The sequence below is a fragment of the Pseudorca crassidens genome, chromosome 21, assembly GCF_039906515.1.
Source record: "Pseudorca crassidens isolate mPseCra1 chromosome 21, mPseCra1.hap1, whole genome shotgun sequence".
NCBI lineage: Eukaryota > Metazoa > Chordata > Mammalia > Artiodactyla > Delphinidae > Pseudorca > Pseudorca crassidens.
Window position 1 is genome coordinate 17,009,075 of NC_090316.1, and position 106,650 is coordinate 17,115,724.

The window sequence follows — 106,650 nt, forward strand, 5'->3', positions numbered from 1 at the left end:
GGATGCAGCAAAAGCAGTTCTAAGAGGGAAGTTTGTAGCAATACAATCCTACCTTATGAAACAAGAAACATCTCAAATAAACAACCTAACCTTACACCTAAAGTAATTAGAGAAAGAGGAACAAAAATCCCCAAAGTTAGCAGAAGGAAAGAAAACATAACGATCAGATTAGAAATAAATGAAAAAGAATTGAAGGAAATGATAGCAAAGATCAATAAAACTAAAAGCTGGTTCTTTGAGAAGATAAACAAAATTGATAAACCATTAGCCACACTCATCAAGAAAAAAAGGGAGAAGACTCAAATCAATAGAATTAGAAATGAAAAAGGAGAAGTAACAAGTGACACTGCAGAAATACAAAGGATCATGAGAGATTACTACAAGCAACTCTATGCCAATAAAATGGACAACCTGGAAGAAATGGACAAATTCTTAGAAATGCACAACCTTCCGAGTCTGAACCAGGAAGAAATAGAAAATATGAACAGACCAATCACAAGCACTGAAATTGAAACGGTGATTAAAAATCTTCCAACAAACAAAAGCCCAGGACCAGATGACTTCACAGGTGAATTTATCAAACATTTAGGGAAGAAAGAGCTAACAACTAACCTTCTCAAACTCTTCCAAAATATAGCAGAGGGAGGAACACTCTGAAACTCATTCTACGAGGCCACCATCACCCTGATACCAAAACCAGACAAAGATGTCACAAAGAAAGAAAACTACAGGCCAATATCACTGATGAACATACATGCAAAAATCCTCACCAAAATACTAGCAAACAGAATCCAACAGCACATTAAAAGGATCATGCACCATGATCAAGATCAATAATGATCACCATGATCATTATTCCAGGAATGCAAGGATTCTTCAATATATGCAAATCAATCAATGTGATACACCATATTAACAAATTGAAGGAGAAAAACCGTATGATCATCTCAATAGATGCAGAGAAAGCTTTTGACAAAATTCAACACCCATTTATGATAAAAACCCTCCAGAAAGTAGGCATAGACTACTTTCCTCAGCATAATAAAGGCCATATATGACAAACCCACAGCCAACATCGTCCTCAATGGTGAAAAACTGAAACCATTTCCACTAAGATCAGGAACAAGACAAGGTTGCCCACTCTCACAACTATTATTCAACATAGTTTTGGAAGTTTTAGCCACAGCAATCAGAGAAGAAAAAGAAATAAAAGGAATCCAAATCGGAAAAGAAGAAGTAAAGTTGTCACTGTTTGCAGATGACATGATACTATACATAGAGAATCCTAAAGATGCCACCAGAAAACTACTAAAGCTAATCGATGAATTTGGTAAAGTAGCAGGATACAAAACTAATGCACAGAAATCTCTAGCATTCCTATACACTAATGATGAAAAACCTGAAAGAGAAATTAAGGAAACACTCCCATTTACCACTGAAACAAAAAGAATAAAATATCTAGGAATAAACCTACCTCAGGAGACAAAAGACCTGTATGCATAAAATTATAAGACACTGATGAAAGAAATTAAAGATGATACAAATAGATGGAGAGATATACCATGTTCTTGGATTGGAAGAATCCACATTGTGAAAATGACTCTCCTACCCAAAGCAATCTACACATTCAGTGCAATCCCTATCAAACTACCACTGGCATTTTTCACAGAACTAGAACAAAAAATTTCACAATTTGTATGGAAACGCAAAAGACCCTGAATAGCCAAAGCAATCTTGAGAATGAAAAACGGAGCTGGAGGAATCAGGCTCCCTGACTTCAGATGATACTACAAAGCTACAGTAATCAAGACAGTATGGTACTGGCACAAAAACAGAAATATAGATCAATGGAACAGGAGAGAAAGCCCAGAGATAAACCCACACACATATGGTCACCTTATCTTTGATAAAGGAGGAAGGAACGTACAGTGGAGAAAAGACAGCCTCTTCAATATGTGGTGCCAGGAAAACTGGACAGCTACATGTAAAAGAATGAGATTAGATCACTCCCTAACACCATACACAAAAATAAGCTCAAAATGGATTAATGACCTAAATGTAAGGCCAGAAACTATCAAACTTAGAGGAAAACATAGGCAGAACAGTCTATGACATAAATCACAGCAAGATCCTTTTTGACCCATCTCCTAGAGAAATGGAAATAAAAATAAACAAATGGGACCTAATGAAACTTCAAAGCTTTTGTACAGCAAAGGAAACCATAAACAAGACCAAAAGACAACCCTCAGAATGGGAGAAAATATTTGCAAATGAAGTAACTGACAAAGGATTAATCCCCAAAATTTACAAGCAGCTCATGCAGCTCAATATCAAAAAAACCAACAACCCAATCCAAAAATGGGCAGAAGACCTAAATAGACATTTCTCCAAAGAAGATATAGAGACTGCCAACAAACACATGAAGGAATGCTCAACATCATTAATCATTAGAGAAATGCAAATCAAAAGTAGAATGAGATATCATCTCCCACCAGTCAGAATGGCCATCATCAAAAAATCTGCAAACAATAAATGCTGGAGAGGGTGTAGAGAAAACGGAACCCTCTTGCACTGTTAGTGGGAATGTAAATTGATACAGCCACTATGGAGAACAGTATGGAGGTTCCTTAAAAAACTAAAAATAGAACTACCATACGACCCAGCAATCCCACTACTGGGCATATACCCTGAGAAAACCATAATTCAAAAAGAGTCATGTGCCACAATGTTCATTGCAGCTCTATTTAAAATAGCCAGGACATGGAAGCAACCTAAGTGTCCATGAACAGATGAATGGATAAAGAAGTTGTGGCACATATATGCAATGGAGTATTACTCAGCCATAAAAAGAAAGGAAATTGAGTTATTTGTAATGAGGTGGATGGACCTAGAGTCTGTCATACAGAGTGAAGTAAGTCAGAAAGTGAAAAACAAATACAATATGCTAACACATATATATGGAATCTAAGAAAAAAGAAAAAGTTCATGAAGAACCTAGGGGTAAGATGGGAATAAAGACACAGATCTACTAGAGAATGGACCTGAGGATATGGGGAGGGGGAAGGGTAAGCTGTGACAAAGTGAGAGAGTGGCATGGACATATATAAACTACCAAATATAAAATGGATGGCTAGTGGGAAGCAGCCGCATAGCACAGGGAGATCAGCTCGGTGCTTTGTGACCACCTAGAGGGGTGGGATAGGGAGGTTGGGAGGGAGGGAGATGCAAGAGGGAAGAGATATGGGGACATATGTATATGTATAACTGATTCACTTTGTTATAAAGCAGAAACTAACACACCATTGTAAAGCAATTATACTCCAATAAAGATGTTAAAAAAAAAAAGAATACTGTCGTTAAAGTTAGAACGAAATCATTTCAAATCGCAGCCCCATCATTTATTGGCTTTGAGCAAGTTATTTAACTTCCTTTAAGCTCAGTTTCCCCATTTGTTAAAAAAAAGGATAATAATTATGCTGCCTTGGGCTCTCCTGAGGACTATGTGAGTTAATGCATTGTTGTACTTTGTCCAACACCTGGCACATGATAAATATCTTTAAAATTAATTTTTATGATTATGTTAAAATCAGTGTTTTGGGAGATTACTTAATAACATGATATGTTGCACAAAGATACAATTTAAAATAAAAATGAATATAATATCCCAATTTTGATTTTAAAAGTATTAAACAGATGGACTCACACAGGCAGACAGGAAGGAAATGCACCAAAATGTGAACAGTAGTGTCTTTCAGTGGTTGTTATGGGTTTTTTTCCATTTTCATGCAATTCTGAATTCTCAGATGTTTTTAGAGTAAACATTTATTTCTTTCATACACACTCTATTATCTCAAAAATTCCTTCCATCTCTTAAACTTTATATGCACACATAACTGTTTTATTAACATGATGTGATTCTTTTATGTTATTTTCTCATGAAATCAAGAAAACTTCTTGGAGGAAATTCCTTGCTTTACTCCTGTGTTAGAATAATCGGCCAGTAACGTTAAAATTTAACCTGCTGAGAAGCAAATGGTTTCTGCTCCTAGATTTTTTCTCTTTCAGTCAATAGTAAAGAGCTAAAATAGCTTTTCAAATCCTTGTTTTTCCCCTTCTTTCTCTAACATGCACCTGGGTCCGGAATGTTGGATTAATTCCAAATAATTTCTAAGATAAAAATTTCCCTAACAGTTGAACATGACAATCAGAGACATAGAACTCCAAGCAATTTCAGACTTTCTTTAAAGCTGGAGCTAAAATATACTGAGTTTTTACATATGCTGTAGTTTATAAATTTAGGTGTAAATTGAATTTTTGAAAAAAAAACTTCATTTTTTTTTTTCCATGTGAGATGGCTTTCTCTCTTGCACGAACATTTCTTCAGTCAAGTTAGCCCGTGGGTAAAGAAAATTCTTTTAACCTGGACTCAGTTTGGATATAGGAAAACTGTGCTTGGCATTTCTCTTAAATTGTTCTCTTCAGGTTAGACTGATTTGAGTTCCGATCAGATAAAACAGAGCTCACAAGGGATGGCTACGTATATTACATTACCCTTGCCTGTATGTGGCCAGAATAGTAAGTGCAGAAAAGCCTTGGCCTTCAGGAATGTAAGAGCCACTGTCCAAAATGATGGACGAGTTTGCTTCTGCAATAACAGAAAATGTTCGGGCCAAGGGCCTTCCCACCTGTCTGCCCCTTGGCAATGACTTCAACCTCTGGGCCAGTTCACTTGCAATCTTTCCCTTACGAAGGCATTTTCTTTATTTTGTTATTCTTGTTAGGTGATGACTGTTCATTTTGCTATTAGACAACAAACAAAACAAAAACAAAATAATCTGCAAAAACCAAAATACCTTTTTCTGGCCTTTTTGTTCAATTGGATTTTTTAATCACCTCCCTACTCATTAACTTTATTTTATTTCCTTTTCTTCTTTCACATTAAATAGGAAAAAGGAAGTACAAATTCCAGGTCAGCAGGTATGAGCACAGTCTTACGTCTCAAGCCAAGGATGCTGTTTTCCCTGATTATCTGTACACAGAATCCTCATGGTCGTTGAGGCATATTCCCTGCTCTGGTCTCGGCCAAATGCCTTGAATAATGGAAGGAAACCGATCTTTGCAACTCTTCCCCATGTTAGTTTATATCTTTGCTTGACTACTATTTCCAAACTTAACCAGTTTCTTGATGAAACTAACTAGAGAAGGAAGGAGAAACCGGAGTGGCAAAGGCTATGTGGTGGAAATATCCGCCTCATTCTTTGTCCAAATGCCTGAAGAGACTTTGTGTTCTGCTGTTTCTCAACACCCATTGTCGACACCGCATCAAAGAATCCCAGCTCTGGAAGGGACTTTGAGATGTCTCGGAAGCATGAGCTCCCCTCTGATGTATGGATTCCTTCTGCAAGGATCAGCAATAAGTAAGCTGGCCTCTTCGTCTGCCTGTCCAGAGACAAAGATTTGTACCTGTTGAAGGAGCCAGCCCGGCTTCCAGGCAGCTCAAACTTTAAAACCTCTTGTTCTTATTAAGTCTAAATGTGCTTCCCCGTAATTCGCCTTCGCTGGTCCGAGTCTGCCCTCTGGAGCCTCTCAGAATAAGTCTCCTTCCTCTTCCATCTTGCAAGTTCTTCCTAAATTCTCCACTAGCTTCCATAGAAGCTAGTACCAGTTATTAACTCCACATCCAATCCTTTGAAATCCAGCTTGGAAAACAGGAAGCTCCTACTCAACCTTTAGATAATAAATGGGTAAGATAAACAAGGCACCAAATCCCCCTCTATATTTTACAACTTTCTAGATCCAGGCAAAAATGCTTACAGTTTGTTTTAAGAACTGTAAGGGACCTCAGTGATCTGAGGTCTAACTCAATTCTCTGAATTTTCAGGCGAGTAATCTAAGATCCAGAGATCTTGGTTGAGATTGGGGTCAAAGAACTCTGGTTATCGTAATTCTGGTGGTAGGACTGTAGGAGCGCAGTACTGTCTTGCTTGTTCTCAGAATATAAACACTGTACACTGACAATTACAAATAGTTTTCCAACAGAATTTTCTTATGGCGCAGTTTTCTGAAGCTATTTTACAGTAAGTTAACTTCTAGTAACATATATTAGTACCTAATTTTAATTACTATTCTAGTCTAAATAAAAAAAAAAATTTTACCTCGCCCGAAGTTCCAAAAATATTGTCAGAGAAAAATAAAACCACTTCAAAATTCACCTTCCATTTTCCCCAGAATATCAAATCTCTAGGAACTACATATACACACATAAGTGCGCACATAAGCACGTGCACACACACACAATGAATCTACTTCTCCATTCTTCTTAGAGCTGACTTTCATATAAACTCAAGATCACCATTAACAATAGGTAGATGTAATCAAGATGCTTACCCAGGGAGCTGATGATATTTGACGGTACCTAACAAAACGTGATGTAAATACAACAAGTAATTTAAGCACAATACAAGATGGGGCACATATGGCTGTGTCTTTGACAAAGCCATGAACAGCTTTCAGGTTTGGAAATGCTATGGTAATTGTGACTTCTATATTTAAAACAACTGGACTTACACTGCTGCACTTGAGTACTTAAAATAATATTAAAGGAAAGGAACAAGAGGGCCTTCCACATGTTGATATGGCTTCTCACACACTTGATCGGTAACAGCAGGGATGCCAGATCAATAAAATCCATGAGGACAGAGTTGTGGCTACAAATAGGGATATGCCATGCTCTGAAACTACACACAGTCCCTTTCTCCTTAAAAATATACAGAAGAACGTAAAAGTGAAAATTCCATTACCCAGAGGGAACCACTGTTAACATTTTGGTATACTTGTCCAGTATTTTTCCTGCACATATATGTGAATATATAATTTACCTAACCTAAAATCTTTTCTATGCTGTTTCACTTAACATTCTATTGTATTTCCAGGTCACTAAATTATCTTCAAAATCATGCCTCTGTATTTTTCTACATTCTAGATGTTCTACTTTTTATACGACACATTTTCTGTTGCTGGAATTTCTTTTTTACAGTCTTCCTTTTCCTACCATGAAAATAAGGTCACTTTCTCACTCGCTATCCATTTGAAGCTGAAAACAAACAACACATACAGAAAAAAAAAAAAATCAGACCTGAGTTTCTGTGTCTGAGAGTGCTTCTTGAAAAAGCATTATATAATAGCACTGCAAAAAAGTAGAGATAAAATAAACCAGGAGATATGTGTCACTTATTGCTCCAGCAAGAAGCTGACTCCAAAAAAATGACAGGATCACAAACAGAAGATGATGAAAGAGCAACATGGCAGAAATGAAGAGAAAAGGGACGCAGAAACAATACTCACACAGCTACAGAGATGAAGAGGAAGTAGGAAAAGGACACAGAGGATGTCTGGAGGACGACACAGCTTCCGGTGGGGCAGAAAAAACAAGGCTGTCTTACATCTTCAGCAAACGTTATGAACTATATGGAAGAGGGCTAAAGGGCTGGTACTGCTGAGAAGAGCAAATTATTAGCGTGTATAAGAGCTTCTGCCATAAAGAGTGTTCTTGATAATGCTACTGGGATAACACGAATTCACATGTTGCCATGCTGGCAAAGAAAACAGGATGCTTTTCGAAACAGATGATCCATGGATTTGTGGTAATGGAGCAAAAGCCAACAGCTTAAGTGGCAGTGGGTTATCCTCAGCATTTGTCATGTATTTTATTCAATACTATGTAATATAGAAAAGTATCATGTCACTTACTTGTCGGAAGTAGATGCCTGTGTTCCTTCAACAAAAACTTTTTGAACACCTCCCTATGTACATACAGCTCTGGGCTAGACTTTGAGGATGAATCCTACTGCTGGTTCCCGGGAGGAGACAGATGGGACACGTGAACTCTCATGACATTCTGCACCTTTCCTCCCAGATACTTGCTTCAGTTTGAAATTACACATTTTATTTGTGATATCTGTGATTATTTGATTAATGTCTGTCATCTCACTAGACCATAAGTTCCATGAGGGTAGGAATTTTATCTGTTTTGCTCACCACTGTTTTCCTAGCACAGTGCCCGGCATATGACAGATGTTCAATGAATACTTGTTGAAAAAAATGAATAAATACTTCAAAAAGTTAGTATTAGGTTTTATAAGAGGCACATAGATAAAGACTGCTAAAGTCTCTGGACAGAGTGATTTGGTTTTAGATAAAAGCTAAAAGGTTTTAAAGAAGACATGGTTTTGAAAGTCAGGAGACCAAATTAAACAATTATTATAATCATCTAGGTGAGAAGTAACAGGACATAAACGACTTAAGTAGAAACAATTAGAAGGGAGAGAAGTAGGTAAATAAAAGCATTACAAAGATCAAATTGGCAGATGGTGGCTGCCAGTGGGATACGAAGGGCCAGGAGAAGCAAAGAGTTTGAGGATGCAGCAGGTGACTGGGAGGATGGGATTCATAGAGAAATGCAAAGAGCAGCTCGATTAGGTCCATGGAGAGCACAGGACCTCAGATCCAAATGTACTGAGGTCACTCTGAAGGGGACGTCAAGCAAGCTGCCAGCAACATGGGTCGGAGGTTTACGAGAAGACCAACTCAGAAACACAGAGTTTTGAAACATCTTCACAGAGATTCTGCTTGCAGTCATAAAGGTGGATGAGGCTGTCTGGGGAAAGATCATGGAGAGAGAAAAGCAGAGAACCAAGGAGAGGTGCTTGAGAAATGTTGAGATCTTTGGTGGGGTTATTTTTTTACGTAGTTCAGGAAGACAGAGAGGCCCATAAAACTCTATCAGATAAGAAACCATCTTATCTTCCATGTTGGGAAATTCACTATTTACCCCCAAAGGAGTCCTTCTGGGCTTCATAGGTCTGGAGAATACCAGTTCCATGGATAAAAGAAACAGCACCAGACTCTCTGGAAACAAAGTGGTTGAAGAAGTGAAGGATTTAGGACTTAAGTGGACAGCATATTGGACCCCAGCCCTTGCACACCCCCAGATGCTAAGCAAAGCTTCTGGTCAGCACTCCTGTTTCCAAGATGTGCTGATTTATATTATCAACAGCTGTGAGCTCTTTGACCCCCCCAGCCCAGTCTGACTGGTTTGTTGTGGGAAACCCTTTGAAACCAAAGAGGTCACAAAGCTTGAGCCTTGTCTATCCCTGTTCTCAGACTGCTTTGTCTCCAGTCTCCTCCGGTGATCTTTCTGACAGTGCCTCACAATTTCTTCCTGTAATCTGTGGCTAATCTCGCCTCAGTTTACCATTCCACCGGTGGAGAGATCCCACTTTCTTATGCACCAAGATAGTATCATGCTAAACGAGTTAAAATCACTCAAAAATATGGAATGACTTTGAAAGGAGGAAAAATGTGGGTAAATACATGGCAATATTTTTAAAGTCTGCATTGCAGTAGTAATAGGTAAGCACCCAACATGGTTAATAGCCAGTACTTAGATCGAGGCCTTGTATGAAGTAGATGGTCGAGGTTGAACTGAATGGAATAGTTATATAAGCATCGTAGCAATACATGTGAATTCATTAATTAAGATACGTGCATTAGCCTCAAAGTGCCAAGAATTGTGATAGAAAATGAGGACAAAATAAATAAGATAATGGTCAGAAGCTCTAGAAAAATAGCTTACATGAATTTCTTGCCTTAATTTAAGAAACCAGAGCTGTGGAGCTTAGGGCTGCAGAAGCTAGAAAAATCTCATGATTCTCCTTGGGCCTGGAGAGGTAGGTTGGGGTCGGGGGCTCTGTATCCTATTCTATGGCATTCGTGGTATTTAATAAGCAACGGAGAACTGGTCATGGATGTCAAGCAGAAGGGACATGAAGTAATTTGGTTTTAGTAGTTATTCATTACATGTTTTTTTCATATTTCCATTAAACAAATGGTTAAAAATCATAGGTGCTAAATTTTGCATATAATTTTCATAATGGTTCAGGGGAAAAATGTGTTTTTTTAAAATTTATTTTACTTAAAAAAAGTCAATTGGAAAATGTGATTTGACTTGTAGAAATTTATTTGCAGATAACATGTCTGTTTTTATCGGGAGGAGAGAAGCCCACTAAAAGGGCAGAGCCACGGGCAGGACAGCTGTAGCTCCACTTCCTGTCATGGCAGTGTTACGGGCACTGTATGTTATCACACAGTGGTGTTCTTTCAGGTTATAAAGACAGAAGCAGGTTATCTACATTGCTTTATTATGAAGCTCACGAAGTAACGAAGAACAAGCAATAGTCTCTGCAGTCATAAGCAACTCAGAAGGTTCTGGAAGGTCAGAAAGGAAACAGTAGCCCCAGGTAGTACAGTAGGGTGAGCTCTTCAGCGTCAAGGCATCCATTGCTCCTACAGTGTGACTCAGTCATGCAAGTGGCTCTGTTTAACTCTGTCTTCGCTTCTTCTGAGGCTGTGAACAGAGTGGTTACCAACCCAGGCCCTGGAACACTCACTGCCTGGGTTTAAATCCAGGCCTTGCCTCTAAGGCTCTTGGGAAAAGATCTGATTGGGTCTGTCTCGTCATCTACAATACAGCACATACCTATACGGCATCGTTCTCCAGCCGCAGCCTTGTGGGTCACAGGACAAACTAGAGAGCTCCCTCAGGTGGGCATGAATCCTTGTCTGAGTTAGTCACATGATGGAAAGTATGGCAACCTCTGTGTAAGGAACCACTGTGGCTGCCTTTCTCAAAATGGGCAGAGCAGGTACTCAGAGGACCATGGCCTGCCATCTGCTCCTCAAGAAGTGCACGCTAGACGCAGAGTTAACTAATACAGGAACTGAGTTAATGAAGCAGTTGAATAATATTAATAAAATAATATAATATATAGTATTATATAATGTAATTATTATATCAATATAACACAATATTATATACAACATATATAATATGTTGCTATTACAATATATAATAATATAACATTGTTTAATAATATATTATTAGTTAATAATATATATCATAATATATTGTAATATATATTAATAATAAAGGCACTTAGTTAACTAAGCAATGTAAAATGAAGTTAAGTGTGAGTTTAGGAAGAAACAGGAGAACACTTGTTCCACAGTGGTCTAATTTCTGTTGAGACTATGGCCACCACAATTCATAATTCACTGTAAGAGAAAAACTATTACTTCTGTAGAGACTCCACTAATTAATAACAATCTTATAGATGGTAACACTGGCATACTTGTATTGTTTCCTTTTTTTTCCATACAAACTTTCCATTCTAACAAGCTGGGTTAAGAAACGTCATAGGATTGGTTATATCCACCTGAGACATAATAATATTTTTCATGAAAAATGTCAAGCATCACAAATAAGGAGATAATAACACGATACCCCGCAGCATCAGTGACTGCCAATGTTTGGCAGTCATATTTTATCTATGTCTTTCCCCCCGAAACCTTTTGCTGAGAGCTGAAAGTGAAATTCTCATGTACAAAATAATAATAATAATAGTAAGTGTTAAAAAGGTCCTGCTTCAAAGAGGGAGTGCTTTGCTTCTGGTAGCGTGCACATTTTCTCTGTAGCACACTTTTCTTTCTCGTCCCTCAGCCATTACTCAAATTCTGTCAGTGGCCATGGAAATGCCTCTTATAATGGCCTCAAATAGAATAATCTATTTTTCTCCCTGCCTCCCAACACGGAAATGGTAACTCATGTTCACAGACCTCTAGGGATTCCACAGATCTGCTTTAGCTAGTCTGTGAAACCCCAGAAAATGTATGCAAATATTTTTACATTCTTTTTTTTTTTAATATAGGAAAGTTCCAAAGCTTCTATCAGGTTCTCACATGGGCCTATTACCTACAAAAGGTTAAGAACCTCTGCCTCTGCCATATCTTGAAAGCATAGCAAACATACTTTCTCATTTCCATTCCTTAGCCAGTTCTGTGTATCAAAATCCTGCACCTGTTGCCTCCTTCAGGATGCCTCCCCTGACTTCGTCACCTATAACTGATTTCCCACATGTTTTCCTGCAGGATTCAAGCCAGGGCTCTTTCACATTTATCACATTCTGTTGAGGTCCTATTCACTGGACAAGTATTTTCTTAGGCACCTGCTATGTGGCAGCCACTGTATTACACTTATTTAGGTGTGCTTTGCCTCCTACCGCACTGTTAGAAGAGCACAAGCAACATCCCAGTATCCAGTATGGAGTCTGCGTCCAAGGAAATAGTGTAGCTCTAATTCCACTGAATGGAAGCAAAAATGAGCAGTGGCACTTCTGTGTGCTGGCATTCAGCTCAAGAAGAACATGTATCACCAGGCTCATGATTTTTTTCCCTTTCAAATGCAAAACGAAACGTTTATATAAAAAGGAAATGTCAATTTGATTATCCTTGGGCATTAAGATAGAGATGCCGAAGCAAAGGTTCCCTCCCCTACCCGGATATAGTGTGGCACTAGAAAACTATTCCAGAATCGCGAACTATATATGCTGATCCCCACCGCCCTCTTGGTAGCGCCTTAAATAGCATCACCGGTATCTATATGAGACATGTAGTTGGGTCCCCACAAAAAACTATGCCTGGAAGTACATCTCCACCCATCCACCCCGACCCCGGAGTCGGGAGGGTCAAGCTCAAACACAAAGAGGGTCAGAACAGTTACTAAACATGTTAACTTTCCCGTATTGGGTACGCGCCTTTTTTTTTTTTTTTTAAGTCATACGCCTCTTAAAATTACTGAGCTGTTTGATAACAGAGGTTGAAGACGACCAGTCTAAGGACCTGGCAGAAAATAGTTAACCCTATTGCTACAGACGCGGAGGGTGGGGGAGGGGAAATCTGTCTCCAGCTTTCGGCAGATACTTCCAACCTAAGTTCCATCCCTTCTTCTGACGGGTCTAGTTTAGAAAAATTCTTAACAAATTACGCAGGCCGTTTGAGCGAAAACATCGGAAAGTCTGACCAGTGGCACCTGGGACTTAACCCCTTTGATCGTCGGTTTTCCCATGTACCCACTGGGGGCCTTTCCGTGGCAGAAGGTGTTTGCCAGGATCAAATGAGAGAAGACGCGCTGAAACGTCACGCTGTTGTCACCCAGGTACGGCGTTGCTGCGCTCCAGGTGTGCTCGCCTCGGCGTCCTCTCCCACGTAGGACGGGCCACGCCGGGAGGCACAGACGAGAGGAGCGCGGGGAGCGGGCAGGAAGGTCACCCCGATCCCCAGGCCGGGCGGCGCGGCAGAGCCTCACTTCCCGGGCACGTTCGGGCGGGGCACTCCCAGGGGACCGGGCAGGCAGGCGGCACTCCCCGGGCTCCGCTCGGCGCCCGCCGCGCCTGCGAGGCTGGCCGCCCTCCCGGCCCGGAGGCGCCGCTGGCCTGGGTCCCCGGGCCGCCGGAGCCCGAGCGCAGCCCCCAGAGGTGAGGGCGGGTCAGGAAGGCGGGCACGGCGATGGGGGCGGGGAGCTGCGCCGCCGGGGCCGCGGGCGGTCGCCCGGAGGCCCCCGAGCCCGGGGAAGCCCGCACCCGGGCCGCGGCGGGAGGAGGCACTGGCGGAGGAGCGGCCCCCAGGCTCTGCCCGAGGCCTCCGGGGGCCGCGCAGCAACTTCTCTTTGGAAGCCCTGGGGGCGCGCGCGCGCGCTCCCACTCGGGCACGCGCGTCCCCGGCGCCCCGCTCCCCCGCGCGCGCTCCGTCTATTTTTTCCCATCGCTTTCATTCTCACACTCTGAAGTAGGTCACCGGGTGGAAGTTACAGCCGGTACAGACCCCGGCTTTGATGCGAAGGCAGATTTTCTCCCCCGGCCTCGGGCGGGGGGGATGCACTGCAACTATTCGGTTCCGTAGAGCTGCCCGCCCCCATACCTTGCAGCCAGCGCCGGCGACCGTGGCGTTGACAATGGTCCGCAGAGCGGAGCGGCGGGAAGCCTCTTTTCCACCCTAGTTCGGCCGGCCCTGCGCCTGCCCCTGCCCCGCGGACCGGGAGGAGGGGGCGCGACAGGTCGCCTCCCGCGCTCTCCGGCGTCCGCGTCCCGGGTCTGACCGCCTGGGTGAGTGCCTGCTCTTCCGCTGTCATTCCAGTGGCCGAGGGTAATATGTTTACCTTGAAAACTTAGACGTGATCCGAACAGCCAGCCGAGCCTGGCGTGCAGTAAGGGACTGCGGGGATGTGCTTCAGATGTTACACCGGATAAATCAGAACCCAGAGCTGTAGGGGACATGTAGTGTCTAAAGGTGAAAATGAATTTGTGTTTTCCTGGAGTACACGTGTATCTTTCCCTTTAGAAGCTATCACTTGGGAATTGATTTTTAACTAGCAGGAGGCGATGAACTAAGATAACTTGAAGCCAGAAAGTCTGTCAGAATATTTTTTAGTTGATTTGGAAGAACTTAACTGAAATAGCCCAAGCTAATGTCAAAAATACAGTCTAAGAAGGAATATCAAAATGCGATGGTAGGATTTGTATAATATTTGCTGTGTCCTTATGTATCATCTGGCTTCTCTGTGATAAATGTTATAAGCATGGGATGCTTTAGGTAGAAAGAGGGTAAGGTTGTGAACACCTCCATGCAAAGCTTTTTATGGGTTGGTCTGCATGCATTTAAGTGTACACTGAACATTTCCTGTGGGCAAAGAGCTAGAATGTGACTATATCATTTTGAGGTTAAGGTTATTAGCAATAATACAGGTAACAGTTGGCTTTTAACCCCTTGTTTCAGGAGCTGAAGTACTATTGTTCACGTGACTCATCAGCATAGCGAATCCTTGACTAATGAATGGTTAATCTGTTTTGAAGTTGAGGAAGAGAGAACTGTAGGTTCTTCTGTCCTTGTTGGCCGGCTGAAAATGCAGATAAAGGACTCTCCAGGGATGGTGAGGGATGCTCTAGAGTAGCTCAGAGGGGAAGAGCATTTGGAGAGAATGAAAGTGACTCCCTGATGGCCACTGACTGCCCGTAACTTCTTTTAAAGTGGACCCTGACAGGTTGAAAAGGATCTACCTCCTCACTAAGGAAAACTGCTCCAGAGAACTGCTTTCTTAATGCATTTGGTAGGATTTGAGAGGGGAGCTGTCTACAGACGTTTCTCTTAATTCAAAAGAAATCCTTTTTCTAGAAAGATTCAATTACTGTAATGATGTTCTTTGGAAATAATTTGTCCTTTTGTGTGTTTGTCATCATATAGCAAGAGCACCAAGGTAGTTCAAAGGTTTTAGTAAAATTTTACTTACCAGAGGGATGGGAAATGGAAAATGCTATGTCTTCATGGTTAACTCTGCATTAAAATGGAGGGGCGGGGTGGGGGGCTTCCCAATACATCTTATATCTCTGTGTATGTATCGCGATATCTTCTAAAGCCAAATCCTACTGGGGATTAAGAGGGCTGTAAAGAAGGTATTAATACTTTCAGTATTCCTGATAGGTGGATATGTGAATACTTATATGCGTTCCACTTGTAATGAATTAATGTAATTGTAATGAATGACATATCTTAAATGGGAACTGAGCTCTCACTGTGATTTAGCCCTTGGTATGATGAATTGTTGCGATCAGGCTGTCAGCACTTCTCTGTGCAATCTTATGTTTTTACTCGTAGATAAATTAGGAAGGGTTTTGAGGAGAGTGGCAGGAAAGGATGAAGGTACTGGTGATTTATTTAAGGGCAGACGGAAGGAACTAAATATGGAGGCTGATTCTGGCATACCTTGGTCACTGGTTGCTGGTCAGGCTCACAGTATGGTGGTGCTAAATGACCAGTTGAATGTCCCTCAGTCTGTGTGATTCTCTTCTCTTGATGTCATCAGACAGTACATAGCCTGGACCTCTAGCTAAGATGTATGCAAAAGGAGTGACACCATTCACTTTGGGTACTCACTTCCCATCCAGAGAAACTTCTAACCACTTGGAGTTTGAGCTCCATTACCTGGACTGAATCCCAGCTCTGAGCCATTTCCTCATCTGTGAAATGGGAATAATGATACTTCCTAACTAAGGTGGCTGTCAGGAGCAAATGGAGCATTTTACTTGGGGTAAAATGCACATTGTGAGTGGTCTTACAACAAAGAGAAATACTATGACTTAAATATCATCTCCTAGGGGCTGCGGAGGGGTTGCTGTGTAATTGATGGTAGAATTGAATATCTGGGTGAGTGGCTCATTCCACTGTCCTGGTATACTTAGTATACTCTCATAGAATATAGTATAGAGCACACTAGACTCTTAGTAATCAGTGTTTTTTGGGAGTTAGAGGCTCATACTGTGAAACTTGCATCTTCTCCCCCATGCACAGGCCTTTGGCTTACCTAGGTGAAAGAAGTTACCTGTGGTGGCTTTTGGAGATAATGATGAGATCGAAGGAGATGACCCATTGAAATTCTCAAATCAAATTTAAACCTTTAATTAATTAGTTTCTCTTAATGCCATTAGAAGTGTGGCCCTCATAAAATGATAACAGTCTGTAGTTTCCCCCTGGACAGTTATATATTTAGAAATGGAGTATTTGGACTTTGGGGCTGAAGCAGCAATATGATTCATGCAGGTTTTAATCATTCAGCACCCCAAGGCGCCATGCTAAGCCTTCAGAATGCAAGAAAAGCAGACCTGACCCCTCCTGGAAGCATGTCTGCTGGTAATACACAGGTAAACCTGTCATTATAACTGTGCTAAGTGCTATGCAGGAAACATGTCAAAGGCAGAGATGGGGAATTTGACCTGTGGAGGGAGGGGGTCGTGAAGGAAGGTCTTTGGGGAAGGAAGAGCATTTAATGCCCAGTGAACAGCACCTGCAGAGACTCTGCACACGGTGCAGGTTCCCTGACTGGGGAGGACGGTAGAGAGAACAGGTATCTTTGAACTGGCCCCCTAGGGCCATCATTGCCGAAGTCTGGAGGTTGGGATTCAGAGCCACCACCTGAGCTGCTGACATCAAGAGCACACTCTTTGAGCTGTGTTCCAGTGATCAGAGAAGCTGCTACAATGCGCCACTAGTAACGGAACATGGTTACCAACGTCAAAAACAAGATAGCAAACATCTTCCTTAGACACCTGGCTTCTCATTCAGCTCCTCTCACTGGCAGAACCTAAGCTGTGCCCAGGACCCTAGCTGCAAGGGACTCTGGGAAATGTGGTTTATGGCTTTCCAGCCTCAGAGATAGAGGAAGGCACACTTGAAGGAGACCAGAATGAATGCTGAGTGACACTCCATGTCTAACGCTTATTGAAAACGTATTTCATCAGAGCTAGAATATTTCATTCAAAGCAGGTACATGACATATTGTAAGAATCAAAAAAGGATCCAGTTGCTAACCAATTTGCATTTCAATCAGATGGATGTTATAGTCATTACTGGAAAATTGCTGGAAAAAGCATCAAGCAAGTAAATCACTAAAAATTACCAAGCGCCCACCTCTGCCTATGGTGGTTCTATCTGAATGTGAAATAATGTTCCTTTGTTTTGGTTTAATAATCAAAGTAAAATATTGGGAAAATGATTTTTAAAAGGTCCTCCCCGCCAAAGTCCCAGATAGCCTATACGTTTAATGAATAGCAATACAAAGGAAGAACCAAGGTCTGATCATGGAAATAATAGCTCCTGGCAGGCTGGTTCTTTCATTAGATGAACTATGTGTGTATCTGTGTTTGTACTGAATCCTTCTTTGCTCTGGAACTTTAATGGTGCTTTTTTTAAGGATTAAAAAGATAGAAATGTCCTGTTAATTGGAGATTAAAAAAGAGTATGCTTGAATTCACTTTAATCACTTATTTCATGCTCTAGAGCTTGTCAGATGTTTTTTCAAACTACTAAAGTAAATATGATCTTTACAATTTCTAAGTAACACATTATCATTTATTTTTACTCAAGAATTACATGAGCACATCTAGGAATTAGTCTTGATTACTGAATGAAATCATTTTATATTTGCCTCTGATATTTGGAGATAGAAAATGAGAGAAAAGTACCTGAGGCAAATGGAGTTATTTAGTGAATTTGTCAGTCTAATACATATATAATTTTTAAGTGATTTTCATGTTTCAGAAAATGAGAGTTCATTCAGGTATCTTCTCTGATAGGTGATGAAAGCATTTAAATGCAAAACTACAAATGTTGCCTGGGGTAAACCACACTATAATATGAAGAGTATGTTCTTTGGGGTCCAGTGGTGACACCAAGAGTTTAGCCACTCTGCCCAAGCCACCAAAAATAAACATATCAAAATAAAAACAGTACTCTTCCTCTGTAAATGCAGCTTCAGGACAAATCCACTCTCTTCCATACTGAGCCCCCAACTGAACCCCACCTAAATTGTATTCTCAGGAAGGAACTGCTTGAATCGAACCTTAATCTGATTAACTGCAGGGAAAAGTAAGTAGTATTCATCTTTCTATGTTACAGTAACACACAAATGACCTAATTCCAGCTTCTTTCCCCTCCCACAGTTTTTCTCTTTCATTCATATTTGAGTAAACATTCAAGAGAAAAACCTGGATTTTTCCTCCCTGTGGGTTACAAGCATGATGAGTTCTTGTCTTCAGCTATATGGAGCTTAAAGCTTATCCAGCTTTGTAGGATACAACTCCTTTTATGGATTGAAAATCAAAATGATCTTTTGATTTGCCAAGTGTATTATAAAGTAGAACATCCAAATCTGAAATCACTCTCTGGTTAGATTAATGATGTGCCACACTGAACTGGGGATGTGGATAGAGAGAGCATGGGCTTTCTGTACATTTTTTAAAGCAAAATTTGAGGACTAGTATTTGAACATCATTGAATGATTTGTTTATTCACTGACTCTGAAGTGGATATTAAGCACCTTTGTGTACCAGGATTGGTACTAGGTGCTAAAGATATATGGTTCTACCTTTGGGAGACTGATGCTCTGGGGGAGATAGCAATCAAGGGGTATAGTAATATGGTACTCTTATAAGAGTATGGAGAACGGTGGCTTTCTTAAAGAGAAAGAGGTGTATTTTCTCATGGTGTGGTGAAAGGTGGAGTTAACTGAACCATAAACATATTTCTGACTTCAAAGAATATCTACTGATATTTTTAAAAGAAAACAACAAGAAGTCAGCCAAGAGAGAGACAAAAAAAATGGCAGCTATCTAGGACCATGTCTTTTATCTGTTCCCTTTAACCCACAGAAATCAAAGTAAGTGAGCTTGTCAAGAGTTAGAAGGTTTCACCAAAGCATACAACAATACATTAAACGTATCATACCATGATCAAGTGGGATTTATTTCATGGATGCAAGGATGGTTCAATATTGGCAAATCATTCAACATGATACACCACATTAACAACGTGAAAGACAAAAACCATATAATAGTCTCAATAGATGCATAAAAATCATTTGACAAGATTCAAAACCCATTTATGATAAATACTCTCAATAAAATGGGTATAGAAAGCATATGTCTCAACATAAAAAGGCATTATATAACAAACTCACAGCTAACATCATACTCAGTAGTGAAAAACTAAAAGCTTTCCCCTCTAAGATCAGGAACAATACAAGGATGCCCACACTCACCACTCCTGCTCAACATAGTACTGGAGAGCAATTAGGCAAGAAAAAGAAATAAAATGTATACAAACTGGAATGGAAGAACTGTCACTATTTGCAGATGACATGATTTTATGTATAGAAAACCCCAATGACCCCACCAAAAAACTATTAGAAATAATTATTAGAAGTTAAGTTGCAGGATACAAAGTCAATATACAAAAATATGTTGCATTTCTATACACTAACAACAAACTAGCAGAAAGAGAAATTAAGAAAACAATCCCATTTACAATCACAACAAAAAGAATAATATACCTAGGAATAAATTTAACCAAGGAAGTGAAAGACCTGTACACTGAAAACTGTAAGACATTTTTGAAAGAAATCAAAGAAGACACAAAGAAATTGAAATATATTCCATGCTCATGTACTGGAAGAATTAACATTGTTAAAACATCCATATTACCTAAAGCAATCTACAGATTAAGTGCAATCCCTATCAAAATTCCAACAATATTCTTCACAGAAATAGAGCCAAAAAATCCTAAAATTTATATGGAGCCACAAAAGAGCCCAAATAGCCAATCCTGAGAAAAAAGAACAAAGCTGGAGGCGTCATACTCCCTGATTTAAAATTATACTATAGGGCTTCCCTGGTGACACAGTGGTTAAGAATCTGCCTGCCAATGCAGGGGACACGGGTTTGAGCCCCGGTCTGGGAAGATCCCACATGCCGCGGAGCAACTAAGCCCATGCGCCACAACTACTGAGCCTGTGCTCTAGAGCCCGTGACCCACAACTCCTGAAGCCCGTGCAACACAACGAAGAGTAGCCCCCGCTTGCCGCAACTAGAGAAAGCCTGCGCACAGCAACAAAGACCCAACGCAGCCAAAAATAAATAAATTAATTAAAAAAATAAATAAATAAAATAAAATTCTACTATAAAACCATACTAATCAAAACAGCATGTTATTGGCAGAAAAATAGACACACAGATCAATGGGACAGAATTGAGAGCCCAAAAATAAACCCACGCATGTATGGACAATTAATTTATGGCAAAGGAGCAAAGAACATACAAGGAGAAAGGATAGTCTCTTCAATAAATGTTCTTGGAAAAACTGGACAGCCACATGAAAAAGAATGAAACTAGATTATTGTCTTATACCATACACAAAAATATCAACTCAAAATGGATTAAACACTTGAATTTAAGACCTGAAACCAGTACACTCTTTGACATTGGTCTTAGCAATGTCTTTCTGGATATGTCTCCTCAGGCAAGGGAAACAAAATCAAAAATTAAACAAATGGGACTACATCAAACTAAAAACCCTCTTCACAGCAAAAGGAAACCATTAACAAAATGAAAAGACAACCTACCAAACGGGAGAAGATATTTGCAAATCATATACCCAATAAGGGGTTAATATCGAAACTATATGAAAAACATACAACTCAACAACAGAAACCCAAATAACCCAATTAAAACATGGGCAGAGGAGCTGAATAGACATTTTCCCAGAGAAGACATACAGATGGCCAACAGGCACATGAAAAGATGTCCAACATCACTAATTATTAGAGACATGCAAATCAAAGCCACAGTGAGATATCACTCCACACCCATTAGAATGGCTATTATCAAAAAGGCAAGAAATAACAAGTATTGGAAAGGATGTGGAGAAAAGGGAGCCCTCATATTCTATTGGTGGGACTGTAAATTGGTGCAACCAATCTGAAGATTCCTCAAAAACTTAAGAATAGAACTACCATATGATCCAGCAATTCCACTCCTGGATATTTATCTGAAGACAAGAAAACACTAATTCAAAAAGATACATACAGCCCCATGTTCACTGCAGTATTATTTACAATAGCCAAGATATGGAAACAAAGTGCCCATTGATGGATGGATAAAGAAGATGTGGTTTATGTACACAACGGAATATCACTCAGCCCTAAAAAGATGAAATCTTGCCATTTACTACAACATGGATGGATCTTAAAGGTATTATGGTAAGTGAAATAAGTTAGATGGAGAAAGACAAATACCGTATAATTTCACTCTTATGTGGAATATAGAACAAAACAAAATAAGCGAACAAACCAAAAGAACACAAACAAAGGGATACAGAGAACACAGCAGTGGTTATGGGATGGGAGGAGGGCAAAATGGGTAGAAGGATCAACTGTACAGTGACAGAAGCTAAACTTTTGGGGGTGAGCACACCGTAGTGTACACAGAAGTCAAAATATAATGTGGTACACATGAAACTTATGTAATGTTATAAACCAACATTACCTCAATTTTTAGAAAAAGCCAAAGAAAGAGGGGTTTGGTGTTTAAAGAAGTAAGGAGTTTGTAAGAAAAGAGGACTGCTTTTGGTATTTGGTCAGTGTTCAACAAGTCATCAATAATTTTTTTTTAAATGTTAAGGGTGGAAGTAAGGAAAGGGGGGCCTCAGTCTGATCAAGGATTTCAATCCTATGACCACAAGAAATTTAATTCAATTCCAAGAACTGGCCTGGAGGCAGATTTTATGCCAGAGCCTCTAGATGACAGCTCAGCCTGGCTGATGTCTTGATTTCAGTCTCGTCAGAGTCTGAGCAGAAGACTCATCCATGTCATGCCAAACGTCTAAGCAACAGAATTGTGAGCAAACGAGTGTTGTTTTAAGTTTAAAAATAAAAATAAAAAAGATCGGATATGTTTTCCGGGACATCGAGCTTGTAATTAGAGTAATTCTAGAAAATGCGGGCACATTCTAAATGTTAAGACATTTGCCAATGAAGATGACAGTGCAATGATTCATGCAATTATGAAACAGATCCAGCGTGATCATGTGACTTATTGTTCAACCTGGGACACTTTTGAGAGGGAAAAGGGTGCTACAGGCCGACCTTGTTTTATTGCACTTCATTTTATTGCACTTTGCAGGTTTTGTGTTCTTTACAGTTTGAAGGTCTGTGGCAGCCCTGCACTGAGCAAGTCTATCAGTGCCATTTCTCCAACAGCATTTGTTCACTTTATGCCTTTGTGTCACATTTTGATAATTCTCACAATATTTCAAACTTTTTCATTATTATTATATTTGCTGTGGTGATGTGTGATCAGTGATCTTTGATGTTACTCTTGCAAAAAGATAAGACTCGCTGAAGGCTCAGATGATGGTTGGCATTTTTTAGCAATAAAGTATTTTCTAATTAAGGTATGTACATTTTTGAAATATATACTGCTATTGCACACTTAATAGACTGCAGTATATTGCAAACATAACTTTTATTGTACTAGGAAACCAAAAAATTCATGTGATTCACTTTATTGCAATATTTGCTTTATTGCGGTGGTCTGGAACCGAACCCACAATATCTTCAAGGTCTGCCTGTATTAATGATTGCCCTGGGGAAAAGAAGCACAAGTGGGCACTGCCCCAGCAAACCAGGACTTACGGTCACCCAAGATTAAGGTGCTAGTTGTGTTGTATTACTGCCTTAATTGTAATATTGATTTTTTTAAAACTATGGTAAAATATACATAACATAAAACTTACCATTTTAACCATTTTTAAGTGTATAGTTCAGTGGCATTAAGTACATTCATACCGTTGTGCAACCATCACCATCATTCATCTCCAGAACATTTATCATTTTTCAAAGCTGAAATTATACCTATTAAACAGTAACTCCCCACTCACCTCTCCTCCCAGCTCCTGGCAACCACCATTCCTACTTCCTGTCTCTATGAATTTGACTCCTCTAGGGACATTATATTACTGGAATCACACAGTATTTGTCCTTTTGTGACTGGCTTATTTCACTTAGCAAAATGTCCTCAAAGTTCACCCATGTTGTAGCATGTATCCGAGTTTTACTTCTTTTTAAGGCTGAATAGTATTCTTCTGTATGTATATACACATTATGTTTATCCGTTCATTACTAAATGGATACTTGAGTTGCTTCTGCCTTTGGCAATTGTGAATAATGCTGCTGTGAACATGGCTGCACAAATTTCTCTACGAGCCCTTGCTTTCAATTCTTTGGGGTATATACCCACCATATTGATTTTTAAATGAAGTTAAATGGAGGGAAAAAAGAACATTATTTCCTCTCAGGATCCTTTCTGGTTATACTCCTTCAGCATAATACTCTGTCAGGCTGAAGTCCAGCTATGCCTCTGCAGAATTCATCAGAAAAAGGAATTTGAGATAATCTAAACAAGCTGCCTGCTGGAAAAAACACCCAGGGTCTCAAATTCCACCGTCACACAAGAAAGGAAGCTAGCTTTTCTGTCACAACTACCATAATGCATTGACCACAGATGTCTCTAAGTGAAAAGGCCTGGCATCTAGAATGTCAGAGTTGGAGTCACATGAATAGCCTCCAGCAGCACAAAGAACTAGGGGATCAACAGCATGAGATCGAACAGAATTGGTCCACGTGACCAAAAACATAACACAGGGGACAGTGAACTTCCTGGAAACAGGCAACAGAACCAACAACCATCTGTTGGCTTGGAAGCTGAGATAAAAGGAGATGGGCTACAGTCATCGGCTGTGGACCTTCCACATACAGAGAAAAATATTCTTCCTTTGGCTGTGGAAGTAGATATCAATGTCAAGAACACCGGTGCACCCAAAACTTAGATAATCCCTTTATGGAAATAGATGCATTAAAATATGACCCTTCATTTGAAATTTTAGGTAATTTTATTCCCATTACAGATTTATAGCCCTGGAAAGTTACACCGACATATCTGCAACAAATAAGGAACTGCTGCATTTGCTGGATGGGAACTGCTCCCTCTCTTTAAATCTCAGTGGCAGATACCAGCCTTCTGTGGAGTCAACAAAGGAATCTCGTTCATCTCTAACAGCAGCCTTGAAGAAACTTAATAAACTTTTGGTAATGAGTGGTAACTGAGCTTCAGAAAATACATCTGTATGTAGAAGTTATCTGCCAGCCAGAGATGATAGCTGAGAGCCCAACAGGTGTTAAGGATGTTGAGAAAAGCAGACCCAAAGTGAGTATCTCATGGGTGCTGAAAATGAACAGCGTTCACAAGTCTGCTCTCATTAGACCACACCTGTATCGGCGAGCACTGAAAAATTAACAGGCAGGGGCTTCCCTGGTGGCGCAGTGGTTGAGAATCTGCCTGCTAATGCAGGGGACACGGGTTCAAGCCCTGGTCTGGGAGGATCCCACATGCCGCGGAGCAACTAGGCCCGTGAGCCACAACTACTGAGCCTGCGCGTCTGGAGCCTGTGCTCCACAACAGGAGAGGCCGCAATAGTGAGAGGCCCGCACGCCACGATGAAGAGTGGCCCCCACTTGCCACAACTAGAGAAAGCCCTCGCACAGAAACGAAGACCCAACACAGCAAAAATAAATAAATAAATAAACTCCTACCCCCAACATCTTAAAAAAAAAAAAAATTAACAGGCAAATCCACACAAAAACCTGCATGTGCATGTTTATAACACAAACATCCCAAATTTGCAAATAACCAAGATGTCCTTCAGTAGGTGAATGGATAAACTGTCTGTCCATACAATGGAATATTATTCCATGATGAAAATATCTATGGAGCCACAAGAAGACATGGAGGAACCTTAAGTGCATAATTGCTAAGTCAATAAACCAGTCTGAAAAGGCTAAATACTGTATAATTCCAGTTATATGACATCTGGATAGGCAAAACTACAGAGACAGTAAAAAGATCAGTGGTTGCCAGGGGTTTTGGGGGTGGGGGAGAGGAGATCAATAAGTGGACACAGGAGATTTTTAGGGCAGTGAAGCTATTCTGCATGGTATGTGGGTGATTGTGGATACGTGACATTTTGCATTTGGCAAAACCCATAAAACTGTATAGTACAAATTATGAACTCTACTATATACTATGAACATTTATTAATAATAATGTACCAATTTTAGTTCATCAGTTGTAACCAATGTTCCACATCAATGCAAGATGTTAATTTTAAGATTACCTACATATTTTTAAAAAATTAATAGGCACTTCATGTGCTAGAGTAGAAAATGTTAACTTCAGGGGTCCAGGTGATGGCATGTCAGGTGGGAGGGAACATGGCTCCAACTCAGGGAAATTACTAAACAACAGCAGTTCTGTCATTCTAATCCCAGCTGAAACATTTCACAAGCTGCACTTACCTTAGGCAGAGAAACTTCACCCAGGCTCTTAGGAGGTGAGGAACATGTGCTCAATCAGACTTCCGAGCAAACTACTTCTTGCCATCCAGTTGCATGTGGGTTCAAGACTTGGATCAGAGGCCAGAGAATCCAATGAATGACAGGCCTGAAACCAGAGAAAATGTCGGTCTTGAAGCTGTAAGGCTTAAGCCTCGGATGAAGTGAAGTCAGTTTGCAAACAAACCAACCTGGGACCAGGATGTAGAGAGGAGGCTGCTGCCAGAGCCCAGAGCTGGAGGGGACCTGCCCTGGTTTCAACTCTGCTCCAGCCTAACAAGGAAAAGCCAGCTGCTTTCGGGTCTCTGCCTCTGCCTTTAAGTCCTGATGTCCTTTTCTTCCCCAAGGTTGCTAATTAAAGAATAAAATTTTAAGTGGTTTCTTGAAGAAAGAAAGAAAGAAAGAAAGAAAGAAAAAACCTTCATTATCGAGGCTCTCCAACCTTCTACCATTAATTTTTCCTACTGCAGACACTGCCCGGATTCTCCAGGCTGGTTTTCTCTGCAGAAAGCTCTTGAGGCTTTGCCTCAAGTTGCCAGAAATGCAGACCTACCTTTTCTTGTTTTGCTAGCGAAGAATGTTGTTCCTATGTGACCATGAAAAACTGGGCCAGACCATCCGCCATTCCCTTAAAAAAAGCTATATAGACACAGGTGCACACCTGTATTTATGCAGTAGATGTAGAAACCTGCAAGGGGAATGCTGAGCCAGACATTTTTAAAGTAATTTATGATCTTTTAACTGATAATTTGTCTATTCTGCTTGTTAAAATTTAGGCCTCTTGAGATGCATTGGCAATACGTGCATGCAGAAGCTTTTTATTTTCATTAGGATGATATATTTTGGTATACATGGATGGCTTTATGTATAACATACCACTTTAGGATGATAGTGAATGTTTGAAAAGCAGAAGCTACTAGAAATCCCACCACTTGTGCTGTTAAAAGCAGATGACTGTTGCTGTAGGCAAGACATGCCCTGTTAACTGTCAAGTGGCAGACTTTTAACCACATGTTTGGTGTTTTGAGTGACTCCCAGTGCTCTGTGTATTATGATTCGTCCTTTAAAACAGGAAATTGAAGAATAATTGAATATTTTTTAAAAATGGAGGAAAACGATACGATATATTTTGACATGGAAATTTTTATTACAGGTAATAGTAACCATTAAAACATTTATTCAACTTTTTGAATACTTTGTGTACCAACTCATCTGGTTAAAGTTGTGACGACTTTAGGTAGATCATGGATCTGTTTATCTGAACTAGACTGCAGTGTGGCATGGTGGACCTCTGGGCTTGTAGAATCAGCACAGGTGGATTCTAGTCCTTCAGAAACGAACTATATAGTTTTATTTACTCATTGGCTCTCAAGTATTTATAAGTGACACCAATGGCATGATTTTCACTTACTGTGACATAGAGCTTGAACCTCAGTCCACACACAGCTGGTATTTTCCTCGGCCTGACCACGCCAGCATCACATTCTTCCCTCTCCGCCCTTACATCCTGCAACCATTTCCCTTCAAGCCTTCCTCAGCATCCTGAATTCTTCGCTTGAGCAGCACATTAGCTGTTTGAGGCCTCTTGGCTGCTGGATGACCAGTGGCTTCAGAAAGACTACATTCTGGTCCACGTGCTAATGGTCAGTCCCAGAGGTGCCGGCAAAATGACCATCCTGTGGAATTCAACTGTAGTGTTTCTCCAGGGTGGTGTGGGCAGGAGAACCCAAGAGACCTTTGTGATAGAGTGTGTCACACGGCAACCAGGCTGCAGTGGGTTGAGAGGAGAATGAAGGACGAGGAAGCCGGCGGGGCTCACGGACCCCTCTTGAAAAGGAAAGAGAAGTGTAAAGCTTGAGGGCAGAAGGAGGGTCTGGGAATGGCATGCTTTGTGTGTGGTTTTCTGTTTCTGTTTAAGCTCTGTGTCTCCGCCCGCTGAGGAGAGGAGGCCACGGGGCCAGAGCCTAACGCTGGGATGGAAAGAAGAGGCTATTGTCCCCGGAAAGATGGGGTCAACGGAGGAGAGGGGCTAGCCTTGACAGGAGTCTGATGATTCAGAAACAAAAGGGATGTACAAGACTGTGGGGTAGTAAGAGGGAAACTGAAGAAATCTACCTTTTCTTAATGAAGTAGGAGCAGAGTCAGCCTGATAAGGCACCCTTTTGTCAATATCTCAGGCTTTCTGGGGAAATTGAGTTAGGTTCCCAATGTAAACAATAAAAGTGAAAGCTTTTTATATCTATTTGCCCATATTTGACTTTAGTTTTCTCATGCATGAGCTGTGCAACTTCTCATTTTCCATCAATTTAGGAGGCCATCAAACAAAGATCTGGTGATCGAAGTAGACTATTGACTGGCCTTTCTAAGGGGAAAGCCACTTCTAAAAACTCAAGTCAGTATTGTCCTATTTTTGTTGTTATTTAAAAACTATTTATCAAAAACATTGTATTTCATCCTTATTTTTTAATATTTCACATTTCCACATCATTGGAATTGGGGTACATCTTACAGTTGATGACATAGCATCACCCTTCTTGGTAAAATAAGTGTGCCTATCACAAAATAGATGGTGTCTTCGTCCGCATGGTTGCCATGACCAAGTACCGTAGACTGGGTGGCTTAAACAACAGAAATTTGTTTTCTCACAAGTTCCGGAGGCTGGAAGTTCCAGCACAAGGTTGTAGCCTGTCTGGTTTCTGCTGAGAGCCCTCTGCTTCCTGGCTTACAGATGGCCACCTTCTTACTGTGTCCTCACATGACCTTTCCTCTGTGTGCACATGGAGAGAGAGAGCCCTCTGGTGTCTCTTATAAGGACATTAATCCTGTCAGATCAGGACCCTACCCTTATGACTTCATTTAATCTTAATTACCTCCTTATAGGCCCATTTCCAAATATAGCCACACTGAGGGTTAGAGCTTCAACATATGAATTCTGGGGGAGATGCAAACACTCAGTCCATGAAGATGGCTTCCTGGATTCCATTAAGTGTTGTATGATCATCACCAAGAAATACTTCCATCTTGCCATAGGTGCTTTATGTTAAATCTTTTGTCTTATTTAAGTTTTTTTTGGATTTTATACAGCAGGTTCTTATTAGTTACCTATTTTATGCGTATTAGTGTATGTATGTCAATCCTAATTGCCTTATTTAATTTTTAATTTAGAATCAAACTGTATTTAACTTGTTTTTTTAAGTAGACTATGACGAAACTCTGTGAAGGTTAAAAAATGGTATTTATAGTTTTAAATTAGACATGATAGACTGTATCCTTACAGGCTTACTGCTGAAGAAACAAACACTGTCATAAAATAGAGTATGAAAACTGAAAAAATTAAACTTTCCAAAACAGTCTGGTTTATTCTGGGCACAGACTTAATCACTCTTGCTGCTAGGAGAACTACAATTTGCTGCCACAGGAAAGCTTAAAATGTCAAACATATTCTTATAAAACACAATGCAAGCTGCCTGCAAATCAGACCACTTTTTTTTTCCACCTGGCATAATTCCTCCTTCTACGCAGCTTTCATAACTGTGGCACTTACTTTGAATTGAAAGCCTCAGGTGTGTGAGGTAAACGCTCAAACCCCGCTACTTGCACTGGTTGGTTTTCAGAGGTGTGGACTGCTACAGACAATGGAGAGAATTACGAGATCTGAGCTATCAGGAAGGAGCTCAGTAGAAATGAAACAGAATCAGCACTGATGCGAGCACACAGCAGGGAGCTGAGGTCAGTGGAGCTCTGCCTGAAAAACCAAAGGCTGACAATCAGAGGGCCAGCACCCGAGGATGTAGCAGGAGGCCACAGGTCCAGCAAGCCTTTTCCAGCCTCCAGATCATGACCCAGAACCAACACAGCCTGAGAGCCATCAGTACAGATAGCACCAAACTGGTTCATCCAAAGCTGACCCCTCTACTGACCCGAATGTCTTTTTCTCCATTTTTTAGGTAGGCTTCCAACAGATTTACTTGTCTGATCTCTTTTAAGCCCCAAGCCAACGAAGAGCAGCAAATTACAAGGGAGAAGAGAGAGACAGAGTGAAAAGTGACTGCCCACGGCAGGGTAGGGCAGAGAAACAGTCAAGATGCATTCAAAACCTAGTGCCACTTAGCGTAAATGCAGACACTCTGTTAGGCTCTGGAGAGCATCACTGCTCTATAATACTTTGTCATAATTAACTCCTATGTTATCAATTTTAAAAAATGTGTTACATAGGCTCTTTAGAAAGACATAAGGGAATTCCCTGGCGGTGCAGTGGTTAGGGCTCTTTGCTTTCACTGCTGAGGGCGCAGGTTCAATCCCTGGTTGGGAAACTAAAATCCTGCAAGTCGTGAGGCGTGGCCAAAAAAAAAAAGCCACATATACATAAAAAGATTGTGGTATATGTTAGAAGGATTTCCCTAAAAGTGATTAAAATAAACAGTACCTTGGTAATGAAAAGGGTCAACCTCAGCTATTTCTAATGTTCAATTATGTGACCTAGGTTTTTATTAAAATCGGTCTAAATTTTGAGTTCAGTGTCTGTCTATTTAGCACAGGGCTTCCCAGACTAGTACAGGAGCTGGATGGTACATGCTAATACCACCCACCCTCCCAAAGTAGGAGCAAGATGCGGCGGGAGATGGGAAAGCACTCTGGCTTCTAGAACAAGCCATCAGTTGGAAATGAGTGGAGCCCGTCTGCCCGGGAGTTGTCCCCTGGGGAGGTGCATGGGGCAGGGGGAGGGTGGGGGAATAACGGCCTCATTCCTCCAGATCAGAGGAGCAAAAAAATAGAGGTTACAACATCATCTCGTTTACATTTTTCATTGTCCCTTTCAAGTTTTAATTATGAAATTATAATCCAAAGGCATTTTAGGATTAGGTAGCATCATCGTCAGTACAAGCACCAATAGTTAATACTCCTGAGGTATGGGAAGTATAAGTAACAAAATCCAGGTAGCATGAAAATAAACTTTTTCACAGTACACAAAAAACCGGATTGAGAAGCAGAAATCTTCTGCAGATTTCGTGTGCAAACACTGCTTAACTGTAGGGCACAAGGTAAATCAGTTCCTGTATTTGTTTTCTCTCTGAAATGATCATCTAAAGATACGTACAGGGCCCCGAAATCTTCCACCAGTTAAATTAATCACTAGTGTGTTGAGCAAAAGCACAAGTAAAAAACCATCCAGGACTTTAGGAACAAGCGTGTTCCATGAGGGGATGAGACAGTGCAGGAGTTTAGGGCTTCAAAGCCACGTTCTTTACTCCTGTCCCACCCTATCGCTTCCACACAAAGACTGAGCCCCAGCAGAACACAGGGAAGTCAGAGAGACGATGACAAGTGTTTGGTCACCTCGGAGGTTTTTCTTGTAGTAGAGCTGACATTAAAATGACTTTCTCTGTTGGCATTTGACCAACTCAAGCCCACATCATTTCGATTATTTCTTAAGTTTTTGCCCCTAATGCACTATACCTAAGTGTATGTATCCTTTCTAATTAAAGCAGCTATTTAAAATTGGTAATTTCTAGGGAAGGCAAATTCTGAATTTAAAATTTTTCTTGTTAAGAATGGAAGCTGTCATTCCCACGGTAGAATAACAGTCACTAATCAACTTAGAAAGCCAGACCAGTACTAAATACATTTTTAGAACATTGTCTTTATACTGTATTGTGATTATCCATATGAAAGCAATAACTGGGACTAAGCTATTAACAAATTATGAATTTCTTTTGAAGCACTGTTACAAGTTTAGTTTACCACCGTCAATGTACAGGCTGAAGGACTTTGTGATACGGTTTCTAAAAAGGGACACAACACCATAGATGAATTTCTATTTTATTTATTTATTTTTTTGCGGTACGCGGGCCTCTCACTATTGTGGCCTCTCCCATTGCGGAGCACAGGCTCCAGACGCACAGGCTCAGTGGCCATGGCTCACGGGCCCAGCCGCTCCGCGGCATGTGGGATCTTCCCGGACCGGGGCACGAACCCGTGTCCCCTGCATCGGCAGGCGGACTCTCAACCACTGCGCCACCAGGGAAGCCCTGAATTTCTCTTTTAAATGAGATGCTACCCAGATCACAAACGACATACATGCTAAGGGACTATAAAGGTCTGCAGAATTATGTGCCCTTCCTGGGACGTGGCCTGTTCGATAAGGATGAGGTCAGAAGGGGAACAAAGCGGGCAGAGCTTCCTGATTTTTGTTCCTTTAATCTAGAAAGCCATGTGTTTGCTCTTTGGAATTGCTGGAAAAGAAGAATTTTCCTTTCATAAACAAATATTGATCCTTTAGCAATTTCTGATTTATCTGTCATAAGGAGCTACCATAGCTCTTTTAATTAATTACCAGAGTCTCTTCATGTTCTCTAATCTGAGGTCTGAATGTTTACAGAATGCAGTCAGGGTAAGAGGAATCCTAGTGATGTTGCGAGGTTCGAGCTGGAGTCCACGTGGACTGGGTGTTCAGCTGCCCATCCCCCCAGGCGGGACCGGTCCTTGGGATGAGGCGCACAGGCAGCCCAGGGGGTTCGACTCTGAGTCGCTCACAGGAGGCACCAGCAGGGCACCTCCACCTCTCCCAGTAGGTTTTATGCAATTTAACAACGTCGGTTAATTACGAGAAGAGCTCAGGCGTGATGAACAGAAAAGACGCCCTGTATTAACTACCCTGGCCTGGCCTGAGCAGCGTCACAGAGAGAAGCAACCGATCTGCAGCCCTTCAGAAGTCGTCACAGAGGCATCTCCTCCTCACACACTTAGGAAAACCAGAGTCCCTCCCTCTCGTGGTTACACCCCGGCTTCCATCCTGGGCTCTGAGACAGAGCTGCCTACTTCTGTGCCCACACAGGCTTGTAAGTCTACTTTCCTGTTTTGTGTCATTTATATATAAACACACACACACACACAGAGAGAGAGAGAGAGAGAGAGAGAGAGAGAGAGAATTCCTTGAGATCCTAGGCTCCCTCGCTGATAGTAAGCATTCCTTTTTAGCCCCTTCCTGGGGCCCCTCCAATACTACTTAGTTTTTTCCAGGTAAGAAAACCGTATTTTCTTATATATATTTTGTACACACACATTGTATTTTACTTATGTGAACAAAATTGTATGTAAACAACAAATTTACTCTGTTCACTTTTGTAGACATGTGCTATCGTTAAACAGACCAGTCTGTTCTTTCACTGTCCTTGAACGTTTGACTCTGTGACGTCTTTTACGTAAGCCTGTTTTTCCTCTGTTCGCGCTATTTCTACAGTAGCGCCGGGCCGACCTCTATACTGTACTGTATTCTCCGTCACACACAACAGTACAGACAGAGTGGTTCTAGCAGTTGTACTCCACTTTATATTGTACCGTTATTCCAGTTCCCTCTTTTTTTGTTGTTTTCGTTTTGTTTTTATTTTTTTTTAATTGGAGTATAATTGCTTTATGATGTTGTGTTAGTTTCTGCTGTACAATGAAGTGAATCAGCTATATGTATACATATATCCCCTCCCTCTTGGATCTCCCTCCCCCCTCCCCATCCCACCCATCTAGGCCATCACAGAGCACTGAGCTGAGCTCCCTGTGCTATACAGCAGGTTCCCACTAGCTATCTATTTTAAACATGGTAGTGTATTTATGTCAAACTTAATCTCCCAGTTCATCCCACCTTCCCTTCCCACCTTGTGTCCACACACGTCCGTTCTCTACATCTGAGTTTCTATTCCTGCCCTGCAAACAGGTTCATCTGTACCATCTCTCTAGATTCCACACATATGTGTTAATATACAATATTTGTTTTTCTCTGACTTACTTCGCTCTGTATGACAATCTCTTGGTCCATCCACGTCTCTACAAATGACCCAATTTCATTCCATTTTATGGCTGAGTAACATTCCATTGTATATATGTACCACATCTTCTTTATCCATTCATCTGTCGATGGACATTTAGGTTGTTTCCATCTCCTGGCTATTGTAAATAGTGCTGCAATGAACATTGGGGTACATGTGACTTTTTGAATTATGGTTTTCTCAGGGTGTATGTCCAGTAGTGGGATTGCTGGGTCATATGGTATTTCTATTTTTAGTTTTTTAAGGAACCTCCATACTGTTCTCCCCAGTGGCTGTATCAATTTACATTCCCACCAACAGTGCAAGAGGGTTCCCTTTCCCCCACACCCTCTCCAGCATTTGTTTTTTGTAGATTTTCTGATGATGCCCATTCTAACTGGTGTGAGGTGATACCTCATTGTAGTTTTGATTTGCATTTTTCTAATAATATAGTGATGTTGAGCAGCTTTTCATGTGTCTGTTGGCAGTCTGTAAGTCTTCTTTGGTGAAATGTCTATTTAGGTCTTCTGCCCATTTTTTGATTGGGTTGTTTTTTTTGATACTGAGCTGCATGAGCTGTTTGTATATTTTGGAGATTAATTCCTCGTCTGTTGCTTCGTTTTCAAATATTTTCTCCCATTCTGAGGGTTGTCTTTTTGTTTTGTTTATGGTTTCCTTTGCTGTGCAAAAGCTTTGAAGTTTCATTAGGTTCCATTTGCTTATTTTTGTTTTTATTTTCATTACTCTAGGAGGTGGGTCATAAAGATCTTGCTGTCATTTATGTTAAAGAGTGTTTTTCCTATGCTTTCCTCTAAGAGTTTTATAGTGTCCACTCTTACATTTAGGTCTTTAATCCACTTTGAGTTTATTTTTGTGTACGGTGTTAGAGAGTGTTTTAATTTCATTCTTTTACATGTAGCTGTCCAGTTTTCCCAGCACCACTTATTGAAGAGGCTGTCTTTTCTCCATTGTATGTTCTTGCCTCCTTTGTCATAGATTAGGTGATCATAGGTGCGTGGGTTTACCTCTGGGCTTTCTATCCTGTACCATTGATCTATATTTCTGTCTTTGTGACAGTACCATACTGTCTTGATTACTGTAGCTTTTTAGTATAGTCTGGAGTTGGGGAGCCTGATTCCTCCAGTCCAGTTCCCTCCATGGACCATTATTCCAGTTCATTCTGTGGACCATTTTTCCAGTTCCTTCCATGGACTATTATTCCAGTTCATTCTGTGGACTATTATTCCAGTTCTTTCTGAGGACTATTATTCCAGTTCATTCTCATGGCTGCGTGGGTGCAGGGCTTTTTGCTGTGAGCCTGTGCTGCATTGGTCAGATCTTGGGCTGATGTCTTCTGGTCTGTCTGACATGTTTAGATGTCAGGGAAAGAGAAGAGTTCACTGCCCTGACCTGGTCTTCTTTGAGCTTTGCAATGTATTCCAATGTGTTAGATGTTTCATGCAGCTGTCAGTATTAACATTGCTCCACAGATTAGGGTCTTAAAAATATCCAGCCAAGTTTAAAAAGTATTAGCTACAGAAAATTATAATTTCATTTGGACCTGGAAATAGGAATTGGCACCAAAGCTTTTTATTTGACTGTCAGTCACTCCACACTTTCCCAGGCTCAGTCTGGGTGGAGTGATAGGTTTGGGGACTGTGATAAAAAGACATTCGAGTCTGGGATAGACTGTCGATACTTGAAAGTTATCTTGTGCTCTTGGGATGTTAAAGCACATTTCTATTTGAAGAATCAGAGTCTTAAAAGAGGAAGGGCACTTTAGAAATGATCTCTACTTCTTTATATCTAAGTTGAAGTCACATATACCAAGAAAAGCTAAGAGACTTGCCCAAGGTCACATGGCCAGTGACGACCTGGGCCTATGTCATCTCCCAATACAGTATTTTTTCATCACATCAAAATGCCCCGAGTTCTCCTTTTGAAGTTTTATTTGTGAAGTTTAACGTATTGGTGTTTTGATTTTTAAACTGTGTATTTTATTGATTGAATAAATGTAAAGGAAGAACACACTTGTATTTGTCTTCCCTACTCTCACACTGCTTCACTTCTGCTCCCCAGATGTGGAGGTTTCCCATACGTCTGAGAGTTCTGCCACACCAGCCAAGTGTCCTACAATTTAACTCAATCCTGACATCATCCACCTGCAAATAGACTTGGACACCACAAGTCAAGGGCTCAGTCCCACAAGATTGCTACCCTCCTGCCACACACACACCCCCACACCCCAGATGCCAATGGTAAGTCCAGGTTGTCACCTGTGCTCTGACGGACTGGTTAATAAATCGGGGGTTCCCATGACCCCCTACTCAGATTAGATTAATTTGTTAGAGAAGCTCACAGAACTCAGGAAAATATTTTACTTACTAGGTTACTGGCTTGTTTTTAAAAGGTAAAACTCAGGAACAGCCAGATGGAAGAGATGCGTAGGGCAAGGTCTGGACCTTTCAAGGCCCCAAGCTTCTGTCCCCTTGGAGTCTGAGGTGTGACACCCTCCTGACATGTGGAGATGTTCTTGTCCACCAACATGGAAGCTCTCCAAATCCTATCCTTTTGGGTTTTTAATGAAGGAATGATTGATTAAATCCTTGGCCCTTGGTGTTTGAACTCTCTGGAGATCTGGGGGATAGGCCTGTAGGTCCAACCCTCCAATCACGCACGTGGTTGGTTCCCCTGGCAACCAGCCCCTTCCTTAGGGGCTTTCCAAAGGTCACCTCAGTAACAGAAACTCAGGTGTGGTTGAAAGGGGCTGGTTATTTATTAATAACAGAAGACACTCATTTCGCCTTTATGCTCTTGGAGCTGTTTCAGGAACTGAGAAAAAACTAAATATTATAACAAAAGATGCCCCTGTGGCTCTCATATAGGAAATGATAAGGGTTTTAGGAGCTCTGTGCCAGGAACAGTGGAGGAAGACCAAATATATATTTCTTAATATAAATTGCAATATCACACTGACTGGCTACTTACGGATAACATGCCCTAATGAACAAGAAAAATATGGAGAAACCCCCACTGACTAAAATTATTAAACAAGAAAATGGGGGGTAAAGCACAAAATGGATATTGCTAAGAATTTCAGAAAGAGAGCTTTGCAAACTTCAGCTACATATTTTCCCCTTGGATATATTTGCACGTGGTTTTAACTTTTATATATTGTAAGCACATTTTCATGACTAGAATTATTTTGGTTTTTTATGTTCAAATTAAATACTTCCTATTCATTTACCCAATTAAGATGATACGGGTGCCTGCTGTACGCCAGGCTGTGTTCACAGTGCTGGGTGTATAGGTCAGTGAACCAAAAACACCTGGTTCCATGGTGTCTACAAACCAGTTAAAGTAGACAGGCAATAAACAACTAGAGCTGGTTGTTGAAATGACACAGCTTCTTGTTTTCATTTCTTGCACGGAAGTGCAGGAATACAGTAGTATTAGTCAACATCCCATCAGGAAAACAGAAACCCCACTAGTTATGTTAACAGAGGGAATTTAATATAAGGAGCTGGTTAAACAGGCATTAGAGGACTGAAAGTCATAGAGGGAACAAGTAACGTAGGAATTGTCATCCTGTGCTGGGGGATCCAAGAGAAGAGAATGGGCTTTTCAGAACCTAGAAGCTTAGAGGAGGGGCCCCTGGAGCTGGGAACCAGCCCTCAGAAACTCAGAGAGGACCCATGGAGTTAGGACCCAGACTCTGGGAAGGAGGTGCTGGCTAGCTAGTGCTGTTACCTTGAGAGCTCAGACGGGGGGCCCTGAGGGGCTGGGAACAGATCTCTTGGCAGGAGTGCTGCCTGGCTTGGAGGTATCTCTCAGGGGTGGGCGAAGGGCTGGTGCTGGGAGGGTGGAAAAGAGCTGGGAACTGATTGCTCCCGGAAGCAAATGGTGCTGTGGGGTGCAGGACTGTTGCCAGGTTACACTGGCAGGAACAGGAAGCAACCAGAAAGGGGCTGGTCCCTCCTCCTTCCTCTCACCTACCGGACTCGCTTTGGTGTGGTGTGCTCTGTGTGCAGAGCCACTTGGCAAGGAAGAAATATTGTCTGCAGAGCCCCATGCCCACAACACAAGTTGTGGAAAAAGGGGGTGCAGGGACCACACTTCACAACAGGCAGGATCCCAAAGACGTTAGGGGGCAGTTACTGTCATGGGCTGAAACTACTTGCTACGATACCCAAGCAGGACTTGCAGGAGAAAGGGCAAAAATCTGTTAAAAATTACCATTTTAACCATTTTTAAGTGCACAGAGCAGTGGCATTAAGTACGTTCACATTGTTGGGCAAACAACTTCAAGAATTATTTTCCTCTTCCTAAGCTGAAACTTCCTAAACAGTAACTCCCCTGCTCCTCCCTCAAATTCCCCAGCACCCCCCAACCTTGACCACCACTCCACTCTCTGTTTCTATGAATCTGACTACTCTAGAAAGCTCACAGAAGCGGACCATCCAATATTTGTCCTTTTGTGTCTTACATCACTTGACATAATGTCTTCAAGGTTCATCCATGTTGTAGTGTGCGTCAGACTTTCATTCCTTTTAAGGCTGGATAATATGAAATCTGGTTTTGTGACCCTTTAGGCCAACATCCATGTTGAAGGACTTGAACACTGGGGAGATGACTGATTTACAGAGATTGTTTCTGGTGTGCTGTGGATAACCCCTTTCCCTGCTAACACACACACACACACACACACACACACACACACACGGCTCTTGGGGGAAGAGAGGGAAATGTTTGTTCCATCCTTGAGTCAAGTGGCAGCGCCCCTAGGAAACGTGACAAGGGATGGTGAAGCACGCTGGGGTAGCAGCTGGGAGCAATATTCACCCCAGGCCTGAAGGGGAAAGGGAAAAAGACTAGTTACTTGGCAAGAACTTTGATCTCTGGAAAGAGCAGCCCAGCAGAAGTTGTGGCCATCAGGAGAGAAACAAAGCCACTGTTAAACCCAGGCCCTTGTGGGAGGGAGTTGGCATAATAAATAAGTTCACCTCTGTCTCCTCCCAAATCCTGCTTCTGCCCTTCATTGGCCCAAACCAGATGGAAGCCTGAGGGCAAAGCAGAGCCTCCTGGAGATGGTGCTAGGAGAGGGTGTTGCTAACAGAAGCGTGGTAGGCAAAGCAAGAAAATACAAATCCAGATTGAATGTTTACCCCATCTAATTCCCCTCTAGCTGCTCCCCCTCCATGATGAAAAGGGGCCCCAGACAATCAACCTTTGTATCCCATCGTGGGCTCAGGGTTTACTACCTCTGCTGGTCGACTGAGCACTCGGTCATGGGGGCAGAAAGATCAGCCTGGAAAAAGGATCATATTATTGAGCGCATATATAGCCTCCATCCTTGTCAACGTGGCAGCCCAAGGAGTTCATGCACCCAAAGAGTCAAAGCTCTCGAGTGGTGGAGAAGGAGGCTGTGCTGGCCATCTTATATCCTCTTTTTTTTTTTTTTTAAGATGTTGGAGGTAGGAGTTTATTTATTTATTTTTGCTGTGTTGGGTCTTCGTTTCTGTGCGAGGGCTTTCTCTAGTTGTGGCGAGCGGGGGCCACTCTTCATCGCGGTGCGCGGGCCTCTCACTATCGCGGCCTCTCTTGTTGCGGAGCACAGGCTCCAGACACGCAGGCTCAGTAGCTGTGGCTCACGGGCCCAGCTGCTCCGCGGCATGTGGGATTCTCCCAGACCAGGGCTCGAACCCGTGTCCCCTGCATTAGCAGGCGGATTCTCAACCACTGCGCCACCAGGGAAGCCCAGCCATCTTATATTCTTGAGTTAAAGATTCTCACACGGTAGAGCCATTCTGAGAGGTCCATCCATTCGATTCTTCCCCAAACTGTGTTTCTCTGTTACTAACAGGCCAATCCGGCAGCCACTACATGGCGTGAAGCGCGTCATCTTGCCAGACCTTAGCTGATCTGTGGCCAAGCAACGTATGGCATCTCAATTCTGGCTGGGCCACCACTGAGTCCAGACTCTGAGGTACCTGATGGGCAAGCTCCTCGGAGCCCCTCACTTTGGGCAGGTTGGCACAGTGAATCCAGAACCTCTGGTAAGGGCGCCCATATGGGTAAATCTGGTACAATCTAAAATTATATTTCCCTCCTTTTGGCAGCCTCCCTCAGAATCCACACGTGTGGACATTTACCCCAGCTCTTTGTTTTCTACCTTCAATGTCTGTAATTCTCCTGGTGTGTAAGCCTTCGGGGTTTGACTTCGTCTCCCTGGGCCGTGCAGGAAAGTGACTGGGTACAGACCTGGGGACAGTGAGAGGTGGAGGGAATGTACGTGAGGAGGGGGCCAACCTATGTCCCTCTTACTAGAAACCCTCTCTGGTGGGGGAACTGTAGGGCCTACAAGGAAATAAGGAGGTGCTGGATCCATTATTTCTCAGTCCTGTTTTCAGGGCCCAGTCTATCCCCCCAAGAAACGTCCTAACTTTCTCATAAAATACTTGGTGACTCTGTGAATGCAAGTAATTCGGCAACCCACAAGCTCTAACTTGGAGATTAATTTTCAGCTGCTTTAGCTTCAAGAGATAAGAGAATCAGGCTTAAGAATGAAGTAATTTGAGTTTGTTTTACTCTTTCTTAAGCTCCCTGAATGTCTTATCTCCCTTCTGGAATTCCTTATCTTCTCTGTACTGTTCTCAGGGATGCAGAGTTGGTCCCCACAGCCTTGCCTCTTTAGGCACCTCATTCCTATGACCACAGGTGATTAACTGATTTAGCCTTTTGCTACTGTAAGCCATTAGATGCCCGATTCCCCTTCTGAAACATTAATGGTGGTTTTCAGAATCTTTGTATCTCTCTGAACGGACTGGACTGTAACAGCTACTGATATTTAAAAAAAATTAGTCGAGGGCTTCCCTGGTGGCACAGTGGTTAAGAATCCACCTGCCAATGCAGGGGACACAGGTTCGAGCCCTGGTCTGGGAAGATCCCACACGTCACACAGCAACTAAGCCCATGTGCCACAAGTACTGAGCCTGCGCTCCAGAGCCCATGAGTTACAAATACTGAAGCCCGCGTGCCACAACTACTGAAGTCCAAGCCCACGTGTCTAGAGCCCGTGCTCCGCAACAAAGACAAGCCACCGCAATGAGAAGCCCGTGCACCGCGACGAAGAGTTGCCCCTGCTCGATGCAACTAGAGAGGGCCCTGCACAGCAACAAAGACCCAACACAGCCAAAAATAAATAAATTTTAAAAAATTAGTTGAAGTTTTTAATTGCAAGCAGCAGTAATTAATCCTAGGCATCTTAAGTAGAGAAGAAGAATTTCTGGAATACACTGGGGACTGCACGAAATCCAGAGAGTCTAGGCTGGAAAATGGGTACAAACCAAGACCATCTGTAAAAGACGTTGCCAAGTTCCCACTGGAGCCTCCAGGGGAGGGTCTGTCCTTGCCTCCTCCAGCCTCTGGAGGATCCAGGAGTTCCCTGGCTTGTAAGCATAGCTCCGACTTCTAGCCTCCAGAATTGTGAGAAAGTAGGTTTCTGTTGTTTAAGCCACCCAGTCTGTGGTACTTTGTTATGACAGCCCTACCAAACTAATACACCATCCCACCAGGTGAGGGAAGCGGGAAAACCTCCCTGCTTCAGTGGCCAGGGAGAAAGGCAAGGCCCTGCACCTCACCAGTGCTGCACACTAGAGGCTGTCCCTAATCACAAATACAGCTGGATGTGAGGCAGTCGAAAGACACAAGGCAATGGCCACCAAAATGCTAGTACTGATGTGTTTCTGTATACCACAGAGTAGACACAAGGGAGCACAAGGCAGTGAATCCTAGCTGGGGTCAGGAAATATGACCAAAGCTGAACCTTCAAAGAGAACTGTGTCTGGCAGGTGGGCTAGAGAAGAAAGGTAATTCCAGGCAGAGGGAAGAGATGAGCAAAAAGCACGAAGACCTCAAATGTCTAAACCGTTCAGAGAATCGCAAGTCACAAAGGTGACACCAGGTAAGGAGCTTGTGCCTGAGTGTGAATCAGCTAAGTTGATGGCCTTTTTGGGGACTGGCACTGTAGGGCACAGGGCATGGAGCTGGGGGGTGGGACATCACAAGGGACATTGCTGGGGGTGGGCTGGGGTCAGACTGTGGAGGGCTTTATGACCTGTTGAGATATTTGGACTTTCTCTTTAAGTCTGAAGAGAGGGAGCAAGACATGACTGTGACAGTGCTGTAGAGGATGAGCTTCAGGACACAGAGCTGTGAAGGCAGGGAGATTGGTGGGTTGGGAAACCACTGTATTAATCTGCTCTCCTAAACCCAGTTCTTTTTTTTTTTTTTTTTTTTTTGGCTGCGCCTCACGACTTACAGGATCTTAGTTCCCCAACCAGGGATTGAACCCGTGCCCTGGCAGTGAAAGTGCCGAGTTCTAACCACTGAACTGCCAGGGGATTCCCTAAACCCAGTTGTCTATTCCAGTGTTGGTTTGTGACAGTGTTTTCATCAATCTGTAGTAAAATGATAACTTTTTTTTAAAAGGTAAATTTTTCATAAAGCTGAATTTTATTTAATTTTAAAGGACTTCTTCAGTTCAAAATTATGACCTCCCAACATCTGTGGGGATAAACGGTTTATTCATCAATGCAATCATGGTGTCAGTGAATAACAGGTTTTTTAAAAAAATATAGGTGTGTGCTAGCCTTCAAGTGAAGAAGCAGCTGGTCTCTCTGGTTCTCCAAATGTCCCTTTGAGATTTTCCGGGTCCGTGAAATCCACAAGAGTGTGACCTCCTGGATTACTAGGGGAGGGCTTAAGCTCAGGCTGAGGCAGCGGGGAAGGAGACGGGGAGACGCATAAGGGGAATAAGACGGAGGTGGAATCTACAGGACAACATACTTGACAGTCCAGATTTTACTGTACTTTGCACATGGACTCTCTTCCTGAACGTCAAATATACAATCAGATTTTTTTCAGTAATATCCCATGAGTGCCTCTTTTGGGTCAATTGTATTATAAACGTATTTTATAAAATACACCAATATATAATTCACTCTCACATTTCTCTCCTTAATTCCATTCTTAGAATAACCATCACATGATTTATAGTTTTACGGTTGACTACATGGGCTTCCCGCAAAAGCTCCTTCTTGAACAATCATTTGACAAGAAGATTCTAAAATGACCATGAGATTCCTTGTCATGCAACTTGCCGAAAGCTTCTTCCCTCAGAGGAAAGGGGATGGGTATTGTGCTGCTTCTCTTCTGGCTTTGCCTTTCGTGATATCAGAACCATCTTCTTCCCAGCTCCTGTTCTGGGAGCCTATTGCCTCGACTTTAACACAGACTGAGAGCTGGTTTCATCAAATTGTCACGAGCGGCAAATGCCGGAGGGCGGGAAGCTGGGGGTTATATTCTCATTTGTTTTAAATCTCATAGTTGACTTTGTTCTTCTCTGGCATTCTCTAACCTACACAATCAAGATGAACTGTGACAGAGTCACAATGAATATGGCCCAGCCAGTGCCCACGGAGAAGCAGCCCTGGATAATAGATCTCATGATCAATATTGTGCTTCCTCATTTCCTACTTTTTTGTATTCTCCACCCGGAACAACCGCCCGCCCCTCACACAGACACACATTCCTCGCCTAGATGTTACCACCTTCATTTCCTTTATTTAGATTTTGGCGATACTATTCTACTCTGACACGAAGCCAATTTAGACACACAGTCTTCGAACATTTTCAAGAAAACCAAGTATTCTTTCGGACTATTTGATCTTTCCCCTAAAAGAACCCCCCTCATTTTGTCCACATTCTTTCCACATATATTTACTCCAGGGTAACCTTTCAGTCCCTGTTGGGATGACAGAGAGGGTCCTATTCTCCCAGTGCTACATATGTTGTTATTTGAAAGCCCTGAGTTTGTTCTGCTCATAGGATTTCAATTGGAAATGCCAGCTGCCCTGCTCCTACCATTTCTACTATAATCTCTGGTGCATCATTAAGTGGTTCTGTGTAGCATAGGCAATACTAATTAGAACAGCACCCTGGTTTACATGCCTCGTTATTTAGAGGGAGTAATACTCAGAGTTAAAGGATCACTCCAAATTATATTTATTTTATTTTTATGGCTACGGCTGGTCTTAGCGGCAGCACGCAGGATCTTCATTGAGGCATGCGGGATCTTTTGTTGCGGCGTGTGGGCTTCTCTCTAGTTGTGGCGTGTGGGTTTTTCTCTCTCTAGTTGAGGCGCACAAGCTCAGTAGTTGTGGCGTGCGAGCTCAGTAGTTGTGGCGTGCAGGCTTAGTTGCCCTGCGGCATGTGGGATCTTAGTTCCCCGACCAGCGATGGAACCCATGTCCCCTGCATCAGAAGGTGGATTCTTTACCACTGGACCACCAGGGAAGTCCCCGCCCCAAATTATAAACGCTGACACTGCTTGCTACCTTTGCTGCTCTATCAATAAATCATATGCTTGCTCCCTATGGTGTCATTCAACCGTTAGTCGGTGTCACTCTCGTATTCACCTGTAGCTTCTGGAGAGTGAGCACCACCCATCTCTGTTCTCAGAGCTACCAAAAGCAACAGCCGCCTAGTAGTTTCTCAGTCGGTATTTCTTGGATTCAGTCTAATTACTCTAGAACCCTAATAGCACATGGCTAACCTCTCCTCTAACATGTATTGGGGCTGACTATTGGTGACTCATGGTCTCCTAACCTCATTTTTTTTCTTGCTCTGCACAATCTCTTGATTTAATTCACTCCCTTTCTGTGGTGGGCTGGGTTTTAAATTATAAATGCTAACTGCCTCCGGGTGAAAAAGAGTTTTTAATAAACACCTTATTACCTCTTCACTGGACCAGCCCAACAACTTTAATTTTTTAATTGTGCAGAGATTTTTCCATGTAAATAGAAATGATCGTTAACTGGTTCCTTGCCTTTGCCTCTTGGGTCCATCCCCTGGACCAGGCTGGTGCTCAGGAGATTCTGTTTTTTAAGCTATTTGAGTCAGACCAAACTGTATTTGGTTGTGTCTGAACACTATATGCCTTCTCTCTTTGGGAATAAATGGTAAAAGTTAAAAAAAAATGTCACTGCCAAGTCCTAGGATAATGATGATTTTTAAATGATTTCTAATCCAGTCTGCTCCCCTGAGCTTCATATCCTTCTTACTTGGTTGTCCTTCAGATACCACAAAAACAATACGTCCAAACCTGAACCCTCCCTTGGATGTATTCCCTCTGACAGTGAACTGTAGCACCATCTAAAGGGCCTTCTTTTTTACTCTTCTCTGCCTTTCTTCACATATTTTTACCACAGACACCGATTGAGTGCTGTGTAAATTGCAATACTCAACAAGGATGCAGTGATCATGAGATCCACTGTCCCTATCTGGAAAATGTTGCCGTCAATTACAGAACATAAGGAATATATACAAACAGCCCAGGCCATACTATAAAATATAATGTGTTACTGATCACTGTGGCAATTCCGTTACAACACCTAGTCCTTCTTATAGCCTCTTTCCTGTAGATGCATACCTCTTAAGGAAACTTCTCTGGCTGTATTCACATGCATTCCAAAGGAAGCGTTTGTCACAGTTTATATATGGTCATTACCAAAGTTTCCTTCTGTTTGCCTTTCCTTCTCACTCTCTCTCTCCCTTTATTTTAGGATGCAGGTGGTAGATCTTACAGGACCAGCCTCATCAGTATCACTGCTTCCTCTTCAGTGTGTTCTTTGCCTTAACTCTTCATCAGTCACCAAGTCCTATTAATGTGATGCTCTCTCCTTAATATCTCTTGTATTTTCCCCCTCCTAAGCATCCTTGATATCATTCTTTGTCTAAAGTATTTAACTAGGTTCTTTCTCTGTGAACCTGTCCAGGAAATACTAGTCTACACTCTTGCCATAGATTTCTGGAAACCAGATCAGATTTTGTCATTTCTCTCATTGACATAATTCTATGGCTCGCCATTATGTCCAGGATAAAATCTAACTCCTTAGAAAGCTAAACTAGGTCCTATGTGGTCTGACTCCTACATACTCTTACAGCATCACCTGTCCTTCCTCCCTCCCTCCCTTCCTCCCTCCCTCCCTGTCGACTGTCTAGGTAAGAGTGTGAACTCTGGAATCTAACCTTCTGGTTTCAAATCCTGGCTCTGCTATGTGACCTTGGAAAGTCACTTATGTTCTCAGTTTTCTTGTCTATAAAATGGGGACAAGATAGTTCCTATTTCATGTAGTTATTGGGTAGATTGAATGAGTTAATATATGTTAACTGCTTATAACAGGCCCTGGATGGTAGTAAATAATATATGTTGTGTGTACATGTATGTGTGTCTTGCTATTACTGTTAAGTTACTTGAAGTTCATCAAAGATTATAATTAGTCTCATTTCTTTTTTTTTTGTATATGCTGCTTCCTATGGCTAGAATCATCCACTCCCACTTTACCTGACTTACCCCTACTGTCTTCGGAGCTCCAACTTGGTTGTCAGTCTCTCAAGGGAGCATTCACATGCGCCCCCCCGCCCACCGCCCACCCCCCCATCCCCCCCGCCAGGCTGGATGAGTTGCCTCTCCTACGTGCTCCTATAGCACCTGTGCACACCTGGATCATAATATTCATCATACCAGATGTGGGCTCTTGGCATTTGTGGTCTTAAATACTTGTGATGGCCCAAAGGTCCATGAGGTAGTAATTTGTAATAGGTTTATTTTATCTGTTAATCTTTCTGTCTATCAATCAATCAGTCTATCTATAGATCGATAGACAAAATAAGGCAAGGCATAAGTAGCTTGGGGATTCAGAAGCTCAGAAGCTCTCGGGATGTATCCATACCGATAGTGAAGGTTCTACCATATTTTAATTTTCTATTTCTTTGTATGTTTCCCGTATTAAATTTTGGATTCCTAAACTGGGGGACTTAAAAAAACCTTTATCCCTAGTGCCTTATATTTATATAACAGAGGTTTAAATAATATTTACTGAGTGAATGAATGTGTATTTTTAATTTAATAGATTTTTACCCCCAAACTGACTTTGCCCCTGAGCCACAGTTTGAGGTGCTGACCCTCTTCCCAGGAAAATATACACACATGGTTAACCTCAAAATTTCAGAAGGTTTGAGTCACCTTTGCCCTCAAGGACAGTTTCCCATTTATTCAAGGAGAAAGGGAGGAGGAATGCATTTTTTAATACTAAATACTCCAGAGATGTATGGCTGATAAAGTAAAAGGACTCATTTGAATTCAATTTTTTAAAAGATAGATACTACCCTATTTTGTCTTTGCCCAGCAACTTCTTGGAAAAGTTAACGTGATTCGTTTTCAAGAGAGGCAAATTTGGATCATAATTTAGAAAACTTGTAGAAAGTCAATTATCTTTATAGGTGTTTGGGGGCTATGGTTTGGGGATATAGAAGAAAAGTTCCCCACCCCTGCTTTCACCCGAGTAGCTCACACATGCCTGCTGCACTATCTGAAATTCTTTTCATTCGCTACACTTTGTGACTAAGGCTTGGAACACTCTGTCCTCAGTGGCATATCTGAGAGGGTGAATGCATTTGGGCACTAATGCCTGAAGGAAAGGTGCTTAGACAGCCAGGATGGCTGGTGACAAAGCAGCCCCTAGGTCAGGGCAGGAAGGGTGAATCCCAGGGGACAGCCTTTAGCTTTGCCACTAGCATGGAGGCTCAGACGACAACATCATCTTCTTTATGATTAAGGCAGGTTCTAAAATTGCAAAAGGAAAGATGAGATCTTTTGGCTAGTAGCTCTTTCAAGACTCTTCCTAAATGTTCTTCCTAAAAAGCCAAGCTTTGTGGCTCTCAGTGGTACAGATTGTATACCTGCATATGACTGAGAGATGTCTCACAGGTGTGAGAGATAACATGTTAAAATGTATATGCATATTCTGAAGACCAGACAGAAGCTTTCCAAAGCACACCCAAATCAGTGCTTCTTAAAGAGGGACCAAGAGTGGGGTGGATGGGGAGCTCGGGGGAGTTCGGGGACCATCCTGAGAATCACTGTAATAAAGGGGTACAGTTCGTGGCACTGAGGTACACACACGAAGGATGTGAAGACTGAGGAAAATGGTTGAGAACCACGATCAAGATTAAAGTCCACGGGCCTCATTTACAGGTAAGGAATCAGGGCCCCAGGTGTTACAGGATGGGCTTTTCCTACCGCACCAGACATCTCTTCAGACCTCATTTTACATCCTAAGACCTCTCCATTACAAAGTGCTTTCTGTCATACAAGGTCCTTTTTTTTTTTTTTAAAAGTAACTCAGAGTCTTTTGATGAGCTTCATGACAGACCTGCTCTATTATGAAAAAAGAAAAAAGTAAATGCGAACAACGAAGAGTAACTAGGAATACTTGTCAAAGGGACATGGAAATAGCTGATGATATGAGCAAATATTGAACAGTTAAATTGTACTGGAATGACTTAATAACATTTAGTCGTATCTCTTAAATAGTTACATTTAACTAAACCACTGCATTCAAAGTTGACTCTCAGTGCTTGTAACTTTTTGAGGAACAAGATGAAATCATCCAATTTAATTTTGGGAGCAAGTACTGTATGTTCTACAGAAAGCTGAGGAATTGATTCAGAAACTACTCTTATAGTTCTGGTATGTTTCATATATTAACAGTTCTTTCTAATCCCTTCTTCTCTGGGTAATTTATGCATCTGTCAAGAGGTCAACCTGGGCTGTAGCTGGTTCAATATTTTTATTATGTAAAATGAACTTTCGTATTTGTTTTTTTCTCTAATAGGTCCTGTATTCCCTTCAAAGGCTCATACAGAGTGGTCTGTCGTGTGAAGGGCCTCGCTATTTGATTCCACTCCTACTACTTTGCATTTACATTACACACTGAGAAAATTATCAACAACAACTATCACTCTCTGAGGGTGGAAACTGCCATGAATCACAAAGACAAGAAGTAATTTTCTGTAATCACAAGATGACTCAGGTTAGTAGCTTTCAGCTATCCCAGCAATTCACATAATATGAGCGCATTCGGGAAACCTAATTAGTCCCAATTCCTTTCATTTAAAATTTATGACAATGTGATATAAGGTAAGCTGGAGTTTATTGTGTTTTATTAGAGAACAAAATGTTTTTCTAGGACTTAAGCATATTGTGAAATGATAGTTTCTGTCATTCAAAAGGTTGCGGTATAATTTGTACTTGAAAATAATATGTAGGTGTTACATTTGAAGTATCATATATTAAAAGGTTTAAAAATAAACCTATGTGTTTTATAATGAAGTCTTTTTATAATGTAAGCAAAGTCTTTGAACTGTCCAGACCAATTTGTATTTTCACTTTAGAATTATAGTTTGAATCTATCTTTGAGATTTAAAGCAGTTCTATTCTCTTTTTTAAACTATTGTGTCTTCTATGGCATTTATAACAAGAGAACAATTTACAGTTATTTATATTTGTTTTTAGTTATAAAAATGTGACTATTGTGTGTCTAGGGTATATCTCTGAAACAGGCCTCTGCAAGGGAAGGAAATTATGCAACACAAAACACAACCGGGAAAGCTCCGTCTTAGCCCTGCTTCCTGAGTGCCTCTTGACTCCTACCAGGGGATTAATGATTTATGACCGAATATCTGAGGACCAGTTTATCTGGAAGAAAGCACTGTGGTCTTGCATAGGGAGCTAAGGAAACAGCTCACTGATTCATTAGTTCTACAGTTAATTATTGAGTGAAGGCACTATGATATATATAAAAGAAAGATCAAATTTCAGTTCTGCCCTCCAGGAGCTTCTAATCTAGTTGGGAACATATACAAAGTTGAGAGTTCAAGACAGTATCAGGAGAAATGCTCTAAGAGTGATAGTGACAATAAATATGCAGTATATAGAAATACGGAGAGAAATTATTACTTTTATGGATAGCTATCCTTAAAGTCTTTATGGAGGAGAAAGAGGCTGAGCTAGACTTTGAAGGTAAGATTTTGGAAGGGAAGCATTTCAGATGAGAAGGAACAGCCTGCTGGCTTCAGCAAAGACCTGAACGATGAGCTATAAACAAGCCCCACTCAGGGAAAGGTGAGGAGAGGTCTTTGGGTAGAGCTGAGAATTCGAGCTGTGGCAGTTATAGGACATGGCTGGAAAGCTGGACTGGGACCAGGTCATGGAGGTTTTTGAATGCCAGATGGAGGAGTGAAAGCTTCATCTCATAGAGGTCTCCTGAAGGGTTTTCAACAGAGAGGGGAGATTATCAAATGCACATTATAGGAAAATTATCCAGCATCGGCATGAACTAGAGGTTCTAAACTGCTTTTCCTGGGTTCATGGAGGGAAATTACAAGTTACAGCCATCAGGCTGAGAATAGCACACATGCAACGTGGTCTTTGCAGTTGCCTTTTACTATAGGAGTGTATGGTGTCTCCGCCAAGTGAATAGTGATTGAAAAGGAGTATTGCAACCTCCCAGCATTACGGATATATTAGAGGTGACGGGTGTGAGAAGTGGGAGGAAGGCAAGGGGGACAGAGAGACCAACTAGAAAGCCGTAAGAACAGCTCAGATACTAGGTTGTGGCAGCACAGAAAAGAAAGACGGACAGGTGGCAAAGATGGCAGCACTATGACAACAGCTCTGATCTTCTCTTAGTCTAGCATGGGTTCCAATAGGACATTGCATCCCACCATGTTGTTGCCAGAGGGCTCCAACAGGAGTCCTTTCATCTATGTGTGGCAAGTCCTCTTGGGACTCTGGTGGCCACAGCACATCTCTTCCACTGTGACACCCCCTGACGTCCACGTGGTGATCGTGAAGATGAATTCAAGTCTGAAATAAAGTGCTTTGCCTGCAAACATCAAAACAAACGAGGAGGGATTTGTTGGGAGTATACTAAGTAGCTGATAGAACAGAAGAGCTGCAAACCAAACCTCAGCAAAGGTAAGACTTAGGAGAAACTGGAGGACATTTCTTTAGTGATCTGACTTCAACTACCTCTTGTCAGTTTCCCAGGGGAGAGAGAATGATTGTCCTAGATTAGGTCATGTGTCCACCCCTGTCCTACGTGACTGGCAGGCTCCAGCATCACTCGAAGTCCAAAGAGAGGTGCAGTTCCTCAAAGGAAGAGTGGGTAAGCAGAAATTTTAAAAAGTATTTAATCTCTGAAATGTCTGGGATTGTAAATAATGGTCATAAGTGCTTGGGCTCAGGCTTGGGGAGAGATTAAGTATTCCCTCGAATCTTAGATCTCCAAAATTATTTTTCACTACTACCTTTGACAGATTCTCTTCTTTTTCAAACTAATGTCTTACTGTTAAATACACACACACACAAGTTGACAGAAACCGCTTCCAGCAATACCTTGATGCCTTCACGCTTTCAGGTCCACAGATATTACTGTCCTTTCTCCCTGCCTCTCTCCTTTCCTTCCCTGGCTCACAATATTAAATTAAGTTTAAAAAAGTGGGATATAGAACTGTATTCTGTTTTCTCCCAATTTTGTTCTATCTACAGTAAAAAGTATTAGTATTTATAAAGAAAAGACAGGACAAACTCACATGGTAACAAGTTATCTTCTAACAGAATATGATTAATAGTTTTTACTTTTTCATTATCTATATAGATAATCAAGATCCTTTATGATGAGCTGTTTGTTCCCTTGTTTTTGGCTTAAAACATGTACACTGTCCATCCATAAAGGGGAGTCACTCAGGGACCTGGGCTGATGTTTCCACGATCACAGAGACACACACTGGCTCATAGAGCTTCTGCCCAGAAGTGATTCACATCTTCTCTGATCACATGTAATGGTCAAAGCAAGCCCCATGGCTTTGCCTGAATCAAGCTGGGTAGACAAGTGTTATCCTAGTTACATGCCCAGAACAGGAAAAACAAACATCTGTGACCTGTTACTGACCACCCTGTGGCTAGAAGCAAGAATGCTGACGTTTCTCTCTTTGCTCCTCTCTCCATGGAAAACACACCAAGCCACTGACCTCTCCTATTAACTTCCTGTCACGTTCTCTCCTCTTTCCTGTTTTCCAAGGAACCACTTTCCATTGCACTTAAAGTCCAAAATAGTTCTTCAAGTTTTTGGTGCATTACGTTCTGACTTCTCTGTCCCTTTCAAATTACTTTCTCTTCTTTCATGACTCACCAACAAGGCATCAGCTCCAAGGCCTGGAATTTGTCAGCACACAGATTAAGACGCCTGGCTAAACCAAACCCTACCTGCCTAACTCCAGCTTGAACCCTATGTTACTACTTTAGCACTAGTCTTACTAGCTTAGTCATATTACCGGATTCACAAGGAATTTGCATATGTGTATACTGCAGGAAATTTAAACCCACAGACTGTTGAAAATGTCATATTAGATGGCCCCAACTCTACAAATCAATTTCATGGTCAGCTATATATTCTGCAGAATATAATCTTAAGTGTAAAATAAACAAAATGGATTTATATTGTTCACACACTTTATAATAGCTCTTTGAGGTTACCTGTTTATAGTAGAAGGAGGGCAACTTGGGGGGAAGACTTAGAGAAAGGTCTCCACGGGGTGTTGTTCAGATACTACAGATTCTGAGCTTGTAGTTGGAGCCAGATGGAGGGGAATCGAGTTTATGCTGATTGCCACTTAACATTGGCAAGTGCAATAAAGTATTAAAATTTATTTGTTTTACGGTTCTCAAGACTGTATTGCCTGATTGATTCCTTGAGGGGGGAAAGTTTTAAACAGACTTAAGTCTACTGAGATTTTGATTAAAGAGAAAAGCGCTCAGTGTTTGGGTTTTTCTCATGTGTAGGCAGTTATAGCCAGCCATATGTTTACTTTGTAAATTCTAGTTGAGGGTGCAATATAAGCTGTTTCAGTTTGGGTGGAAGTTTTGTCAGACATCACAAATGAGATTTGTACTCTGTCAGGAGTTTGCCAGATTTTTTGCAGGGACTGTGGGCAGGTCCGTGGTAATTAGGGATAACCTACTGCTAGTTTGTTTTAAGAGTAAATCCTGAAAAGCTCTATCCTCACAGTTGAGGGAATGATGGAATTAGAATATTATCATTTGGTCATAGTATTACTCAGCCATAAAAAACGAATGAAATTCTGCCATTTGCAGCAACGTGGATGGACCTAGAGAATATTATGCTTAGTGACATAAGTCAGAAAGAGAAAGACAAACACCATATGATTTCACTTACATGTGGAATCTAAAAAATAAAACAAATGAATGTATGTAACAAAACAGAAACAGACTCACAGACATAGAGAGCAAACTAGTGGTTACCAGTGGGGGAAAGGGGAGGGGCAAAAGAGGGTTATGGAATTAAGAGATATAAGCTACTACGTATAAAATAGATAAGCAACAAGTTTACATTGTACAGCACAGGGAAATACAGTCATTACTTTGTAATAACTTTAAATGGAGTATAATCTATAAAAATATTGAATCACTATGTTGTACACCTGAAGCTAATACAATATTTTAAATCAACTATACTTCAATTAGAAAGAGGCATCAATGGATTGTATGCTAAAAGTGGTGAGTGAGATGATGAGAAATAGGATATTTACATGGTCTCAAAGTATCTCTCATATTTCTTAAATAGAAAGCCGGGGAGGGGTGGCGGAGGGGTAGGCACTTTACAGTGGAGTAACTAGTCAGATGCCATCTTACCCAAGTGCTTCCTACTTCCTAGACTGGGAGTAATGAGGGGGTGGGCGTATGGAGGGAACACAGAGGCTGTGCAAGGACAATACCTTCTCTTACCATATTCCCATCTACAAGCTTGTGGGTGTAGGGTCCCCTCTCTTCCCACACTCCCCAGGTTACTCTCTTCTACCAAAGCCAATGTTACCCTCTGTACTCAGAGTCCATTCTGCTTGTTTGTTTGCTTGTTTGTTCATTTTTTGAAGGTCTGCTGTGTGCTAACTATTGAGGATTCAGCGTTAAGTAAGATAAATCCTCATTACCTAGGATCTTCCAGCCAGTGCTAGAAAAAAATATCTGACAGACTGTTACAGCCCTTGGTAATCTGTAGAGGATGCATGGGATGCAACAGGAGTACAAGGGGCAGGACTGAGCTAGCTGGTATGCACGAGTAGGGTCAAATGGGTTCTTCAGAGATTAAAAATACTTTCATATTGATTGGTAAAAAGCCACATTCTGAGCCCTTCCCTGGGATACTACTCCTCACTCACATGCCACAATAATTAAAAGATCAAACCCCAAATAAGCAGAGGCCTCTAAGAGCTGCTCTTGTACTCTGCCCACTCCTTTCTGATTGCCCTTATCCTGCATAGAAGTCAGGGAAGTCTTCCTGGAGGAGGCGATGCCTATGCCAAGGATGAACAGGAGTTCGCCTGGTAACGCACAGCACCCGTCCAGCCCCTGGATGACACGGGCTGTGTCATGCCTGAGAAGCCACGATCACTGAGTATTACAGGTGCATCTGATGCTGGGGAAGGGCAGTGAGAAATGGCTTCAAGAGGAAAACGGAGGCCGGATCAAAAAGAGCCTTGTATGCCCCCTGAAATACCTGAACTTGATCAGACAAGCTATAAAATGCCTTTGAAGAAGTCTAAGATAGGAAACAACACAGTAAGACTTATGTTGTAGAAAAACAATTGTGGCATAATTGAAGGAAAGGGATTGAAGCGCAAACAAACAAAACTGTTTACAGCCTGTTGAAGCAATTCAGGCAAGAAATGAGGACCTTTTCTAAAACAGAATCGGTAGGATATAGAGAAATGGTTGGAATCCAAAAAAATTAAAAAGGTAGAATCAATCGGGCTTTGTGATTGGATTGGAGTGCTGAGCGACATGCTATGAAATTTTAAAATCTATTTAGCATCCGATAGAACGATTTTATCCAAAGTGAACCTTTCTCTGAAAGAATTGATCTTTCAGAGAAACATACTATAATTAGCTCATTCCCAAATGACTGTTTTCTGAAGATGTGCAGGTAAGAAGGATGCATTTGCTAGCCTTTTGACAACTCTGGTGAGGTTCCAGTGAAGGCTGTGTTCTTTGCAGCTTATAAGAAAGTATAAAAACAGGGACTTCCCTGGTGGTCCACTGGTTAAGGCTCCGTGCTTCCAGTGCAGGGGCTGTGGTTCTGATCCCTGGTCAGGGAACTAAGATCCCACGTGCTGCGTGGCATGGCCAAAAAAAAAAAAGTATAAAAGCAACACAATCTTGGCAGTTGTAAGTTCCCAGTTTTAGGAAATCTGCATCCCCATCAGCCATCTCTGGTGCCTACTCTGAACTGCATTCCTTGGCATGGCCCTGTTTTCCCCAGGATGGATCATGCAGCCGCCCAGCTGGAGAAGCAGCACGTGCACGATGTGTATGAGAGCACCGCTCCTTACTTCAGCGACTTGCAGAGCAAAGCCTGGCCTCGTGTCCGCCAGTTCCTCCAGGACCAGAAGCCTGGCAGCCTCATCGCTGACATAGGTAACCTGGGGCGGTGCCACGTAATCTGAAATATATTCCATCATGCCTTTCCTTTTCAGATTCATTTTTCATTTCTGTTCTAACCAGAAGTCTGAAATTGTGTCCTTGGCATGTCAGCTCCTGGAATATTCACTTGATAGCAGAAATTCATACAGTCAAGCCAGAAAGTAGAAAAGCCCCTCAAATCTACATATAGACAGTGGCAATTTTTTCAGAGCCTTCGTGCACGTCCTCCCACAAAAATCAACCTGACGTTGCTTGAATAAATCAGGATTGAAATGGCCGCTTGTGAAACTGACCATTTTAAATTCAGAGTGGACTTCCCTGGTGGCGCAGTGGTTAAGAATCCGCCTGCCAGTGCAGGGGACACGGGTTCGAGCCCTGGTCCGGGAAGTCCCACATGCCGCGGAGCAACTAAGCCCGTGCGCCACAGCTACTGAGCCTGCGCGCTACAGCCCGCAAGCCACAACTACTGAGCCCACGTGCCACAAGTACTGAAGCCCGTGCGCCTAGAGCCCGTGCTCTGCAACAAGAGAAGCCACCGCGATGAGAAGCCCGTGCACCGCAACGAAGAGTAGCCCCCGCTCGCCGCAACTAGAGAAAGCCCTCACGCAGCAACGAAGACCCAACACAGCCAAAAAATTAATTAATTAATTTTAAAAATACTTTAAAAAACACTGAATGATTTAAAAAAATAATAAACTTAGAGACATTCACATTCATGAATACAGTGTTTTGGCGGCTTACGCTGAGTAGCTCCCACGCCTTCTACAGAAGAGCCAGAACTGTGAGATTATAGAAGAGGTCCTGTAACCTCTTAGGAATCTCATGGATCCTTTCCCTTAACTATTCCTTAGGGGTCTTATTATTAGAGCATATCTTTAATTAGATCATATCTTCATAATCAAGCAAATAATGATTTGCTTGGAGGACTTTGGCTCAGTATCTTTTGGAATCTAGAAGTGGTAAATCACAGCCCAGGAGATCTAAGATTACGTTTTAAGACATGGTAGGATTCCTATTTGAAGCATGCCCACTTAAAACTGCTTTCTAGCAATTACATGCATACGGCACCGTAAGAATCGTAAGTCTACAGTTACAAGTTCCGTCTAATTTGACATTCCCTCTAAATTTTGGTAAGAGAAACAGATGTGCCCAGGGCTTTTGGCTTGTTAAAGATGGTGCGAGCAGTGTACAATCTGGGGAAGGGGTACATGTCACGTAGAAGTGGAGAGTCTTTAAAAACATCTCTATCATGTCAACTTTAAAAAAAAATCTGGTTTCATAAAATGCAGTGAGTTTGGAACTCTTACCACTCATAATATAAGCAAAGTACCAGAATCTTAAATCAGTTGGGAGGAAAAGGTTTGGGGACAACAGAATATATACGCTACTTTCTCATACCTTCCACCAAAAATTCCAAATGGAGCAAAGATTTAAGTATAAGAAAATGAATTCATTAAAGGACTAGATGATGACTATAAAATTAAAAAAAAATTCTCAAAAGCAAAAGGCCTCTCAATGTATGACACAAAAAAAGGGAGAAGTCATAAAATAAAATACAGTTGATTGTCATTATCCACAGTAGTTAGGTTCTATAAAGTTTCCGTGAACCCTGAATTAGTGAATACTGAGTTATTGCCCTAGGGGAAATACTGGATTAGGTTCCTAGGAGCCTGTGGTCACAATGTTTTTGTCAACTGATCAATACCTAACCTTGTTTCACGTGTGTTTCTGTTTAAAGCTTTACACGCATGCGCTGCCAGTACAGACTTGGGCCCTGCAAATAAATTTTAGCAATTAGGTGAAGAGGCAGATACAGAGTCTGTGAGTAATGAGGGTTAATTGCATTGGTATTTTTGACAACATAAAATTTAAAAGGTTCTACAAGGCAAATTTCTAGACAAATATATAAACGAAGTAAAAAACCAAAAACAAACTAGGTAAAAATATCTGCAATATATCTGATAGAAAAATAGATAATTTTCTTACTCCGTGGAGCCTTCTTCAAAGTCAGTATGAAAAAGACCAACAACCCCCCTGCAAAATGATGAAACCATATGAACAAACAATTCAAAAATGGGGGGAATACAAATTGCCTAAAAAAATTTTTTTTTTTTTTTTTTTTTTGCGCTACGCGGGCCTCTCACTGCCGCAGCCTCTCCCGTTGCGGAGCACAGACTCCGGACGCGCAGGCTCAGCGGCCATGGCTCACGGGCCCAGCCGCCCCGCGGCATGTGGGATCTTCCCAGACCGGGGCACGAACCCGTGTCCTCTGCATCGGCAGGTGGACTCTCAACCACTGCGCCACCAGGGGAGCCCCTAAAATATTTCTGATAGGTAATCCATTTAAATGGCTTAACAACAAGGTACAAAAAAAAATGTACAGTGAAAAATATTCTCTCATCCCAGTCTTCCAGCGCCAAGTAATCCACATCAGAGGCACCATGCTCTTAGCTTCTTGTATAACCTTCTTGAGGTATTTCACATAAATATAAGCATATTTGTGCATGTAAGTGTGTGCATGGGTGGATTTCCCTTTTTCAATTACACAAATTAGTATGTTACACAAACTGCTATACACCTAGCTCGTTTCTTTTAATATACTGAGATCACTCCATGTTTGTTCTCATAGAACTGCTAACTATTAAAAGCTGCATAGCCTTCTATGCTGATAACACCATACCAACAGATATGTATGTTCTTTGCTACATTTTGCTACTACAAATGATGGCACAAATAATATGCTTTAAGTACCGCTGTGCAAATCAATAAATATATCTAGTAAATATGATTTTACCCATTTGTATCTTTTGATTTTTGTACTATTTACACTTTTTGCCACTCAGTAAGTAAATAAGAATATTTTGATTATACAGTGAAAGACAAGTTTTAAAATAAAATTGAAATGAAGAAGAAATCAATGAAAAGGAAAGAAAGAAGCCCAAAGGGATTAGTAGAAAAAAAAGGAAGTAGAACAATATGACTATCTCCAAAAGGAAATATTTTTTCTTTCTACATTTTCCACTTAGGTAAAATCATCAACAGTTTAATCTGACTGGTTATTAGATTAGCAATTTATAATTAATGACTAATAAAACTTTGTATAGGTAAAAAACAGGCAGAGGTAATCGGGTTCCAGTTGCCCATACAGGAATTATCTAGCTGCTTCGCTATTTTAGTGGTGCGATTTTTTTATTGGCTAAATTTTATTAAGCTCATCACCCCACTCCCAGCTGATCTGCTGAGATGTGTGATAATGGCTCCTGATGGAACCTAACTCTTCAGGGCAGGTATCAGGAATGAAGTGAGCAGGAACTGTAGTTTATATATAAAGAGCGTTGATGATTCAAAGACAGCAGAAATGCAAAGGACCCTCAGGAAATCCTGCGATCTTTGCAATTAAGGCAATACCTTTTCCTGAAATGGGCTAGTAATTTAAGGCCATTAGAAGATGGTGCATGCCAGGGATAAACTGGCAGTTTGGGACTGACATATACACATTACTATATATAAAAGAGATAAATAATAAGACCCTGCTCTATAGCACAGAGAACTCTACTCAATACTCCGTAATGGCCCATAAGGGAAAAGAATCTAAAAAAAAAAAGAGTGGATATATGTATATGTATAACTAATTCACTTTGCTGTGCAGCAGAAAGTAACACAACATTGTAAATCAACTGTACTCCAAAAAAATTTTTTTTAAATAAAATAAAATGGGCTTCTCTGGTGGCGCAGTGGTTGAGAGTCCGCCTGCCGATGCGGGGGACACGGGTTCGTGCCCCGGTCCGGGAAGATCCCACGTGCCGCGGAGCGGCTGGGCCCGTGAGCCATGGCCGCTGAGCCTGCGCGTCCGGAGCCTGTGCTCCGCAACGGGAGAGGCCACAACAGTGAGAGGCCCGCGTACCGCAAAAAAATAAAATAAAATAAAATAAAATAAAATAAAAAATAAAACTGAACCACATTTGGTTAACCAAACCATTTTATTATAACCTTATCCCTATATATATATAAAACCCATATTTCTCTCAATTCAAGCAAGTATTAAACTAATCAATTATGAATAAAAATGGACTGTAACATTTAAAAAAAAAAGAAGATGATACATGGAAGGTGTTCTGTGGTTTGAGGGCTTTACTTGGATTAGTTTAGGAAGCAGAATAAAGACTAGAACTAGATTCTTTTTTGAGCAAGGTGACCTTTTTACGTGACATCAGAGACAACTATCCTAATGGTATTGAAATTTTTATTTTTGTATACATAACTAAAATTAATTTTTCAAGAATTAAAATTCTTCTTGCCTTTTAACTCTCAATTATTTATTCCCATAGTCTATGGTCAGACTTCATTTGCTAAGTTATTCTCTAATTACCATTCCTTCTCTGAGTCAATAAACATTTAGAGCTCCTACTAAAGGGCAGGCACCAGGCCTGCAGAATAAAACATATTGCCTCATCTCTGACTTCAAAAGATGTACATAAAAGGAGAAAGAAATAGGCTATATTCTTCCTTTTCCCATAGCAAAAGAGAATTCTCTTTCAGATGAGGTCTTAGCAAAAAACTCTTAATTTATAAAATGTAGTTCTTTCTGCAAACTTCAGAGGGAACATTCAGATTAATTATTTCTAGCAAATACTCGCCCACCATGGGCCAAAATACCTTGTTGAATTGAGGCAATTATCTGTTTTCTTCCTTAGTTGTAGTGAGGTGCAGAATACAAAATAGAGGGGAACAGAAGCAATGCAGACACTTGCTACGGTATCTCTGCAGAACTACAGAAGGTTATCACTGAGATTTTGTAAAGGAGCATGACTGTTGTGTACAGGAGCTGCAGTACCAAAAATGTTCTGATTTATTTCTTGCATGTTTAAGATAATGAGGGACTAGCCTTGGCAGTATTCTTGATTTCCTCATTAGGATAAAATCTCCCCTCTCTAGCATCTCGGTGTCTGCACTTTGAAAATGGATAATTGCATCATATTCAGGAGTTCCATTACTATCCTTAAAAATGAATGCCATTAGAAATGAATACAGGGGACTTCCCTGGCAGTCCAGTGGTTAGGACTCAGTGCTTTCACTGCCGTGGCCCCGGGTTCAGTCCCTAGTCGGGGAACTAAGATCCCACAAGCCTCGCAGCATGGCTGCAAATAAAAAAAAGAGAGAGAAACAAATACAGGATATCAAAGGTATCAGGGGCACTGGAAACGTTTCAGGAGATGATGAAATCTGAAAAGACCTCCGTTTCCTCGTTGTTACCATATGCTCTCTGAACAAGTCCCTCTAGCTCCAATGTTCTATGAACCTGTTTTTATTAGTATCTTTGAAGTAATTTTCCCTTTCATTTCTCTAAATGTATCCCCTGAGCCAGTTCAAAACAGCAAAAAAATTTACAAGATGATTTTTCTTAAAATATGAGCATCGTCTTTGAAATGTTTAGGATTTCAATTTTAAAATACTTTGTGAATTATATCTTCCCCATGATTGCCCTCAAATATTGGATCCTTTTTTGCAAAAGCATTCTTAGAAACAGTGGCTACGAGATCTAAAATATTTCCAAGACCTCAATCATTTACATTGAAATAATGAAGCTGGAAATCTTATTTTTTATTCACAAGCTCTCCACTGTCTCAGCTGGCATCAATGAATCTTAATTCTGCTTTTAGTGTCTCATAATTTTGAATAGCACCTATTAAGGAGGAGTTACCAAAGAGTGTTGAGATGTATTTCAAAAGCAGCAAACTAATCATCTTTGAATAGTGGTAGATATTTTTCAGGCAAAAAAATTTAGAGCTAATGCCAGCAGGTAGGGATATCAACTCTAATGACATCTTTAAATATTTCTGAAAAAAGAAATAGATATGTCTGTACTAGAATAAAATACTAGGTACTAGATCACAGAAGGCTTTGTTTCAAGATGATTATTCCTTTACGTTACTACCTTCTTCACCATAATATCTGTGAGATCTGACTGATCTAAATCTTTGGGCTGTGTAAATCTTGAATTACTTGGGTCTCTGCCACCAGAAAGTGAATGTCAAAAATGGTCTATTTAAGGGACTTTCCTGGTGGTCCAGTGGTTAAGACTCCGAGCTCCCAATGCAGGGGGCCCGCGTTCAATCCCTGGTCAGGGAACTAGATCCTGCATGCTGCAACTAAAGATCCCGTGTGCTGCAACTAAGACCCGGTGCAGCCAAGTAAACAAATATATATATTTTTTTAAATGGTCTATTTAAGAAAAAATAGTTCTTTGTCAGAGTTGTATTCAGAGTTAATGGAGATCATTTAAAACCTAGCACTGACAACAGATTGGATAAAAAGATGCTGAAATCCTTTTTTCATTCAAATTTTAAATTTTTGAAAGGCCTGTTTTATTGTGTAAGTTATTTTATCTATACCCATTGAAAAGTTGTTGACAGTAGTCTGTTTTATATAGCCAGCAAGTGATGAAGGTTTGGCAAGATAACACAAGAATAAATGCCCAGAACATGTAGACCTAAACATAATGAAATATGTGTGTGAAGGTAACTTTTGTAAAGAGACTGGACCTTGTCACTAGGATCCTAGGGAACTATTATTCTCTGCTGGAGGCCAGCTGACATTTCTTGATTGTGCTATTCTGTTAAGAAAGCCCTATGGACATGACCTCATTAAATATACAATAAATAATATTTCTTTTTCCCATTTTCGTTTCCTCTTATCTCCTATATAAAAACATGTATGTGCTCCCTGAAGGCTTTTCTTTTTGTTTTTGTGTGTACCTTCAATCCATGTTGTGTTCTGTCTTGGTTAGTTAATACAGGCAGACCTCATTTTATTGCACTTCCCAGATTCTGTATTGTGTTTTGTACCAACTAAAGGTTTGTGGCAACCCTGCACTGAGCCAGTCTATTGGTGCTATTTTTCCAACACCATTTGCTCACTTCGCGTCTCTGTGTCACATTTTGGTAATTCTCACAGTATTTCAAACCCTCCACCAGCAAAAACATTATGACTTGCTGAAGGCTCAGATGATGGTTAACATTTTTTAGCAATACGCTGTTTTAAAATTAAGGTATGTACATTGTTTTTGTAGATATAATGCCATTGGACACTGAACAGACCACAGTATAGTGTAAATGTAACTTTTAAATGCACTGAGAAGCCAAAAGAGTCATGTGACTCGCTTCATTGTGACATTCGCTTTATTGCAAGGGTCTGGAATGGAACCCGCAGCATCTCCGAGGTTTGTCTGTATCAATTTATTTCTATTCCCTGTGATAAGACAAAGTAACCGACAATGTTCCACTTTCCATTAAGGATAGCGTGTAACACAGGTTTTCCTCTTACAGGTTGTGGAACTGGAAAGTATCTTAAAGTGAACAACCAGGTACATACCCTGGGCTGTGACTACTGTGCGCCATTGGTAGAGATTGCCCGGAGTAGAGGATGTGAAGTCATGGTATGTGACAACCTTAATCTCCCCTTTAGGGATCAGGGCTTCGACGCCATCATCTCCATAGGAGGTAAGGCAGCCCCGTCACGCATTCACTCTTCACCATGAGAATAACGTTACCTGGTTGAGGCTGCTCTCACAACTCAACATCCATTCTTTGTAGAAAGATCTATGTAATTCATTTTATCTAATTTTTAAAAATATTGCAACTGAACTATTTAACTAAGTTCAAATGTACTTATGGTGGTACATATGATTGTTTTTACTAGTTCAACCCTCAAACTGTTGTTTTCTTCTTTTTGATGACTCATTCCAATTTCTTTCACTTACGAGTAAGAAAGTATTGGAGGAATTGTACTCATTGAAAATAGTACTTTGTTCTATTGAAATGAAGCCAGATTCTTTCAACGTGAAGTAGATCTTTAGAAGTCATATTACCTTTTCCAGGCCACAGGTGTGCCCTTTATTAGCAGAATATTGTGGGACTAAGGCACTGAATGTCACTGGAAGGATGTGTCACCAACCTGCCACTCACTGTACAAAAGTCGCTGGGGAAGATGGTCCCACCTGGTCCCAGATTGCCTTGTTTTTATAGTGCCACTCTGCTCTCTTACTGCCAGAGACTGTTCATAAATCTAGGGAATACATTCCTCATATTCCCCCAACAAGTGTGCCCATGAGATATACATGCCAAAAATGAAAAGAAACAGCAGAAATCCATGCTTGAAATATACACAGGTAAGGGTCATTTTACTCAATACATACAGTCCTGAAACTTAGTGTGTTAGTCATGTTTAAGTATGCTGGGGAATCATGTTATTTAAGGAAATCTCGTGGCAAATCCTTTCCCCAAGTGAAAAATCTTTTGCAGGGCAAATTATTTCCTCCAACACACTTTAAAAAAATTCACGTATTTGAATATAACAAGCTTTATCAAAGCAAGGTGAATCTATATAAAACTGACTGCAGATAAACATATGGAATAAGACTGTTTGCTCCGTCCTGGACTAGATGAGAAATCGGTATTTCCACCATTAGCTGGGGCCTGTATCTTTGCATAGTGAGGGGATGCCGGCTTGGATGCCATAACCTTGGAACTAGTTAGGACTGGCAGGAGGTGGCTGCCATGGAAACCTGCTCTTTGACAGCCCTACTTCTTTGCTTAACAGTTTGAAACTGTTAAGTCCATTTGGTTTTAAGCATTAAGAGAAGGGATTCTTGTTGAACCAAGCAACACTATACAATGCTCTGAATCTTTAGTAGGAAGAATTTTTAGTTTGGTCATGCCACCTAAAGAACCAGAAATTGGAGGGAGGTCAGAGAAGTGTATTTTTTTGCTCTTCTATTGTTTACTTTAGTTGTAGAGTCTATACAGCTGGCTACCTACAAAGAGCCTGTGCTGCTGAACCACTGTTGCAGGCGTGGGGCTACTGACCAACTTTCTTACTTTGGGGAAATGCTCCATGTTGTACATGGTTAAGTCTTTCTTTTGTTTCAGTTTAAGTCTCCTGCCCACAGAGGAAATGGAGCACACCTGGTTGCCATCTTCCAATGAAAAATGCTTCCTTAGGTGGAAACCCAGCATGTGTTTTTATGAACTGTAACTATAAATTAACGTGGTGCAGTCAGTTTCCAATTAGATTTTACATTTAGAACTATATTATGAGAACTTTCAATAAACCATCTCTCCTATGTCCATATATATTTACTTCGCTATTTAGAATTCTGTATGTTGGCATTTCTTGCTTAACATGAAGCAATATAGTTTTAAATATATAGTTTTCCATGTCATTTAATAATGAGACAGTACACATCATACCTAATTATACATTCCTTATGTTTTACTCACAGATTACAAAAAGAAACAGTCTTTCTGCTTACTTTTAGAATAGTATGACATGTGTCTGGAGAGCTGACTCACTTTGTTATACAGCAGAAACTAACACACCATTGTAAAGCAATCATACTCCAATAAAGATGTTAAAAAAAAGTATAGTATGACCAAAATTTTATAAAAATTTGTTCATCTGTTGAAATAGTGTCAACCAACTATTCGTGCCAGTGGTTCGCAACTCGCGGTTACACGGCCCCCCACCCTCAGGCGATGCCTGTCAATGTCTGGAGACATTTTTGGTTGTCACAGCTGGCTATGTGTATGTGCTGCGGTCATCTAGTTGCTGCCTCCCCAGCTCCCACAAGAAAGAATCATCTAGCTTGTTTACAAACGCCAACAATGCTGAGGTTGAAAAATTCTGCTCCATGCTAAGCCCACGGATTCTGAATGCTTCCAGTTAGATGAGACAAACACCCTTGAAAAATTAAATAACAATACATCATAAAATCCCAAGATATAACAGGACTTTAAAGATGATCTTGTGTAATTTCTGATTCTGGAGTCCAGTCATTGAATTCTACCTACCCACTTGTTCAATTCAACACCCTATCCTACAGGATACATATACTGAGTGCTACTTTTGCCTTTAAATTGTGATTATGATTTTTAAACAACAGGGGACATTTTTATCCTTTAAAATTCAACACAGTTTCCTGACATTGATAAAATTCATATAAATATATGTTTAGGTCCCATCTGGGTTACATTTACAATGTTTCTTAATAGAACATGTATGCATAGGCATGTATAATACATTTTATATGTAATGAAAACTTCATTTGTAAATTTTTTCTTTTTCAAAAGCATTTGGCTTAAAAGTTACTTAGTATTATATGTTAAATATAAAATATAATATGAAAGATTCGGATATTTCCTGGGTGAGATTATGGTATTAAAATGGATTATCGCATAACAAATATTTCAGGAATGAAAAATATAAAGATGTTCTTCCTTAAAAACAAAACTTCTGGCGACTTCCCTGGTGGTCCAGTGGCTAAGACTCCGCGCTCCCACTGCAGGGGCCCGGGGTTTGATCCCTGGTCAGGGAACTAGATCCCACATGCCACAACTAAAGATCCTGCATGCTGCAGCTAAGACCCGGCACAGCCAAATACATAAATAAATATTTAAAAAAAAAAAAACCAACTTCTGAAGCCAAAAATTCTGAAATGTTGAAGACCTATAAATCTGATAAAAAGAAATTACTGTATTAAAATAGTCCTGGTTTAATAGCGTTTTTTGTTTAATGGCCAAAACACAAGAATACAGTCAATTCTCATTATTCACCGTGGTTATGTTCTGTAATGTCCCATGAACACTGAATTAACAAATACTGAACCTTTGCTCCCAGGGGAAATATAGGATTAGGTTCTTGTAAGCCTCTGGTCACAATACTTTTGTCAACTAATCAACACCTCATCTTGTTTTATGTGTGTTTCTGTTTAAAGATGACTTATTTAATTTTGAACTCATGCCAGCAGCACTATAACACCCAAAAGGAGCTCATCTAATTCACATATTTTCTCTGTAAGACACATCGCAGCCTTACGGCTTACGAACCCTAGACAGCACTTCCACCCGGTGCTGGGGCAGGGCTGTGAGGGATCGTCAACAGAGAGACCACCAACAAAACACCAAAATGCGAAAACACACGGCACGAAACAGACTGTGAAAAGGACACTTGTTGACAGCACCAGAGCTGAGACAGGAAGGCAGAGCGTCTCCTCGCTGGACCCCAGCTGGGAACGTGTGCCTTGGGAGGCTCAACTTTCTGGCTGTTCTATGCATGTCAAGGAATGACTACAAAAATGCTAAGCATACTGAGTTCTGAAGTCACAAGACAAATTTAGCAAGTAGGCAAATTTGCAGATACAGAATCCACAGATGACGAGGACCACCTGCATTTAGAAAACACACCCATGGAAGTTCCAGAGCGAATGAGGTGCAAGTTATGGGGGACACTAACGGCCAGGAGTAGTCATAGATGTGAACGTTAGTACTGTCCTAAGCCTTACTCAGTCCTGACTTCTCTGCCCCCTTTTAGTTCATTGACCATGACACTACTTCGAGAAGTGTAAGCTTTCAAACTGACCATTATAAAGGGCCCTTTCTTTGGGGATGGGGATTGGGGAGAACAGCCTGACACCTAGTGAAGTAAAGTAATTGGTCAGAGATCACAAGGCTGGTCACTGGTAGATCTAGGACAAAATACAGTGGTGTCCTGTTGTTTAAATGCATTTGAACCTAATACCTCTCGCACTGCTGCATGGTACAGTAAGAGAAACAAGGGTTTGTGCACTGCTGATAGGAAGGCAAACCTGATTGGGAACAATACAAAGTGTGCCTCTCGTATAATCTTCCTTTGACACCTTTAGCCATATAATCATCTCATTTTAGGCACTTACTATCTCTCTGTGGCAGGTAAACTAAAGAGATGTATTTGCCTGAAACCATTACTAACGTCTGGATTATGCTGAGCTTACAGGAGCTGTTTAATCTTCTCTGTTCCCTCACTACTCATATCTGAGCAGTAGTGTCCAGACTTTCCTGAGTGCTAATTTCCTACCTGAGATAAGTGATAGGCATATGTATGGAAAAATAATTTGATGTTTTCTCTTGACACAGTGTGATTAAACTCTAGAAGCTAACAGACCAGTGCTTTCTATATACTGTTGGATAAAAATATGCCTAATAACCCACCTAAGACTAGATACAGGCAGTCCTGCTTGACTCTCACTTTAACTTTGCAAAGACTGCAAGTAAAATGATGACCTATAAGCTGCTTTCTCCTAAGTATACACAATTTCATATTATATTAACATTATTAAATACTATAAGCAATCATTACTACATGTCAAAAGTGCATCATACTAAGTGAAGTCAGTCAAAGACAAATATGTGATATCACTTATGTGTAGAATTTTTTAAAAAATGATACAAATGAACTTATTTACAAAACAGAAACAGACTCACAGATTTAGAGAATGTACTTCTGGTTACTGGGGCGGGGAAGGGTGGGGAGAAGGCATAGTTAGGGAGTTCGGGATTGACATGTACACGCTCCCATGTTTTAAGGTAGATGACCGGCAAGGACCTACTGTATAGCACAGGGAACTCTGCTCAACATTCTGTAATAGATAACCTAGATGGGGAAAGAATTTGAAAAAGAATAGATACATGTATATGTATAATCACTTTGCTGTACACCTGAAACGAACACAATATTGTTGATCAACCATACTCCAATATAAAATTCTTGTCCTGAACTTTATTTTATTTATTTATTTTTTTACATCTTTATTGGAGTATAATTGCTTTACAATGGTGTGTTAGTTTCTGCTTTATAACAAAATGAATCAGTTACACATATCCATATGTCCCCATCTCTCTTCCCTCTTGCGTCTCCCTCCCTCCCACCCTCCCTATCCCACCCCTCCAGGCGGTCACAAAGCACCGAGCTGATCTCCCTGTGCTATGCGGCTGCTTCCCACTAGCTATCTACCTTACGTTGGGTAGTGTATATATGTCCAATATAAAATTTTAAAAAATAAAGCATACCTCTCTCTTTACCATTCTTCCACCCAGAAAACAGTTGTGATATAATTCTAATGAAAGTCTTTATTTAGGAAAAAAGATGCATCATTTTTATATGGAAAATACTAGCCTATAAACGTGTAGGTTTACGTGTGTATATACCCACTGAGATCTAGTTTCTTCTTTTTCAGTCATACATCATTTTTCTACAAAACAAAGAAGAATCAGAGCAATAAAGGAAATGGCCAGGGTCTTAGTTCCTGGAGGCCAGCTGATGATTTATGTTTGGGCCATGGAACAAAAGAACCGGCACTTTGAGAAGCAAGACGTGCTTGTTCCATGGAACAAAGCCTTGTGCTCCCAGCCCCTCTCGGAATCCAGCCAGCCTGGGAGAAAGAAGCAGTGCGGGCATCCAGAAAGAAGCCATCCCTACCCCCCTCCCTGCTCTGCGTGTCGCTGTCCCATTTGTTTTAAGGGGCGCTGTGATTCGAGGCGGTCCCGCAGCGTGGACCGTGACTCTGCTCTAGCTGGCACCTGCTGTGCAAATATTTCCAAGGAAGGCGAGGAAGAAAACGGATTCTATAACATGCTGGGGAAATCTTTTCGTTCCTGGTTTTCCTCTAGATCTTTGGATGAATCAACTCTGAGGAAGCAAATTGAAAAAATGAGACCCTTGAAAAACACAGAAAGTTGGGCCAATAGCACGATATCCACCCAGCCTTCAAGACACTCAAGTTTCGACTTAGATCATCCAGAGCCATTTTCGACAGGAGAGCAACATTTAGATGAGGAAGTGTTTGTGGAGACTTCTCAGAAACGCCTGGAATGGCTGAGAGCGCCCGCCACACACAAACACCTAAATGGAGACCATCCAAGAGGCGTGAGGAGAAATGGAGATGGGAATTTTCTGGGTAGCACCAATACCGGGGAGAATTGTACGGATGCAGGTAACTTAGAAGAGGGTACCCCTTCTGCTAGTAAAATATGGAGGAGGATATCTGCAGCTGATTCCAAAGATTCCAACCCAGGTGACACCATTTCTGTCGAAGAACAACAGCCCGACATTTTGGAATCTGGTGCCTTTATGCGCTATTACCACGTGTTTCGAGAAGGCGAGCTCTATGGCCTGCTGAAGGACAGTGTGTCGGAACTCCATATTCTGAGCTCTGGGAATGATCATGGCAACTGGTGTATCATTGCAGAGAAGAAGGAAAGTTGTGATTGATCGGATCATTTCAGACATCTCCTCCAAAAGATGAACCCCATTCTTCTCACTGGGTCTGTGATATGGTCCCCTGAATGGGCATCCAATTTCGTCATTTGGTCTGTATTGAATCCATTTATATTTTGGTCTATAGAGACTATGAATTCATCATCTTTTTAGTCTATAGACAAGCACAGTGCTTGGCATCTGAAGCATCTGACAAAGAGTATTTGTGGTTAAATGTTAATATAAGAGATCTGAAGAAGCAATATAACATGAACTTCAATACAGCTGAATCACTATAACAATACATGTATACTGTTTTTCAGTATTATATAGTGACTTCAAAAGATTCTGCTTTTAAGTATACCTTTTAAAAACATCATTTGTATATAGGAAGGGGGTAATTCCTACTTCTCTGGTTATAATTTAGATCTGTGTGCAAGATAATAGGTAAACTCGTACCAGGGCACAAATGTAATTTGAACCAGGTGATAAATTATTTCGTTGCCAAGGCCTTGCTTCTATTTAAAGTCTTCAGAAAGGTGAGAGATGGTGGAGAGAGACAAGAAGGGTTCCGAGAACTTTTCTAGATGATAAGCGAACTTGCTTCACGTTAAGTAAATAATAAGGTTTTTGATGTTGCTCAGAGGCTTTAAAGGCACTGTCAGCATGTAGAGAGTGGAGTATGTGGGCACAGGGAAGTTGTTGCAAGTTACCCAGGTGGTATTCTTCCAACTTATTAGAAGCAGGAATATCCAGTTACGGCAAGACCAAGATTGACTAATGAGTTTTCATCTGGAATGATGCTTTACTTATGCATTGAAGGGATACTTAGGAAATGAGAATCTGGTTGAAACAGTGCTTTTTATTGGTTCTCAAAACAAACAGATCATTAAGGTACAAGATATTTGGACTTGGTGGAGGACTGATTGTTGGACCGTTAAAAATAATATCTGGGCATTTATCTTACTGAAAGGGACTACATTTTAATAGTTATATTAGGGACTTAGGTAGAATCAAGTTCTATTAATTAAAGGTTCAATTTTTGCCACTTTATAGACAAACGAATAGCTGGGCACTGTCTGGTCACCACATCTGTTTACATTTAACCATGGGTCTGTTTAAATCCATGTCGTGGATTCCGAGACACAGATATAATTAGGAGAAGCAAAAGTAAGTTGACCCAAGAATACAGTTTCAGGCAGTTCCTTAATGAGGAGAGAATCAACACTTGACAAAAGGCTTTTTACTGTATGGGCCACTGTAAACCCAGAGGAAACCCAATTCTTGTTTTGTTTTCCACTGAAATTACTAAAATAGTATAAGATTTCATTTGTGTTGGGTTTATTTTTCCATTCGATGATTGTGCTCTAACTTAAAATAATGATGCTACTTTCAAAGAAATTTAAAGGACTTTTAAAAAAAATTTATTTAATTTATTTATTTTCGGCTGCATTGGATCTTCGTTGCTGCACATGGGCTTTCTCTAGTTGCGGCAAGCAGGGGCTACTCTTCATTGTGGTGTGCGGGCTTCTCATTGCAGTGGCTTCTCTTGTTGCGGAGCACGGGCTGTAGGCTCGTGGGCTTCAGTAGTTGTAGCACGCGGGCTCAGTAGTTGTGGCTTGCAGGCTCTAGAGCACAGGCTCAGTACTTGTGGTGCACGGGCTTAGTTGCTCCACGGCATGTGGGATCTTCCCGGACCAGGGCTCGAACCCCTGTCCCCTACATTGGCAGGCATATTCTTAACCACTGCCCCACCAGGGAAGTCCTAAAGGATTATTTTTAATGTGCATCTGAAAAGTACTGGTGTTTATTACTCTCTCTTGGCTTCGAAATAAGATTGCATCATCACCTTTTCGTTTGATGAGGTTGTCGGGTGGAAGTGAGATCTACGATTTATATTGTTCGGCACACAGTTTGCATCAGAGGGACGGTGAAAACAGACATAAAAGTGGAATATAAATTAAAATTTAATTTAATGTCTTCCATTTCTTAAATGAGGACATTAAGTCATGAGTGTTAGTGGGGGTTTTTGGTGGAAAGAAATGTTCTCAGAGTCAGAGACATTCTTACAATTAAGGCTTGATGACCTTTTTATTACGAGTGGATTTTTCCTCTCCTTGAAGCCTGTTGTCACATGTATCTTTAATCCCAGCCTTGCTGCTAGAAATCTGTTTCAAGTCAGGGCTTTCTGGTGGTAGCCCACCACTTACATGGAACTCAAGTTTATTAGATTGCTCCAGAAAAGCTTTGAGCAAACCTATATGAGCAACTCCACACACACACACACACACACACACACACACACACACACCACTTTGTATAAAATGACTCTCTAGAATAGTTCTTTAGAGAGGAATATTTTCACATAATTTTGACAGGGCTGTAAATTTAAAAAACACTAATAATAGCGATCTTTCGCCCTCCATCTACCGAGCACAAGAATTCTATTCATCCAGACGTTATTTCGTATGCAAATATTTGACTTTGTGGTTGATAACATCTCTTTGGTATTCATGTGCAAAGCACTCTTAAATCTAACTTCTGCCTTTGGAGATATATACATACATATATATGTATAAATCTCCATGGATATATATGGATATGGTATATCCATATACTTCATATATACATGATATATATGCCCTTGAAGACCCAACCTAATGTAAATATCTTGATCATTTAAAATAAATTATGTTCATATTAGGACTGTCCTTAAAAGGAAATACAAATAAGTGAGTTTAAACATACACAGGTTATTTGTGAGTATTCAGTCGGCCTTAACTTGCTCTATTATAGATTTTGCTAATCTATCTGAAGTACATACTTTGAAAACTTAGACTCCGTTACTAACACTGGATCAAGGAGTGTCTTTCCTGTCCATTCCCCTTTACTTGTTGGCATCACTGCAGAGTCCCACTATCTGAAGTGGAGGTGAGCATGTGCGGGGGATTCTTGGAAGGGCCTTAAAAACCTCTGCTGGCTTATTGATGCCTCACTGGTCTACTTGAGGAATTCCATAAACAGTCAAACGATTTGGGGGAAGTGCGTTAACATGGACAAAGGATGCAACCAGGCGAGCGGCCCATTCAAACTATTATTTTTAAAATTGTCACCAAAGTGATTAAATGACACCAGCAAGTCATGGTAACTAAGAAACCATCAACACACGTCTTGGATTATCAATTTCGTTTGTTCTTCCCTTCTCACCACACATCCCTATATACAAGATGGTGTGTGATTTCTGTTTTTAGTTTGCCTTTCTGTGTCCTTCCAAATTCTAGATGTCAGTACTTCCTCTGGGTTTTAACTGACCATCAGTTGAACTGGCAAAAATTAGCAGTAATCCAGAGAGAAAATAATCCAGATTTAAATCAGCTAGGAATGTTAACGTACTTGTATATTAATGGCCATCAAAAGAATAAGCACTGGGCTTCCCTGGTGGCGCAGTGGTTGAGAGTCCGCCTGCCGATGCAGGGGACGCGGGTTCGTGCTCCGGTCCGGGGAGATCCCACGTGCCGCGGAGCGGCTGGGCCCGTGAGCCATGGCCGCTGAGCCTACGCGTCCGGAGCCTGTGCTCCGCAACGGGAGAGGCCACAGCAGTGAGAGGCCCGCGTACCGCAAAAAAAAAAAAAATGAGTTGTGAGCACTCAGTTTGGGAGGGAGGGGGAAATGGGGTATAACCACTGGCCGGGCAGCTGCAGTCTGGGAAGAACAAATTAGGGCAAAAGCCTGAGCATGTCTCTCGTATTGTGTAGGAAATATGAAATAATAACAGCAGCTAACTTCTTAAATATCTAACATGTATTATTTTATCTGTAATCCTCACCATTGCGAAGTATACTTATTGCTCCCACTTTGCAGATTAGGAAAACTGAGTCAGAAAGAAATCAATTAAATTGCCCAATGCCACATTCATCTAGTAAAGGGCAGGGCTGAATTTCAAACCAGGCAGCTGCCTCCCAGCCTGTGTTCTTACCCACAACACTGTAAACCCCCAGTCATGGTGCAAGGCAGATTATGAGAACATTTCAAGGGAAGTGTGATTAGCCCCTTTCCAAATAAGCTTTAGTAAGGTTAAGCAAAGATTTCACAGTTAGACAGTAATTGGACAGGAATCCCTTATATATTTTTCCCTATCTTTTATATTAACTTTTTTCATTTGTAATTCTCTTTCCATTTGATTTTAATTAAAAAAAATAGTAACAAAATGCTCTGTGATCACTTTTATCCAACTCTTCGATCCTCTAAAAATTGGTATTATTGTTTTCCCATTTTATAGGTGAGAAAATAGAGGGCTATTCAGATATTTCATTCCTTCCGTTTGTTCACTGAACCCCGTTATGTGCCAAATACATAGGATAATACGGCAAAGAATATCAGGTATATCGAGGATACACCGAATATAAGAATTAACTGAGCAGAAAGTGCCAAACTGGAGCAGTTTTTTTCATATTCCTTGTGCACCTACTACCGCATTCTATTCGTTTGCTTGAGAAAAGCAATTTACAAAAACCCCTCTTAGAGAATCTCAACGCATATGAGCATATTTAAGGCTTCCCCTAAAGTAAACTGGGATTTGATTTAACTGAGCTTGCCCTCAACATGGTAACATCCTCTGGCACAAGCATTCTGTGGAATACATTTCAGAAAATAACACACCCAACAGAGTAAAATGCAGCCTCCTTAGGATGGCCTGCACATCCCCCACTTCATAAATTCTCTCAAGTGTTTTTCAGGCTCATCTCTTGCAATTGCAAACATTTTTTTTCTGTTTTGCAATCTGCTGTTTTAAACAACACTTTCATTAGGATTTACATAATGACAAGTAATTATCACATCCCCTGGATATAAACTTGAATTTTAAATGCCAACTGTAATCCTTCTCCAAAGAAAAATGCATGGAACAGACTGCATTCTGTCAATTCAAAGGGCATCTGAGATAAGTGTCATCACACACCCATCCAACAGATGGAAGAACCATGGAAGTGGAAGGGAATTACAGAAGCATCAGCAGACCTCAAACCAGAACACTCAACCCCCCTCATCCCAATCTCAACTCAAATTTATGATTACTGGTTTGATATTATAGACTCCATATCTGCAACCTCGAATAGCTACAAAACTGGAGTGGGAATATTTTAAAAGAACTCTTACCAACTAAGGACTGAAATGGTAATGCACATAGAAAGCATTTGGCATGGTATGGGGAATGCAATCACGGAAGCCTAAGAGAGCTAATCAAAGAGCTCACTGTGAACTGCCTATTTTTTATTCACCATGGTCCTCCAGTATGTGATGCATTCGTAGGAATGTGAATCATTTCAGTTATAACCCACATTCTGTTCCCCTCTAGAAGCAGGTCTTTCCCAATTGCTTATGCCTTGTCATCACTCTACCTGGGTGGGAGCAGAGCTATAATGTAATCTACATGGCCAATCTGACGGACCGCTTGTGAGAGGTGATTGTCAAATTGGATCTCTCATGGGGCAAATCAATATATATTTTGTCTCTCCTTCAGCTAGAACTGGCAAAAATATAATTTACTCAACCCAACTGATTATTAATTAATCTACATGTAAAAATATATTTTCTCCACACAAAACATTTATTCTTCTCTGGATATTACCTCCATAAAGAAAAGACAGAGGGTCACTGTCATTAATCTGTAGCCAGTGTAACTGAATGTTGAATTCCATGAAAAATTTACATTTGTATTTATGCTCGCCCAGAAGGGAATCTGGCTGAATGACAGGCATTTCTCTAATGCAATCATACCACTTCCATGAGATTTTCTATTAACGTATGTAGACGGACACCGTTAGTAAAGGTTTGCTTTTCTATTCTACTTATTTACACTACTTATTACCCTGGCAATACTTAAGGCTCACTAATGTGGACCCCAGTGGAATTTCTCAGATACTTTGAATATGTATGTAAAAACTGTCCCATTTTCTTTAGATGTTCTCTTAAATATGTATGTAAATATATATGTATGTATATTCCTCGACATCTAGTGTTTGCTGTCACTAGTGACCTTCTTATGCACTTGTAAAAACGTTAAATTAGCAATTACACTGGAAATGTATTTCATTGAATACATTTTGTTTTGGGGAAATGTGAAGAGAACTGTCATATATTATTGTGCCTCCTCTGGTGTTGACGTGTATTTGTATCAAAAGTGCAAAAATCCTTTTCTTCTACAATATAGTTAGTTACTTTAGCTTTTCCCAGATGAAGCTAGCAATAGTTCTAAAAGGACAAGTTGATGTAAAATATCGTGACGTTTGTACTAAGTTGGAGGTATTTTATTTGCATTAACCAATAACGTTTAGGATCTTTTGTAGTAAGTATTATTAAAAATAGTGTAATTTGTATGCCTATGAAATGTATAAGATAGTTTGTTATGTCTAAATGTACTTTCAAAAATGTTACTAGATGAACAAAATTCTGCCTTTCATCTCCACTCTTGAGTGTGACAGGACAGGTATTACCCTATTTCCATTCACACAGGCACCTCTCCTTAGACTCAACAGAACTGGGCGAATTTGTATTTGGATTCTGTTAGCTTTGTCGAAAAGAAACGAAGCTAGCCATTTAATAACACAGTGTCATTAAGGGGTTAATAAAGGGATATTATTGACTAAAGCAAAAAGACATCTTTTAAGATGAATAAAGATGTATTAGACTATCTGAAAGTGGGCATGTGTGAAAATACAATACTAATATTGAAAGAGCATCATTTTTTATGTTATTGGAATGCAAGCACTTTTATTCTTTTTCCTGACCTGCTCCATCTGCAGGCTGTCAGCTCATTATCAGAGTTGGGGGTGTGACGTAAAAGGGGATTGAGGCCGGCACTGCTGTGGCTCCCAGCAGGGCCGCGTTCGAGCAGCAGATGGTGCCCTGGCATGTGCAGCCCTGACCACCTCCCATCCCTTCAGCATCTCCCCGAGCAATGGAAGAAGCTACTGCATCTCCCCAAGCATCCGTGTGCTGACGAAAACTGATGATGTGGGCTTGGTCCTTGGAGTTCACTGATCAAGGGTTAAAATGAAAACCAACCAGTGACCAATTATCTAGCCATCAGTTACTAGCCCGAGCATGGCCGCTTGGGAGACAAAAATGAAAAGTACCGACGACAAATGAAATACAACCTGTGCCCATCTTTTGGCAAGAATCAACGAAGCCTCCATCATGCACTATGCACTCTTTGGCAGAAATCTCTCAGTTTAAAAACATCACTAGTTCTTGTCTTTAGAAACCATCACTTCTTCCATCTTTGTGCTCATCTTGCATTTTTGAAACATCTAAGTGTAAATTCAGCTTTAAAAGCTCTATGCGTCACGGGTTTGTTAGCAGTTTTTAGAGTTTTCTCGACGGTTGGAATCAGAAGGAAATCACCAGCTTCAGTGCCTGCTTTTTACTGTAGGCATCGCTCCCCGCCCAGTCCCCAGGGTCAGGGCACAGAAGACAGTCCCCATGACGATGGTGTACCTGGAAGCAGTCTCAGGGGGTGGGAAACTGACAGATGCTTGAGCTGCCAGGGACCTAAGCTGTCACTGACTCCAAGAAGGAGGGACTTGCCCCAGCCAAGAACCAGACCTGCCCTTCCCACCACACCACACTGTATTCCTTCGGGGGCTTTCGGCCCTTTGCATCCATCCAGGCCTTTGTCACACTGCAGCCCCCAGCTCAGGTCCCATCTTCAGGGAAATCACCCCGATCCCACTGCTACACGTCGATTCCATCTTCACCCTCCTACAGCCCTGTGCATTTAGGGTAACTGACAGCATTACTTTTCCATATTCACCTTTAGCAATGAAAAAGCCTTCCTGCCTCATCCATGATTTTGTCCCTTATGTCTCTCCAATTAAAAACGAAAAACGGCAAGTTGACTAACACCTTTCCAGCTCCAGTCACTTTTGCACCTGGTGTCTTTCTTCTCCGTGTCACCCCCAACCCTGACCTCCAGAAACCAACCCTCATTTGCCATTTTAAATGGCCCACCTAAATGGACGTAATAATGGAGCTCTCCCACCCACCGACGACTCCAAGCCTGGCTTCTGAGCACGAGAAAGGAAGAGTCCAGCTCTGGCTGCTGGAATTCCACTCCTGGGATCAGCTGCCTGTGGAGGGCTGTGTCTCAACTTCACTGACTCCCCGCATTTTGAGTCTCCTCCCAAGATGTCTTCTCCTCATAGATCCCGTACTTCTAAGTCCTCTCATCTTTCTCTAAGGCTCCCAGGTGGGAAGAGTTAAGTGTTCACTTATCTGTGAGATTTTTATTTGAGGACTGATGATAACTGATGCTGTGGGCTTGGTCCTCGGAGTTCACTGATCAAGGATTACAACCACCAGTGACCAATATTCAACCGTCCGTTACTGGTTTTTTCTTTCTCTTGAAGAGAAAGAGGCCACGGTATTTGGCTAAGTATACAATGAAGGGCATGAGAGTTGGAGATACAAAGGGAAATCCCTTACTTCCCAAAAGTCACTCCTGAAAACTCAGGGCAGCCAGACCTTCATGTTCAGGGCTCCCTTGCTCCAGAGGAGAACAGGACCATGAACTTAACCCGATCCATGCCTTTGAGAGGCCGGGGCCCCCAAAGGGTTGATCAATGGAGATGCCGCATTAAGAGGAAGGCTGGAGCAGCCCCACGGGCAGGGAGCCAGTTGGGGCCCCCAATGCTGCCCCAGGGGTGGAAGGAACCTGCCGGGGGGGAGCCCCACACGTACCACGAGCCTGAGCACTGGCCCCATGTTTGGGAACCTTGGCAAAGATTCCTGTGCCCAGGCTTCGGGCTTGGCATAAAGTGGGTGGAGCTGCGACTTTCAAGGGGCACAGTGGGGCCATTTCCACAGGCCTTGTTCTTGCCCTGTAATGAGAGACCACCATCCTTGTGCCCCGGACAAGGCAGTGGGCTGCTTGTGCGCATCCTCATCAGAGGCACCTGAAAGTTTCTCATCAAAAGAAATGCAGTTGGGGCTTCCCTGGTGGCGCAGTGGTTGAGAGTCCGCCTGCCGATGCAGGGGACGCGGGTTCGTGCCCCGGTCCGGGAAGATCCCACATGCCGCGGAGCGGCTGGGACCGTGAGCCATGGCCGCTGAGCCTGCGCGTCCGGAGCCTGTGCTCCGCAACGGGAGAGGCCACAGCAGTGAGAGGCCCGCGTACCGCAAAAAAAAAAGAAATGCAGTTGGTTCCCCAAAGTTCCATGAAACGAGTTGAAGTCCACGTGAAGTTGATCGTTAGGGTGTCCTCATCCACTCCCACACCCCTCTGTTTTATTAACGGGGGACCTCAGTGTGTGAGCTCAAGTGAGCTGCACACTCCATGCAGGAAGCGCTCCCTGCTCTGGGGGGAGGCACAGCCCAGCCATCCTGAAGAAAGTCCCCCATTTCACCTTGTGAGGCCTCAGCGCCCAGAAGTGGGTGTTTATGGAGAACCTGCCTGGTTTTCACTACCGTGATACATCAGTACAGGCAGACCTCATCTGGTTGTGCTTCACAGATATTGCATTTTTCACAAATTGAAGGCCTATGGCAACCCTGCATATGTATCTGTGTCACATTTTGATAATTCTCGCAGTATTTCAAACTTTTTCATTATTACTGTGTTTGCTGTGATGATCTGTGATCAGTGATCTTTGATGTTACTGTTGTAAAAATATTATGATTCCCTGAAGGCTCAGAGGGTGGTTAGCATTTTTTAGAAATAAAGTATTTTTAAATTAAATTATGTACAATTTTTTAGACATAATACTATTGCACACTTAATAGACTACAATATACTGTAAACGTAACTTTTATATGCACTGGGAAACCAAAACATCTATGTGACTTCTTTTATTGTGATATTCACTTTATTACCATGGTCTGGAACGGAACCCACAATATCTCCGAGGTCTGCCTGTAACGGATTCAAAGTGAGTGGAGTAACCACCCCAAGAAGGGTACTGAAAACATAGCAACAGACAGTGCTATTTTCTCCATCATTTTAAAGATGGTGCTTTTAAAACTCTACATTTCTTTATATCTTGTGTTGGACAATTTTTAAACAATTCCTTTCGGCAAGGAGCTATCTAGGGACTGTTGGAGATCTTATGGGGATAAGAGACAGTCCCTGGTCCCAGAGAACTGAAAACTAGCAGGAGAGATAAGATGTGCACAGTTCTCTCTTTCTGGAATATTCTTCCACCCCCCCACTTGGCCTGACTTAACTGCACGTCCACCTCAACTTAAATGTGCCTTTCTGAGGTCGGACCATGCTAACCCAGACCAGATACTAAGTCATGTTCCTTCTCTACGTTCCCAGAGCCGTGTGCAGCCTTCCTCTTGAAACTGGTCACACACATTACTTCCTTAGCATGTTCTTTCTCTAGCAGAGTATCCGTGCGGCGAGGGCGGGGACTCTGTCTCCCCTTCCACTGCAGAAACTTACAGGCCTGGCAGAGTGCTGGCCCCAACAGGAGTGCCCAGGAAGACGGTTCATGGTTGCCAGGCTCAGGCTCAGGGCAGGAGGGGCTCCCAGAGGAAGATGCAGAGAACCACGGGGCCCCGGGGTAGAGGAGGGTTGTCTACGGGAGGTGACACAAGGCTGGACCTTAGACGGTGGCACATCGACAGGTGAGAAGGGTAGAGATCTGGACAATGGCGAAGAGGGTGCAAACTGACGAACTAAACTGACGAAGATGATGGTAACAGTGATGGTGCCCTTTATCACCCGGACACTTTGCGCCAAGAGTTTCATTAATTGTCACACCGACCTGAGGGGAGGCGTTGCTGGGCCCCATGAGTAGAGGTGGGCACTGGGGCCTAAGAGGTCGGGCCACCTGCCAGAGTCAGGGTCCTCCGCTTTGCACTTGGGCTTGTCTGTGCAAACGCCCTGGTTCTACCCACTCGGCGGGGAGGCAGCTCCTGCCAGAGGGAGAAAAGGGCAGGGAAGAAGACAGAGCAGGTGGCAGCTTTGATTCTCATAAGCCTTGAACACCTCACTAGGGGGCTGGGCTTCAACCTAGAATGCTAGAGAGGCTGGAGGATTTTCCAGCAGACGCTTGGCCAGAAGACTGCGGAGCAGCGCGCAGGTGTGGAGGGAGGGGCTGAGGTGGAGGGTCCACGGCGGGGCAGAGGCGCAGGGCGGGGCTGGGCCAGTAGGTCTGGGAATGAAAATAAGACACGTGCGGAGCTCAGGGAGAATGAGCGAGAATCTGATTAGAGAGCCAGGGAGAAGAAAAGGAGGAAATGGCTCCCATATCCCCCCTGGCTGCCCAGGAGGCTGGGAACAGAGCCCAGCCGGGAGCTGGGAGGAGAGGCCCTGCAGCGAAGGTGGAACTAGGGCGCCCTCTTCTGGACAGTAAAAGCCGGCTGTGCACCGTGCTGTCAGCCCCGGCCCAGCACCACCTAGAGGTCTTTCCAGAACCGGCAGATGCTGAGTCATCACTAACTTCCAAACACTTGGTAACTAAGAAGCTGGTAACCAGGTAGTAATTCAGACCAGTCTGTGCAGAGACGAGAGGTGGTCCAAGCCAGCTGCTGCATCTTCTAGTGCATGCTACCTCACACTCAGAAGCTGTTCAGTGATACCAAAGAATCACACTCGACAGAAAGCAGAAGAGAACATAATCTGTGGAAGAAAAATAAAGGCAGGTCTCCCGGGGGATGTTAAAATACGTGCAGAGTTGATAGAGGACTGAAATCGTGATCATTAGCGGCTAAGGCGACACTGGAATACTTAAGGCTATCAACTGTTGAAATGCGGAAGGTGTGAACAACTTAAGAACATTGCGCTTAAGAATTTGCAATTTGGCAAAGAGAACAGGAGGAGAAGGAGACTGGGCTGCACGGGTGGGAGGCGACTCAGTGGGAGGCCTCTGGGGCTTCCTTGCTAGACACGCCTCAGCACCCAGCTCCCTCATTTCCACATCCATCCTGTGACAGACACGTGTCCTGGGCCACTGACAATGCCAGTGAAATGGCTGCTCTGGCCTGAGAGTCATGAGAAGAAAACTGTCAGCGACCTTCCAGCACCTACTGCTCGGACCCCATTTCCCTCCAGTCTCATCTCTTACTCTGCTCCCCTGTGTCCGCAGCTCTGGCCTTACTGCCTCCTTGCTATTCCTCAGACATTTCAGGACTCAGGGATTCCGCACCTGCTGTTCCCTCTACTGGGTCCCTGAAGTGAAAGCAATGTTCCCCTCACTTCTTTCCAGCTTTGTCTCGGATATCGGGTTCTCAAAGTGGTCTTCCCGATCAACCCATTTAAAATTCCACACACATACACACTCCCTATTCCCCCTCCATGCTTCTTTTTCTCCCCAAAGCCCTCACCATCTTTAAATATTACATTTTACTTGTATATGTTATCTGCTCCCCACTCCCCAAGATGCAGGGCTCCAAGAGGACAGGGCTTTTGTCCTGTGGTTTTGTTTTTTGTCCGCTGCTCTATCTCCCACACCAAGAACAGTGCTGGCCACAAGGCAATCACTCGGTAACTATTTGATGCGTTCCAGTGAATCAGGTCTTGGCTCGGCAATGCCCAGCGTTCACCCCCATGGAGACTACGCGACTGACCTTGGGCCAACTGGGCTGGGGCGGGGGGTACACCTGGCGGGGGGTTCTCTGCAGCCTTTAATTACCTACATCTGACTGCTCCTGCTTTCTCCTTTCCCAGGCTGGGGGAGGTCTGTGCGGAAGCGAGAAAAAAAAACACACTTTGCCTTTCACCTACGCAGGAGTTTAGAGTTGGAAAACCGAGAATTGGGTGCCTCGATTTTCGGATTGTGAAGGGATGCCCCTTCTCAACAGCTGAGGGTGATCACCCCCGGCTGGCTGCCTGGGAGATGGTGTTCAGGACACAAGTGGAAAACTACAGTGAGCACGGCGAGCTTGGACCAGGGGGAGATAAGAGAGCAGATGGCTTCCTTTCTCTGAGGTGTTAAGCCTCCCCTCCCAGGTTCTATCTCTCGCTGCTGGTAAGACCGGCGGGCTTAACCAAATGGCCTGACCCATCCTGAGCCTCAATTTTCTCACCTGTACAATTTCTTCACCTGTAAACTCAGGTTAATGGTAACAGTCCTGGGCAAACTGAATAAGATACAACCTGTGTTTGCGTTTCAAAGCATCAGGAAAGGGAAGAGCTGTCAAGGGAGGCTGCGAGCACAGGGTCAAATGTAACATCCTCTCCAAATGGGTGCCCCAAACATCTTGTTTTAAAGGACAAACAGGACAAGAATAACTGGTGAGTAATGATGCTGAGACATCTGTCCTGTTCTTTCTAGTTGTAAAAAGAAAAACATTAGAGTTTTGTATTGAATAGGAAAAAAAGAAACGAAATTGAAAGAAATAGAGGAAGCAAGCATTTGTAGCATCCACAGATCAAACTCCAAACTTCTAGGTTTTACAAGGGCATTTTCCCAGTAACATATCCAACTAGAAATTGCCCGATGGTGTCAGGGCCAGGTCAGGGCCAGGCTTAGGCAAACCTGGGCAGCGTCCCCACTGGTTTTCACTGTCCCCCCACCCCCAGCACTCTGTGCCCACTCTGGTTCCTCCGTGCCCCCAGCAGGCATTGGTGGTCCCATGCTATTCCCAGGAGCCCAGGGACTCCAAGTGTCCTACAGGCCATACATCCCTGGGAAACGTCTCAAGCCCAGAGCAGTCAATTTCCAGAACTCGGCTCTCTCCTCTCCAACCAGCGACGTCATTCGCTCGCGCCCAGCTTTCTAATCCACATTCATTCAACGGCTAGACGAAACTCCCAAAGCTCCCCTCTCCGGGGAACTCAGGCCTCCTCCTCTACTGCTTCATCCACTGCAGCTCCACGCGGCCGTCAGAGTCGCCCAAAATGCACACCTGCTTTAAAAACCTTTCCCAGGTTCTCCTTTGCTTACAGAAGTGGTTCTCAGCCTGGCTGCAGATGAAAAATGCACATGCCAGTGAACAGAGTCCACTCCAAACCCACGAATTCAGACCCTCTGTTTCTAACTCAACTCGGATGTGCAGTCGCAGTTGGGAACCTGGCTCCTGAAGTCCCAGCTCCTCTTCCGGCCACGAGCCGTCCTAAGCCAGGGCCTCTCTCCCGCCTCCTAGTTCACCGTCATCTGCACGAACAGCCCGGGGATGCTCCCCAAATACACCTGACCACTTCATGCCCAGGCGGTTTTGCACATCCCTCTGTGGGTCTAGGACCTCGTGACTCAAAGTGCGGTCCCCAGACCAGCAGCATCCACCTCACCCGGGAACCCAGAGCCGCAGCATAAGGAATCTGCATTTTAGCAACATCCCCAGCTGATCTGTAGGAACATTCAAGTCTGAGAGACACTCTGGATCCTTTCCCAGCTCGCATCTCTGCAGAATTCACATCATGCTTCCATCTCTCACTCGAGTAACTCTTCTGCGAAGTCTCTCCACCCTCATCCTCTTCCCTCCCAGCCCTCTCCCCCAAGGAACTAACCCTCCCCACTTCACGATACCACGTCTGTAGCACCCAAGCACCCAAACCAACGTACTTCCCTGTGCCTGTGTTAAGTGATGTTAGGACCAAACAAAATTACCTAGCTGTTCGCTTCGGGAAATACATGCTCCTAGAAGGACACAATGAACCAGCTAGACAGCTGACTTACCAAGACTCATAGCCTGTGCGTCAAGAGTGGCCCCAGGTCCTCACTTCACGGTGCCCGCCGATCCAGAGAAAGCTAGGAAGGCGGAACTCGGCCCAATCCTGACCCCACCGTGCAAGACGCACCTGAAACTCACCCAGCCCAGGGCCTGGAACCACACAAATACCCTGCCCTCATCTCTGCTTTCGAGACACTACCAAGACGATCAAGGTTACGTTCTCCCTCATCGTGATGGATCTAATAGACTTAGCTCTGCTGAAGCAACAGGTTTGTCCAGTGGCCTTTCAGATAGCTGACAGGCAACGCACCAACCACAGAGCACGGCAGCTGTTTATCTGTATGGTGGATATGACCCCATTCCCGCGGCACTGCCCCTTCCTGGGTTCTCTCTCTCTCTCTCTCTCTCTCTCTCTCTCTCTCTCTCACACACACACACACACCCCCCACAGACTCACACACAGAACATCAAAACAACACAACCAGATGACTGAAAAGCTGAGCTGGCAACAAGAAGAGAGAGGAAAGCAGAGTGAAAGGAAGGATGGGCCAAGGGGCAGCTGAGAAGAGAGACGGGGCCAAGGAGGGGAAGTTTCCCATCAGGCAGCTCCTGGGCTGAGCTTAGCAGGACTCCTGCTCACCCCTCCTCCCCCGAGGAGCTCAGGACGACTGAATTGAATACGGCAGAGGAGACAGTTTCAAATCCAGACAGCCCAGTGGAATTTTAGGATGGAATATACAACTTGAACCTGAAACTAAAGACTCTTCTGTATATGCTAAGAGATTTATTATCTGTATGGAGTTGTGAGTTACATGTACTGAGTACTGAATACATGTATAATATGTACTTGATCACTCAACTGCATGTGTGTGTATACAGATATATAGAAATATACATATATATACATTTACTGTATATATATATATATACACATTTACTATATATATCTACACACATACACACACAGTTACTCTATGTATATATATACAGTAAATGTGGTACACATATATCAGCTTGGGTACCTCTGTGTAAGAATGCTTCTATTCCTTCAATGTTATGTGACCTCTCTCTCTCTCTTTCCCTCTCTGTCTGTAGTTCTTTGAGAGCTATCAAGACAGAGAAAACATAGGTTAAAATTAAATAATAGAGACAAAAGAATCTTTTGAGCTTATGTTGAAAGGATAGGAGCAAGAATAATTACAAAGTCATGACCTTAGTAGGAAAAAACGTACTTGGATTTATCCAGAACTTTCTAATCCAAATATGAAAATATTATCAGGTAATTTTTCAGCACTGATGAATTAATTATCTATTGCTACATAACAAATTACCCCCAAATTCAGTAACTGAAGACAACAAACATTTATTTTTTCACTCAGCTGAGTGACATAGCTGAGTGGTTCTGAGCTAGTGGTTCTGGGTCTCTTACAAGGTTGTGGTCAAGATACCGGCAGGGTCTGCAGTCATCCAAAGGCTTGACTGGGGCTGGGAAGCCACTTCCCATGAGTTTCACTCGAAGGGCTGTTGGTAGAACATCTCAGTGTCACGTGGACCTCTACAAGAGCCCTCACAGTTTTACCCAGAGTAGGCCATCCAAGAGGAAGAGCAAGCAGGAAGAGCCCGTGACTTTATGAGCTGGTCTCTGAAGCCTCACACTGTCACCTCCTTTTGAGTCAGTCACATACACACTACTGTATATAAAATAGACAACTAATAAGGACCTATGGTAGAGCACATGGAACTCCACTCAGTACTCTGTAACGGCCTATATGGGAAAAGAATCTAAAAGAGTGGATATGTGTATACATATAAATGATTCACTCTGCTGTGCCCCTGAAACTAACACAACATTTTAAATCAACTAAACTCCAATTACAAAAAGAGAAGTGAGTCAGTAAGTCCAGCCCACACTGAAGTACATGGTAATGAGGCGCCTCCTTTTGAAAGGAATGTTAAATAATTTGTGGACATTATTTATTTATTTGTTTATTTATTTATTTTTGGCTGTGTTGGGTCTTCATTGCTGAGCGTGGGCTTTCTCTAGTTACGGCGAGTGGAGCCTACTCTTCTTTGCAGTGTGCGGGCTTCTCACTGCGGTGGCTTCTCTTGTTGCGGAGCACGGGCTCTAGCTAGGCGTGCGGGCTTCAGTAGCTGTGACTCGTGGCCCCAGAGCGCAGGCTCAGTAGTTGTGGTGCACGGACTTAGTTGCTTTGTGTACATAGTTTAAACCATCACATTCCTCCCACGTGCAAAATACTCTCATCCCTCCCAACACCTCCCAAAAGTCTCAACCCTGTATAACATCAGCTTAAAGTCCAGGATGTCACCATTTATTTATTAAAATATATACTTTACTACTTAACTCAACAATTGTTTACTTTTTTTAAGATTTTTTTTTGATGTGGACCATTTTTAAAGTCTTTATTGAATTTGTTACAATATTGCTTCTGTTTTCTGTTTTGATTTTTTGGCCCTGAGGCATGTGGGATCTTAGCTCCCCAACCAGGAATCGAACCTGCACCCCCTGCACTGGAAGGCGAAGTCCCAGCCACTGGACCGCCAGGGAAGTCCCCAGGATGTCATCATTTAAACCAGGTCTCAGGACAGGTGAGTCTCCTTAGGTGAAGTCTTTAAGTACGGATCTTCAAGTAGAGTTCAGACTTTAGTTATGAACTAAAGATATTATCTGAAGCATCTATTAGTTATCTGTCACTCTGAGACAAGGTACCCCAAAGCTTATTGGTTTAAAGCAACATTTATCATCTCCGTTTCTGTGGCTCAGGAATTCAGAGATAGTTTTGCTGGTAGGTCTGACTCAGTGTCTCTCAGGAGGCTTCAGTCAAGGTATCAGCTGGGGCTGTGTCATCTGGAGGCTTGATGAGGCTGGAGGACTTGCTTCTCAGATCAGTCATTGACATGGCTGTTGGCCGGAGGCCTCAGTTTCTCACCATGTGGACCTTTCCACAGACCACTTAAATGTCCTCATGACATGAGAGTTAGCTTTCCCCAGAGTAAGTGATCCAAGAGCAAGCAAGCAAGATGGAAGCCAGGATGTCTTTTATGACCTAGTGTCTGAGTTGACAAATCATCACTTCTGCTGGGTTCTTTTGGTCACACAGAACAACCCTGATATGATATGGAAGTGGACTACACAAGCGGACTACACTTATGAATCCAGGAGGCAAGGCTCATTAGGGGCCATCCTGGAGACAGGCCAGCATGCAGGCTAATGAATTAATGTTAGAAGCTGGACCCAGGAGCAATGTTAGAGGCCATAGAGTCTTGTAATGTTTCTGCCACTCTTCATATGATCTTCATACAGCAACAAAACTTATGGGTACCATGAAAATTGGGGTCTTATATAATAACTGTTTCTACCAGATGAATGATTATTGAACGGTGATGACTGACCAAGAGGAGTTGTGTGAAAACAGCCCACAGACACAGGTGTTGCAGACACATGTTTATCTGCAAAGAGGGTACTTTAAAGTCACGTGAACCTGGCAATTGTGGTCTTGGAAAAAAATCACTGGCTTTCTCTCTTCCTTGGTTTGTCTTCTCAGCTCCAAAAAGAGCAAACAATAGCTTCTTCGATGACATTTTATAGGAATTCAAAATTACATGTGTAAGGCAAACAGCAATTATTAAATTAAATTAAAAAATAACTATTGTAAAGATTACTTCATATTTCATGATATTGTATGGTAACCATGTGAGTTGATCGATGTCTTTCAGTTTTTGGAAAGAAATCTATAAATTCATAAAACATAAATCTCTCCCATTTTATATCTCATATAACCACATTTCAGAAAACTAATAAAGAAAAAAATCATCCATTACCCTGCAACTCTAACACAACCTCATCACCATATTTCCTTCCAGCCTCCTTTTCTATGCACTTTTCCCGTAATTGAAGTCAAGAGTGTACATAGGGGGCTTCCCTGGTAGCACAGTGGTTAAGAATCCACCTGCCAATGCAGGGGCCATGGGTTCGAGCCCCGGTCCTGGAAGATCCCACATGCTGTGGAGCAACTAAGCTCATGAGCCACAACTACTGAAGCCCGCGTGCCAACAGCCCGCACTCCGCAACAAGAGAAGCCACCTCAATGAGAAGACTGCGCACCACGACGCAGAGCAGCCCCCACTTGCCGCATCTAGAGAAAAGGCCCGCACGTAGCAACGAAGACCCAACACAGCCAAAAATAAATTAATTAAATAAATTTTAAAAAATTGTACTTAAAAGTCTGCTTTTTGTTTCTTTCACTTTATGTCAATACAGAAACTTCATATAGAGTTTGACAAAGAAGCTCTTCAAAATGTGTCACACTCGGGGCAGTGAGCTGAGGGTGGGAGTGGGAGGTGAAAGCTGGGGGAAGGAGGGAGGCATCACGGGTCAGTAAATGCTCAAGAAGGCTGTGTCATGATCAGCTGAGGTTCTGAGAAGCAGAAGTCTTGGAGGTTATAAGAGGCCAACGAGGGGAAACAGTAGGAGGTGCTGAGAGATTCTGGAAGTTGTGGTCTAGAGGTGAAATTAGTTACCTAACCAATCTTTGGTCCAATTTCTCTTCTATAAATCACAGATGCTACGTGCACCTACCTTTATAGGGTTGCTGGTGGGGGGTTAGTCAAATTAATATATGTAAAGGGCCCAGGATATAGGAAAGATGTTATTACTACAATGATAAGATTCCATGAATCAGGATCTAGGGTTTCCCAAAAACTGTTTAGCGGCCTAAGAATCCTTAACAGACCTCTTGGGCATACAATTTAGGCCCTAAAATAAGCTAACTCATGACTAATTTCTATTGTTTAATATAGGACGGTCCGTCTGGACATCAGGTCAGTGTAGGACTGATCATTACTCAAAACCATTGATAACAAATGCCAATGACGACAGGAAGCAGGAGGGCAACCCAAGGACAGGATGCTGGGAGGAGCATGAAACCTGGAGGGTGGAAGCCCACCTCCAGGGGGCAGCAGCTACTGGCCTCATTGCACTGTGGGAGTGTAGACTAGGTTGCCAGGTGACAGCAAGAGAACATTTTCATCATTCATCAGAATTAATGTGCTATCCCACAAAGCAAGGTGGTGCTACAAGGATGTTTTTGGAAAGTTACACACACAAACCAACAGTGGTTAGGTAACAGGGTTCCCAGCACAGGGAGAAGAGCTACACTTTCTGTCTTATCCCCAACTGTTGGGGGTTATTTGATTTGTATATTAAAATACAGTTAATTTATAAATTTTTTAAAAAGCACACAGACATACAAAATGTTTCAAGCAGTCCTACACTTAGAGCCAAGAAACCCATTAACTTTATTCAGCCCAGCAGTTCTCATACAGTTTGACCTGGAAGCTTTGCGTGCCTCATAAAATGTCACCCTAGAAAGCACACTTTGGGAAAGGCTGCTCAGCTTTCAAAAAGAAGACCCAAGCAAACCAATCAACAAAAACACATAGGATGTTGTCACGGTGCCATATGCCCGGAGCCCCCCAGAGCTGTTCCTCCAGTGGTGCTGGCAGACCTCTGCCACCTGCCATCCTTGTATCATCAGCTGGGACACAGCAGTTACTCCTGAGGGCCTCTATCTCTTCTCACTGCTCAGCTCACAGCGAACAGGTCTGAGCATCACATTAGCACTTAAAAATGTGAGTTTCCCCCTGAATCCTTGGAAAAGTTTTTTTTCGTTTGTTTGTTTTTTTACTATTTCTCTAACAATCACCTTACTACAGAGGCTTTATGAGTATGTGAAAGATAGAGAACTAGCTCCTCCAATGAGGCTTGAATACACTTGGTACTGTTGGAACCCTGCCAATGGTGTTATGATGAATTATAATGACAACAGCATATTTCTCACTTGCTTCTCTTTTATCTTCTTTATCAGCCTGTGAACATGGAGAGCAGGCTGTGGTAGCCTTAGATTCCTTGTCTGTAAAATGAGCATAATAATATTCATCTCACAGAGTTCTGTCAGCAAGAATTTTTTAAAGACCAAATAAAAAGGCAAATGTGTGTAAAACAACACCGGAGATGTAGCAGTACCCGATCACTGACAACTACTGATATTCTTTCTATACTTCCTCTTGGAGGATGGAAGGAACCATGGATCTGACGTGTGTACAATCACTAGAGTAAGTCACAGAATTGTAGTGCTTGCAGTTGGTTGAAATTTTTTAAAAGGTTGGAAGGATTTTAGAAATGATCTTTTACAGATGATAAAGAGAGAAACTGAGGCTGAGACAAATCAAGCAACTTGACCATGTTTTTCACATGCGTGTAAATTACCACCCCCCCAACACTTGGATCTCACACTAAGAACACAAAACCTCACTGAAAAGTTCAAAACAACATTCAGGACTCATCTGAGGTGAAGACGCCCATAAATCTTCACTTCACATGGTCCCAGGGATTCTGTAATTTACAGAAATTTGAATGGTTAATAACACACTAGAACTTTCTGTATATCAATACTAAGTGACCTGCTGCAGTTCCCAGTATGTTACTTAGGTCCCTGTTTGCCTGTATTTCACAGTGCACAGGTTCTCTTAGGCAGGCATTGCAGGAATTAGGCAGCAAAAGATCAGCCCATGCCATCACTAGATGGCGCTGCACCCACTCGCGGCGGATCTGGGGAAGCCGGCAGAGGGAGGGACAGCCCAAGCTTGAGGAGAAAACAAGAGAAGTTTAACGTCCGGGTTCTATTTTAAATGTTCATACTGGGCCAGGACAGCAGATGAGTTAAGTTTGCCATTATCCTGCATACTTCAATCTAATTAAATTTAATAAAAATAGAGCACAGCTGGAGAAGTGGCTGCCAGCCCAGCCTCTCTGGGCTCTATTGTGGGCAGAGGGAGGATCCTGACAGAAACCAATCTCCAAACTCTAGATCCGCCCCCAACTGAACAGGAAGTGAACGCACTCTGGACCTTCTTTCTAAGAAAACGGTGACCATCTGTAATGTTATTTTAGAGGCAATGGGAACTGAATGATAAGAGCTAGTGAAAGAGAACCATTTTGAAAGAAGTTAAATACAAGAGCACTTAATGTTGGGATAATAAAGGGACATGGAAGAGGACAAACAGCACATAGAAAATAAAATCATAAAGAAGAAAAATGAATGTTTCAGAGCAGCAAAGTGTGGTGACTTGGAAAGTGAGGCTTTTATAAGAACTCCGAGTTGCAACATTTCAGAGCTGGAAGGAACCTTATAAGGAAGCAGAATTGGGCCGGAGAACTAAATAATTTGCCCCGAACTACGTAGATAATTCGTAGCAGACAACCACTGGACCCACATTTGTGCTAACCCAGAACTCCTTCCACAGAAACACGTGGCCCTCTGCACATCTAACTGAAAACCTTTCACAAAATCCAAGGAAAACCACGTAGAAACACCCTCCCTTCTGTCTCCACGGGCGGTGTGCACACACATCCACCATTCCAACAATACAGGAAATTGATGGAAGCCATCCGAAACTTCAACGGCGGGCACAGCTGCCACAGATAACATATCACACGAAAGGCTGGAAATCCGTGCCGTGCACATTCACACAGGAAGCCCAACTCAAGCTGTTCTGACCCTATTTAGTAATCAGTTACATGCTCACAAAAGAATGCCAGAGCAAAAACAGAAGGGAAAGAAAAACCACACACACACACACACACACACACACCTTTTTCTTAGGAAGAAGAATCAGTCCAAGCAATTTAAAGAGAGGCCCAGCTGGTTTATAGTTTTGCAGGAAATCTGGTAACTATTCTGTGATGCCATTGTCTCCGCCAGCCCAGGGTGATGGCACAGCAAGGCAGGCACTGGGGTCATTCAAATACATCAAAACTGTATTTACCTCAATCACACTTACATTTCAAGTGAAAGTATTTTGGACACTTACATTTACATTTCAAGTAAATCACACTTACATTTCAAGTGAAAGTATTTTGGACCTAAACATTTCTGATAATTTTCAGATGGACTGGGGTTTGACAGGAAGTGTTGGGCAGACCTGTGGTTCTGCCACCCACTTCAGGGCTGTGTGATCTTGGGCAAGGTACCTAACTACTCTGAGCCTTTCTTCTACCAAAATGGGACTGAATACCTATGACCTCACAGGCTAGGTCTGAGGAAGAAGTGAGAGCCGACTTCCTACAGCACAAAGGAGCATCCATAGATATTCACCTCCTTCCTTCAGTACCTTTTTCTAATTCACTTCATTGGTGTGGACGTGGCCTCAATTAAAGAGAAACGTGAGAAGAAAACGGTTCACTCTTTGGAGCCACTGCTGAGTTCTTTTAACCCTAATCTAGGCCAGGGGTCCTCCAAACATTTTGGCCTCAGAATCCCTAAACTTTTTTTTTTTTTTAACACTTACACTCACAAAAGGGGATTCTGAGGAGCTTTTTTAAAAATGTAGGTTATCAGTATTTACCATATTAGACATTAATACTGAGAAATTTTTAAAATATTTATTTATCAAAAAAATAATAATGCATTACATGCTAACAAAAATTATGACAGTTTTCCCAAACAAAAAGTTTAGTGAGAAGGGTGATGTCATTTGCAAATCTCTTTAATGTCTGGCTTATAGAAAACAGCTGGATTCTCATATCTGCTCTGCTTCTACATTCAGTCTGTTGTAATGTCGTGTTCTAGTTGAGGTTTATGAAGAAAAATCAGCCCCCGTGTGTGAGAGGAGTTTAATAGGTTTTTTTTTAAAAAAAGATAATTGTACATATCCTTTGATACTGCAACTAAATTGCTCATTTCTTTAAAGTTAATTTTCAGTGTGGAATCTGCAACCTTGTCAATGAACTTTTAAAACTCTTATATGAAATCCATTCATCTATTTTGCTCTTTGTACAGTTCATTTTCTCATGCATGATTCTGTAACATTTGGAAAATTATGACTCACTGAACTATATCGATCATTCCAAATGTTGACCTATTTTATCATACAACATCAAAAAAATCCCACTATTCATATATCACCACCAATCTCAACAGAAAAGTCTCTATAAGGAAGCTCTCAAGCTTCCTGTGACGGACACAAGTTTTCCATAATTCTAATTTTCTCTTGAAAGTTAAAATTTTATTGCTGGCAACTGATAGTGTCATTGTTTCACTTGACAAGCTCACTTTACTCATTTTTGGCAGAATATGTGTGAAATGCCCAAGTCTAAATAACTATAGTTTGTCTTTCCTTCTCTAAAGTAAAAATGATGTTCCATGACAAAAAAAAAAGAGCCAATTTAGCTCACGATTCCATTGCCAAGTGTTCTTCCTCAAGGAAATCAACATATTTCACTATTCAGCAGAAATGTTCTATGTGTATTTCCCATTTCACACAGAATATGAAATAGACACGAGGTCGAGATTTCATAAAATGAATAGCTTTCACTGATTTATTGAGGACATTCTTCAATGAAACTGGAATCTGTTTTGCTGTGAGTGTGTGGTGACAGTTTGGTGCCTCTGCTTTGGTTCATGCCCTACCCTCTTTTGCTTCTGTGCCATCAGTGGAAATGTCACCACAGTGGAAAAGTCAACATCTTAATAAGGTTATGAAAATAGTTTTGACGTTACAGACTCTCTGAAAGGCTCTCAGAAACCCCTGCTCCCGGGGCTCCGCAGACCACACCTTGAGAACCTCTGCGCTAGCCTCCTTCCCACACCTTGATGTTCCTCCTTCCTCGACTCTCCAGTGCTCCCACCTTCAGTGAGCTCTGGCTGCTCTGAGCTCCCCCCTGGCAGCACTCAGTGGGATGTCCTATTTCCCCAAGTTCTCTGGTTTACAACTGACGATATCCTCTCTCTTCTTCAACAACAGCAACAAAAACGACTGCATACTATTAACGTGCCAAACACTGTTCTCAGAACTGAAAACACAGTCATCAAGAAGACAAGCGAAGTCCTTGCCCTCATTATCTTTATATTTTCGAGGGAGAAGAAGAGACAATAAACTTTCAAATAAATTACATACAAGATAGTTTCCAAGTCCTGCGATAACCACGGACTGATGCTGACGGAGAGAGACAGGTGAGGCCGAATGAGATGGCCCCAGAATGAGAGGTGTCACGTTTGTGCACCCAGTGTGACTAATGGCAATTAATGGGTACAAACGGGGATGGGTGACGTTTCCAGTAAACTAGCTGGCGTAGAGCTGGAATACCTCATGGGAAGCTGGGAAGAGGAGGAGGGGAGAAGGCATGGTTCTTCGTGTTTCAGAGGAGGGCTACCGTGGCCCTTGCTGGGGCAGGGGGGATGGCAGCAACCAGTCCTCCAGGGGGAACGCAAGGCACTGGGGGGAAATGAGCTAAAAAGAGTGGCTGGGACTTGGACAAGAAGCCACTCTGCCCTCCGAGGGCCGATGTGGGGCTGCTGAAGTATTGTACTAGGTGCCACCTGGTCTGCCTGGAGGCTGGTGGGAGGGGACAAGGAGGGAACGGAATTACCTGTAATAGCTACGACCTTCCAATACCCTGGTTGCCACACCCAACTTACACTGACATCCAGAAGCTGGCTGTCACTTCTGCTCCCAAGTATTACAGAGCCACTTCTAGGATACACTAACGTTTCCATCCAAACAGTACACACCTAAATTAGAATAAACAAATAAAACTAAAAAACAAAGAAATCACACCTAACTCGAAAGAATGACTTGGAGTTTCCACTAAGAGAAGCACTTCGCCGTGGAGGCAATCATGCCACGCCCTTGAGAAGGTCTCTCTAGAATTAATTCTTGCCTGGCTTTCCTCTTGCCTTTACCCCAGCAAGACCATGCCGTGGTTCAGGCTGAAGGAACGTGTCCTCTGCGGGGGGGTGGGGGTGGGGGTGCAGCTCTCCGGAAGTTTCCGGTGTTTTCTCTCATTGAAGCTTTTCTGCTTAGTCCTGGGAGTGGTCTCTCCTCTGGGGCTCAGCTTTTCACGCCTCCTTCCCCTGCTATCCCTCTCCTTTGACTTCATGTTCCTCCCTCCAAGACCCACAATTTTGTTTCACAAGTTTCGCACTTTTCCCATGAATTATTGTAACCGCAACAAAGGTATATTTTTCTCTTTCCCTGGTCACGTCTCTTTAGCCACTTCCTGTTTTTCAGAAGGGACACACTGGAGAGGTCGCGGGTCTCTCCGCAGGATACCACACTTTAGGCAGATGGTGTATAAGCGACTGGCAACGTGAAAAGCCTCCCTGCTCTAGAAATGCTCATCCAAGGGCATCCATGCAAACCCGTCTACCCATTAAATCACCAACGATTCCCTCTCCTAATGAAATCATAAAATTCTGGAGGGTGGGGACCTTTATATCGCTATAGCCCCAGGCCTTGAGGATTGCTGAGGCTTTTACGAGAAGGATGTCAGAAAACACGCTCCACTCTACTACTCAGCCTTCTTCATGCTGTTCCCAGAGGCAGCTGGTGTGGGTGGCAGTGATAAGGGCAGTGGGAGGGCGGGTCTTTCTCTAATCTCTGTTCCAAGAACTACAGTACTTCTGCTGTAACCTTCCCTGATCACGTCGCTTATCATATGCTCCCCTTTTGCGTTGCCTCTAAAATGTTTAAAGCCAAATTTCTACGCCACATTTAGCAGCCCTCCAGGACCTTATCACCAGCATCTTAAGAATCAGATACATGCAAGGCAAAGGACCACAGCTTCATCATTTCTGCCCCATCTTCCTTTCTGAACTCTGACCTGTGTCTTGGCTACAGTTTGTCTTCCGAAAATAGACCCTTGTATAAACGTTAACAAGCTGGTCCTGCATCTCCATCGCAGGGACATTTTTCACTTTTCAAAATCCCATGAATCACAGTGAGCTTTCACTTGGGGCCCTGGGGAACAGGGCAGGGAAACAGCACATTTCAATAACGTTAAGGCAAGTCAGCGTCACAAGGGAGCCAGTAGGTTCCCACAGCTGCCTAACCTAGTCCGATACCACCAGCTCGCACTCTAAGTAACACGTCATCAGCGTTGGCTGCCTACTGCCTAGGATGGGGGTAGGTGGAAGCCATGAGGGGGTGGGCGGTGGCCAAGGGTCAGGGAAGCCAGCAGGAAATCACAGAGAAAAGAAGCAAAGCTAGAGATGAGCTGTCCACTTTTCCTTTGTCCATTCTTCTGAGAACTCCTTTATAGTAAATTCACACCCTGCAAAGTGCATCCTAGCTGGTCCCTTTATCCCTCTTCATCCCAGATTTTTAGCTTTATATCATCTTTAATCCATACCTCCAGCTTTTCGGTTTCTGCAAACAGCTGATTCACCGCTTAGCTTCTTGAAATGGAGCCTGCTTTCTGTCTCATTGAGTCTGCTCAACCCCTTGCTGTGAGCGTCTCCTTACAGCCTTTGAGAACCCTAAGAAACCACTGGCTCCATCGCCCCTGCCTGGACCAGTAACCAGTGGTAGGCCTGGGAGAGACTGCACTCAAAGATCTGATCAAAACCATGCTTCTGCTTAAAATCAGTATTAAAAACTAAAAACAGAGTTACCATATGATCCAGCAATCCCACTCCTGGGCATATATCCGGAAAAGACAAAAACTCTAATTAGAAAAGATACATGCACCCCAATGTTCACAGCAGCACTATTCACAATAGCCAAGACATGGAAGCAATCTAAGTGTCCACTGAGAGATGAATGGATATAGAAGATGTGGTACATACATACAATGGAATACTACTCAGCCATAAAAGAACGAAATAGTGCCATTTGCAGCAACATGGATGCAACTAGAGATGATCATACTAACTGAAGTAAGTCAGACAGAGAAAGACAAATATTATATAACATGTGTGGAATCTAAAAAAAATTATACAAATGAACTTATTTACGAAACAGAAGCAGACTCACAGATTTCGAAAACAAACTTATGGTTACCAAAGGGGAAAGTGGGGGGAGGGATAAATTAGGAGTTTGGGATTAACATATACACACTACTATATATAAAATAAACAACAAGGATTTACTGTATAGCACAGGGAAGTATATTCAATATCTTGTAATAACCTATAATGGAAAAGAATCCGAAAAAGAATATATATATATATATATAAAACTGAACCACTTTGCTGTGCACCTGAAACTAATACAACATTGTAAATCAACTATACATAAATAAAAATTTTTTTAATCAACATTAAGTAAATAAAATGAAAGTTGTATTTTTTGCCCAAATCTTAACTCTCCAAATATCTTCCTTCAACTTTTTCACTTAATTTTTTCAGTATAATTAAGCTCATGGAGACGTGAAATAAAAGAAGCTGAAATCCTAACCCTGGTAGAATTTCTATTGTGTAATATCTGCTCATTTATTTTTAGATGAAAATTTATCCTGTTTTGTAACCTTCCACCCAAGGCCTCCACGGAAGGTAGTAAGCATCGATAATGTTCAGTTTTAAGAAGCTGAGATTCCACAGTTGTTATTTTTCTTCAGCTCCGCACAGCCGAAGAACGAAGCCTGCACACAGCCTCCCTGCGGACACTCTGGCTGCATTTACACCGTTTCCTAAAGCAAGCGCACTCTGGCAGTCTCTGTTAAGGAAGAGGAAACTTTCCTCAGCTTCACTCCCAGAGTACAGAGCTTGAGTGTGTGGGAGGAATCAAGTGGACTTGACAAACACGTGACACTCACACCAGGGGGACAACAGATGGACGGCTTCAGCCTTACCTGCCTAGGTTTGGTGAGGATATTTCCTATAGAAGAGGACCAGTGTGGCCCAATGGAAAGAACAGCACATTCACAGGTACTTTGACGGATTTAATTTTGGTTTTGGTTCATCACTCCAAAAATTGAATGTGTGAGGAAAAGCACTCATTCCCCCACAATGTTATGAATTACATGGCTATGAGCAGAACAACTGTTCTGGTTTATATCCTAGTAGGTGGCCACCAAGGCAGAGCCAAGGAACCCAAAAGCCAGGTATTAATCCCCTGTCCATTCCTCACCATGCCCGTTCCATACTGTACTAGTCGGGGTTCTCCAGAGAAACAGGATCAGTAAGATGTATCAAGAGATTTATTTTGAATTATCTTCTCACACAACTGTGGGAGCTGGCAAGTTCAAAACCTGTAGGGCAGGCCAGGAAGCTGGAATTTCCAGTAGGAACTGATGCTGTGATCCAGAGTCAGAATTCCTTCCTCATCAGGGAAACTCAGTCTTTCCTCTTAAGGCCTTCAACTTATTAGATGAGGCCCAACTCACATTGTGGAGGATAATCTGCTTTACTTCAAATCTACTAATTTAAACGTTATCACATCAAAAAAATATTCTTATAGCAACATCTAGACGAATGTTTAACCAAACAATTGGGCACCACAGTCTAGCCAAACTGACACATAAAATTAAGCATCACACCCAGTAAGTGCTCAACAAATTGATTTGATTGGATAGGAAACCCCAGACAAAACATGTTCCCGAGCCACTATTTCTTCAGCTGAACAACGTAAGGTTTAGACCTCATTCCTCCAATCCTGGTAGTCCAAGAGCAAACATTTAAGTCTTGAGAATATGGAAAATCTATGGCCTCTGGTCTCCTTGGATGAGTTGATGACTTTTAAACAGATGATAACACCATCACCACATGGTTACCCCCAGTGTCCACAACAACAGAACAAATACTATATAAAGTTCTGCAAGGCAAAGAGCCACCTTCCTGCTGTTCTGGTTTTCTCTGGCCTAATCACACAGAGGGGCAGGCCTCAAGTTGCTTATGGTGTCCAAATCACCAGATCTCCATGGGACAAGGGCTCCACCTCTAAGAGTGAACAGGCTGCTCAGGAATTTAGAACCTAGGAGTAAAGGAAACGCCTCTTAAATTGAAGGGAGTTCCCAGAGAAGCTTCCAGAAAGGCTCTAGTTCCATCCTTTACCCCTGGTTCTTTGTTGTTTTTTTAACCAGTCCAGGAAGGAAATAACATCCAGTGTCTTTGGCAGATTATCAGAAGAGGGCCACCGAGGAGGAAGGAAAGTCAAAACACAGTCATACCTTTTTCCTCATCTTGGTGCCCCGATCTGCTATTGAATTCTTTTCACCAGTTTGTTGTATTAGTTTGCTTGGTAGTTCACAACAAACTCCCACAAACTGGGTGGTTTCAACAACAGAAATGTATTGTCTCAGAGTTTTAGAGGCTAGAAGTCTGAAGCCAAGGTGTGAGCAGGGTTGGTTCCTTCTGAGGGCTGTGAGGGAAGGATCTGTTCCAGGTCTCTCTCCTTGGCTTGTAGACGGCCGTCTTCATGTCCACATGGTCTTCCCTTTATGGGTGTCTGTCTCCAAATTTCCTTTTTGTAAGGACACCAATCATATTACCTCTGTAAAGGTCCTATACAGGTCACATCCAAATAGTCACATTCTGAGGTACTGAGGCTAGGACTTCAACATATGAACTTGTGGGGACACAATTCAACCCATAACACTTGTTCTCTGCCTATGGCTGTTAGTTTCCCTTCACTGTAGATGCAATAAAACAGTATCATAGGAAACTGGTATTTCTGTAGTACTTTATGTTTTTCAAGGGAGATAATAATCTCCTGGATGGAAGGAACCTCATCTATTTACCTTGAATACCCTAGAGCAGGAGTCCCCAACCCCTGGGCCACAGACTGGTACCAGTCGGCGGCCTGTTAGGAACCGGGCCGCACAGCAGGACGTGAGTGGCGGGCGAGTGAGTGAAGCTGCATCTGCTGCCGCCCATCGCTCCCCATCTCTCGCATTACTGCCTGACCATCCCCCCACTTCTGTGGAAAAACTGTCTTCCACGAAACCGCTCCCTGGTGCCAAAAAGGTTGGGGACTGCTGCCCTTGTCCGTGACACTCAATAAGTGTTTGTGGAATGGACCAGTCATCCTCTCATTTTATACTTTCCCCATCTCTCTAAATATTTTCTTGAGCCCCTAATCAGAGGTAGCATCCAATGCTATGCTTTGCTTGGTTCAACCCAAGGTTCAAGCAGATGAAACCAATACAAAGGAGACCCTAAACACCACGGCAAGTCCTGCTCTGAATCCCTACATCAAACACAATGGGCATTTCTTTTAGGTGATGTTCCACAAGGAGAAAAAAGGCAAATATTTTAGTTCAGTTCTGGTAACACACAGATCTATTTCTGTTTCCTGTCCGACTCCATGCATATGAGGACTTTCTACACCAGGAAGGCAATTTGGTTCAGAAATGTTTTCTTTCATTTAGGGTTCTGTTTGTTTGTTTTGTTTTCTGAACTTTCAGATCACTGATTGTGCCAAATAATTAAATCATAAATCTGGCATTTTATGCATGTAGATTACATCTTTTCAAAGTTGTTTTTGTATGTGGAGTTTATCTGAAGCAAATGTACAGGCAAGGAGAAACCCCTGGATTTACTGCCAATAGAACTGGGCTCTTATGAAACCCCAGATGTCATGTAATTTATTTCTACAGTGTAGAATAGATGGATAAAGCCAATGGTTTGTTTTCCATGAGGCTTTGAGGGGTACTATACCTTAAAGGGGTTAACACAGACACAGGTCTGGAATTTCAAAGATTAATTCTGCCATGTTGGATCAAGCCCAGGAAAAACCAGCCTCCGAGTTAGGTGATGTTAAGAGCTATGTTCATTACCCTTTATAGCTCAGAGTCATCCTTCTCTACCAAAGGGACATAACTCTCAAGTAAAATAGATGATCACTTCCTTAGTGATACTGCTTCCTAAGGAGCAAACAAACTGGTACCCTGAGAGAGAATAAAGGGATGTGGGTCCTTACTGTTGGGTAGAGAAAGGTTCTTTTTTAAAAGAAGATAACATTTAAGCTGAGATCTAAAGAGCAAGAAGCCAGCTGTGTGAAGCTCAATTTACAGACTTAGTGATGGATAAGATGAAGGCAAGTAGGGGTGAGGGAGAGGGAGAAATCATGTAGGACTCCCAGGCGTCTGTCTTGTGCACCTGGCTTGGCGGTGCTAATGTTCCCAGAGATCGCAGAAAGTGGGGAGCAGAGGACTGAAGGAAAGTCAAAGGTTACGCTTTGGGTATGTCATGTTTGTGATGACTGTGAGAATTCCAAGGGGAGATGTCAAGTAGATACGGATGCAGCAGGATCCTGGCTGGAAACCAGGATAATTCGAGGAGAGTTTAATAGAAGGACTATTTACAAAGGTGTGAGCGGAGTTTAGGACAAGCAAAGAGAGACTGTGCGGTACATCTCGAAGCTAGTAACCACGCATAGGCTTGAAAGAGCAAGTGAAAGGGGCAGTAACTGGTAGAGAGAGAGAGACAGAGAGAGACAGTGCTGGTTAGATGGAGAGGGCGTTCTGGTAGGTGCCGTGGCCCTCAATAGAGAGATGCAGTCTGAGGTGAACCACAAAGAAGGAGCTAGGTACTAAATTCATTGACCTCACTCTCCTCCTGCCTTTCAGCCTTCTGCTGGAAACTTCTATTGGCCAAACCCAGGTGAAGTGAGAGAGTCTGTTGATGTGGCCCACAAAGGTCAAAGTGCCAAGGGCACAGAGGAGGGTCAACAAGAGTAGAGAGTGGATCTAGAAGGACAGACAAAATATACAACACAAGGCAGTTGGATATACTGAGCTCTATTAATGGCAAAGTAAAGTGGTGCAACCTCTATGGAAACAGCATGACAGTTCCTCAAAAAAGTAAAAACAGAATTATGACCCAGGGTCTTGAAGAGATCTTTGTACATCTATGCTCACAGCAGCATTATTCATGATTGCCAAACAGTAGAGGCAACCCGAGTATCCACCAGCAGACAAATGGATGAACAAAATGCGATATATACATATAATGAAATATTATTTAGCCTTGAATAGGAATGAAATTCTGACACATGCTATAACATGGGTGAACCCTGAGAACATTATGCTCAGTGAAATAAGCCGTCACAAAAATACAAATACTATATGATTCCACTTATATGAGGTACCTGGAGTAGTCAAATTCATAAAGACAGAAAGTAGAAAGGTTGTTGCCAGGGGCTGAGAGGAGGAAGAAAGAGGGGGATGGAGAAATGTTGCTAAATAGTATAGCGTTTTAGTTTTGCAAGATGAAAAACGTTCTGGAGATTGGTGTCACGACAATGTGAACGCACTCAACCCTACTGCACTGTGCACTTACAAAGGGTTAAGATGGGGACTTCCCTGGTGGCGCAGTGGTTAACAATCCTCCTGCCGATGCAGGGGATACAGGTTCGAGCCCTGGTCTGGGAGGATCCCACATGCCACGGAGCAACTAAGCTCATGCGCCACAACTACTGAGCCTGCACTCTATACACTGAGAGCTACAACTACTGAGCCCACATGCCACAACTACTGAAGCCCGTGCGCTATAGGGCCCGTGCTCCACAACAAGAGAAGCCGAGCACCACAACGAAAAGTAGCCCCTGCTCGCTGCTACTAGAGAAAGCCTGCGCACAGCAACAAGACCCAACGCAGCCAAAAATAAATAAATAAATTTACTAAAAAAAAGGGTTAAGATGATAAATTTTATGTTACATGTATTTTACCGCAAATTAAAAATTAAAACATTTTATAATTTTGTTTTACTTCATTTAAAAATATCAACTGAACATCTTTTCATATCAATTGAACATTTTTTCGTACTACCTTAGCAGTTACATAATAGTTGATTTTATTACTGCATATCTTATTTAATCAAATCACTGTTTTTTGAAATTTAGGTTTTCTACAAAACCAAACATCATAAACAAACTGCAACGGACAGCGCTTAGCTACCTCTTTGACACACATGCAATTATTTCCCTAGAATAAATTCCTAGAATGGAATTGCTGGGTCAAAGGAGAATATGGCTGTGTCAGGGGTGAGACTGGGGTGGGAAATGCAATATGAAAGCTGAAATATGAAAACCAATCAACAGAGACCTGAAGTGGGGTGCGATATAAATTAAGTGCTATATAAATATTTCTGATTGGAAAAGGAAATGTGATTTACTCATTCATTTATTCCTTATACAAAATGTACTCAGACTGCCATGCACCACTGTTCTAGACACTGTGATATCACGTTGTCCTATTAAACACTCTCTTCTCTCTCAAGGAACTTAAAGACTAGGGAAGAGAGAAACAAGTAAATCACCAATTTCAGTGCAGCTTGGTACATGAGGGAAGGGAGAGATGCCCAAGGGCTAACGCAAGGAGAAGAGGAAGTTCACCAATCAGGGGAGGCTTCTCCATGGAACTAGCTGTGTGTCAGTGAGCAGGGTTTTGAGGGACAAGTCAGAGTTATTCAGACTTCGAAAGTGGATAACCACATGGCATAGCCCCCCTCCAAGATGGCGCCCAATGACCCTCACCTCCTGGTTATTTGTGCCCTCATGTAGCCCCCTCCCACAATGGATCAGGGCTGTTCTGAGCGCCCAATAGAGAACGATGGAGATGACAGTGTGTGAACTCTGAGGCTAGATTATAAAAAGCACTGCAGTTTCCCTCTTGCTCTACTGGATTGCATGCTCTGGAGGAAGTCAGTGCCCAAGCCATTCAAGCAGCCCTGTGAAGAGGCCCATCTGAAAAGGAACTGAGGCCTCCCACCAACAGGCAGCGCAACTTACCAGTCAGGTGACTAAGCCATCTCAGCAGGGAATCCTCCAGCAGCAGTGGTGACTGCAGCCCTGGCCAACATTTAACTGTGGTCTCACGAGGGAACCTAAGCCAGAACCGAGAGTTATATAAGTGATTACTGGTTTTGTAAGCTGTGAAAAAGTTCTGGGGGATTTGCTTCTTGGCAATAGTTAATTTAATATACTACGTATCAAGCAGAGCTTAAGATGTCTAAAAGTGGGAGATATTTGGAGTGACCCGAGAGAAGGTTACATGTGGGGAAAGCGCAGGAGCTGGAGCTGGAGAGGAAAGCAGGGCTAGATTATTCCTGGCCGTGGTACACTCTGCCGTCCTCCCCTTCCTCCTTGCCAGCGGAACCAACCTTGTTGACGTGTTAGGTGGCCATGTGGATGAGGTCACACTGCGAGGATGCGTGTTAACAAGGTCAGTGGGCTGAGGGTAAGGCCTTGGCTGGAGGAAAGCCCTCCAAGGGTGAGCAGAGGCAGAAAATTACAGCTGCCCAAGAGTGACCAATGAAGTAGGAAAGAAAAGGAGAAAGTAGAGTTCCAAAAGTTAGACTTTCAAAAAAGGGGGAAGGTTAATGGTGTCAAAGGAAACAAAGAAATCTAACAAAGGGACTTCCCTGGCGGTCCAGTGGTTAAGACTCCCTGCTTCCACTACAAGGGATGCGGGGATGAGGGTTCGATCTCCGGTTGGGAACTAAGATCCCTCCTGCCACGTGCACAGAGCAGCCAAAAAAAATTTTAAAGAAAGAAAATAACAAGGCCCGAGAATTGGGCACTGGAAGGGTCACCATGGCAGCCCCTGTGTCCTTTGTTGGGACTGTGGGAGCTTCAAAACACTGGGTCCAACCCTCTGACTCTGGTAAAACCCCTCACCTCTCTATCTCACCCCTTTGTCTCCTCCCATTTTCTCTTTTCTTCGCTTCCCATTGGCCATCTGGCCTCTTCCCTGCTCCCACCTTAAATGTCTTTGCTTTTTGCCTCTCAGTGCTTGGAAGAGTTTCCCCACAAAGGTCCACACTGCTCTCTCCTTCGCCACCTTCAGGCTGACGCCCCTGTCGTCTTCCACGTGCCTGAGTTGGAACCTCCCATCCCCACTGACACACATTCTCTATTCCGTCCTCCCCCCTCTTGCGCCCCCTACTGATCACTCTACAGGCCACACCTTTTACTTGATGGTGCTCATTGCATCTCTCCTTCTCTAGGGTGTCAGCTCCAGGAGTTTGAACTGTATTCCCAGAACCCAGCACTCAAGTGTTCTTTAAATATCAGTTAAATGCTGCAAAAACAAGGCACAGTTCCTGTTTTCAGGACTCGTGACCTCCAACCAAAGTGTGACAGCTGCTACCTTTAAGGCAGGCACAAAGCACTAGGAGGGCTCCGAGGAAAGAATGACAGAGGAAGTAACTTCTGAGCAGAGAATACAGGAGCAGGGGAGGTGGAGAGTGAAAGGGACATCATATTCCGATGTGTCTGGACCATGGGGTGGGAGTGGAGGCGGGGCGTGATTGAGACCAGACTGTAAAAGGTTTGGAGACAAGCACACTAAAGAGCCTTACCTTTATCCTACAGGCCAGAGATTTTCAAACTGTCCCCTGCGGAGCCAGGCCACTCGATGCATTCCAGCCTCCACTGCTTTACATATCGGGCTCCTGATTAGTCCCTCTTTTGAAGGCTTCAATTCCACCACCAGACTTTGAAAACCATCTCTGTTGGTAGTGGAAACTGTTGGTAGGTTAAAACGTGGTTTTAACCACCACGTGCAAGTAGTATCAATCACTCCCTTTGATTGAGGGCAGGCAAGGTCTGGGGGGGGGGGTAGGGGGGCGTGAGAACGTGCAGGTTTTCGGGCTCAGCTTTGACAGCAGTGGGGCGTAGGAACCGAGCTTGGGCTTTGAGTAGAGCTCGCACTTTATCAAGGCTCAGCAAAGGACAGCGGTGGAGCAGACCTGCCTTCCACGCACATAACACACAAGTCCCGCTGCCTCGGGGTGCACCTGCGGTTAGCCCCTGTTGCACTCCCCGCTTCCCAAGAGATGAAGCAACTCGCTAAAGACACACCCTCACTTGCTGGCGAAAGTGGGGTTAGCTCTCCCAGCTCTGCCGTTTTTAATGCATTGTTTCAAGTCCTAAGCCACCAGATAAAAATAGTGCAACGGCTGGAGTGAGTGAGGCAAGGGCAAAGAACGAGGGGGGGAGGGGCGGGAGCGAGGCGGGTAAGCAAGGGAGTGCGGGGGGACTGGGCCGGTTCCATTAGGACCAAACTCGCTTCCTTATCTGCAAAACCGGAGAAACTCGTGCTCTCTGAGCCACCTGCTCATTCGGTGACACTTCTTTGCTTTCAAAAAGTGTATCAGATACACGAATGTGCCAGATTCCCATTTTTCTGTCAATTTCTAGGAAGATACACCTAAGGGAAGGAAAGGAGGAGTTTTCCCTTCCTGTATCACACCCATAACTCAAAGTGCTGACCTTCAAGAGTCCGCGCGGTCCGAGGGTGGCGCGGAGCGGACTGACTGCCTAGTGGCTACGTGACTGCGCGCTCGCCGCGCCCCTCGACGCCCGGGACGCGTGCCGCGGGCTGGCTCCGCCCCGGCGACCCGGGCGAGAAGGGGCGGATCCCCTCGCCCTCCCCCTCCTCCCCCGCCCCCCCTCCCCGCCTCCTGCGCAACTCCTGGCGTCCAAGTCGGGGGAGCGTGCCATGCAGACGCACTTCCAGACGCACGCACCTCCCCCTCCTTCCTGGATCCAAGACGCCCAAGGTCGGCAGCCCTGAGTCTTGGCTTCCTGGTTCATAGACTCACGACTTGGTGAGGCTCCCTGAGGGCCCTTTCAGGGAAGGTCTGAGGCTGTGGTTTCATGAATGATGAAGGTCTGAGGCTGTGGTTTCATGAATGATGCTTTTCCACTCTGCAAACATTAATGAGACCATATCTGTGAAGTGCCGTGAGTTCCTTGGGATAAAAATGCTGATTAATTTGTCATTCATTGCTTATAAAATCCACTAAAAATGGCATTTTAAAATCAACATTTACTTAGATATAACAACCTTCCTGTACAGCTTGCCAAATACTTTAAACATCAGGCTGGGCTCTGAATCATTACTTCATTTTTACGGATGAGGTGAAACATTGTTTCTTATAATCGTAATCATCATGGTATCATTATTACTGAAAGTGGTCCATTCTGAGTGAAAAACATAAATTGCTAAATACATGGATCTCTGAGAAACTCTCCTGGAGCCACTTTCAAAGAACGCTCCCCATCTGACCTTAAACAAAAGGAAAGGGCAAAGCGATGTTATCTTTTAAGTCAGGAAAATAAACAGAGTTTTCTATTTTCTTCCCTCTTTTGTAAGCACTGACATTTGAGAGGTTTCTCACCAGCACGTGAGCCTAAACAAGGCTGGGGCCATCTGGGGGGGCACCCTACTGTATAAGTTGTGAGGCAATGGAAAGGGGGGCTGCGGTTTTTCGGGAAATATCTTCCTGATCTTTTATTGGTTGCGTGGCGTCGTCTCCCTGACCCCTGAAAGTGAGGCAGGGTAGAAAGGAATGAGATTTGTC

General features: G+C 42.5%; 1 protein-coding gene, 1 long non-coding RNA gene and 1 pseudogene across 9 annotated transcripts; 2 read left to right on the top strand and 1 right to left on the bottom strand.

Annotated features, from left to right (window-relative positions):
• The first annotated feature begins 12,914 nt into the window (after positions 1–12,914).
• Positions 12,915–78,665, top strand: TRMT9B (tRNA methyltransferase 9B (putative)). Of its 5 annotated transcripts, none has more exons than XM_067722096.1 (7): positions 12,915–13,051; positions 35,542–35,720; positions 48,201–48,398; positions 50,409–50,534; positions 54,705–54,859; positions 62,191–62,364; positions 67,914–78,665. In XM_067722096.1, the coding sequence occupies exons 5-7, from the start codon at positions 54,706–54,708 to the stop codon at positions 68,945–68,947; spliced, it is 1,362 nt and encodes a 453-aa protein (XP_067578197.1). In that variant the 5' UTR covers positions 12,915–13,051; positions 35,542–35,720; positions 48,201–48,398; positions 50,409–50,534; position 54,705; the 3' UTR covers positions 68,948–78,665. The 5 variants fall into 5 exon arrangements, with proteins under 5 accessions (XP_067578197.1, XP_067578196.1, XP_067578199.1 ...); XM_067722095.1 differs by lacking the exon at positions 12,915–13,051 and adding an exon at positions 13,620–13,997; XM_067722098.1 differs by lacking the exon at positions 12,915–13,051 and adding an exon at positions 13,620–13,997 and having other exon boundaries at positions 48,201–48,368.
• LOC137216204 (regulatory solute carrier protein family 1 member 1-like) lies at positions 23,739–25,632 on the top strand (annotated as a pseudogene).
• On the bottom strand, positions 25,634–105,642 carry LOC137216174 (uncharacterized). 4 transcript variants are annotated; one of them, XR_010939623.1, is made up of 5 exons: positions 105,557–105,642; positions 104,644–104,793; positions 103,073–103,167; positions 38,724–38,770; positions 37,854–38,311 (listed from the first exon to the last, which is right to left on the bottom strand). It is a non-coding gene; the product is annotated as an uncharacterized lncRNA (long non-coding RNA). The 4 variants fall into 4 exon arrangements; XR_010939622.1 differs by lacking the exons at positions 37,854–38,311; positions 38,724–38,770 and adding an exon at positions 25,634–25,772; XR_010939625.1 differs by lacking the exons at positions 37,854–38,311; positions 38,724–38,770 and adding an exon at positions 68,191–68,365.
• Positions 105,643–106,650: the final 1,008 nt, after the last annotated feature.

What these genes read in the sequence shown, in the direction of transcription:
- TRMT9B (XM_067722096.1), top strand. Translation starts at nt 54,706, where the DNA reads ATGGATCATGCAGCCGCCCAGCTGGAGAAGCAGCACGTGCACGATGTG. An exon ending in CAGCCTCATCGCTGACATAG is followed by an intron (nt 54,860 to 62,190) that starts GTAACCTGGGGC and finishes TTCCTCTTACAG; the next exon opens with GTTGTGGAACTGGAAAGTAT. An exon ending in CGCCATCATCTCCATAGGAG is followed by an intron (nt 62,365 to 67,913) that starts GTAAGGCAGCCC and finishes CTTCTTTTTCAG; the next exon opens with TCATACATCATTTTTCTACA.